General features: G+C 32.0%; 5 protein-coding genes across 8 annotated transcripts; 2 read left to right on the top strand and 3 right to left on the bottom strand.

Annotated features, from left to right (window-relative positions):
* Positions 1-1,741: 1,741 nt before the first annotated feature.
* LOC127704358 (ETS homologous factor-like) lies at positions 1,742-9,276 on the bottom strand. 2 transcript variants are annotated; one of them, XM_052208390.1, is made up of 5 exons: positions 9,094-9,276; positions 5,719-5,959; positions 4,965-5,084; positions 4,120-4,312; positions 1,742-3,248 (listed from the first exon to the last, which is right to left on the bottom strand). In XM_052208390.1, exons 2-5 carry the CDS (start codon positions 5,918-5,920, stop codon positions 3,152-3,154), a joined length of 612 nt encoding a protein of 203 aa, XP_052064350.1. In that variant the 5' UTR covers positions 5,921-5,959; positions 9,094-9,276; the 3' UTR covers positions 1,742-3,151. The 2 variants fall into 2 exon arrangements, with proteins under 2 accessions (XP_052064350.1, XP_052064349.1); XM_052208389.1 differs by lacking the exon at positions 9,094-9,276 and adding an exon at positions 8,777-9,063.
* Positions 9,277-29,738: 20,462 nt separating this feature from the next.
* On the bottom strand, positions 29,739-66,122 carry LOC127704357 (ETS-related transcription factor Elf-2-like). 2 transcript variants are annotated; one of them, XM_052208387.1, is made up of 6 exons: positions 66,035-66,122; positions 36,991-37,116; positions 36,238-36,378; positions 34,419-34,547; positions 33,697-33,889; positions 29,739-32,903 (listed from the first exon to the last, which is right to left on the bottom strand). In XM_052208387.1, exons 2-6 carry the CDS (start codon positions 37,112-37,114, stop codon positions 32,807-32,809), a joined length of 684 nt encoding a protein of 227 aa, XP_052064347.1. In that variant the 5' UTR covers positions 37,115-37,116; positions 66,035-66,122; the 3' UTR covers positions 29,739-32,806. The 2 variants fall into 2 exon arrangements, with proteins under 2 accessions (XP_052064347.1, XP_052064348.1); XM_052208388.1 differs by lacking the exon at positions 66,035-66,122 and adding an exon at positions 65,409-65,437.
* Positions 58,358-81,653, top strand: LOC127704356 (uncharacterized). Of its 2 annotated transcripts, none has more exons than XM_052208385.1 (7): positions 58,358-58,469; positions 73,450-74,027; positions 75,368-75,555; positions 77,453-77,647; positions 78,797-78,910; positions 79,686-79,824; positions 81,441-81,653. In XM_052208385.1, the coding sequence occupies exons 1-7, from the start codon at positions 58,401-58,403 to the stop codon at positions 81,622-81,624; spliced, it is 1,467 nt and encodes a 488-aa protein (XP_052064345.1). In that variant the 5' UTR covers positions 58,358-58,400; the 3' UTR covers positions 81,625-81,653. The 2 variants fall into 2 exon arrangements, with proteins under 2 accessions (XP_052064345.1, XP_052064346.1); XM_052208386.1 differs by lacking the exon at positions 58,358-58,469 and adding an exon at positions 71,454-71,589.
* Positions 81,654-88,940: 7,287 nt separating this feature from the next.
* On the bottom strand, positions 88,941-95,909 carry LOC127704415 (acetylcholine receptor subunit alpha-like). The gene is made up of 4 exons (XM_052208448.1): positions 95,750-95,909; positions 94,880-95,016; positions 90,877-91,025; positions 88,941-89,374 (listed from the first exon to the last, which is right to left on the bottom strand). Exons 1-4 carry the CDS (start codon positions 95,814-95,816, stop codon positions 89,032-89,034), a joined length of 696 nt encoding a protein of 231 aa, XP_052064408.1. The 5' UTR covers positions 95,817-95,909; the 3' UTR covers positions 88,941-89,031.
* Positions 95,910-112,819: 16,910 nt separating this feature from the next.
* LOC127706579 (uncharacterized) lies at positions 112,820-141,020 on the top strand. Its single transcript, XM_052211236.1, has 5 exons — positions 112,820-113,142; positions 122,878-123,079; positions 137,432-137,692; positions 138,094-138,231; positions 140,896-141,020. Exons 2-5 carry the CDS (start codon positions 122,968-122,970, stop codon positions 141,018-141,020), a joined length of 636 nt encoding a protein of 211 aa, XP_052067196.1. The 5' UTR covers positions 112,820-113,142; positions 122,878-122,967.
* Positions 141,021-144,179: the final 3,159 nt, after the last annotated feature.

Below are 144,179 nucleotides of genomic sequence, written 5' to 3'. Positions count from 1 at the left end.
ATTTGTGGCTCCTCAGAGGTGTACATCCTTAAAATCTTTTTGTCAAAATTTAAACCATTCACAAGCGTACGTCTATTCTTTAGGTTTGACGTCGGGAGTATACCTATGACATTGTTTAGATGCCAAAGACAATGTAAAAGTATCGCAGACTTTTTCGTTTTTGGCATTTTAAAGCTAAAATATTTACTTAAATGGAATTTATTTTGATATGTGGCATTAGAATGGAGATAACTGTATTGTGTCTTAAGCTTAACCTTCGTAAAACGTAAATTTTACTGTCGCAGGTTGAGGTTACCAAGCAACGCGATCTAATTTGTAAGCCAGAATTACCTAGAAGATAAACATTCTAAATGTTCTGAAAACTGTCTAATCCGTAACAAAAAGATATGTATTTTACATGGCTCACTCTGGGTAAATCTTTTCCTATTTACTGTCGCTAAAGTCTAGCCAGTCTATTGTTCGTGTGCATTAGCTAGCACAAAGGCAATTGTAATATAAAAGCTCTATGACATTGTTTTTCTGCTCAACAATAAGAGGAAGATTATTTTTTGAAATTTCGCGCAATTTGCAGATTCCAAAATGGCGTATAACAGAGTCGGATAATCAGTATGTGGGACTAGCATATCGATAAAGCTTTAAACATAATTCCTGTGAAAGACCAGAATGAAACACCCTCCATTTAGATTGAAACTGGGAAGTTTGTATTTTATTTGTTACATCCGATTAATACATCTTTTTTTCGGAAAAAACCAAGGATCATATTATTTTGTTTTTTTTTTTGCACACTGGAAGCCAGAATTATTTATAAAGAAATTTGTGTGTGTGTGTGTTATGTCCTGTTTGCCCTATTTGCGAAAGCTTTAATCGGATTCCGTGACAAACTTGTACTTTTACGTCAATTTCAGTTAAAAGAAGAAAGACAGATCTTTTTATCAAAAACAGATGAAAAAAAAACATAAAAATTACTAAAAAGGTCCGTGATGTATTCTTTTATCTTTTTTTATTCAAAGAGTGCACACAGTCCTGTCTTCTCTGTAATTCCTATGAAGAAATCATATGTAGATATTTTTCAATGCTAGAAAAGTATTTCGCCATTCCGTATCACTTTTCGCGAAAATGAATATAATACTGATTTGAAAGATAAAAACAGATAAGAGCAAATGCGTTAGAGAATTTAATCGAAAAATGTGAATCTTTTGTTTAATGTGGAAAACACTTTTTGCATCCTGGAGGTATTAAAAACTGGTGTTACTTAAATGACGACACAAATCCTCTTTTTTATCACAGTTTCTTTCCATGATCAAGATATACCTTGCTGACAAATGTTGAGAAAAAAAACACCGATTGAAATGAAAAGGCTGTTTGGTCTTTGATTTTGAAGAAATTAATAAAACGTTTTGAAAATTGCAAGAAATAAATTATGTGAGAGTAGTATTTTCCTTCATCAGTACTATTAGTAATTTATGAATATATCGGCTCTTTTATATTCCAAAAATAAAGAGCCGATTCTTCTTTTGTATGTGAATAAATTATCTGATCCAGCGTAACAAATGTCCCCGAGTGAATTTATGTGTGAATTAAATGTAACAAGTGGCGAGTTTAAAACTGAAAAAAACACTGAGAGGTTATCTGTGTCATGTCGACACTGATCTCAATTTCTAAATTAATGCCATATATTTATATCGTTTCATATGCTGAACATTACTTATTGCAGATAATAAATAAATGTAACAATTAGAAGTCAATTATTATATTTTAATAAGCATTAAATAAGTAAACAATAACAATGGTGTATGTAGAATCTTTTGACCAATGTTACTTTTTAACTTACCAGTAATGTTTACAATAAAAACTTTACAAACAACAAACAGCTGTTTTTCTTTTTTCTAAATATACATGCGATTCGGTTTTTGATTGCCAACTCGGATTCTTCTGCCTAATTTGAGCCGAAAAATCATTTAAGATTTTATTTAAACGTTTACTTTTAATATATTCCAAAAATTGAATAGGTCAACAAAAACGATTTTTTATTCACTGTTGAATGTTAAATTTAATCATACATATATAAATATTTATGAATATTAGAAAATATGATCCCAATTTTCAGATTTGTATTTTTTTCTATAACTTATTGCCTGTATTTTCCCTTAATGTGCAGTATCATAGTTTTGCCATCTATTATTTTTAGGTAACATCAATGATTTAATGTAAAGTAAAAGTCATGCATATTTTTATTTTTACATATAACTCATACGAAATGAAAAGTTCAGAAAAATATGAATTGCAAGGATATATAGATTTTGAACCTTGCAAAAAAAAACCAAACAAACAAGGTGAACATTTTGTAGTTCTCATAGGCTTTCGATTAATAGAAATTAAAAAAATATATATAAAGCATTCATCTGATATATAGGCAGATCAGTGGTCGCTAAACTAAATGAATCCAATAGAACTGAAGGAGAATACCGTCATTTTATAATCAAGGTCATTGTTAATTAGTTGAGATCATTTGTAATCCACGGTCACTTGGTAATTTGTATCCGATGATGCCAATTTAACTACAGAGAAGCTTTTTTCTGGAATAACGTCCATAAAGTATGCTTAAAGTTAAATTGAATTAGAGAAAAGTAAAAACTAATGAAGCAAAAGAATACTTAAATGCAACATTGAACTGCAGCAACATTTAAGCCTAATTTACATTATACATTTGAAAATGTTATGTCAGTAAACCTTCAACGAATCAAACAAAGATTTTGATGTAAATTATGCTATTATCAAAATATAACTTATAAATGATACTATTACTTACATGGGTTATGAAATAATACTGTTTGCATTTGAGATCTTTTATGATCATTATGGATAATTATGAATGACAAATGATATTTGTTGGTTCATAGCAGTGTTATTGATTTTAACACAATTATCAACATTAACGTCCATAGTATAATAACAACAGTATAACAATATAAACATTTTTTTACATACAAAATTGAGAGACACATTCGAATCAATGATTTAGACAATCAAATATTGTTAAAATAAACATAATAATGCAAAATGCTTGCAATCCACATTGTATTTTTAGTACCGGTTTTTATAATACAAAAGCGAAAAGTTAATACAAATCAGTAAAACAGAACAATCAGCTCTAACTTGATGTTCCCCATCCATGAGACTTTGGTCCAAATTTGTACACAAGACGCCTTTTTGATACAGGTTCCATTATTTTACGTTTATAATAATATCTGAAAAAAAGTATAATTCGAAAACTATCGTAGTGCTTTGTATTTTTTAGTGACAGAGATTACGTATGATGAATTGAAGTTTGTAAATCTTTGAGAATGCTCATAATAAAACATTATAATGGTTTCCATAGTCTTGCTATACATTTATGTGGTATCTTTTAAATCTTTTTAAAGTTTGCCTCATATGAAGTTGCCTGCCATTCAGGAGGGCCGCAATTACTACACACATGCTTCTTCGGAATTTTTTTTATAAAGGAATCTTGATTTCAAAATGTTGCTTTGGCCAACTAATATTTTTCTTGGCAAAATGTTTTTTGTATTAATGTCTTGAGATAGGACCAAATGTTCCTGTTAAACATCAGTCACATGACTAAAAAAGTCAAATCCTGCAGTAAAGGACAAAGCAAGGATTATACCAACAGCCTATTTAAACTGTTTTGTTTCACATTTGTATCTTATTTTTTTACAACCAACATGACTGATATGTTTAAAAGCAATTTCCCAAAAAGCTATGCTATTATTTTTGCGCATATAATCTTTTTCAGGTACACATGCGACAAAAATTAGGTAACCCAAAAACATAAAACGTTCGAGAGAATGATGAACTGTTGCCGAAAAAATATCTCTGGCTTTTGAGAGGATGATCCAGTTAACATATTTTGTCATTAACCCCGTGTAAACTGTATTTGTTCTATGTATCAAACAACGGGTTTATGAGCAGTGTCATTTAAGTACCAAGCGTTATTGAAAGGGTCTCATTTCTTGTTTATTTTAATAAATCAAAATGGATGTCAGAATTTTTGTTTAAATCGTTTCTTCACAGTGAAGTTGTGAAATTTCCTAAACAGAAAGAAAAACATAAACTAAATACCTTATTCCACGACTCATATTTGCATAGTTCATGCCAGAATTGTTCTTTACATCTCCCCACATCTGTGCTATTTCCTTGTTCTTAACAATTTTAAACTCGCCAACGCTTTGGTTGATCCACATAATATGAGAAGGATTAAATGCTGGGTTTGATAACAGATTTAGAAGAAACTGCCATAATCGAATATTACCATCTAAATTCCAAAAAAGAAGGACTTTGCATTATCATCCATATAATATCCTGGAAAATTCCACAATTCATTTACTCTTACAAACAAAAAACTATTCGCAAGTACAAAATATTAAACAATATATTACACAATAGTGATGATAGTAATCTATGATTTGCTGAATGCCGTGAACTGATCAATAACTTTGATATAGTAAAACTTAAAAAATCGTTAAGGGTTCTGTATCTCGCCTGCAAATGGTTCCGTCAGTTTAAAAGTGTAATGTTGACTGTAAAAATTAATTCCAATTATCAGTTAGATGCAGAATTTTTTTTTTAATTCAAACTTTAATCTGATGAGTTAAGCTTTTTTAACTGATTTTCATAGTTTGTTCTTATGTTGTACTGTTACAGCAATATGAGGTTTTCCCGATTGTTGAAGGCCGTTCGGTGACCTATAGTTGTTAATTTCTGTGTCATTTGGTCTCTTGTGGAGAGTTGTCTCATTGGCAATCATACCACATTTTCATATTTTTATATTTTAAAATACTGTTAAATGAAAAAAAAACTATATATTTCCAAAAGCTGCCAAAGTTTCAAAATTCTATGAAGGTTTCCTAAAGCCTCCGCGATATAAAACGAAACTCATATACTTTCCCGTTTTTAAAATTACTCACGTTGTCGACAAGGACTTGAACTGTTAATATTCCTGCTGTTCGATGTATTCTGATGACTATCTGAATCTTGAACTTCGTTTCTATCCATACCACGTACAGTTGTAGGAATTAATGCAAGGTCTAAAAACCAGAATAAATACGTATGTACAAATTGGGTACTATAATGTTTATTTTCACTTATTGTAGCTATACTTTGAGGTCAACTATAATTTACTCAAATAACATACCTTAATTTAGAAAAGCTTTTATTAATAACATCGAATAAAAACATAGCCATCTGATAATACATAAAAAGGATAATAAGGATAATAAAAATAAAGATTGGACTGTAAATAAACTCATCATAGACACCAGGTGATAAAACGATTTGTGGGCCAGACGCGCGTTTAGTCTACAAAAAACACCTCAGTGAAATATACTTTATCATCCAGGATACAGGATCTGCTTACCCTTCCAGAGCACCTGAGATCACCCCCAGTTTTTGATGGGATTCTTGTTGCTCAGTCTCTAGTTTTCTATGTTGTGTTTTGTGTGCTACTGTTTGTCTGTTTATTTTCGACTTATGAGTTTGAATGTCCCCTTGGTATCTTTTGCCTCTCTTTTATTAGCCATTTTCCTCTTTATTCCAATGATATCTAACCAAATTAATTGTTAAAATTATGGGACTGATTTAAGGTCTTTGATTAAATTCTGTTTCTACCATTGCAATTTTAAAGAATTACCTCTATTTTATTTTTCAAAATTGAATACAAACCTTCTCCGGAATCTGAAACAATTTCCATATCTGTAGAAGTTGAAATGTCATATTGATATTGTTGTATTTGTACCACTGTTTCATTTCCAACTATTTTTACTCTCAAAGATTGATCTTTCTGATGACTAGGGAAATTTCCAAAATCTTGCCAATTATCAGTATTCGTTTGGTCTGTGAAAACCGCGGAATGATCTGACCACATATCTAAAAACGTTCTCTGCAAAAAGTCGACTTACTGCAACTGCAAAGTATTAACAATTAAGATAAACAAAGAAAAATCAAATAAGTTTAATTGATATTGAGATTCATTTGAATCGGTATGTGATAGGTATATTAAAGTATAAATAGTTTACAAATACTAGTATATAGAGTAAACAAGAAAAAAATACACGAAGCACGGGACAAGATACGAAAATAATTAAAAATAAAAAAAGTAAAACACAAGAAATGAAATATCTTCATAAAGGTGAACTTGGGCATATCCACTTAATCAATGTTTAATTGTAGCTTATGTCAAATATGTTGAACCAGGATTGAGGATTAAGGAACGCTGTTACGATATCGTTTAAAATTGAAAAAGAACTCATGTTTTATGGGGATTTTTTATTTAACCATCTGCTTCACTCGTTTAACCATACCCCACCTCCTAATATTTTTGCAGCTCTGATAATGTTTAGTTTCTCTGTGTAAAGTTTTATAAAAATTATTTTGTGACTCATCGATCAACACCAAAATCAATAAATAATAAGAGAAAGGCGTTCTCTTAGGTAAATAAATCTGTAATGCGTTTGTAATAGTACTATTATGGGGGTGTTTAACGACCTTGACTATTCACGAGGGTCTCGAATGATCGGCTCTACCTTACGCCTTTTGGGGTATTTATATAACTTATTTTTACATTACGGTATTTAATGTAATTCAAGACACAAAAAGAAAAATTAGAATTAAAAATAAATAAAAAGCTTAGGTAAAAAGAAAAAAAATAAGATAGATTTTGTACAACAAGGAATAAAAAAAGAAAGAAAGAATTTGAATAGTAAACAAAAAAGATACATTAAAACGTCAAAGCAATCAGTTAGACAGGTAAAAAGTTGTATTGGTTAATACCCTCTTTAAACGATAAATCAACGAGCAAGTAAACCAGAAGGGCAACACAGCCGACCTATCAAATAAAAGAGTTATTTAAATGTTTATTAGAATCGTAAAATTCGTAAGGTGAATTGTATTTAGATGTTTACAAAATGTACATAGTGAATGTGTTTATATGTTAGCAGTGTAACAGATGCGGCATAGTTGACAACTGTATCACACAGATCGGGTAAACTACTTTTTACCACAAACAAATTAATTTTATTAAATTATTACGACAATCGACAACTGGAAAGTTAATCAAAAAAGCATATCAAAATATACGATAAAAAAGTTTTGTCCCAATTTGAATTGACTGTTCTTAAAGCAGGCAAATAGTTATATCATATCCTTATACATAGGATTATTAATTCTATAATTTTTGTTGTTTAGGGAGATTAATAATGATATCTCGGTCTAGGTCTAAGTCATGTTACAATACATCGAATCCGCTACACATGAGGTAACCTCATCACAAATACCGAGAGCAATAAAGTGCGATCAAACATGAACAAATAGTGAAACATGTTAATAAATAAAAGATAAAATGAACAATAAAAAAGTTAATCCTCCGTGATTTTGACCAATTTTATAACAGAAGTGAAAGCGCGTTTTGATTTTAAAAATAAACGAACAAGTAAACATGGCAAAATATTATAGTTTTGCATTTCACCATCTAATTAAGTATTAAAACGCTATGTTTAATCAATAACCTTCTCACAGTCAATATTAGATTGTTAGTCTACACAGATTTATGTTTAAAAGCAATCACCAAAGTACAGGTCAATTTTTCCTTACTAATTCATTAGGTGGATGATTGGATATTTGAAAGGAAATTCCTCAAAAAAAAAACGCACCCAAAAAAATTTAAATCTTGCCACAAACTAAAGTACAATATATACATGCAATAAACGAGGAAAGAAAATGTATTCCCTACAAATCTGTGCAATGACTTGAAAATTACAAATCATATGTTAACAAGCAGACACTTAAAATACGATATGGTATATGTTTTCCATTCATAAATACTGAAAAAAACACGTTTAAATCTTTTTAAAACCTTTTTATCAAAATATCAAGGTCTATTAAGCATCATGAATTAACGAAACCTTGCAAGAGTCTTTATAGAACAATAGAATAAACACTATGTGAATGAATACATTAAAGCTATTTCTTAACACAGTGACAAAGATCAAAAGGTGGCGTGAAAAGGTAGTGACCTGTAGAGATATATGTTGATTTAGTGAACATGATTCTAAAAACTAGTTGAACTTATTTTAGCATCCTTAACACGGGATGACCCAGGGTTCCGTCGGGTATTTCTCTCACTTCCCTGGCTGTCTACTTTTTACGACAAACTGTTCTAAAAGGTTTTACTATTATATCATTTCTTTTTTAAATGGCGTAAATGTATCTTGCAAAAATAACATTACAACATAACTCATATCTGCAAATCCTGTGAAAACTGTTTAAATTAAAATATATGAAAAATATGCATTTGATTATTTTATATAATCTGCTCCTTTATTATACTAGTTAGTTAAATATGAATATCAGACGAAAGTGTCTTTTGCAGTTTATGAATATACAAAATGCAAAAAAAAACAAAAAAAAATACAACCAAACTCATTGATATAGAAAAACAATAACCAAAACATTGATTTTTGTATAGACTGATTTAAAAGATTAAACCCGCAAAGATGGATGAAAATCAGTGATATAGAAAAACTAAACTATAAAAACTTACTGACTGCTCTTTAAATTGACAGGTACAAAATTTATTGAACCAAATTTGAATTCTACTTCTTTTTTATTTCATTTAGAGAAATTTTTCTCTGGCAAGTGGGTTGATATCTTTTACAGACTGACTAACTGTAGATTTAATCTGTGGAGGTGGATGGAAAGTTCCTAATTTTGTAACATTACTTACCTTTTGTAATATATCTATGCTTTATAGTCCTCTTGTGTTTATCATAGGTGATGTGTGTGATAATACAGATTTACGCTGATATTAGATAGCGATTGAATTCAAGTGAAATGTTTGCTAATTGTTTAGCATAAAAAAGAGAAGGCAGTCTCGTACCGTTCTGATCCCAAGTCTGGTTTCGCTCTGGGTACTTCCCGTCCAAAGATCATATGCGCAGGTTTGTCTAGAATTCCTTCCTTGCTTTACGATTCAAGAGCAGCACTGTTTAAAAAAGACTCGCGTAAAGAACATGATTGGATGTGATATGTATAAAAGCTTACCTGTTTCATGCATAAACTCATACAAGCAAAAGTTTAGAGAACTTTTAAATTTCCTCGTATTCTTAATTAAATATTTTCAGATATCAAGTGCTGTCAATACTCAAATGCTTAACAGAATTTTGATGAAAAAAATATAGATCGATGTGTGCAAAGCTTGATTTATTTCCAAAATATAAAAATATTAAAACGAGAAAAAATGTTATCAGGTGTTATTTACTTCCTTGCGAAAAAAAAACAATTCGCATTACTACACGCATAACTTAATACTCCCTTCAAACTAATGTTATGTAATTCTTTCATAGTAATATGTGTTACTAGATTTTAAAAAAGACGGGAATATAAAAGGTGCATAGGGTACTTTAAATTAAACTCAAACAACATACATACGTTTCTTATATTAATATAATTCTTTCATATAAATCCAGTTGTTCCAGTTTTGGACAATATTAGCAGATTATTACATGACATTTGTCATATAAGATGAAATATCAAGTAGAGGACTGATATCGATATAGTAAAGCTAATATACAAATTGTCATGTTATAATCTGTGAACAGAGTCACTTGAATATGTCATGATAGTTTTATAATAAACTGAGAAAACTATCAGTGAATATACATGTTGTTTTTTTTTTCATTTAATATATCAACGGCACTACTTAAGTTATACTGGTAAAGGTTTCTGAATATATTTAAGAAATATTAAATCATAGAATAACTAAATGTGCACATAATTCATAGAAAATTCACACCGATTTTTCAGCATTCTCCTTTTACGCTAAAAATGAAATCATTAGCGCTACATATCATTTGCACTAATGGCGCTAATGATCCTTTTTGTGCCATTCTGTTATGTCCTTTAGAAATAATGTATTAAACCATTCTAAAAAGAACTTAACTGGTGAAATGGTTTGGAACTTTGCGGCACTTTCATAAAACATATGTTATTTGAATCAAATATATAATTGAATTGGTTTTGAAATTGTCATTATATATTTCATGTTTGCTATTATTTTGTCTTAAAACTGTTTTTTCAACGTAAGGCCGGAATGGGTACGCTAAATCCGATGCTTCATGAAGGATGAAATCAACGCTATCTGCAGTTGAACAAGCTTTGTCACATCTTCATGACTTTCCATAGGGGACCTGATGCAAGGACAAATTTCTGCTCCTATCCCAAATACCCTGATTTTCCAGTGGCAATCCACATTTCCCTTCATCATCCTGATAGACATACTTTGCAGAACCTACGCATTATATTTATTTTAGATTAATCTCGTCATGACATATTTGCCACGGGACGTTAACCAAGAAAAATCAAGTCATTCTAACTTTTTTAATATCAAATTTTACAAAACGCTCTTGTACATGTTGTATTCAATGGTAATGGTCTCAGCAGGAAATAGTTTTATGAGGTGGTGGATTGGTGTCCAGAATAACTAGTTTAAGCTGCTCACGATTTTCTCTAGTACAGTGAGTATTTGTTGGACAGTTGTCTCTTTAGCAATCAAAGCTCATTTCGTTTTTTAATGATTATGTTCAAGTGTATGATATTGAAATATATAAACCTTTAATGATATAAGAGTAGCTGTTTGATATGGTACTGTTTATTATTGTTCAATTTGTTCTTTTTCTTTTCTTTGTCGAATTTCTCTATTATTTTTTTAGAGTTTAGTGCGTTTCCTATTCCAATTTTTACACTATATCCCTATTGCATTTTAAAGAATAACAATGGTCGAGAAGTAAAATGGTGATTGCTGATCTTGTTAAACTCTGTCTTCTGTTCATGTCCCTCGTCAGACGTTTGAGTTTTTTTTATTTTTTAATTATTGTCATTTGAAGAAGATTCTTAATTCTTAATTCATTCACATTTTTCAGCCTTGTGTGGGATTTTTCCTTCCAGGGCTGGTTGAATCAGACTTTAATAAGGCGAATCAGACTGAGGTGGTGCGATTCAGTCTTAGATGGTGCGATTCAGACTCGAATATGAGCCAATTCAGACTAGGATGAGCCGATTCAGACTCGGATGAGTCGTTTCTTACTAAGATGGGCGAATCAGACATTGGTTTGGCGATTTTTAACTCGGTGGTCGGTTTATATTTATTAGGACGATTGTGACTTGAGTGGGGCTAATCAGACTTGTTTAGTGCGATTCCGCCTTAAGCAAGTGATTCTAACTTTTGTAGACCGATTCACACTTGGATGATACAGACTTCAGTGTTGGCGATACATACTTGGGTAGGAATTCAGATTTTAGGGAGATGATTTAGACTTTGGTGAATTGATCCTGACTTTGGTTTGGCGATTGAACTAGCTTCCAGTAACTACCATTGCTCTCAGATTGGTACATTGTGTTTTTTGTCTTTTATTTTGTCGTGATGTTTGTTTAGTTCGTTTTGATATGACGAGTCAAGCCTTTTCCAACTAGTTTGTATTGTGTGTTTTTTTTCTTCTGTAACACAACAGTTACAGATCATTTAAAGCATATTTTAGCACGCACAACATGTCTATTCACGTTCTTTGGTCTTTATTGGATAGTTGTATCATTATCAATCATACTACATATACTAACCCCGCCAAGTCAGGAGCCTGTTATTCGATGGTTGTCAGTTGCAGTTTATCATTTTTGTTTTTTCGCCTTTTGTTTTCAGCATAATTCTGGTCGTTTCTTTACACTTTTACATTGAAAATTAAGAAGATGTGTTATGGTTGCCAATGAGACAACCCTCCACAAGAGACCAAATGACACAGACGTTAACAACTATAGGTCACCGTACAGCCTTTAACAATGAGTAAAACCCATAAAGCATAGTCAGCTACAAAAGGCCCCGAAATGACAAATGTAAAACAATTCAAACGAGAAAACTAACGACCTAATTTATGTACAAAATAATGACTGAAAAACAAATATGATACACAGCAACAAACGACAACCACTGAATTACAGGCTCCTGACTTGGGATAGGCACATATAGACTGTGGCGGGGATAAACTTGTTTGTTGGGGCCAAACCCTCCCCTAACCTGGAACAGTGGTGTTACGGCACAACATAAGAAGAAACTCTGCAAAATAATAAACGAAAAACAAATATGAGAAACACCAAAAACTGACAGCCACTCAGTTACAGGCTCCTGACTTAGGACAGGCAGATATAGAATGTGGCGGGGTTAAACTAGTTTGAATGCGCCAACCCTCCCCTAACATGGGAAAGTGGTGTATCAGTACAATATAAGAACAAACTATAAAAATCAGTTGAAAAAGGCTTAACTCATCAGATGGACACAAATAAAAATACATCTAGCAAAAACACAGAGTGGACGTGGCAGGGTACTTATACATCCCAACAACAAAAAGACACTAAGTACAGATCTGAGAGTACTCACAGTTACTGACAGCTGGTTCAAAGCCAATAACAACTAATGAAAAAGTTTAAGACTAAAATATCAATCAGTACACATCCAACATCCAACGGATTTAGTGTAAGGACGTCATTAATAGTCAGAGAAAAACATGATTTTGTGCAATGCCAAGATACAGGTATCGACAGATTGTAGAGCTATAAATGTGTATATGTATATAACAATAATATTAAGTTTGATTTAGATTTAAAGATAACAATATCAATATTAATACCAATAAAAACAATATTCAAAGATCTAATTACGATGTTGAATTGGTAACCATTTAGAATAAGTTTATTTAAAGGATCGATAAGTTTACCCGGATCGTATATAAATTAAAGGGCTTGGTAAGTAATATCTCCGTAAAAATTAGGATGTGTTATCCCATCTTAAATAAGTTTTCTACAGGTACAACCAAACTTCAAAACCAAATCTTAATATCTATGGAAGAATTTAGTAAAGAAACCTTTACTAAATTCTTCCATAGATATAAAAATTTGGTAATTTGATTCAAGTAATTTGTTGTAACAAAATTCAGACTTCAAATTGGTTTATCTCATTGTTCAAGACTGTTTAAGATAGGTGTTAAAATCCCCGTCCTTTGGTCTCTTGTTGTATCTCACTGACAATCATACCACATCTTCCTAACCTTATACCTTGATATTGTATAGACACCTGTTTTTATATAGCATAACTTTCGTGATAGAGATATGGTTTCTATTTACACCAAAATTCCGTTTAGGTACGTAATGGGTATATCGAAAACTATCCCCAATTGCAAATTCCACGTGACCCTTACTTTTTCTGCCGTGGGTTTGTTTTTAATCATGCTAAATGTGCCAAAAATTCTGAAATTTTAATTGAATTATTTTCTGAATTATGCATGTCGTTATGTTGTACTTTTTAATACATGTTATAATAATGAATTAAGATCCATCTTAAAATAGCTTTTAAAATTTCCAATAACCTTAACCTATATTTTAGGTCAAAACGGGTGACAATATAAACAGGTGAAAATTTTCAATATTATTGTTCTTCTTTTGCGTTTGTTGCTACAGAAAATTCAAAATTCCACATTTCACGCCTTTTAATTGTTTTGGAACGAGAAATTTTTAATAACAATGTTATGCATTGATTTTTCAATATTTTGCAAATTCTATTTTGAGAAGGCTATTTTGAGAAGCGGTCATTCAAAGTTGCTGAACTGCGAAGCTTTTATGTTGATATCATTAAATGTATTGTAAAATAGAGATTTAAAATGTGGAAAAAAACTATTTAGCTGTGATTGAATTTATAAAACAAGTTGATTATTTATATAAAAAATGTACATTTTTTTAATTACGTTTTCTCATTCTATCATGTCTAATACGACTCAAAAAGGTGTCTTATTAACAAAGTATAGTCCAGCTGGTCATGTTATCACTGGCGACCTTGGCATCGTGAACCAATGAACAACTAAGAGAGTTGTTAGCCAAGTGATCATTATATAGAATTCCCCAGCCCATCAACTGGAAAAAAACTTCAGGTTACTGATGGATGCAGTTGAGGACTATGCTAGAACATGTGTAAAGCGCGAACTAGACGAACCAGAACTGCACACTTTGTCTGAATGGATCAAAGCTATTCGATCATGCATTCAGAAGCGCATTCAGAAACTACGATGTACTATGAGCACAAGGGTTTCTAATCCTTTCAAGAATCCGGAGGTTGTGGATGATTTGTCCAAACATGACAAATATGTCGTTTGATAAAGCCTCGTTTAATATTGTCTTCATATGTAAAAGCCATTATTTGCAATGTCTCACAACAGAACTTGGACTAAACAGCACAACTGGTAATCCTACATATTATTAAACATCATTTACAAAGGATGAAATTTTACAAAATCACAAATCTGTCCTTCTTTCTTTTGGTATCAACATCAAAGAAAACGAAGAAAATTTACCGTCATTATACTGGATACCAAAACTGCACAAAATTCCATACAAAGAACGATACATAGCTGGATCATCAAAATGTTCGACTAAACATATTTCTAAAGTACTGACTACTATTCTTTCTACAGTAAAAGATGGCCTTTAAAAATATTGTGATGAGATATATTCTACCAGTGGTGTTTACCAGATGTGGATTCTCAAAAATTCTAAAGATCTACTGCTTAATCTTAGATCACAATCTCTGCAATTTTGCAGCAACATTAAGACTTATGATTTTTCTACGCTTTACACTACTATTCCCCATGCTCAATTAAAAGATCGACATCACCATCTCATTAAACAGAGCTTTTTCTATAAAAATTGGAATCGTAGATACAATTTTTTGTTTTGGGTTATAATAATTCTAATTTTGTGAAAAACCACACTGAATCTACCAGAAAATGTACTGAAGATGAAATTATCAAAATACTAGACTTTTTGATCGACAATATATTTGTTGAGTTTGGAGGCTTGATATTTCAACAGACAGTCGGTATTTCAATGGGTACTAATTGTGCACCCCTACTGGCCGATTTGTTGTTGTACTCGTATGAAGCAGAATTCATTCAGAACCTTCTAAAAGACAAAAAGAAAAAGCACCTTGCAAAATTCTCTTATTTTACTTTCAGATATATTGATGATGTCCTATCTCTGAATAACCCATATTTCAGCCAATACTTACATCTCATATATCCCAGTGAACTTGAAATTAAGGATACTACTGATTCTAGAAGGACTGCTTCATATCTTATTCTTTTACCAATATTGACACAGATGGACGACTTCACACTAAAATCTATGACAAACGGGCCGATTTCAACTTCCCAATTATCAATTTCCCATTTCTCAGCAGTAACATACCATCTGTCCCATCGTATGGTATTTACATATTTCAGTTGATACGTTATGCTCGTGCATGTTCACACTATACGGACTTCATATACAGGAGTGTGCTCCTTACGCAGAAACTTCTCCAACAAAGTTATGAGGAGGAAAGATTAAAAATGATACTCCGTAAATTTTATGGACACCATCACGAATAATTGATCCATACGATGTGTCTGTGTCTAAACTATCTAAGGACATTTTTACCACGTCTTAGATTGTGGTTTACCATTTACGTCGTCTGGTCTTTTAAGTACCGAACATGACCTATTCCCGAACATGACTGTTTTGCTAAGTGTGAATTCGCATTGCTACAGTATAAGACGTGTCACGGTATTTGTTTATCCAAGATTAATGTATTTAGTTATGATGTTGTGTTCGTAATTCTGATCGGATATTGTTAAATGTCTTATCGTTTGTAGTTGTAATTCTATTTTTTTTTTTCTATTCGTATGTAAAAGTAAAGATAATTAATTATCCAGTTCATTTATAAGATTTTAATTTAAAGCAACTATATGTACACGATTTATTTTTTTTACTGTTTGATTTAGAAGAGATACCGACATAGCTAGATAATACAATTAATTATCTAATTACTAACACAATTTTGTATTAATATTCTTGTAATTGTTATAAAATACATCAAATGACATAGTTTTATACCTGATCTTGAACTGTATCAAATTTTTAGAAATTTACCTGTGACGTCACTTTTGTGGCGTTGTTCCAGTCATGTGAAAAACAGTTCGTGGTTCTGTTGTGCTGTTTTTGTGTGCTGTCCTAAGTTGTTTTACGTGTTCTTTTTTATTCTGTGGTTAGCATGTCGAAATGTACTATTGTACTGTTTATTTGTGCATTTCTCTGTCCTGAATGTTCTTGCATTTATTTGTACTGCATTCCTGTAATGTAATAATGTCATTTTAGTGTTATATTTAACATTGCCATAAAAGCGCGTGGTTTGGCTAGCCACAAAACCAGGTTCAACCCACCATTTTTTCTTAAAATGTCCTGTAACAAGTCAGGAAAATGGCAGTTATTATCTTATAGTTCGTTTCTGTGTGTGTTGCATTGTCGTTTGTTTTTGTTCACTTCAGTGTTTCTGTTGTTTCGTTGTTTTTCTCTTATAATTGATGTGTTTCCCTCGGTTTTAGTTTGTAACCCGGATTTGTTTTCTCTCAATCGAATTATGACATTTGAACATAGGTATACTACTGTTGCCTTTATTTAAAGTAATTTTATTGTTTAATAAATTACTGTAACACTCAACCGAAAATAAACAATTATCAATTTGATACAAAACTCTCACATGGGAGTAGCCATTTCCAAAGTCAAGTGCAATTTATTTTTTATATAGATGATAAACGTTTTTTATTTTATCTCAATGAAAAATGTCTGTCTCGGAATAGCATTTCAAGATTTACGACCCATCTTGGACAATCAACCTGTAAATAAATAGTTTTTATATTTATTTATTTGGAAAAAGGCCTCTAGCACACTTGACTGCAATGACTCAAATGACTTTAGCTACTAACAAACTACCCGTAATTGAAATTCTACCCGTACTCTTTTATATATCCAATCAAACAGAACTCTCTATTTGAACGGAAACACGTGTACCTTAAAAACACAACAAACTTGTTTTGATATATGTACAACTTTCATAAATATCATTATTTTAGTATATGTCTAAATTTCATTGATGAATGTTCATTGAAACATACTCCTAGTTCCATCCTTTTTAATTTGCTTTACAGTTTTTTACAAAAAGATGTCCGACAAAGATTTGGTCATTTTGCTTACAACGTTGTTAGGAGGCTTTCCTCTAACATTATTATCAAAATTGACGCTTGCAGACAAAGACACAGGCTTCAGTCTGTTTGCAGAAAATAAAGAAATAACATAATATAAGTATTTTGTTTTCAATTGAAAGTGCAATGAACTAACCTTGAAAAGCAACCAAACCAAATTGTATTTACTTATTTAATTTTTCAAATCATTAATATTTGATATTGCGTACTTTTACACAACACAAAAATGAAGAATATCGTAAGGATAGCATGCGTCCTTCTAAAACAAATAAGCGTCATAGTCAAATCTTTAATTCAAAATCCACTTGTATAAACAGTAAAGAATACTTGTGATGAAATATCTGGTATTAGCACCAAAGTTTGAAATAAAATTAAAGCTAAAGTTGCAATTACAGGCAAAAGCGGATATCACCAATAGCTTGCCGTTTTCTTGCTAACTGCAACCATTTTGGAACTTTCAAATGCTTACACCACATGTAAGCACAACATATCCCATTTCTGTAAAGTTTCATTAAAAAAGAAGCAGAAGATCCTAACGTTCAAAATTCTTTAGTCGAGAGAAACTGACAACGTCATGTCAAAAAATGAAAAACAGCGAAAAGATAAACAAGTTCACAAAACACTACACAGAAAATTGAAGACTCAAAACGAATCCAACCAAAAACTGGGAAAATCACATGCGTTCCAGAAAGATGAGGAAGTCCTGATTGACTAGTGGCACCCGTCGTGTTACTCATGTGAAGTACAAAATGAGATATTAGTCTGAATCGGCGATTTTACAATCGAGGAAATGATGACGGGATTAAGGTTACGACAATTGGAACATATCATATAGATGTGGCCACTTAGACATTAAGATTTAAACAATTATCAATTTTTCTTATAAATGTGCTATTTCCATGGTAATGGTGGCAATTTGTAAAAATTCCAAAGTCACAAGACATGTAATTTTGTTTTACATCAACTCATAAGTGCATAGTACAAACTGAAAACGTCATTACAAAAAAAGAACGAAAGACGAACAGCAGTCTATTAAACAAAACATAGAAATACTGAAGACCGTAACAATGTCTATTTTAAACAGTTGCGGTGCAAATCTACACATCGCGGTTATCACTATAGTAAAATTTTACCGACTATAACTTTTCTAAGGTTATCCAACTTTATTTCGTGGTGAAGTAATACATGTTTTTAGACAAACACTTACTAGGGACAAATATATTAACACGTAGTGGTCACAAACTATTTTGGAGTACATTTAGAGTTCCTTTTTTACCTTGATAAAAGGACATCTATGAATAGAACAACGAACAATTACTGTCAGTTTAGAAAAAAAAGTATTAACAAAAATATCAAACTCCAAGGTAAATTAAAAAAGGGGTATTCATATAACCTTACAAAATCAAACGTTAGACTATATCTACCAACGGAACGAATGGTGATTTGCTGTCATATTCATGTACAGGAAAATCCACTTTACAATTTAATGTACATATTCGTGTGCCATTATTGTGTTTCTGAGATTAATGACAGAGCTCCCATATCTACGGTTCCGTTGAAATTTATAGATAACATCCAATTCGATATCAACAATTGATCTGACAACCGTTTTATGTATCGATTATCAGGTTGTCTGCATATTGATTATTTGAAATATCAGATGAGATCTTTTTGTTAAGTGATCGCTGCGAACGAGTTCAAAAAGGCTTCATATTGTGTTGTGCAGCTGATATTTTACAGTATAGATCTGATGAAAATCTGATTATCGATTTATCGGATTGTATTTTGTATTTTGCATGATATTTTGCATGATATTTTGCATGATAGAAACAAGTGTTTCTACTTGTTTCACCAGCAAACCAGAAGATGACTTGATAAGTTCGGTTCATTCATTATGACGTCGATGATAAGTCCGGGTTAATGTATTTGACGTTACAAAGCCGTGATATTCAATTTTATTTAAGAGTTGATATAGAGTGAAACAGGCAGTGGGAACACCGATAAATATATATATCTTTAGTAAATATCTCCTATATGTATATTTCTCCTATATGTATATATCTCCAATATGAAGTATATAAATCTCCCATTTGATACAATATTCCAGATTTTGCATTTCCAATCATAATCTCCCTGATAAAGGGTTGCAGAAGTTATTGAAGAATGTAAAGTGTTGAAATCACAGATGACGATGGGTATTTTCCAGTTGTCGTAACCACAATCCCGTCCTATGAATGTGACCTACCGATAAGACTCATCACCGGGTTCGCACCTACACGAGCAACACGACGGGTGCCACATATGGAGCAGAATCAGCTACCCCTTCCGGAGAACCCGAGATCACCTTCGGTTTATGGTGGGTTTCGTGTTGCTCAGTCTTTAGTTTTCTAAGTTGTTCTCCGTGAAATGCTGTTTGTCTTTTCGTCGTTTTTCGTTTTTTACCTTGGCATGGTCAGTTTTCTCTCGACTTTCGAGTTTTAATGTCCCTTTGCTATATTTTGCCTCTCTTTTAAGGGGTTCTTCGCCTAGGACTGAAAAATGAGTCAAAGACTCAAATGGCAGGGTTGCAATATTTGTGACTAATGAATTTAGTAGGCTTACAATGTAGTTGCAATTACACGAAGATTATAAATTTAACTGGAAAATGACTAAGTTCTCAAGTTCTGAAAATGTGAAACTCTAAAGTCTTGGGGACTTTGGTTAAACACTGTACCCTCTTTCACAGATGTTGTTGAAAAATGTGCAATCAGTGATCTGGGTTGAAAACTGAAGCAGGAATTCTTTGATCAGTTTTGCTGAAACTGACTAAGTTTTAAAGTCTGGAAATCGAGAAAAAAAACTTCCACAAACAATTCCATAATAGTGAGTGCACCATTTCAACATATGTTCAATCTTCTAATGAAGTTTCGTATATCTGGGTGAAAACTGCAGGAGATGTTGATTACACAAATTAGGTACCCAATTTGTCCCATCTCACTAGCCCATCCACCCGCTCTCCCTTACTCTAGATTAAAAAAACATTATGTTATAACGATATTTATGAGCATGCGTTGTATACAAATAGTCATGTACAACAGTAAAACAAAAATTATTAATTTGCATCACAGGTGCACTGAGTGTAAAGATATCTGGTATTTTGACTACCTTATGTGCACTGAATATTCGAACTACATATATCACTATAAAACAAAGACTCTTTACTGTTTATAGTTCACTGTTTAAACAAGAAGCTGTCAACTTTCGTCTTCAGTTAAAAACTCTTTGAAAATATTGTGGTACTGTTAAAGTAGGATTCTTTCAATGTGTACATTGAATGTCCCTTTGGTATCTTTCGCCTCTCTTGAAGAACTCAAAAAATCTTTCTAAAGATCATCCAAGTTTGTAAAATGTTTCAACAGACATACTTAAGACAGCGATGTTTTAGCAGTCACGTGTACATAATCAACTTAAGAAATGTTTATTTACCATAGTTACAGGTCCGCTACTTTAGTTAACTCAAAGCGACATTAATTCGGTAATAATAAGTGCGCATACATATGATAAACATGAAACCTAATGCAATGGTCGAAACAGTCCAGTTAAACCACGTTTTTTTTCTGGTTTGCCCCACACTAATAAAATGTATCCAAAGTTAAACTGTATTAATAATGAAAATTTTGATAATCAGATGTCAATGGCAACGATAGTTTTAAAGAAAGAGTTAAAAGGCAGTGTAAACCAATGAAAGGATACTAATTGTATGGGTCTGACCTGTGGATTTATACCATTTTGAAATAGAAAAAAGGACTTAATGTTATATTAGTGCGATGCAGCGGCTGCTTGGCAGGGGTAACTCATAGAGGCTTCCTGTTCATATTCATAACTCTATATAGAATTAAAAATTAAAAAAATGTTGTTTACGAAGGCAGTTTAGGGTAAGGCTCCATTAAAAAAGTTAGTGATTTTGTATATAATACAAAATATAGTTGTGCTTTCACTGAGTTTGTGTATTCTAAAATGCTTTTTGGAGCAGTTTAAATCTCATCCAAAATACAATTATCAAGCAAACCATGTTCTAAATAAGTTCAAATTTTTGATACTCTGCCTTGGTTTTTAAAGACGTATTTCCAGTAACGAATTGGTATCTATTCCGAGGTAAGATATCGATTGATCAAAGGGTGATGCCAGCATGACATGCACTATCTAACACTAGTAACACATAATATGTATAAAAATTGAAAACAACACGTTATAAATTTCGTGCGTTCAAAGCCCTTTTCTGGATTTACCTTCATCAAGAACTTTCAAAGCCGCATATTTGGATAAACAGCATGACGGTTTTTTTTATATCTTTTATCAATATACATACATGAATATGTTTGTATGTTTTTTTTTAAACCAATGTAAGAATTCTTTGTTCGTCTTATTGGTTTTATATAGAAACTTGTGTACTTTTTGATTGCGCAATTAGTACAATGTATCTTTTCCCTCTTTTATGTAGTTTGTGATTTGAAGCACAAAATAGAATGTATGATAATGCCATTTTTGGCTATTAATTCGAACGTTTAAAGGTATTGTAGATCTATCAAAGTTATAACATCCTTTTAATGTTCATAAATATATAAGGAATAACATACAACATGCCTTGTCTGAAAATATAAAAATTATATGTACAAGGGTTAGAAACAGGTAGAATGCGAGACGTTGACAAAAGACCTCTATCCTGTTTGGAGCCGAATGCAAATGCAATTTATAATTCGAGACAAGGCATTGTTTTTTCTCTTAAACTGCATCTCTGGCAGAAGAGAGGCGAAAGATGGCAAAGGGATATTCAAACTCAAGTCGATAACGATCTGTCAATATCAGGGTAAAAAACGAAATACCATTAAAAAGACAACGAGTATACACACACATTTTATAAAACGAAATACTGAGTAAAACAAACCTCACCAATAACTGGGGGTCATCTTTTGAGGCATACAGTAGATCCTGCTCTACATGTGAAACCCGTCGTGTAACTCTTATAAATTACGTTGATAAGCTATATCAAGATATAGTAATCACACATTCGTGGATTGGTAGTTGACTTATCTAACACTATATACATCACTAAATTCGTAAACAATCGGTCATGTAGCTAAATGAAATAGTTTGGGTAAAAACAATCAATTTGAAGGGGACTACGTAAAAATTCCGCGAACTTTTCTTTTCTGTTGGCGTCATTCATAAAACTACGGATACACATAATCAACGTCACAAACAAAGCAATATACGGACAATGACTGTATATCACAAATAAATATACGGTCAATGCAATTTGACTGTGCAAATAGCACAGTTGGAGTATAAATTAGTCTATCGAACATCAATGTTTATATTTTTAATTTTGTTTTACAATTTGCATTAGAGTTTCAAACGTCTGGACTTAAATGCAAGATTGAAAAAAACTATCAAAATTAGCCTCATTTTGATATATTGTCATCAACATTCAGATATGAGCCAAATCTTTTCGCGAACAAATATTTCCTTAAGATTTAATACACAATAATGCTAATATGTGTAAAATATCTTTTTGGTTAAAGCATAAACTCATGACTTATTTATCTAAAAACAATGCATGAACTTGCAGTTTAGGTCATATTGAAAGATGCCCGCGAAATCGCGGTACAATTGGGCAAGTGTTGAAACACATAAAAAGTGGGAGGGGTCTGGACGTCAGGTGCCTGTGTTTACACATAAAAAGGGGGGAGGATCACTTCGACACGTTCAACTCACATTTCATTTAATTTAGCAAACTGATGCACTTACAATACAATACAGGATCCTTATAGGCCTAACTGTTCTATTTTCTATCCTTTCTTCTTACTTTCACTTGGATTTCGCGGGCAGTACGTCGACTGAGCATGCGCGAAAGCGTATAAGATACGGATCGATAACGGTCTCCGAATTTGGATATTTTCTCAAAAATAGGCGTTTTCTGTGGAAGAAAGATTGTTCCAAAGACAAATTTAGGAAGTACAAAACACTAAATTTATACGTCATATCACAAATATTTCCGACTTTGTATGGTTTCAGAGGAGTTGCAACTCAATGAAATCGCTCTCTTCCTTTTGTAGTATAGATATGTCAATTTCGACATGTTCATGACGTCATTGTGACAGCACCAGAAACCTTTCTGCTCTAAATTTTCCCGATTATATGAACCAGTTCATTTTGTATTACTCAGATATTTAAAGGTTTACATAAGTAAATTTAAGGGGCCAACTAATGGTTCTTATTCTAATTTCTCTTTTTGCACATTGAAAGGAACACTAGTGAAATCAACAAGCAACATACAATTCTTTGTCTGAAAACATAGTTAGCTTTTAGAAGACATAGAGATGAGTAACGACGGATATACAAAAATTATGCCACTTAGAATTAGTTCTCTGTGCAAAAAAAAATGTATCATTTTAAGCTGTTTATAATCAAATAATACGAGATATATTTTCACAATTTAAGACAATAAACCAGTTATAAAAACATTGAAATTAATGAATTCATTTTCATAACTAAATAAAATACGTGAGGTACACATTCAATAACGGGGGGTTCCTCAAAATAGGACAGTTTAGTGTTTTCCAAGTTTAAATTAGAACGCTATTTCAGAGAATTCGAAAAATATATATACTGATGCTTTTCACTTCCTGTTTTATTATATGGTCTATCACAGACACTTCCTAATTCATACTTTCCCTGATAGGGAGCTGTGCAGCCAATCAAATTTACTTCCTAGTTGTTTTTATTTATGAGGGTCTGGATGGGGTTTACAGAATAATGGGCCAATACTTCAGAAAAATCATTAATAAGAATAAAGAATAGAGCAAAATTGGCCAAAAAATAAAGAAATAAGAGAATAATGTAGTGCCAAACTATAAAGAATACAGAAAAAGGGGGAAATGTATAAAGAAAAGAGAAAAACTGCTTAAAAATGAAAGAATACAGAATTGAAGGAAACACCCCATCCCATCCAGACCCTCATTTATTGGATATTGACTTTCTATCTATAATAATTCTTTTCTCCAAACGATTCTTGGAATCATAAGATAAATATATTTGCAATACAAATTTTAAATCCTGCACACAAGCAAAGATCAAAGGAGATGTATTGTGTTATACAATTTAGGACCCCTGTAAAATTGGGTATACAACATGTAATATATTTCCTAACTATTGAAATGCGCTTGGGTCTATGAATTCTTACTGAAACGAAAGCAGCAATTTTTTAGGGATATTTTGAAAGCTGTATAGTGTGACTACATGAGCGTTGTACGTTATAGAATAATGCTTTAAGGAAATGATGTATTGAAAACGTATCTCTATTGAACTATTTCGTTTGTAGATAAAAATTATAATTCCTGAGCCATAAAACCAGGTTCAACCCACCATTATTTCTTAAAATGTCCTGCACCAAGTCAGGAATATGGCAGTTGTTATCAAATAGTTCGTTTCTATGTATGTTGCATTGGCGTTTGTTTTTGTGGCACTTCAGTGTTTCTGTTGTTCCGTTGTTTTCTCTTATAGTTGATGTGTTTCCCTCAGTTTTAGTTTGTAACCTGGATTTGTTTTCTCTCAATCGATTTATTACTTTTGAACAGCGGTATACTACCGTTGCCTTTATTTCTCGCCTGTTTTATTTTTATTTATTTTTTGGCTTATCAAATAGCAATTCCAAAGTAACAGGCGTAGATATTAAAAATAGTATATATTATGCAATGTAATTTTTATGGCTTAATGATTAGCTGTTTTTTCTAATCATATCATCTTAGTTGGCCTTTATGCGGTCTTTTTGTTCAGATCTTTTGTTTTACTATAATGGAATATTTGCTTACTTTTATGGTAAGAAATTTTTCACCACCAAAGTACATTCAGTAGCCATTTAATACTTTTAAAAGAATTTATCTAAAATTGCGATCTGATATGTAAATAAACCCTGCATTGCACTAGACTGACACGCAGAATTTTTTAATATGCTAGTTCACAAGGTAACAGTCCCGCAGGAAATATCCCAACCTACCAGGACACATTATTATAACTACGAATCGACCAGTGTTTTCTCTTACTTTTAAAAGCTTCGGTATCAGCGGCGAATCACCTAATACCAATTCTCAAGTCGTTACCTTGGTCTGACCGGGGATCGTGTACTTAACCCGAGAACGCTACCAGGAGACCACCGAGACGTTGTGACACTTTAAAACGTTAAATTATATTTGAATATAAAAAAAATCTGTACAGATGTTTATAACAAGTTTCTTATTAGTCCATGTCAAGAAAATATATGAAACTGCGTAATCTCCAATTTAATACCAGATTTGGCGACATGGGTCACCATCTCTGTATAACACATGGTTCCACAGTCGGGTTCATAAGTATCAAGATAATCAGACGCCAGTAGTTTGCCGATCTGGAAAGCTCGCGAATCGATTATTAAGATTCAAACTAAGGTAACAAACCAAAACTGAGGGAATTACATGAACCCAAAAAGGATCGAGACCGGGCGCGTCGACAGGGTAAGAGTCTTCTGAAATGTTTACATCACCAGCCATTCGAATTCACATTCAGTAAAAATGTCAAATTGACAAAGTTGGATAGATGCCATAGTTAACATTTCACTTGTGGGCTGTAAATAAAGGCAACAGTAGTATACCGCTGTTCGAAATTCATAAAACGATTGAGAAAAAAACAAATCCGGGTTACAAACTAAAACTGAGGGAAACACATCAAATATAACAGGAGAACTACGACACAACAGAAACACAACATTAAACTGTACCACACACAGAAACGAACTATAATATAACAATGGCCATTTTCCTGACTTGGTACAGGACATTTAAGAAAAAAAATGGGTTGAACCTGGTTTTGTGGCTAGCCAAACCTCCCGCTTTTATGGCAATGTTAAATATAACATTAAAATGACAACACTACAGGACTACAATACAAATAAATGGGAGAACATATAGGACAGAGAAACATACGAATAAAAGCTAACAAAAGGTACCAGGTTTGAAATTTAATACGCAAGACGCGCGCTTCGTCCACACAAGACTTACCAGTGACGCTCAGATAAAAAAAGTTCGAAAGCCAATACAAGCACAAAGCTGAAGAGCACTGAGGACCAAAAGTTCAAAAAAGTTGCGCCAAATACGGCTAAGGTTATATGTCTGGGATAAAATTGAGACAGTTATAGACTAACTAGTTTAAGAGACGTAGTATGTGTGAAATGGTATGTTTAGTTTTTTTTTCATTTTAGAAATATGATCATTTTACCTAAATAAAACTGTTCATTGCCAAATCGGAGCTAGTTAGATATAAAAATAAGAAGATGTAGCATGATTGACAATGAGACAACTTGTCATGATATTATTATATCTGCTACTTCTATTCTCTGCTGTCTGATTGTCTGTCATGTATTGTAGATATTCTCGTTTACCATATCAATATATACTTTTTGCAAAAAAAGAATTTATTCAATTCATTCGTCCATTCAATTCAATAAATATATGATGTGTTACTTCCGGCGCTTTGGTAATACTATCCACATACGAATGTCAGGTTGCGTCGAAAAAAGGAGAATAGTTTATCCACTGACATTCACAAAATCCTATTGTCATGAGTTAATTAGGTCAGAATACTAGTATTCAATCTATGTTAGGACTTAAATGTGTATAAGGAAAACTTACTTAAATAAGGCGAAAGTTATTTACCGATGTTCAAATCTCGTAAATCGATAAACGTATTTACACTTTTAGTATGTAGCTAAATTTTGTCTCCGAATGACCTTAGATCTCCCCCGGATAACCTTCTGACGTCAAGCAACAATCACTTTTTAATTGTGACGTCAAACTTTTTGAATTGTGATGTCAAATTTTTACGGGAACTTGTGTGATGTTAAGTAATGGCGGACAAATTTGCATACAAATGTAAATACGTCTATTAGGAAGAGACAAATCAAAGTAACAAACAAAAACTGAGGGAATCGCATGAAACCTATAGAGAGCGAGATCAAGTGATTTTATAAAGTAAATAAAGGCAACAGTAGTATACCGCTGTTCGAAACTCATAAATCGATAGAGATAAAAACAAATCCGGGTTACAAACTAAAACTGAAGGAAACGCATCAAATATAAGAGAACAACGACACAACATTAAAATGTAACACATACAGAAACGAACTATAATATAACAATGGCCATTTTTCTGACTTGGTACAGGACACTTTAAGAAAAAATGGTGGGTTGAACCTGGTTTTGTGGCATGCTAAACCTCCCGCTTTTATTGCAACGTCACACACAACACCAAAACGACAACATCACATGACAGGACTGCAATACTTATAAATGGGAGAACATATACGACAAAGAAACACACGAATAATAGCTCACAAAAGGTACTAGGCTTAAAATTCATTACGCCAGACGTGCGTCTCGTCCACACAAGACCAACCAGTGACGCTCAGATGAAAAAAGTTTGAAAGCCAAAACAAGTACAAAGCTGAAGAGCACCGAGGACCAAAACTTCCGAAAAGTTGCACCCAACACGGCCAGGGTTTTCTGCTTGGGACAAGAACATCCTTATTATTTAGAATAATTTAACGTATCCTGCTTTGCATGAATCACCCGCTATTCAAATTCACACTCAGTCAAAATGTTTCTCGAACGTAGAGATAAACACGTCATCGGATAAACGTCCTAAAAACTATCTTATCTTTCACAAACAGTTATAAACTTTGTATGACTGGCTCTGGGTATTTTGTATATTTTCTTTCGCTGAAAGACCACACAGCTTATTATTTATGCGAATTAACTAGCACAAAGGGATTATTACATAAAATCTCAATGACATTGTGTTCTGCCCATCGAAAAGCGGAAGATTATTTCGCATGTTGCGCAATTTTGCAGATCCGAATATAGCGTATATCATCATCGAATGATCAGTTTGTGAGATCAGCATATCGATGCTATAGACATATTTCTGAGGAAGATCAAACATAAAAAGGCATGCATTTGACTTGAGACGGGGGCTTTGGTTTCTATTTTTGCTTCCGATCCAGAAATCTTATTTTAAAAAACAAGAATAATTTATTTTGAATCCCATAACTTTAAGACACTGAAAGTCAGATTTTTTTTGTGGGATTCAATTTTGGTAAGTAAAACGTTTTGTTTGCGATATTTGCGAAAGCTTTAATCGGATTTCGCGAGAAACTTGTACTTCGTCGTCAGTTTCAATTCTCAAAAGATATATAGTTATTTTCCTTAATAAACTGTGGAGATAGTGATATGTCTCGACTGTACGAAATTTTAATAGTGTTAATGTTGACATTAAAGTGGCAATCCTTTAACATGTAAACTATGCAAAACATTCAAAGTCAATAAACCATTGATAAAAACACGGAGCTAAATAATCTCCATAGTGATGAAACTTGCCAATGTTAATACAAATGCATACCAAATATCATTGACTTATTATTTGTTGTTCCTCTTAAACTGACATAATCTTACACTTTAACATATGAATTATGTAAAAGTTCAAAAGTCCATGAACCATGACTTAGGGGGCAGGCCAAAATAATCGCATTGAATTGATATGTATCTTTGTATGCTAATACCAGTATAATTGCATAACAACTATCATTGACTTACAATTAGTGGTGTAACTTGAACTGTTCTAATAGTAAACTTTAACATATAAACTATGTAAAAGTTTCAAAATCAAAAGACCATGACAGAGTGTAGGAACCAAGTCATCTCCATGGAAATGAGATATGCCAATAAAAATACAATTTTTTTGTATACCAAATATCATTGACTAAATATTATGAGTAGTTCCCCTTAATCTGACCTATTAAAAAAAACTTTGACATGAGAACTATGCAAAACTTTAATATATAATGAACCATGATTAAGGGGACAGGACTCTATACTCTTCCTGGAAATTAGATGCACTTATGGTAATACAACTGCATACCCGATATCATTGACTTACCATTAGCGTTTAATTTTAAACTGATCTTATCGCAAAACGTACAAGTTTGAATTATTTAAAAGTTTAAAAGTCAATAGACCATGATTAAAGAGGCGGGGCAAAATAGCCTCCATGAAAATAAGATGTGCCTCTGCTAATACAACCACATCCCAATACCATTTACTTATTATTAGTGGTTTCCCCTAAACTAACATTGTCGCAAACTTTAACACTGAGAGGATAACTTTATATAACCAAACACATATTCGAGTTAAATTATAATTTGTTTTTTGCTAGTTGATTATGCTGACTACACGTTTTAACAGTGTTTTTAAAAAGAAGTCAACAAAATCATTTTATCAACTATGTTTTGTATTGTGTTAAATCTACTTGCTAGTATCATAGCTGTCATATTTGTGTAATTTGTGACCGTATTTTACCAGATAAGTATATATATGAGCAAACACGGATTTGGAACTTTGCGGTTTATATGTCAAACAAATTTAAAATTGTTGATTTCCATTGACTATCGTAACTTCAAATTAATGAGATTGGTTTATATCCAATGAATAATTGTAACAATAAGAATCCATTATTATATTTTAATCAGCATTAAATAAGTTAACAATTACAAAGATCTCCAGTAAATCATTACAACCAGCATTAAATAAGTTAACAATTACAAAGATCACAGTACAATTTGTATACAAATACAAAATAAAGGTAAAAACTGCTTCATCATAATCCTTGTTGCAGAAATCAATTCGGGAAAGAGACATTAATAGATATGTGTATGCATTTTCGAAAAAAAAACTCATTATTAAAATGTAAATCTTATTTAAAAAATAAGATAACATTGCTTCGGAGTAGTAAAATTTTGTTACAATGATAAAATGATACGGAAGATAATTACAGGAAAAATCAATCTCTTAAGTCGAATAAAGACTGACAAACCATAGCAAACACATAGATCGACGATTAAAGAGTGTGTATCCAAAATAAAAGATAATATCCTTCACCTTTAAATCGTTGTAGTTCATTTAAAAATGTGTACCTATATTAACAGATAATCTCTTTCAAATTTTAATCGTTGTTCTATATTTGCATTGCAGATAACTTTTACGCTATCAATCTCTCTCAACAGGTAAAATCTGTCTTTTTTATTTTGAATTTATAACTTTTCGAATTTGTATGAAGTGTAATGAAAAATTAGAGATCACAACAAAATAAAATGGTCTATGATTTGATGAAAACGTACAAAACACAAAAACATGTAAATGCCACTGAAACCTATTAAGAGCTATTGATGGACATATGTATTAAGACCCTCTTATCCCAGCTAAATCATGGAACAAGTAAAGAGGTTTACATATTGTCTTGCCTTTTGTATAGACAATTCACTTACTAGTTAAGTTAAGAGTAAATACTTCACAGACAACACACAGCTGTTTATAGCAAAGTTTGGTGATGACCAAAAGCTTTGAAAGAGAATCAAGGTTTTACTGTCATGGCATAATGAATCAATGTCTTGGTTATTAAGTTGAGTAAAGTCAAATTAAGATTTAGAGGAGAATTAAAACTCATGAAGCAAAAGAATAATACATGGCAATATAGAACACGTCAACAGCATTATGTGAGACTACTTTGCGTTATATATATATGAAACTGCAGTGTCAGTAAACTTCAACGAATCAAATACATGTTATGATGTTAATCATTCTATTATCAAAAATATAACAAATGATACTATTACTAACATAGGTTATGATATAATACTGTTTTCCTTTGAGATCTTTTATGATCATTATGGATAATAATGAATGATTAATGAGATTCGTTGTAACTTGGCAGTGTTATTGGTTTTAACACAATTATCAACATTACATACACAGCAGTATAAAAATATAAACTATTTTTTTTACAAGTAAAATTAAGAGACAGATAAAATACAACGATTTGAACAATCAAACATGATTACATTGAACATTATAATGCAAAATGCCCAGAACACGTAAAGTGATACAACGATTTGAACAATCAAACATGATTACATTGAACATTATAATGCAAAATGCCCAGAACACGTAAAGTGATATCTTATTATCTATGACAGGTAAGTGGTTTTCTATTCCATACCCAACACCCCAACTTTATTTTGGTAAAATCTGCCTATAGTGCAATTCATCGCTATTTGTCGATCTTCCGAAATATGAACAAATACTGATCCTTTAATTTGTTTAAGTCACCAGAGAATAATATTCGACACCATTTAAGAACTTTATTGTAGTTTGATGTCATAGATCAACTGTCGTAAATTATCGGGTGAAGTGTAGAATCCCAAATAACAAATCCTTAAAGAGAGTAAGGTAAATATCTTATTGTAAATGGCTTCTATATATAATAAAAAGGTCAGATTAATTTATTCATAATGGATTGAATTAACTTTTAAGATTTGTTTTGTTGAAATCGTCCGGTATTTATAAATAGAAACATGTTATTTATAAAGAGATTGTGTTAAAAAGTGGATTTCGGGTCTTGCATTGCTTGATTTGGAAGTATACCTCATTTCTTTGAATTCGCCAAATCAAATACCCATAAAACAGAATACTTGCAAGGGAGCATTGTCTACAAATGTGTCTGTCTTTAGTCGTAGTAATCATCAACATCCACCAATCCAATTTGTTTTTTCATTTAAAATAACCCAAAATTAAACCTGATTTAAGATTGCATTGATCCGATAGAAAATTAAGGCACCATAAAGCCACCAATGTGGTGACTGACGGACGGCATTATAGATAGACAGCCACTTTAAAACATTAAACATACCAGATAATGAACATTTCTTTGTATTGCGTTTTAAATATGCATATTTATCAACAGTAGTTTCTGACATTTCATACTTCATATTGCAGCACATAAAAATACTTTTAATTTGGTTGGATAATTCTTTTGGGATTTTATTTGGAACAAAACCACAATCCGACACAATGCAATACACGTCAATATTGGATATGCTATAAAATATTTATGCCATTTGACAGTGCGTTATAGTTAAAAGAATATATTCATTTGATTGTGTCAGAAATCTATAAGTACATCTGTCATTCAAATGTATATAATATTTGACAGCTTTTCTGATTGTTAGTATACTTTTTCCATTGGTTTAAATGAAAATTAGATACAACTAAAAAAGTATGTCAAAAATACCGAACTCCAAGGTAAATTAAAAAAAAAGATGTCCATAAAACTGACAAATTCAAACGTAATCCAACATCCGAACCAAGCAATCGCCAGGTTCGATTATTTTTACAGTCTATACTACATTTTATCCATGGAATTTTGAAGTTCACATCTGTGGTTATTCCATTCAAGCGTATAAAAAAACAAGTGATCAATGTAAGAGGATTTTAAGGGTTGTTTTCTTGCAACATGCATGTCTGTTTTTAATACACGATCTTTCGCAGTGACTTGTCTTCATTCGTCGTAGTTTGTACAATTGGATAAAATTGCACCGGTGACATAATTTAACCTTCGTCCGTGCACATGTTTTCACCCTTTCCGACCCTCGTAATGTTGTTCTTTTAATGGACATAGATTTTTTGTACCCGTTTTGTTACAGTTGTAAAATAGTTATACAGATACCCAACACCAAACAAGCAGCTCTAATTTGATGGTCTCCATCCATGAGACTTTGGTCCGAATCTGTACACAAGTCGCCTGTTTAATACAGGTTCCATTATTTTCCGTTTATAATAATATCTGGAAAATAGGTAAAAATCGAAGTTGATTTATATTTTATGAAGAAAAATTTACGTAGAATAAATTGAAACTTGTAAATCTTTGACAATACTTCTAATAAACCATCATAATGATTTCCATATTTCGCTACACTTTTATGTGGCCCTTTTTAAGCTTTTCGGAACCTTGCATCATCTTAAGCTGCAAAAAAACAAATGCTATTATATTAGTGCGCATAATACATGCTTCTGGAAAAAACTTAATCAGGTACGCCTGCCAAAAAAGTGGAAAGCCAAAAATATAAAACGTTAGAAAGAAAGATGAACTGTTGACACAAAAATATGTCTTGCCATGGAATAGAAATTTGCCACTGCAAATACAACTACATATCAAATATCATTGTCTTGTTATTAATGGTTCCCCTTAAACTGATCTAATAACAAACTTTAATATGTAAACAGTGCAATTGATTCAAAGTCAATGAACTATTACAGAGGAGGGGCCAAATAATCGATATGCAACTTATCGCAAACTTTAACAATATTTTTTGACGCCAGAATTATAAAGTATTAGAAAGTTTTAAAACTAATAATAAGACCTAAAGAAACAGGCAAAACCACTTTTTGCCTAAAAAAGTTTCAAGTTTAAGTTGAATCATGAACAGTGTCTTTAGGTACAAAACTTTATTGAAAGTGTCTCTGTTTTCGTTTAATTATCAAAATAAAAGAAAATCAAATTCAAAATTTGTACAAAAATCGCTTCTCCGAGGTGAAGTTTGAAAATTTGAAACAGAAAGAAAAACTAAATTAAATACCTTATTGCACGACTCATATTTTCGTAATTCATTCGTTCGTTATTCTTGATTTCACCCCACATTCGAGCTATTTCTTTTGTTTTTACCATTCTAAATTCGCCTTTCTCTTGATTAGTCCATTTAATGTGAGAAGGGTTTGTGCTTGGATCATTCAAAAGATCACGCAAAAACTCCCACAAACGTTTGCTTCCATCTGAAATGATATAGCACGATATAACAATTTGTCTTATCATCCCTAGCTAGCCTCACAACATCACTTGTGGCACTGCCTCTTTTTTGGCCAACATAAAATATACCACAATACATCACCTATACCAACATAACGAATGAATTTATTCGTATAGAATTCTAAAATGGTAGGTCAGTAAAGGGGTGACCTATCAGAACGAAATGTATAGCAACTAATTGTGTAAATGATTCAAGTTGCAAATGTATTGGAAAAGATTGTACAAGTTTTTGAAATATTCATAAGGAAATAATGTAAAATCAACTTCAATATTTTCTTCGTTCTAGGCTCTTCATCTTTAATTGTAGTCTGCCTTAGGATATATACATGTATTTTTTATTCAACCAATACTCGGAAAAGTTGTTGTTTAATCTCAATATATTTCATAGAAGGAAACTGAAAGTAATAGAGCTTGTGTCTATAATATGAAATAGTTGTTATATATATTCATGTATATCTATATATATATCTGGACATATATATGCAATTAACTCACTTGCACGCGTTAGGGATGGCACTTGTATTCCTCGTAGTCTTGAAGTACAAGGAGTTTGTTCTGTTCGTTGGTCAGCACTAAACTCATCAATTACTGTTTTTGGAATTAAATCTTCTGGTGGATTGATACCTATATAATCAATAAATTAACAATAACTTTAAAACTATGGATATTGAATTAAATGTTCTAACAATTTAATTTGATTTCAATTTACATGATTAATTGGTACTTACCAGTGATGCCATTACGAAATTGTTTTTTCAACTATCAACTATAAAATCTTTTAAACAGTGATAAGGTACCATGTTTTTTGCAAATTTCACGAAGAAGCAACAGTAATTTACCATATTAAAAAATTGTTACGTCATATTGATGAAAACCAATAATGATTTAAAAGCTAATTGAATCAAACGACCCCTAAACGGAACAAGACATGTGTGTCAACAAAACAAGCGTTTCATGCTTTGCATTCATCACCCTCCATGCGAATTATTACTTATTGCGTAATATGTCACGACAAGGAATAGGAACGCAATAAGTAAAATTTCAGATCAGGAGAGACATTTGGTTGCTTAAGATAAAAGACTACGGAAATGTCTCCCGTGAGTTGAACCTCAAACTCACCAACAAATCATGGTGGTCCGAATGATATTTTTATTCCCTAGGGGAGAGACCAATTTACTAGTAAGAAAACGGAAGTTGACAATGGGAAAACTGAAATTACCACGTTCTTCGATAGTCGTAGTTTGAAGGCGTTCATCAGCTTTCATTCGCGTGTGTTATATATTTTCGCTAAACTCACGGATGCAAAACATCAGTATGGTTTTACATCGTGGAAAAAATCCTTAGATGAAATGTTTCAATTAGCGAAAATTGATAGTAGCTGGAATTTAACTTCCTCATGAACAAATAGTTTTTCCACCCGCATGACTTTAAGATTGACTACAGCAATCTCCCGTTTGTCAATCATTAGTTCATCAATTATTTTTTTAAATAATAATTCAACATCAAGATAAAGATTAGTATGTTAAAGCATTCGCAACATATCGCCAAATATCAAAATATAGTGAACACTGATAGTTTCGGACATAAAACATTCACAAAAATGGATAAATAGACCAAAAAAACATGATGTGCATTTCACCATTTATTTGTTAACACAGGCAATCGTATTGTTTATTTAAGATAATTTCTTAGCTTCAATTCAATTGTGTAACATGTGATTTATTTAAAATATGAGGTTTTAATTAAGTAACGGAAATACTATTGATATGGATGTAAACTGATAAAATCTAAGCATCTGAACTTATTAAACTATTTTTCTGTTAAAATCATAATGATGTTCGCTCCTCTGTTTCAAAATAACAAGCCCTTTAAAAGACTGTTATAAATTGATAGTATATAAATAACGAACCTAAAAAAGCAGAAAACAATTATAGGTCCGTGTCCTTGTTTTTGAGATATAATCAATTAAACATTTGGCGGGAAATGTTTCTCTATAGATTTTCCATGCATTAAACATTGGCACCGTTTTTCTTTCAAAAACTATGAAAATTTAACAAGGATTTGATGAGATTTTCGAAAATGGTCTTTAAAACTATATGTAATAAAATTATAACAAGAAAAGTAGGGGTTAGCGGGTAAATATTTTTTTGGAACTACATGGATATAACTAGAGGATTCCGAATATCTGACAAAAAGTCAAAAATAAGAGTAGCGGACATCCTTAAACTACTTTTTGTTTGTTTTTCGTAGTATTGATTAGTTTGATATACACATCTTTGCTGAATTACCCCAAATATGAGTAGTAAATATATACCTTCAAATGTAAACGATCCCGTTGTGTTTCCAGGTGATTGGTTCAGAAGATCGTTTGGATCACCTTCATCTCCAATAACATAAAATGCTTGACCTACTTGGGCCAATACTTGGCTATCTCTAACTTCAACTCTCACGTTTTCTGCAAATATGTAAATTTAACAAATTCGATAATCAAGCTTAAGTGTTGTGTATGATAGGCCATATAGAATAATTACAAGGCGTTAGTTACCATTTGCATGAAAGGAAAAATAACACTTATATAATTTACATTTAAAAGAAACGTTTATATTAAAATATGAAAAAAATGTATGAGGTAAAATATTGCATGGCATGGTGTTTCTGATATAAATCTACAAAGTGCAGACCGATGCACGAATGCATGAAATACCATTTTCTTTGTAAATTTAAGACCGCAAAGTTTTAACTGGTAAGGAATACATATGCAAGTAGGCAACGTGTACTTATCAACTGAAATCAAATAAATTTGATAGTCAATATTTTCATACGTGTGTCATATAGTTTCTATCTATGAACCGTGCTTATAGCATTAACGGTACCAATTTTTCTGCAACAGATGCGCAATTTGACAAAAAATGTCTCTTCAATGAGGCTTGAGGTCAAAATATTTGGAAATCCAAATCTTATTAAAAAAATTAAGAGCTTATAGATATACTTATTGAATTTGTTTTTTTCTTAATATGAAGTTTTCTATGTGTATATGTTTCTACTTATTTTTTATATAAATATATACCTGTACGACCTGTTTGGCACGGGGACGAGTCTTCAATTCTCTGCATGCAATTCCAGTGAAGATCATAAACAGGTAATTGTCTCCCAAAATTAAATGTACCAGGGTTCTTTATCACCAAGGTCATGTCTGTTAAAAAAATATTTGTACACATTTTCAAACTGCAGTCAATGAAATGTTCTTTTGTTGAATTATCCACTTTAGCAATTTTAACTTATACATTGCTAGTATAAAAACACGTTTCAAAACAAATTTCTACTGATTCTACTTAATACGTGTGCATATTATATCATGGTTAATTTTATTTTGTTCAGCTTCGAGGAGCAATTTTTTCAAGGCTGTTTTGAATATTCACGACCAATTTTGAATCTAGTAAAATGATCATTACGTCCGAATCTACACACCAAAAACGTTCATGATGAAGGTTAATTAAAATAAGCACTACAAAAGCACCAAATATAAAGGGTTATTTTCTTTTTGCATGAGAGGGCATCAATGCTCTTTCATTTCGTACTTTATTTGTTTTGTTTTTTAAACTTTTGATTCGAGCGTCACTGAAGAGTCTTTTGTAGACGAAAAGCGCGTCTGGCGTACACAATTTTTATCCTAGTATCTATGATGAGTTTATTATCCAAGACAGATTTTAGAAAAATCTTAAAGAAACAATTTCTAAGAGATACAAAAATAAAAATAATATTGGCGAAATTCTTGAGCAAGCCTATTGTCCGTATAAAGTTAAAATCTCCTTTAGACAAAAGTTTTTGGGTTTTTTTTTTTAAATTGCTATGGATGTCCTCCACTTTAACAAGATGTATGTTTGCATTTAAGTCAAATGAGACATCCTCGAAACAAAGCAATAAACAAGTTTGACTGAATTTATATGGCAAATTATGCTGACACTAACATGCTAAACGATTATTGTTATCGGGAATAGTATAAATGTTAAGGAAAGGAGGTGTTTAGATGTAGCCTACATGTTTTCCCATATTAGAAACCGTTAGATGACGAAACGTTTTCCCCATCTCTAATAACTGAATAGAATTAAACCTTTACACCTGTGAAGTGTATATGTGTGTCGATTCGTAACAATGACTCTTTGAAAGATAAAAAACGTAATAAATTTATATAAACTTCATTCAAATATTACACTTTTAAAATTTTGAATAGCAGAAATAATGATATATGAAATATTACAGGAAACTCGACACCTAAGCAAAAATAGTATCACCTTTTATGTATTGACAGGTTGTTTTTTGCTTCAACATATATCAAAATAAATCGGATAACTTTCAAGGTTTAATTGGATTATGTGTTTAATATTTCAGCGATTATATATTATAATGAAACAAATTACATGTGTAGAAGATATAATCTTACCTTCGTCCAGCATATTAAAAATATTTCAAAATGCATTTCTTTTTATTTTATATTCTTTTATATTTCAATCTTTTTGGCATTTTAGGGGAATATTAAAAAAAAGATAAAATTCTCAAAAGAGGCAAAATTTGAATAGATATCTCTTCATCAAATCCATTGGATCAGAACCATGTAAAATATCTAGTTTAAACCATACAGGTAAGTTATAATCAGGAAGGTAAACAAAAGTAACCTATTTCCTTAAACTATTATATAAACATCTCCATATTTCAAAATATCCGTTGTGACGTAGAAAAGTAACTGACGTCATATCAGTATTAAATGTCATTCAACCTTGTGCATTGCAAAAATGTCAAAAGGGAAAGCACCTTTTATTAACCTGAATATTAAAGGTCATATAACAAACTTTCCACATTGATAGATATTGTTTAAAACTTACACCAGCTATAAACAAATATTTCTTTTCATTGCATAATTATATATTGAAATTAGGTTCCAAGATACCTAGAGGCAAAACATTAAAAGCACAAGGCAAACAGAATTAAACGATGCATGACAAAATTTAAAAAAATACGAAAAACAATAGAAATTTCAAACTTCGCAGACAACGAAAAAGATCAGTATTCCCCAACAACTAAACCCAAACAGTAATGAGCTGAGATGCTCGGGAAAACTTGCTATGTCATTTTAAATGGTGTCAACATTTGTATTGCCAATGTAAAATTTCGACATACAATAGTAATTTAAGATCATATCATAGTGGGTTGGAATGTGTGGTTGATCCTAAGAGTTAACGAATTCTTTACACAATCAGTCCACGAATCACAGATATTGTCATGTCTGTAATAAAAGTGCAAACAGGGTCTACTTAAAACTTCAAGGAATTTTGGGTCCTCAATGCTCTTCAACGTAATGTAAATGTTTTATGAATATGTTAGATTATATTTTTTTATTAAAAGAATGAAAAAAGAATTAAATTGATCCAGAAAAGTAGTAATGACAATTACAATGTATATCAGGTTCTACAGAATTTTTCTATTTCATGGTCTTTTTTGTTATCGCATCGGACATTCTTGAATTATGATTGCAAAAAAGAATGGTTTGTGTTTTATAATAACAAAATTGCGAATATTATATATATAACATGATAACCAAGAATTAGATAACATCAAAATATCAAGCAAAATATTATGTTTTTATTTTTCTTCTATTTTTTTCTTGTTCAAGTATATCAATATAATGATTTTAATTTTAAATATAAATATCTATCATTGAACTTTTATGTATTAAAGCAAATATATTTTACAGGGGTTTGGTACAATGAACAATATTAACCTTCGATCTTTGACTTTTGATCATTTCGTAATTAAGACATCTATATAAGGTTCATTATTTCAACGATGTCATTGTCACAATACTAAACATTTAACGATTCCAAAATTTAGCGTATATTCATATTGTGCGATGGTTTTTTTTTCAATTTCTATTCAAAACATTTTACCAGTTAGAAAAAGGATAGCATGGCAGATAAAGATTAGTAATGAAGTATGGTTTGATAATGATTTTACCTTGTTCGTACATGCTGCAAGTGTTAAGTGAACTAATTTTCAAAAGTATTTAAAAATCTATGAAAAGTTGCATGATACAAAAGCTAATTTTGTTATTTCATAACATTTCACCAAATAAATTTGCATAAATTATATTTTCTCCTCAGTTTAGCAATGTTTATTTTTACTTGCGGAAGTTCACCTTTACCTTGAATGTACATTATTTCACAATGTCGTGTACTTGATTTCATCGTTTTTTTGTATAAAATAGACTAAAACAAATTTAAAATGGACACTCAATTATCATTAGTCAAAGAAGCACAGACAATAACATAGCAAAAATTAAAAAAAAGTTCAGTAGTCAAACAATTTCCCTCATAACAAAGCAAAGATTATAATATATTAGTTAGCCAACATATTCCGTTTTAATCTTATTATTTTAGCCAACATTTTAATTCAGGATAACCTCATCATATTAATCTGCTGTGACGTACCAAATTATAAGCTTGGTATGTTTGATGCGTTTTTACAACCACTTAGCCTATGCAACTGCACTTTACTGTTGACATGGAATATCATTGATATGTTCATTTTCTGTATTTACTATCTATCAAATTATGAATTATTCGAGAAAAATAAGGTGGTTCTACATTCAGACATCCAGTCTTTCATGTTTGTTGGTACAACTTTTCGGACTTTCCGGGTTTTAATCTTCTTCAACTTGGTATTTGATTTGGCCTTCAAATTGTGTTGATTAAAGCGCAGTCTTATGTAGTCTAAACGCGTGTCTATCGTACCAAATTATAGCCTGGTGTCTTCGATAAGTCTTTAAACATATCAAGATTGTCAAGTACTTCATTTTAAAGTAAAACAATGAAATGCGCGTAATTTTCGAAGTGTTTCTCATGTAACCTTTCACTGACATAAATGAATAAATAAAATATGTATTCTTCCCTTTTTGGACACGAATATCTTATAAATTAAATAAATGCAAACGAGTGTAATAATATGAATTAATATTTCTTTTATGCAGATTTAAGGGAGAAACTATATAATGAGTGTGTTGATGCAGGCTTTCAATACAATTACCTAAGTATAGTATTGATTTGTTGGGATATATCGAATCCATCTGAGGCTGGTTTTCATTGGTTGGTACAATATAAAATATAGCCTTTCGATCTTTGACTTACCACTTTATAATTCAGACATAATGATTAAACAAGAAAAACTCTTAATATGATTTTAAGGTATAACAAGATACAACTTTTGACTCCAAGATTAAACATAGCATCTTATTTGACGATGTGTTTTTTTGGGGTTTTTTTTCAGTTTCAAATTCCAATCATTTACAACTAGAATAAAGAATAGCATTGTCTCATTCAGACTAAACTGATATCAAATTTTCTGAAAAAATTCATACATATTCTCAGAGTACTTCATATTTTTTATTTGAGAAAAAATGAAGTATAAGCCTAGTATCTTTGATGAGTTTTTTAAATCGTTTTATACATTTAAAAAAACCATGAAAGTCTGGATGATACAATATCTTAATGTGCCTTATAAAAAACTAAAGCAAATTTGCATTTTTTCCCTTCTCATTTGAGATTAATAATGTTTGTTACATAGCCAAACTTATAGTATCAAGAAATCAAACAATTGTCAACAAAATACAAAACAGTATTAATATTTAGATATATTAATTATGCCAATGTTTTCCATTTTGGTTTTAATATTCCTGTCACTGGTTTCAGTTCAGTATTACAATGTACCTCATTCAGTCATAAGAAAAATGGATTTAATAGATATTAACAAAAGGTTTTTTTCAGCACTTCAATGATTTCTGAAAAAAATATAGAAATTTACTACCATCGTCATGAGACGTCATTTTATGAAATATAATCTACTAGTAATCTCTTAGAAACATTGGCATTAGCAAAAGGCAAAGTAAAAAGTATAAATAAAATACCGAACTCAAATGCAAATTCAAAAAGGGGAGGTTCTTAAAAAACTGACTAAATTAAACGCTATCAATCAACGGAACAATTGAAAAACAACTGCCATATTCCTGACTAGGTATAGGCATTTTCCGAAGAAAAGTCGAACCTGTGGTCAGGTGTTGTCTTTCTACTGGGATAAAAGTCTAATATGACGGCAGATAGTTAAAGTTATATGAACTTTGTATCTTAATTTACACAGCCATTTTTCTATAAAATTTCGAATATAGTTTAAGCTATTGAATATGTTGTAGCATTTATAAAAAGATGATAAAGTATTACGGATAAAAGATAGTGTTATTTGCAATTTAATATTCCTCGGCTTTTTTCCGTTTTTTTTCAAACAAGATGAATATAGAATACTGTGTAAACATGTATGACACTAATTTATAGTTAAGAAAATTTAAATTTGATGATTTTAATGGTATTAATCATTTACAGAATGAAACCATTAAATTGGCTATTCAGTTATTTTCATACCCATAATCATATGTTATTACCAGTAAATGTGTTTGATTTCTTTATTGTGCTCAAACAAATAAATGTAAACACTTTTTTACAACAGACATAGCAAATTACAAATTTTTAATTCATCTTTGATTAGGTTTCTTTTTAGTACACTTTTAACCAAATATATTTACCCATTTAAGTAACCGCATTCTTTTACATGTTCTTGTATATATAAAAAAGATATAATTAGATATAAAACGTGGTTAATTTTTAATGTGCATCATGGTGGGATTTTTCCGGTCAATTAAAATTGTGTGGCAGCAAGGTGTATCGGTATCGCTTGTTCAGCAGTTTCAGTCATATTACTAAATACGTCAAAATAATCTAAATATTAAATGTTGCAATCAAAAAATAAATTTGTATTTCAGAGACGTCGTAGAGATTACCATCTGCGTCAATAGTGTTTGACTGAATCGACAATTTTGATCATAACAAAATTTAAAATGTTTGAGCAAAAACAACTTGAGCATTTGCTCAGACATTTTTCTCACAACAGATTCAGCAGTGTCCAGATATTTCACATGCAAGAAATAAAGATGAATTCAGTCCATGTTCGTTTGTTTGAAGTATAAAAAAAACTAACATTGAACTCAATAAACTGCAAAACGGTATAGGAAATATTTACACATCTTATTTAGAATGTAGGATCAAAAACAAAAATATGGATTCTTTATAGCTGACTTTGCGGTATGGGCTTTGCTCATTGTTGAAGGCCGTACGGTGACTTATAGTTGTTAATTTCTGTGTCATTTTGTCTCTTGTGGAGAGTTGTCTAATTGGCAATCATACCACATCTTCTTATTTTTATATCTACTGATCAAGTAGACAAAAAAATATTTATCTTAAGAAGAAATAGAATAAGATAGGGTTACGTTATCATATATGTCAATTAAGGAATAGTTGTCCTGTTGGTGAAGTGTCTCGAGAGGTCAGTCATTGTAACTCTTTAGTCCACCTGATTGCGCAAGGAAAATATTCTGATGCTACCCCACTTATTTCTGGGCGAATATGTTTATTTTATAAAAAAAAATATATTTGATTAAGAACATTGAACAGTACTTGGTATGATAACACCTGGAAACATTGGATTTCTATTATCAAATTTCAGATGAATATATGTATGTTCTTTATTATTAGATTTCCTGTCGAATATTGTTTAAATTCTTACACGTTCAGTGTTATTATTGTTTTATTGCTTCTTGATCTCTGATTATATAGATATATGTCAACTGAATGTTTGTTCAATCTAATTTTAAAGCGGTTTGTAAATAGATATCAATTTTTTTTAGGGATGGCAACGATTCCTCGGGTACTCGAGTACTCGATCGGAAGGCCTAGTACTCGAGTACAATTTTAGTACTCGGATTCTCGTTTGCCTTTTAAAAATCTTCCCTCACTTTAGTTCCCTTTGAAATATCCCCTTCGAAATACAATTAATATCTATTAACAATGGAAATACAGTTCACCTCAAATCTAGCGGTAAATACAGATAGTTTTAAAAAAACTAATTAAGAAACTTTTTGATTGGATGGTAGTGTCAATATTTTTAGTACTAGCAACGTCCTACCCTTCCAAGAGGATTTGTGGATGTGCAGGACTTGTTGTAACAAAACTTATTAAACAAACTTTCATCTGAAGTTGTGGATCAGATCATATTTCCGAAGAAAAACAAAATCAAAGTGCCCTGCAGTGAACCCCGCGCAACTGATTAGAGACATTTGTAACGGTGTTTGTACACGGATCAACACTTTCATTGATCAATTCGAACTTTATTAACATATTGATGGTTTTATTGGCATGTTTCTGATTTGGTACATGAACACACAAACAATAATTGCTATTATGATAGGTTACTTTTAGAAACGGTGGTCAGTTATTCATTGTTCAATTGGTACAAAAAAGGATGAGCGATTTACATAACCAAGGATCAAGTTATATTTTGTAGCCGAATAGTCTGAGTTCTGCAATAATACGTATGTCTTTCGTTAAGATGTCAAGCGATGATTGATTGATTGATTGGTGATTGCTTTACGCCGCATCAGCATGTCAAGCGATGTCAACATATTATAGTTTGGTTTTAGAAAGATAATTACAACAATACCGCATCCCAACAAAAAACAATACTTTTCACCAGACCTTAAAGATTTATCCGTGTACTCGAGTACTCGCGAGTATCATGACCGAGTACTCGAGTATTGAATTTCAAATCTTTTGACATCCCTATAAATTTTCATAATGAAAATCACTTTCCCCAAAAATGCATTATATGACTTTCGTGCTTACAACACATCATTCTAAAATAGTCTCTGCTGGGTTCGCCCGAGACAAACGTAGCCAAATTGCAAATTAAAAAATACAGACCTCATGCAACAATACACTCAACACCGGTTATAAATAATCTTAAAACAACGTGACATGTCTGAAATAATTCAAGCATTTTGCGTCCGATTTAAGATTTATGGACATCGTGGTCTTGATATAGCTATAGAGAATATAAATTAAAAAAAAAACAAGCTGTCAAAACTAGGTTAAATACTCTAAAATAGGAAATGAAACTAATCACCCTAGAGTTATAGGAAGTGCATGGCTGTATGAAAAATAAGACATTATTTTCAGGAAAAAATAGTACACAACAATTCATTGGTTAAAATGTGTATATTTTTTTTCTTTTTAAAAACGACCTTCATCTTATATCACGCTGTTTATTCTACTTTTGTAGATAATACTATTTCAACAATGATTTCTGTCACATTGGACAAACGGAAACAAATGTATGGAAAAGACATATCAAGCAGTATACTTGATAACAAAATACGCTTACGACACTTTTGTGATGATTATTATTATTATCTTATATATATTTATGATAAACTAAATATTTGTATTAGAACATATACATATAATGAAACAATATCAAAATATCTCGTTCAATCGAATAAAAAATAGATTATTTCTACGCGGACAAAGAAATGGTCACAAAAAGATCTTTCTTTCCAAATGAAAATATAGTATATATATATATATAAAGTTGTGTACAATATTGACCATGCTAGATTTTTTAACCATTGCGAATTTAAAACAAAACAATAATCAACAAGTCCATACACAGGGAAACAAACACTTGACTATGAACAGAGAGATAACTGTTATCGTAAGTGTAGATTGTTCTTGTTCTTTATTACCGGTACGTGTCAATTAAGAACTTATTTATACGTAAAGCTATACGATTGAAACTATCACTCGATAGAAGTACTACTTATGAGGAGAATCATGGCAAAAAAAGAAAAATATTTTGATGATTTTGCCTCAGAGTTCTTTAGCATTTGAAGTATTACTGAGATAACACTCATGGCAAACAATGTAAACAAAATCAGCAAGAAACAATGACACAATATTAAAATCATTTATCCAAACCACCACAAAAAGGCAAACAATTTCAGAAGAACAACACGAATCCAACAATACTTTTAGTGAGTCTAAGTGTTTTGGAAAAAGACTTGTGTTTGGTCCACTCGTGGCAAGTTCTGTTTAAATGAATGGCGTGTTACAATCTAGTGGCATATGCGTAATATTATTTAATTTAGTTTTAGCAAAAGGAAGGAAGGAAATGGTAATAAATATTTGTTGTACCATAACAAACCTTGTCATAGGAAGTGAAACCGAAAATACCTATACTATAAGGAACAGCATTTTTGTTTACAGGTACCATGTGATGTATCTTTTTTTCAGGAAATATTATCATTCGTTTTGTTATTGGTTAGACATTTCATTACTTTGAATTTAAATTCCCCTACGGTCACCATCAAAACGATGTTTTATAATTTAAAATCATTCCGGTTAACCTACTTTGTAAAACCTTAACCTAATTCTTGTAATTGTTATTTGTTCCCAGCCTGAATACAAATCAATTTGGTCGTGGCAAAGGTAAAAAATGATTGATTTTTTTTGTTGTTCCATAACAAAGTTTGTTATAGGAGGCGAAACCGAAAATACCTATATTATGAGGAACAACATTTTTATATACTGGTACCATGTGATGTATCTTATTTTCAGGAAATATTATCATTCGTTTTGTTATTGGTTAGACGTTGTATTACTTTGATTTTAAATCACCCTCCATTGATGAATGCTGAAAAAGTTTTAATTATTGAGGAAAATGCAATCATATCAGATGTAAAAACTTTTCCGTAATTTTGCAATTGATTAAGAAATCGTCTTTTGAAGGAAGCTCAAACTAACCCAAGATGTAAAATTTGAAACATATTTTTGTAATGAAGAATAAATTAATTTTGGTAGTTACAAAAATCAAAGGAAAATGCAGCTTTTCGGGAACAATATCTATCATATACCAATAAAAAGATATTGTTAAAAAAATGTGTATTAGGAAAGGAGGAAGTATGATTAAAGAATCATTACTTGGCCCCCTAATTAAAAAGCCAAATTCTTAAATCTTTTCAAATTATTTGAGTTCTTCTCATAAATGAATAGAAATATATAATCTGGACACTATAATTCATAACAGTTAGTTGTGATATCACTATGAAGTCATATACATTTTGAAATTGACATAAATGACATACAAATGCCGTTTCACACACGGGTTTTGGTCAAAATCAGTAATGAGCAAAGTTCTTTAAAATAATTCGCCCTCATTAACATACTTTTATAAGTTTGTTTAGCTAAAATCTTTTGATATCAATAGTTTTTTTTTCTAATAAAAATTGTTTTAAACAACAAAATATCACTTTCATTTCAAAGATATTTATACTGATATCTGACAGACAAATGTCTTGCGAACATCAGAGGGAAGGATTTGTCATTTTAGATTTTCGAATTCATAGAGCCAAGGTAGCCTTACTAAATCTCCTCATATTGATAATATAATTTAAAATACTATTTATGTTTTTGTCGGAGCCATAACACGGAAGTTCAAACATAGCTGAGTTGTAAACTTTGTACTTAAACATGAAAAGTTGATTTTTAAATAGTTTCATTCGTGGATTTTGTTTTTTGAGGTACAAATGCACTGAAACATCAGAAAGTCATCTTCTTTTTCCATGTATTTAACAAAAGAAGAAGGTTAAACTTTGATCGTGCCATTTTTTTGGTTGCGATTTGAAACAAATCTTTTAATTGTCTGAGTGATAATCAGTGAGAGGCTGGTGGACTTATGGTTCTAGAAAATATCATTCACAAAATAGATTTTAGATTGGATATGATTTATTGCATCCATCTATGGTCCTGGCTATTGAAGAAACACAACTATTGTCCGCACGGAAATCAAAATTGTACCATATGCTTTTATGGTGCCATAGACTATTTCTAGTATAATGAACAAAACAGTTTGTACTTTTATCATGTTAATTATATGTATGAACTAGGTGTTTCCTGTTGTAGGATAACATAAAAATTGTTCCTAAAATGACAGACTTGTGTAAAAATAAATTGAGGGTATAATATTTTTTTCATAATAAGCAGTTAAATAGATTTTTATTTCAACAAAGGCACCTTGTTTTTTTTTATATTAAATGGAAATTTTCTACTGGAAGGTCATATTTCAACAATTCAATGAACTGATAAAACTTGTCATACCCTTTAATACAGATTTTTTTATCAATTATTCAGCATTTGTCTACGATCGTCAATTTTAATTTTTCATTTAATATGCTTATGTACAAAATTATTTTTAGAAAAAATAAACGCACGCTTTTTTACGATTTTTAACTATAAAAACTTTTATTTTATACAAATAGTATATAGTTAAGTACGCCAAGTAAACAGAACTTGTATGTGCAGAATCTTTCCATCTGTATATTTGTGCATTCTATCTATGTCATGCTCGCCTCCATGTGCGGGATTTTCTCGCTGTGTTGAAGACCCATTGGTGGCATTGTGCTGTTTTCTGCTCTTTGGTCGGATTGTTGTCTCTTTGACACATTCCCCATTTCCATTCTCAATTTTATCGTACAGTCAGAAAATATATTCAGGTGAATCGTGTGAAAAGGACCTCAAAGAAATGTTGGTAATACCATCGCGCAAACGTATTCGGTTAAGAAACGTTTATGCATGCACAGCTGGAGACGCTTATCCTATCAACGCATCCGGTCTCGCTCCTTCGGATTCTGTCTCTTCCTAGTCGGTTTGCGAGATTTGAACATCGGTAAATACTTTCGCCTTAATTTAACCACATAATCCTTAACGCAGTCATTTTAATTTCAAAGTTTGTTACCTTAAGCCCTTCTTCTTTTAGTCAAGATTCCTAATTCTATTTGTGAAAGACTATAACATTGTCAAATAACATTTACATTTTGTTTGAAGAGATATGTTCACTTATGCAGAGTTAACTTTAAAATTCATCTGTTATTTAAGCAATCGAAATATATAGATATAGAATTGACATGACCTCTATGAGTTTGTGCTCTACCAATAAAGCAAATAAAAGAAAAGAAAACTATTGAAAGTACATGTATTATATAAAGGAATAGGGCTCAACGATGTATTCATCGTTGCATTATTGACTGGTCTATTATTGAAATTATTATTTACCATATTATAGTCATGGGATATTGCAAATTTTTTGTACATCTATTGAGACTTGAGAATGATATGAAAATAAAAATACATATTACGAAAAAATCTTTAAATTTCGGATTTGTTGACCGGTTGAACATACTATAAGGAAGTTTTGATACCGCAAAAGATTTTGAAACATTCCGTATGGCAAGTTTTTAAAGTATTTTCAGTCTTTGCAATAAAAGTGTCCAAGCTTTCGTTAGTAACGTCTTCAACCTATGCCAACATTTGAAAAATATGTATTCAACCTATGCCTACAAACAAAATACAATGGGTGTTGTGATAACAATTAATAATTAATTACAGGTAAAATATAGTCAGTATTTTAAAGCATTAAGAATTACTCCTTTAGAATAAAAAAACAACAGATAAATACTTGCAAAATTCTGTTGTAGTGAAGATATGATATTTGAAAAAAAATAGATAAAAATATTACAATAGAACACTCTTGTATGGTAAAATACTTCCAAAATTTTGTTGTTCTAAATATAAAATTTAAAAAAAAAAAAACAAACAAACAAACAAACAAAAATAAATGAATAAATAAAAAATTATAAAAATTAAAAAGAATTCAAGTAATAAAAGATTTTATTTGGGATTTTTTTTTAATATACAAGATTTGCTCACTTATGACTTGTTGCTGAGTATCCAAGCTAAAAAGTGTATTAAATCTGATTCATGTTCTATATCTAAATTTGAATTTTATTTTGAAAAGGTGCTTTATTATTTATTATATATATATATAAAAAAAATGTGCTTTAATTAGTTTTCACAGAGCTCTTTAATTCAGTATGATGTTTATGTCTTAGAAACATAATTCCCCATTGAATCTTACAATAAGTTATAAAAGAATAGAAATCTATACATAGAGAATTACAATTTGCTAAGCACATATGAGTAGCGGCATACTTATATTAATGTACATAATATGTATAAACGGTAATATGTCAGACTGCTTCTGAAATTTTCAGATTTGGAAATGCCAGATATGTCCTTTCTAGAAAATATCTTTCTAGAATATATGATATTCGTAACGAATACTATTTAAGACAGACAGCTAGATACCATAAACATACTATGTATACACAGGCCAGAGTCTGAGCTTGATTTGCTATATGATATAAAAACTAAACTGACGAAAAAAGGTCATTTATTCAAAATCATAAAATGCAAAAAATACATTTTGCAAATAAATCATTTGACATAAAAGTTCATATTTAATATGAAATAATAATACATAACTAATACGAAATTACATCAACTAATATGATATCAATTGAATAAATGACAAAGAATAGCAAAGGTGGGGCGAAAAATCTGCCACTAAATCCGCTCTTAAGCTGAAAGAGTGGATCCAAAATCCACTCTTAGAGATGTAATCCAATCATGCACTGGTCATAAGTGAAATTACTCTGCACGTGAAAACATGTTTTCTAATTGCAACAATTTATCGTTTGATTAAGTAGGACACTCTGACCCTTTGACCAGACAGAGACATCATAAATTTAAAGTATAAATAGTTCACTCTTTATTTAAGTCTTAGTAATAAACAATTAAAACAGAATTATCTTCTCTGCTGTCTTAAATTATTTTATTCAGCTTAGTTTTCAATTAGCAAATAAAATTGGTTATCCGTTTATCAGACTATTCAAAAAGAGAGGCGAAAGATACCAAAGGGACATTCAAACTCATAAGTCGAAAATAAACTGACAATGCCATGGCAAAAAAAGAAAAAGACCAAAAGACAAACAACATTATACAAAAAAGTAAACTCACAAAAATACTGAACTCCGAGGAAAATTCAAAACGGAAAGTCCCTAATCAAATGGAAAAATCAAAAGCTCAAACACACCAAACGAATGGATAACAACTGTCATATTCCTTCCAAAACACAACATAGGAAACTAAAGACTGAGCAACGCAAAACCCATCAAAAACCGGGGATGATCTCAGGTGTCTTACAGTATTATCAGATATATTTTTATATATGTATATATATGTCTCTGGTATGATGTAATAGTGAACATTGTATAATTGTATTTAATTCTGATGCCAGTATTTACGAAATATGTGTTTTTGTATATTAGAATACATGGAAATGCAGAATTAAAACACTATTGTAATAAGAAGTAACACAAATATATACAAAAACACAATTATTTCATAAATACTGAACTGTGAAAAAATACACTTTTCAATGTGAAGCACATTTTAAATAGTGCTATATTCACTATTTCAATGCAATTGACGTAATTCTACTTTTAGAAAAATATCATCAAATATTTTCATCATATATTGTATGATATTCACATGATACTGGTATATCCTGAACATGCATGAAATATTTGCCACTGGACGTTGAGCAACCTTCAATCGTCACTTGTTTTATTATGTTAATTCCTAATTCCAAAAGAGGTCAGCAACACTTAAGAGTTGCCTTCGTTTTGACTATTACAAGCAACAAAAATAGTTTTGGGTACACTTAAACGCCAATTTTAAACTGGTTGTTAATTGATAAGCCCTAATTATTTTTTGTTTTCATAACACTTAATCTGTTTTTCATGCAATTTTATACCTAAATTTCAAAATGTTGGCATAGGTTGAATGAACTCGTCAGAATGTAAACCTAAAGTCTTGAAATAATTTAACCATTTAATCGGTAATGAACCATCTTTAATTTTTTTTTAACCTGACTAATGTATACATGTTCTGTTGTATTTGAAGCCAGAAAATTTCTAAAAGTTTTTTTCGTGTTAAATCCTTTTTGATAATAATGTTCATCGTTAAAGAAATGAGTAATATCATCAGCTTGTATTGAGAATTTATTTCTAAAAATGGAAAGATCTTCGTTTGTTGCAATAGCAAAACGAATTGAATTGGGGAGAAATAGTGTACATAAGAAAAAGAATAGCGAAAAATTGGAAAAAAAAGAATAGAGAAAAAGTGGGGTGGTAAAATATAAAGAATAGAGAATAGTGTGCAAAAAAGATGAAAAATAGAAAAAAAATGGGCAAAACATATTAACAATAGAGAAAAATGGGCAAAACATATTAACAATAGAGAAAAATGGTCTAACAATTAAAGAATAAAGAATTGAAGGACCCCGCCCCCCTTTTCAGACTCTCATCATTAACAGATATAAATAAATATACATTAAAACGTTTAAACCCGCTGCATTTGTTTGCACCTGTCCTAAGTTAGGAATCTGATGTTCAGTAGTTGTCGTTTGTTGATGTGGTTCATAAGTGTTTCTCGTTTCTCGTTTTTTAAAATAGATTAGACCGTTGGTTTTCCCGTTTGAATGGTTTTACACTAGTAATTTTTTGGTGCCCTTTATAGCTTACTGTTCGGTGTGAGCCAAGGCTCCGTGTTGAAGACCGTTACGTGACCTATAATGGTTTACTTTTATAATTTTTTACTTGGATGGAGAGTTGTCTCATTGGCACTCATACCACATCTTCTTATATCTATGTCTAGAATTCTACTGTCATCTTTTATAGTCGGGATGATACTGAGACTGTATAATGATTAGTTTTGGTATTGTATGCTAGCTATTAAGTACTTATTAAGAACAGGAATTATCATTTTGTAATTTATTATAAATCAGTCCCCTAGCATATAATATGCCCAGTAAATGATACATTATGTTTGTAAATTTACTGTTAATAATTTATACAATTTCTTTATAAATTAGTTTGTGTTAAGCAAAGTGTACTGCTTAGATCCATTTTGAATTGAAGACACTTGATTGTCATTCCTTTTTTCTTCTCTTTTTTTAAATTTACAAAGTTATAGTCTCGAGTAAACCTGGTAATGATTATTCGAAAAGTTAGTGATGCAGGCACGGAAATTAAAGCATGTTTTTTAATAAAAAGTCCCTAGCAAAATTTACATTAAAGGTCTTCTATATTTGTACACAAGGAAATATTATTGACCTATCATGTCATTAATTTTTATTAATAAGGACAATGATTTTATTTATTCATTAACTCTGGCTATAATTTTTGAAATAGATGTTTATTGAAAATAATTCCCTTTGGTCTTCACCTTACATGCAAAATATTTGACGACAGAGCTGTTCATTATATATTCTACTATTTAACCAACCAAATAAATACAAGACAGCACAGTTAGATGCACCATAATGCACAATCCAAGCATTTATTTCTGAATACAAATATATATAATGACGCAAATGGGACCTAACTTATAACTTATGGAATTGAACTGCACTCTAAGTCATCTCCATTCTTTTTTAGCAGCATGGAACATTGTTAGTACTTATCTTATATTACTTGCCGTGAATTTGACTGGTTTATAGTTTATTATAAACGTGCAAAATTTGTCTTAACTTAACATTCAAAATAATTCTAAGCAATTCAAAATAAATTATATAACTTCAAATATGGCCTGTACTATTCACCAAAAAGACAGCAGATTTTTTTTTAAACGAAACGCAAACACACAATCACACAAACAAAAAATGTAAAACAACTTTACTCTTTCAATTTGTATTCCATTCGAGCGCATCTGATGAGGGTCATTCCAGAAAAGTATGTTATGCATACAGAAACTTGTCATTTGTTTTTATTTAAATATTAAAATACCATTGCGTTAGTACTACTGCTGAAAGAATCTAAGTCGTCAACGATGATATTAGCCAAGAATCTGCGCATTAGTATGATTGATGAATAATGTTGTCGAACTATATCTGCAGATCACACACATTTAACCTCATGCTGTTATGTCTGGGCTTTTTAATATTTATCTTTCAAGCTTAAAAATATTATATCTCGGACTTCCTATTATTTTCTTGGCAATCTATTCTTCCGGCCATCCGGAATAATAGCTTTTCTATGCTATTATGCTATAATTTCGGCCATACATAACAATATATAATGAATATGGTTTTGGTTTAGAGGTTATTGTAGCATCAATTGGAGAATGTAGTGGCAAAAAAAATTCCTCTCATGCAAATACTGACATTTTTAACTATTCATTTTTTGCACGTTCTCCGCGCGGACGTTATTGATTATAAACTCAAGATAAAACGTTCTGGAAAATAGAAATAATGAAAAAAAATAAAATAAAAACAGAATTGTCATGGGAATAAACTCCTCAAGTACCAACTTTGATTTATTTTTCTACTTTCTGTTCTATGGAACATGCCGATTCCCCGTAAATGTAGACAGCTTGTCAAATGAGATCAAAAGAAGAATATCAACATCGACTGATATGCAGCAAATCGACTTTTAGTCACTTGACAAAAAATTGTGCAAAAAAGTTTCCATTCACTAACTAAATCAAATCAAGATGCAAATAAATTTACTTCATAATATACAGCATAATCAGATGGTTTTTTTTTTTATTCTAATGGGGAGGGCCAAAAATGCTTATCCTCTTTTTATGTTCTACCTATGAATTTCATGCAAGGTTAGGGGTCAGGCCAAAGATTTAAAGCTTCAATGAACATCTATGATTCCTAAAAGAGATCCTAAATTTATCATTTCGGTGATTTTCAACACATGGAAACTAAGAGAAAAGGGTAGGCAGATATAAACTGCCCCAAAAATAAGATTGCGTTATGATAGCAAATACAAAGTATTTTTTTTTATTGAGAAAATAAATTAAACATAATAAAATAAAAATCGGGGGAGGGGGGGAGGGGGTTATACCTAAACCCTGGTATGCTATTTCCATTCCAGGCATATCAGTGCATTTCATAGATCTCCGTTGTAATAGAACTTAGAAATAATGCGTCCAAGTATATTTGATTTAGTCGTTTTCCTGTGAATTGTTTTTATGCAGTTTTCCTCCATTGATACAGGTAAATATAATGTTGTTAATCAGCAATTTCAGTTTGATTTCACGCTTTATTCCTCTAAGTTTACGTGCACACGCTATTGTTCTGGAGTCTGTCCGATGTAAATTTGTTTTTAAAGCAATTACATTTTCTCTAATTTTCTTTAGGACATTTTTAAATATAAATTACGATCTTCAATTCTCAAAACGTCCATTGCATACGCGCGTTTGCAATCCGATATCTCATCCGGGACACTTTCCGCGCCACATGACACTGCTGTTGATATTTAACATTTGCGCATGCGCAAACGGTTTGCCGGAAAAATAGAGATTTTTAACTATTTTTCCGGCTAGCTGGAACAGTCAGTAGAGATTATTAGACACTCCATATATTTTCTTTGGGTCATTGATTAGGGTTGTTCAAGAAGCATGCGTTATGCGCAATCAAATCTCTCTATTACGCGTGTATTACGTATTTCATACGTTTCATGCAATGATAAGACAGCAAACATCAACATTTTTACCTAGTATACCAAAGCAGGGTCAGTAACGTATAAGTCTATTGACCACAAACAATATTTGTTCAATCGAATCGTTATAAAAAATAACAATAAATGTCTCTTCAGAGATCCTTATAAACTTAAAAAGACAAAAGTAAACTTTCAAAAAGAGTTAATGATTTGTACGCATTTTTCTAGAATATTGTATTGACTGTCGTCAAACTAAGAAAAAAAGATAAAACAATAAACTTAAAGTCAAGTAAAGTCGAAATTAAGTAAATAGTAATAACCGGAAAAAATTTATCAGGAATTGAAACAACAGTATCAAATCTTAAGAAGCAGGAAGGTCGTATTATACGTCAAATGTGACATTATTTTCAGGAAATCATTATACTTGTACAATTATTGGATATCTAGCATTCTTTTTACTGGAAATGTCCTTCACCTTATATAGCCTCGTTATTCATATATGGTTCAAAGTAGTGCAATTTCAACAATTGGTGTCACTTATAACGTCAAAGAAGAGGAAGCAAGCGTAATAAAACTGGAAAAAGTTATATAAATTCATGCAATTGACTTGGAATACTTTACACCATGTACAATTGCACTTGTCCAAGATTAATAGTACATTTATGTAATATATAAAATATGAAAGTACTTTAAAAACACTAGGTTTCATATGCGGTGCATCTCGTCGCGTGTTTTAATTACGAAGTTGGAGAATAGATTGAAACTTTATGTATTTTTTTTGTTTCAGATTCTAGTTCAGTTTGCCCAAACAAAGAAAATGGGTGATTATTAATCAAACATAAGGTTAGGATTGTGATTTAAATGTTGTACTTATCTAAGTTCCCTTATAGATCCCTTTTGTATTTAGTTGCATGTTTTTCAATCATATTCTTATTTGAAGGAAGGGGGGGGGGGGGGGGGGGGGGGGGGGCTAGGATGAAATTTGAAAAAAATAGGTAGGACAGGAGTTTTGAGTAAAAAAAAAGGCAGGATGAGACACTTTGCAACAAAAAAAAGGCAGGATGACAATTAAAAAAAAAAGTCAGGATAAACTAAAGAAAAAAAGGCAGGACCGAATAGAGTGAAAAATAAAAAGGCAGGACAGAGATTACAACTAAAAAAAAAGGCAGGACAAAATTTTTCATCCTAGCCCCCCTCCCCCCCCCCCCCCCCCCCCCATAAAAATCAAATGGTAGCTCCCTAAGCAATAGAGCTTTCGTCGTTTTAAATTGCTTTTGGCCAATTCTTATGCGTGCCATTAATGAGGCAAGATTTCAGCAAATCCTTACAGAAAAAAATTTTCGTCATCAAGTTAACAATACCAGTCACTTTTAGGGAATAGAAGTGAGAAATCTCGTAACCCGAATAATTCAGTCCCTCTTCGTAATCGATCCCTCAATGTAGTAATCGTAGATCAGCGAAATATAAAGACTGAATTATTTGGGTTAGAAATCTCGTAGAATGTTCAGTAGAAAATATACAAACAATTGACAAGACATTAGTGCCTAAAACATATCGCCTTTAACTGTTGAAAATATCAAAACTTTGTTGGGTTTTTTTTTTCAAAGAACTAATTGAACAGAACTACTTCTGGAGTAAATTGAAATTATCAATGCTAAAAAAAAAAATCCCAGAAATTGAGAATTCTAATGAGCCAGAACTAAAATGAGGGTCGTAATGGGAGTACCTTCATGACGAATAACGGTAAAAAGTCTTGCCTAATGATGTTAACGGTAATTTTTGGTACATGACGATCAAATGTACACATTCTTTTAGACGATAAAAAAAATCGACTTGATTTTGACGAGTCACGTTAAATTTTTTCCAAAAATAACGGTACCGATAAATATTTGAAACCTCTGACGAATCACGATAAGGATATTTTGACGAATCACGGTAAAATTTTTACCAATTTGACGCTAACGGTAGCCGAAAATGACCGTTTGAAGCCTGACGGTAAAGGGCATTCATACCCTCTACAATGAAAACAGGGTTAATGTACTGGAGTGAGGCTAGCCGTTCTTTCAGCAAATTGGACATTCTTTCAAATACTCAACATAAATCAGCTTTTTCGACAAGCGTTTAAAAACATCATTTATTTGTATTTTTTTAAGTTCTGGTTCAAGTAAGACAACTCTTATTTTAATGTATTTGATATGATATATAGATAAAGAGGTATGATTTCCAATGAGACAGCTAACCATAATCAACAAATGACACAAATTTTAACATTTAGAGGTCATGGTACTGTTAGTTGGAAATCGTTTGACTCATCAGATCAGCACTTAGCACGAACACAAATCCGTACAAAAGAACTAAGAATCGGGAGAAATTAACAAAGCGAAAGTATTCTAATGCGCAATATCTAATTTACTGGTGAAGATCAAAATGTTGAAACATATTAAGATATTGGCTTGAAATTATTAACTTTCTTAATAGTATCAATGGTACATGTTTTGCATTTCGACAAAGAATGTCTCATCAGTGATGTTCGATTCCAAAGTGTCAGAAAATCCAAAACCAAATATCAACATTAAAAAGCAGATATAACCGAAAAGGGCAAGCAGAATTTTCAAGGTAGAAAAATGTTATAGAAGAGCATGGCATAAAGTATATACATTTGTCTATGTTTGAAGACTGTATGCTGACTTAATAATGTCTTGAAGGTTTTGTGTTGTTTTAGTGTTGTTGGATTGTTGTCTTATTGATAAATATTCTTCTTCTCTAATATTCATATCTAAAGGGGTGACTGGGGTATAGAAATATGGTCAACTGAACTTCTCTCATTCGATTGATTGATTGATGCGTGTTTAACGCCATTTTCAGCACTATTGTGCTATTTCGTGGCGGTCAGTTATTATTGGTGGAGGAAGCCGGAGTACCCGGAGAGAAACACCGACCTTCGGTATAGAAAATTGACAATCCGAGTAAGTTAAGATTGGAGTCGAGCGCACCTGTGACGTGCGGTATTCAAATTCATAACCTCAGTGTTGACAGGTTAGTTATACAGTAGTTCGACTATTTAGACCACTCGGCCACCGAGACCCCTCTCTCATTCGACAGCATCCGTTTGACTGTTTAGGATGTAATAAAACACAGCTATGTCAGGTCGGATTTCCAGGCTGCTATCCAGTTCAAATAAGACAAAAGAAATGTTACTATTTATTAGAGTAGGTAGAAATAGTCAAGTTGGTATATTTGTATTGTTTAAACCTGTTCCATGGGTTTTAAAAGTTTAATGTAGGTGCATATTTTAGGATTTTTTGCATCTCATATACATGTGTATAGTTAAAATATAGTATGGAACTTCGAGATATTTGTAAACTTTAAAAGTAAAGACACATTTTCACAAAACAGTCGATCATGATAGGTGCAAAAACATATTGATCTTTTTTGTACATAAGCATAAATTCCACAGAAAAAATCCACAGAAAGATAAAACATTAATCTTTGTAAGGTTCATCACAACCTTTTGGCTAATATGGCCGTATTTACACCACACATTTTACTCTGAGTACAGACAACCCTGTGCACCTGGAAAAGTTTTAAGGCATGGCAGGAACTAGATAATTAGATTGTAAATGCATTTTATGTTTCAGAAAATTATAAATTTTTCTAATTTTTGCTATTCATTTTTTTTTTTCTTTTTCATTCCTGCAGAAGGTGCCAAAATAAACTAAGTTGGGAAACAGGTTTGAGAAGCTCCCCTCATATAATAAAGGTTGTGAAAAGTATTGATTTAAACGGACGATAAATGGACAATAGACATCTGCAAACAATAGGTGATATAAACTGTGTAACTGAGTGGACCGTATCAAATGAAACTCATGTGTTTGTTTATTTTGCTATCTTCTGCAGACTGGAAAAAAATGCACATCAAAAGCCAGGTATATATTTATAATTTTATGAAACCTACACTACATATAACTTTTATATATTTAGGTCGTGCCATGCCTTAAGGTTCATGTGGACCCTTTGGCTAAAATGGCTGCATTTTCACCTCATTATTTACTCTGAGTACAGACAAACCTGTGTATCTGGAAAAATGTTAAGGCATAGCATGCCCTAGATAAATAAAATTCAAATATATTTTATGTTTTAGAAAATTAAAAACTTAACAGGATTTTGCAGTGCACTTTTTTTCATTCCTCCAGAAGGTGCCAAAATAAACTAAGTTGTGAAAGAGGTTTGAGAACTTCCCCACAGGTAATAATTGACGTGAACTGGTATTGATTGACATGGACAATAGATGGACAATAGATACCTTATAATAATTGGTGATTTAAACTGTGTACCTGAGTGGACCATATCAAGTGAAACTCAACTGTTTGTTAATTTTATCATCTTCTACAGGGACGAAAAAAAGTGCACTGCAAAATCCAGTTAAGTTTTAAATTTTCTAAAACATACAATGCATTTGAATTTTATTAATCTAGGGCATGCTATGCCTTAAAACTTTTCCAGATACACAGGTTTGTCTGTACTCAGAGTAAATTTTGAGGTGAAAACGCAGCCATTTTAGCCAAAGGGTCCACATGAACCTTAAAACTTTCCTACTTGCATCAGTTTGTCTGTACTCAGTAGATTTTGCGGTGTAAACACGGCCATATTTTTCAATTCCTTTTGATGAACCTTAAAACATCTCTGCCCCCGGCAACAGTTTTATGGGAAAAAGTCCTAAAAACGGGCAATAATCTCACTAAAAAGAGAAAGTCGGGTACGCCTTTTTATGTCCAGATGTGTGTTAGTTGACTATTTTGTCTTGAAAACGTTTAAAGGGGAAAAAATATTTGATACATCATCTCGCTTCAGATTCCATTATTTTCATATATTTAGCCTACATGTTGATATAATAACACTATAAATTCACAGTACCAAGAAATAAAGTATATGGGTCAAGTGAAATACCTTTCTAATGCGTCATAACAACAAAGTAGGTGTGTTTGAATAACCAAAAAAGGAAGCTTTGGGGTACTACAAGTCAAATGTTAAATTTTAAGGTGTATTTCTTACTTGTATTCATTTTTAATTTTCATTTACTCGTCCTTCAATTAAAAAGTAGTCATTTAAACTTGTATTCATGAAATGTACGAAAAAAAAAGAAAAGTCGGACACACTGTGCACTTTTAGTCCCTATTTTATTTTTCTGAAAACCCTTGACGACAGACTTTTCAAGTGGATCTTAAAAATGCATAACTTTTTGTGTATTATCTAGGGTAATTCGTCTTCAGCCTCTGAAAATTTCTATTCTGCCCTTCCATGAAATATTTAGTTAGAATTGTTTTAATGTTTTTTAAACTTTCAAAAATTCACCCTGACAACCGATCAGAGAAAAGTTATAAGTTGACAAAAGGCATAAAAGTATATTACATGATGTATAACAGCTAGTAGATACATTTGTCTTTTAAATGCGATACCTACATCGTGTAGGGAAATTGTCACACTATGTGCACGTTACAGAACCCTTGTAATACTCTTTGCTGAATCATTAGGTGGCCATTTTACAATACATGTACATAGCTTATGCCCCTGTCCAATATACTCCGAACTTCTAGTGGTAATCTGATTTCACGCTTGACCCACTTGAAAGATTCTACCCATTTCATTTGTTGTTTTTCTATTTGTTGTTTTGGAATGCACACGTGTTATATTATCTGCCCAAACGTATTAATGAACAAAACGAGAAAAAAAATTACTCCGATACCACGCTTTGAGTAATTAAGAGAGTTTATATTTCGTTCCTTTGATATTCAAACTGTATTGTTATATTCATTCTCACACTAATAAAAGACTCTATTAAAAATAATATGTATATCTGATGGTTTAGTAGAGACAAACCAATAAACGTTCATGGACGAGACTTGAAATATATTATACTGATTTCCAAAACGTTATTGAACAACATAAGCATGTATATTTAGTTGAAAACTTAAATTAATTTCTCTGCGTTCAGAGACAATCATAAAAGTAGTTCTCAATTTCAATAAAGATACAAAGAGTATACGTATACATGGATAAATTAAAACATATAGAAACCCCTTGACGGTGACAGTTCCTATATTTATAAAATGAGAACTAGCTGAAAATTTATTTCTATATGCATGTGAATCAATAAATTCCTTTTGTTTGGTCTGTATTAACGAATTGGCATTAATTATATTGATAGTAATTGTAGGGTATTGCAGAAAGTGCTAGACACTTAACGACTTTTATCCAAAAGTTAAAAAATGAAAGGCAAATTGATTAACAATATTTATTATTTCAAATTGTTTGAATATAAAAGGAATCATGTCTGTCATTTCAAAATGTCTTTACATGATATGTGAAGTTATATATTCTTTCTAGAGGTGGTTTTACACTTGCTTGTTTTGAAATTCAGATGATAATGATACTGATTTTTCATTAATGTTTTCGTATTTTCAAGAAATCATGTAATACGAGAGAATCTCCCAATTACATTCATTAAAAGAAATATGGAAAAGATGGAATATGCATTATTCAATGATATTAGTTACATCTTTTCAAGTCTAAGAGAACTTTATGTTAACCTTATCCTAACTAACCTTTATGTAATTTACCAATACTAATTGATATAAAAGTATCAGATGTGCTATTATTGCCAAAAGAAACAAACATCCACCCATGTCCAAATGGATGTAAACAACTATAAATATCATTATACGGCCTTCAACAATCAGCAAAAGCCACAATATTTAGTCGACTATAAAAGGTTTCGAGATGACAAAATGTGAAACAATTCAAACGCGAAAACCAAAGACATGATTTATGACAAAATTCTTTACGAAAAACAAATATGAAAGACAGAAAACAAACGACAAACAGTGAATCACAGGATCCTGACTTGGGACAAGCACATAAAAAATGTTGCGGGATTAAACATGTCTGCGTATATCCAACCCTACCCATAACCTTTGATATGATGTAACAGCGCAACATAAGAACAAACTGTTAAAATCAGTTGGAAATTGCTTAATTTCAACAGATTGGTACGAAGCCCAAAAACAACTAAAATAAAAACAAGACACAAAGTACCAATCTAAGAATACTTGAAGTTATTTAAAGCGAGTTCAAAGCCAATTATAATTAATAAATAAATCCTGTTCTCCAAGAATTAGAGTTTCTTTGGCAGAATATTATTACAGCTGTTCTAGAAGAGATTTTTTCATTTTTGTTCTTTATCATTTTTTTCCTTCTATTGTTTCTGCTATATGTACTGATACAATTTCAATAAGTTTCGTTAAAATTGACTGTGCATGAAATGTGCTAATTTTGTTTTCTAATAACTGTCATCTCCTTAAATTTACAGAACATGGCATTTTTATTTTTCAAAATGTAAAATTTATAATTGAAAATTAAAACTGGTATATAACTCAATCATTTATATAATATTAATTGTTATATTAACTTATAACTTTACCCTTCCGAAGCACCTGAAATCACCCCCCAGGTTGGGATTCGTGTTGCTCAGCCTTTAGTTTTCTATGTTGCGTTTTGTATACTGTTGTTTGTGTTTTTGGTCTTTTTCTTTTTTGTCATGGCGTTGTTATTTGATTTTCGACTTATGAGTTTGAATGTCCCTTTGGTATCTTTCGCCTCTCTTTAACATGCATATCTGAGATGGGTTTTTTTCTGGAACCTACAGATATCGTATAAAAATAATAGACTGGGTCAGTCTCCAAGGAACTTATTTCAAACTTTAGAGCTTTTTTAAAGATGACTAAATACTTCCGAAAGATTTTAGCAAATTTTGAGTATACTTCTTAAAATTTATCATCAGGACATTCTAAACCAAAATGATATCAGTCCTCAGCAGTAATGTTAAAAACTAATTATGGTTTTGATTTCATTGATATATGTTCGAAAATTAGGATGTTCCTTACTCAGACTCTTAAATATTCAAATTCATCAAGTTCCATTATATTTTGGATTTTGACTTCGTAAGTGAAGTACATTCAGAGGAGATTAAACATTCCTTTTTTCGTTAATTTAATTTAGAAATGTGCATTACATTAAAATAACTCTTTCATTAAGTTTATGAATAAATGTTGCTTCAAACTTACGTACTCTCTATTTCGGATGATTTCTGACTAAAACACTTCTGTCAGATCCGTGGTCAGATAATCGGTTCATTATTAATTATTTTTTTCTGATTTGACTCCATACAATATATATTTTTATTGATTTATTGATTTATGTATTTGGTGCAATATTTTATAGATGTATTCAAGTAAGTTCAAACCAAAACTAGGAAAAGTCGGGTTTTGATTGAAGAAATATGAAAATTCGTTATAAGGTACTAGTATATGTTTCCAACCAGCTATGTTAGAAACAAAAAGAGGGCATTTATTCTTAGGTATACAAAAGAAAATTTTATAGAGACTGTAAAAATAAGAAACAGTTTCTTTTCAAAAGGCTAAAGTTTTGAAACTATGACAAAAAATAATTCGGGGGACAGTTCTGTCATACCTGTTATATCTCGTGTGGAAGCCATCATTTTTGTTTTCAAATTGACACATTGGAACAATACTTGCAATAATTGTTTTACTGAAAAGCATGCGATTCTCTGATCTTATAAGACATTGCAAGTTGCAAATATAGTCTACAGTGATTATTAAGAGATGGTTCACCAATATGTATAATACTACAGAATGCATTAAAGAATCTAAGTGAGTCTACTTAAATATATATTGTTGAATTATTAAATAAAAGTTACAAAAAGATTCAACTCTATTCAACGATTCTAAATTAATAATATCAGATGATATGCTTCTATAGTGAAATAATTTTTATTTTTATTTTGTCATTTTTAAAAATTAAGCTTTAGATGAGACAAAAATTGATAAATTTTAAATAAAAAATCATGAATATTACTTTCAGAATGTGACGGATTTTGGGCAGTTTAAAAGTTCTTATTTAAAATGTATTCCAAATTGTAGAGGTTAATATATAAAAATGTATGTTCAAAGTTCGTTTGTTGTAATTTTATTTAAAAAGTTTTTTTTTTGCGTTTTGTTAATGTAAACTTTAGTATGTCGCTTTCTTTTAATATTTCTTTTCTTTTGGTTGTTATGAATGTTTTCCTAAAAAATAACTTATATATAGGCATTAAAGAAGTTTTAATGATTCTAACATATCTATAAACACTGAGTCAGGCTTGTATGATTTCAGTTTTTATGTTTTCAACACTATGTATTTTCCTTTTTATTTCATTCGAATTTTTTGCAATATTTTGTCCATTTAGTCAGTTCTATGTTGTTTTTAAATGAAATTTTTAAAACTTTTTTTTATAATTATATTCATTTTTGTTTAATTTCAGTCCAGTGCAGGATAATTAATGTGTTCTCATTCTATGAAATAAAACAGAATCAAATTAAATAAATAAATAAATAAAAAAGACAAAAAAAAAAAAATAAATAAAACTTTTATTTTTTTTTATTATTTTTATTATGGATCGAATTAGGAGCTTGGTAAACATTTATTATTGACCTGAAAATTTGGAATACTGAAAATATATTTAAATACATATATTGCATCGTAAGCTATATGAAATAAGAGCATAACGCTCAAGTTTTGAAAGTTCCAATATCTCTCGGTGTGTATCTTGTACTCTCCTTAATCCTACTTTTGCCTTGGTCATTTAGTGAATTTCAAGTGTTTGCTGGCCTATGCATTTAGTATGAAAAATAAAGATCCGTTTTATTTTGTAATTAATGATAAGACTGAATTTTTATTTTGAAAATTAAAAGACAATACACTTCTCAGTATTCAAGGGTCAGAATAACGATCATTACCGGTACATCCTTCGGCTCAGTGACACCTTATTTCACAACAAGAAATAAAAGTATATACCATATTGACCTTTATTGAATTGAAACATGTGGCCTAGGTAGATTTCCTGTATTTGAGCCAAAGTATTGACCACAATAGAGGATCATGCAACCGACGCATGTATACAATTGACTGCTATGGCGATCTTGTTGCAAATATTAAGACCCCAAATTAAAAAAAAAGGAAAAAAAAAAACACTTCTATAATAAAAGCAACAAAAAAAACAATAATGATAGCAAATATTTTAAATCAGAACTTACCAGAACAGCATCACGCTTATATAACTAATAAAATAAGTTTGTGTAAAAATAAATCAGGTCTGTGGCATCAGAATAGTGCTTAACGTTATATATGTGTTCATGAAGAAAAAGAAAATTTCTAGATAAAAAAGTAATGTTCTTCAATTGTTAGAAAAGGTTAAGGAGTTAGCTAACGATAAGCGGTAAGTATAATCAGTGTTAGAACAATGCATTTTGGTTAATCCACAAATTTTATCGGCGAGGGTTGAAAAATTTTCGCGTGTGCATTTCACCTGCTATTACTCTTTACATTAAAAACAATAAAGTAAATGCGCTTTTCAAGGATACCAGAATTGGAAAATAATTATGGGGGATGAGTTTTAAAAATTTTCAATATACTTACTACCAGACATTTTATCAGGCTGGTTTTCTGAAAAGGGTATTCCCCGAGTTTGAACCCAGTTTGTCAGTGCGCACGCTAATTTTCCGTATTTGAACAAACTTTTCATGCATTATATCTTTTGTCTGTTTTCATATTTTGCATCTATGAATTATATCTTGTGACATTTTTTAACACCCTCCCCCTCTATATAAAAAACAATAAATAAGAAGAAATCCCCAACACAAACAATAAATAACGACTTTACCTCATTTTTCTGCTTTGTTCCAATCTACCAACAAATTAAGAGAATAAAGTTAGTTCTCTAAATAAGTTTGATAGTATTAGCGTAAAATTTGCGCATGCATTGATTTCAAATTAAAACCTAATGCATTCCGAGAAATTTTGTCATTAGTTCTAAGTAAACAGGTTTGTTATCGAGAAAGGATAGTCTTAAATACAAGTTTAATCCCCGGGGATTTAAAATTATGATAAAAAACGAACACAATAATGCAAAATATTGAAATTAAAAACAAATAGATTTAATATTTTGATGTAATTGTTATTCTTTATTTCTTAAAATTCAGTTATATTTTTGTAAACATGTGAAGATCGATACTTCCGTTTGATTGTTAAGTTAACCAATGAACGTCCCTTCTTCCCGGTTTACTGATTAATGAACTGTACATATATTATATAATAAAGGGTTGAGAAAAACAAAGATATTTTTTATAATTTAAATGCAACAATTACTGCGCAATATAATCATTCTTTTCAATACTTAAATACATGTATAATGTATGTGCATATACAACAATTACTATACATCGTCCGTACCGTACATGTATTAGGTTTAAGTTTGTGGTCATATCATAACTTGAAACTTGTATGAGAGAGAGAGAGAGAGAGAGAGAGAGAGAATATATTTCCTATTAAACATTATAAAGATAGAGTGCACCACAATGTGCATCAGTGAAATTACTATTTATATTCGTATAAAGGTTTGAAATTCTCTCAATAAGGAGTGGCATGGAATGACTGTAATGAGAAGAAAAAAAATGGTATTAATCCTTAATTTCTTTCCTGTTGCAAGACAGGCAAATAAACTGCTATTGCTACAAGCTTCGCCTAGTCACATTCGGGACATACTATTGGTTGACGGGTCGAAAGCATACTATAAATAGCAGCTGTACTGGTCATTGCACTGGGTTTCTCTTACTCACATTAACATACTTTTAATTAACTGGTCGAATGTCTACTGATAATAACAGCTTTACTGACTGTCAGACACAAGGAACGTTTTCCCCTAAATAATGTCAAAATAAAGAATTCTTATTATCAAGGAACTAAGTATAATAATGTCTAATAATTTCTCTAACAGGTTTACCTTAAGTTGTCTATAAGTAATTTGTGGTTGAGTTATTGTCCCGTTGACGTATCCCCTCCCTACATAAATATATTAATATCAACAAATGATATTTTAATAGAAAATGCCGGTAAGAACATGTAGAACAGACACAAGTCCCTTAAACGATAGTTTTCTCAATCCCGAGAGCTAACTGTACACAATTTCAATGTATAAAAACATAAGACATATATTTTGGTTCCTTTTGCTGTGTGGGATGTATAAAAACGAAGCCACGTCCAATTCAAATGGGGTTCAATACGATGCCTCTTGTAAGGAGAATGACACGCTCTCTTGCCACAACTTTTCGAGGGGTATGTAGGTGGGCTTTTGTAATGCAGATCTACCCAGACGTAGAATACCCCTTTCAAAAAGCAATCAAAATAATCTGCCTCTCATGCTGGTCCACCTTCTTTACGAAACCTTCCCATTCGATTTATCGGTAATGCTTTCTCGTCCTAAATATGCATGACATATTGGCCACTGGACATGAAGCAATTATGCAAGCAATCTGCAATGGTTGATATTTGTTCATCCTTGAGTAATCTTAAAAACAATGTAATAGTTGGACCACAGAAAGAATGAAATGTGTTGTGTACATCATATAAGATTAAAAAAGGTTACTGACTTTGGACATAATTAAAAAAAATATGAGGTAAGGTTAACAACAATGATGCAGCAATCTAACATAACAAGTAAACTAGAAACATACAGTTTTATGTAAACTAAGGACGATATGCAAATATGCATCATGATATGACTGATTTTCAAAAACAATCTCTTTCTTGGAAGGTATAACAGTTAATCAATGCTATCATGCAACCGATCAATATAACGGACCCGTCAAACATTTTTTTTTAAAGATTTTTTAACGTACAGACATCGATACATTCTCACCAAGTCCTTTAAGATATAAAGTCATGGTTCAGATCGACCAATTGCATACATTTGTATATCCAAGCAATCGTTAAAGTAAAACTTTCAAGTGGATTTATTGCATGCAGTAATTAATACACTAATCCTAGAATTACATATGTAGCAGTTTTTCTATATTTCTCTAAGCTACCTCCTTTCCTGTTGACCAATATAATGCGAGAAGAATGAAATTTACAATAAAAATAATTGTGAAGAGTCTAAAAACAAACAGTATGATACGCCACCTCAAAAATTATAAATTGATCTGTTGAAGATAGATTTTACTCAGCAAATATGTTTTTGAGATAAAGAACATCAATTTAAAGCACTGTATGTTTTGCTTTTTGTGTTATTTGCTGTGCATGTACTGATTTCGGGTCATGGATGAATACCCCATAACCGTTCTTTCCTATTATTTTAGTACTATTTATTTTACAAAGCTTTCCAACATGTATGGTTTACTTCCATCACGTTTGTAAGATTAAAACCAAACGTTTATGTAGAATAAAAAAAACTAAAATAAAGTAAGCTCTCCACTTCAAACTGTCTAGAGCTTTCCAACTCTCTTGATATTTGTCGCAAATAATAGAAAGTTATATACTCACCTGTTTTTTGCTGTTTTTTTTTTTTTTTTTTTTCTTTTTTCTTTTTTCTCAAAATATGGCCTTGCATTTCAACTTGATCATAAAATATCAAAAAGGCCACAGTTTGATTTTTAAATGGATCAATTTCACAAGTCTTGATGCTAGGTGAAACTAATTTCTTCATATGAGTACATTATAGGATCAAAAGTCAACACGTTTTGGAGATTTTGGCTAAAACAGATGATTTTGTACATTTGTCGAACCTAAAAGCATGAGGACAACCTACTATTAAAAATGTTCTGTAACCAAAATGTGTCGAGGTTTATATTGATTCCCTAGACAGAGGGAAAATCTGGACCACGGTTTGCGGCAAAAGTCAGCTATGCTAAACTTTCATAAATTATAGGGATAATGGACCAAACTGAGGTTACAACACAAAATATGTATAAGTAAGAGGTTATAACTTCGGTATCTATAAGGTGAGGGGCCACAAAGAAGAGTAAGAGGTTATAACTTCGGTATCTATAAGGTGAGGGGCCATAAAGAAGAGTAAGAGGTTATAACTTCGGTATTTATAAGGTGATGGGCCACAAAGAAGAGTAAGAGGTTATAACTTCGGTATTTATAAGGCGATGGGCCACAAAGAAGAGTAAGGGGTTATAACTTCGGTATTTATAAGGCGATGGGCCACAAAGAAGAGTAAGAGGTTATAACTTCGGTAGCTATAAGGTGATGGGCCACAAAGAAGAGTAAGAGGTTATAACTTCGATATTTATAAGGTGATGGGCCACAAAGAAGAGTAAGAGGTTATAATTTCGGTATTTATAAGGCGATGGGCCACAAAGAAGAGTAAGAGGTTATAACTTCGGTATTTATAAGGCGATGGGCCACAAAGAAGAGTAAGAGGTTATAACTTCGGTATTTATAAGGCGATGGGCCACAAAGAAGAGTAAGAGGTTATAACTTCGGTATTTATAAGGTGATGGGCCACAAAGAAGAGTAAGAGGTTATAACTTCGGTATCTTTAAGGTGATGGGCCACAAAGAAGAGTAAGAGGTTATAACTTCGGTATCTATAACGTGATGGGCCACAAAGAATAGGAAGGGGTTATAACTTCGGTATCTATAACGTGATGGGCCACAAAGAAGAGAAAGGGGTTATAACTTAGGTATCTATAACGTGATGGGCCACAAAGAAGAAAATTGCATGTTTTCATTTTCATTTTTCTGAATTACAATATAAAATAAGTGCAGTACAAGAATAACGTGAAGACCTTTTTTTCTACCTCGAGAAGAACAAAAAAAAGTTCACTCAATCTGATTTCAGAATTTTTTTTATTTAAAAAAAAAAAGTCCAGGTCACTCAACTCTTGTACAGTGATTGAATCATTATTTGGTTATTTAGTATTCATACATGTTTTCTCAATTTTCAAATTTAATTCGGTGATTTTTTAAAGTATAAATAATCATTATGGAAAATCCTGTTAACTATAAATCAAGTTTTCCCGACCTGTTTAGCAAACTACGTATTGAAAATTTACTGTCTCAATCTACATAGCGGTCACACAAAATTCAAAATACTAGTGATAACAATATTGATTTGTTATACCCATAAATAAACTGTTGAAAGACAGACGGTCAATGAAAATAATATATTCTACACGACTGAGCATTTCTATAGAAAAACATTTTTGTTAACCCAATTAAAATATAAAAGTGGAATTTTGACAACTACAAATGGGGAGTGCATGTTCATTAGAACAAGCACAAAAGCACCCGGTTTCCTTCATTCTTCATTTTAGCGGATAGTTGTCTCATATGCAATAATTTCACATCCCCTTTATACTTATAATTCTACTTGTAATTGACTTGTTTTTATGGAATGTTATTTGTTTTCATCTCAAATTATGGATGTCATTGCCAAGACAACCATGTTTGCCCTTTGGGGCCCTTAATTGGAATAACATATTCTTCTTCTATATAGAGGGTGTGGATGGGGGTTTACAGAATAGAGAAAAATTGACCAAAAAAATAAAGAATAGAGAATAATTAGGTGCTAAAATAAAAAAAATAGAGAATGATAGGCAAAAAGTATAAAGATTAGAGAAAAATGGCATAAAGAATTAAAGAATACATAAATGAAGGACCCCCATGCATCCAGATGCTCATATAGACAGACAGAATGTAAATATGGGATTCATGAAACTACGAGGAGGCATATTGCAGTAAAACAAGCACAAAAGCACTATGTTTCCTCAAGAAGAGTTTCTAAATGTTAAATAAGAAGCATTTTGTCACTCAAATCTTCTTTAATGCAAACATTCCAAAACTATTTGGTCAAATCTGATCAAAGTGATGCCATCGGTTTTGTTTTACTGAATGCTATCTATATTCGATGATTTATTTTACCCTTTCCATCTCCCGATATAAATTTCGTTTTAATAGATTCAGTCTTACATAAGTTAAAAATATACTGCATTTTATGCTGATCAATATAGAATTGGAAAGTTCAATCATGTCATATGGAAATTTTTGCAATTATTATCTTTTTAAAATATCTCCAAAAATTTTTTTTTTTTAAACTCACAAGACTATCCCAAATATTCTACTTATTTTGAAAAAAAAAGGAGAGACTATTCTTTTTGAAAGTATAAATATTTACAGATAAAGCTAATTGATAAAAATCTCGTCTTAAATATACATCAAGTGATAACTTGTACATTATGTCTTTTCCACATTGAACCTTGGAATTCCACAATGATTTGTTATCGTTGACAAGAAGATTACGAGTATATCAATTCATCCGTCACCGATCCAGTTCATTTCATATTTTATTTCATTGATTGAAATTTGATAATGTTAAATGTCAATGTCGACAATATTTCTTTAAAAGAGGAAGTTTAACGTAGACTATTTCCCGGTAAGTGAGTTCATTTCTTAAGTGGGAAGAATGTATCTAAGTATTAGGTAAACATCAATGCGGAAGTGTGAAGGGAGATTACTCATTATAAGTTGTATGCGATCTTGCACAATACACGATATGCCAGATATATGTCTTGAGAATTTTCAGAAACGAAATAATGCTTATGGGGAAATTTTCGATTTATTCTATGTGGGATTAATTCAGGTCAATATTTATGTTTATACTAGTTGGAAAAACTACTTTTACAGTCCTACATCTATCCCCAATAATTCGCATCAAAATGATGTTGGATATATCTGAACTCGATATCTGCACCACTAAGGAAAACACCATTTTTTACAAATAAAACTGTCAATCCATATTATGACTTGTTAAGTGATAAATACCACATGTTTTGTTTCACTAATGAACAGGTGGTAATTATTGCATAAATCAATAAATAGTCAACACACAGTATTAATCCAAACTTATAAAAGTAGATATATTTAATTCTATGTGTAATATGATGTGAATATATACATGTAGGAAGAATACAGGATACAATTTCTTTTTGTTTCAGTGGCGATACATCAAGAAAGTGTTGTATTATATTAAATAAATTAAAAAGAATAGTGACATTGGAACCTATCCATTTTATGTTTTTGTATTTCTTACAATAGGTTATTACAAAATGAATTATATTTGGATATCAAATGCATGTAAAATTTGTATAATATGTAAATTTGAACTTCCTTTTCAATTTCCTTCATTCTATTAAATACTTGTTTTTTATACTATCTATGTATAGTGTCATTTAGATGTTCTTCTGTCTTTGAGTGGCTATAAGAAACGAACATTAAAATCTCTACAACGTTTAAGCGCATGCATTGTTTTTGGTTTCAACATAATATGTTGTGTCGCTTAATCAGCATGCCATGACAGATACAGCTTTGCATTGCTATTTCAAAAATGGGAAAAGATAAGAAACACTCTCAACGGGTTTAGAGGACAGACGTGCAAGTATAGGTACTCCCATTTATGAGTAGACCACATCTAGAAGTATAAAGGCCTAATTACTTCCAACCTCATCCTAATTCCAAATATGAATTTTATATATTGATAACCAGTATTCTCTTTTTTGTTATGTTTATTGTGAATTCTAGACTTTGTAGGAAATTTTTTTCAGCATAACACATGCACATGCGTATTGCTCACAAAAGCCAAACATGTCAATATTTTACTGATGTGCACAGAATAAGGTTGGGAACTTTTTCAAGCATATACACACAACAATACGAAAAGACTTTCTTTTAACCTGTTCTTTTGATGAAATGGCAAGGAGGTACAAAGAAGGCGATAGAAAGGGAGCCTAGTAATGTACATCTTAATATGTTCATATTTTAGTTATATCATACTAAACAAAAAGTAATTTACTAGACTTCAAAGTCTATATTTATTTTTAAAATCCATCCCGATATAATCTGGCAAATTGGAAAACAGTTTGTCAATGTTAATATTATAAAATTAATCTGTAATCTAATATAACAAGCATGGGTGATTGAATTTTATATAAAATCCTTGTCCGCAAATGTATATTTAAGGTCTATTAAATAAGCATCTCTTCAGGGCTTTAGACCATTTTACACATATATGTCAATTGTATACTTTTCTACTTTCCAAAATAATAACAATTCATTTACCATTTTAATATTAATGTGTCCTAAATATTCCTGACGTTAAAAGACAGTCGGCATTATTTTGTATAAGAAGATTAGAAGGTTCACTTTTTAAATGATTTGTACGACAGGAAAATATAAAAATGCTTGACGGTTTTTTTTTAATAACATAGCTGTTCATATATTTCCCCTGATATTGTAGATAATCAACATGAGAAACAGAAAATTGGATAGTAAAACAGTTCAAAAGAAGTCCCAAACAAAGAATTCCCAATTAAAAAATGAAAAGATACATAACGACTTCAGGCGAGAATCAACACCAGTATTAACTATAATTATAATTGTTCTGTTTTTAACCGTTCTATTTGGTGCTTTGTATGTTTTTCAATCAATGTCAGTGTCAGATGAAAGTAACGAAACGAATTTTGTGACTGATCCATCAAAAATGCAAAAAAGAGCTGACAAACAGTCAGATACGTTAGCTGATAAAACACAAAAAAGTGAGAAACAAACTGAAACGATACCTGATAATACTCAAAGCATCGATAAAAGTTTTTCAACTGACAATGTTCCGAAGCATGACAATCCAAAAAGTGTATCGACACCTGAAAAGGTGAAACCTCAGGTTAAACAAGGAATTGATCCGAAAATTGAAGAAGAAATGAACAGGTTTAAAAGTACTTTGCAGACAGGGATGTCGCCCAAAAAGATATTTGCAGACGGCAGAAGGTTGCCGCCAGTAGAATTACTTCCTCAGAAGCCAAATAACAGTTCTGTAAAGTGAGTTGTACTCTTTTTGTATTTAATACTGACTGTATATATAAAAATAAGAAGATCTGGTATCATTGCCAATGAGACAACACTCCACCAGAGACCAAATGACATATTAGTAAACAGCTATAGGTCACCGTACGGCCTACAACAACGAGATAAACCCATACCGCAAAGTCAGCTATAAAAGGCCCGAAATGACAAATGTAAAACAATTCAGACAAGAAAACTAAAGGCCTGATTTATGTACAAAACAATGAACGAAAAACAAATATGATATACAGCAACAAATGACAACCACTGAATTACAGACTCCTGACTTGGGACAGGACTTGTACTTGTTTTTATTTGTACGACACATATCATAAGAAACATAGATAAACCATGAGTACAGTGTACATGTAATATAGGATTAAATGCCTTTTTAAAGGAATTTATTGGTGTATAAACTCGACCAATTCACTCACAAACAAATAATAGTCCGAAGGACTTTTATGATATGTTTGTGAGTGACTTGGTACAGTTTATACACCAATAAATTCCTTTAAAAAGGCGTTTAATCCTTATAATTCTTTAAAATTGGAGACAAGGAATTTATTTTTCCACACTCATAACCTCTATCACACGTAAATTGTATATTTGTGTCATTGAATAGGCCTGGCGCATAAATATATTTGTTGGTTAACGCAAAAATATGTACTCCATGAAATTTGCAATCTGATAAAAAATAAACTACAAAAACTCTTATTATCATTCAAACGAATGTTTTGTGTTTATTATTTAATTTAACTATTAAGACCTATTAACGCGAATTGAAAATAAATTTTGTTAACGTCGATCCGGATTGTGTCATTATCGCCGCCATCTTGTTTACATTGGTTACGAAAAGAAGTTCGGTCAACGTCGTCTATCGAAAAATAAACAACGTCAAGAACAACTACCGGAAGTCCTCTCAACCAATCATATCAACGTATTCTCTAATATGCAAATCATAAAAGAATTATGAACAACTATAATGCCTTAAAAATGGAAAGCAGTATGGAAAAAAAGATGGAGGATGTACAATCTAATTAAAATATAGTTCTCTGATTTCATTATACTCATATGAGCCTATATATACGAGCACTCGAGTTAATATGGATGAGAATTTTAATCAGATTGGAGGATGTTTTATCTCAAAATTTTAAACAGTTCCTTGTATGAAATTGGTGTATTAAAGATACCAATCTTATTTCCTAATATTACTCAAACACAGTTCTTTAATGATTGTATCACTCATGGAAAATTGACTTCCTCTTTTTTTTTGTAAACTTTAGCGGGAATTTAAATTGTAAAAATATTTATTTTAGAGTATATCTGTATGATGAGTTTTTGTCAGTGGAGGAATGTGACGGTTTGATGAAAGCACACAACCGACACGTGACAGAAATATCGAAAAAAGATCCAATCGTATGTTTTGACACTGTCAGCACATTACGTCAACATTTACAAGCATCAGGTGTCAATCGCAAAGTTTCTCCTAATGACTTTATGCCAGGTAATCATTTTATATTAAATTATTCTTAAGCGGCTTTGTATAAGATAACGACTATCAAGCTCGGCATCTCCGCCGATTGTTTTCTTCTAATACTCCCTAAATTTGTATTTCATCAATAGAATCATACAGTGCCGTATCTGTATTAAAGACAATTCATTATTGGTTGACGAATGCTGTTTTCGAGGAATGTACGTATTCATAGATTATAAATTCATATTCTGAAGTTATCTCTTCGAATTTTTAAGATGTATGAGAACCGTAAAGATTGGTTGATGGAATTTCTTCAAGGAATGTGATTGACCAATGATACGTTACATCTACCGTGACCACCATCACGTCCATTTTTCCTTTTTTTTTTATTTTTGCTTAGTTTTTTCGAATACAACTTTTTAGCTTTTTTTTTGTTTTCATAGGCACCATGTAGAGTATACCTCTAGAAGTCTCAGGTTTTGTTTTATTTCTTTTGTCCATGATGTTGCTTGTTCTTTGACAATGAATTGTGCTTGCCTTGATATCTGTTTTTGTCTCGCCTTCGACGAAAGTCGCAGTATGCGAGACATAGGTATTACTATCCGGCAGCGGCGGCGACGGCGTAAACTATTTGTATAAAGCTTTATATTTCAGAAGGTAAAAGACCTAGATGCTTCATATCTTGCCAACCATTTGTCCATTGTCCTTCACCTCATTTTCATGGTTCAGCGACTGCTTGAAAAAAAATTAGTTTTTTTTGTCATGTGAATTTCTCACTTATTATGAGTAATAGGATAACTATATTTGATATATGGGTTCCTTGCCACGTATACATGTCCGTCAGACAGAGTTCACCTGACCTCTACCTCATTTCATGGATCAGTGATCAAGGTTAAAGTTACGTGATTAGGTCCATTTCTCAAATACTGTAAGCAGTAGCTCAACTATATTTGGTGTATGGAATGATTGTAATGGGTACATGCCAGTCTGGCAGGTTTCATCTGACCTTGGCCTCATTTTCATGGTTCATTGGTCAATGTTAAGTTTTTGTGTTTTGGTCTGTTTTTCAAGTACTATAAGCAATAGGTCAACTATATTTGGTGTATGGAATGATTGGAAGGTGTACAAGTCTGTCTGGCAGGTATCATCTGACCTAGACTTCATTTTCATGGTTCATTGGTCAACGTTACGTTTTTGTGTTTTCACTGTTTTACAAATACTATAAGCAATATGTCAACTATATTTGGTGTACGGAATTATTGTAAGTTGTACATGTCTGTCTGGCAGGTATCATCTGACCTTGACCTCATTTTTATGGTTCATTGGTCAATGTTAAATTTTTGTGTTTTGGTCTGTTTTTCAAGTACTATAAACAATAGGTCAACTATATTTGGTGTATGGAATAATTGCAAGGTGCACCATATGTCTGTCTGGCAGGTATAATCTAGCCTTGACCTCATTTTCATTGTTCATTGGTCAATGTTAAGTTTTTGTGTTTTGGTCTGTTTTTTTAATTAGCATACGCAATAGGTCAACTATATTTGGTGTATATGTCTGTCTGACACAATTTATCTGACCTTGGCCTCATTGTCATTGATCTTTAAAAATGTTAAGTTTCTGTAATGCTTTTAGTAAAACCTTTATCTTTAAGACTTTCAACATAAAATCCGAGTGGTCAGTAAAGCAGGCGAGACATTTCAGCGTGTCGGCACTCTTGTTATTTATTTTTCATTTTATTAATGATATAGAATTTCATTTTAATTTTTTTTTTTGTACATTTATGTATTTTAAAAAAAGTATTTTTGATATTTATTATCATATACAAATATGTTTAAGCGCAGCTAAAACATTTTAAAGCAATATTACTTGAACGTAGCATAGATATGTTACCAACATTGTGTTCATATGTTTTAATTTATTCTTGCAGGAACAACTTGCCTAGATAAAACATTTTCTTCCGAGTTTAAAGACTATATACATTCCAACTGGAGTTATAGTACAGCATTTTACCGTGGAGAAAGTAGGTTCTCTAACGTATTCGAGTATCGAGTTAAAGAAGCTACAGCATTGAAACCTGAAAATGGCGGGAAATTTCAAATCACATCATATCCTTTAAATGTTGGTAAGAATCGCTTCTTAGTGTTTTATCACAGTGCCATAAAATGAATTAATTGCAAAAGACTAATATTCGTTACGAATTGCACTAGTAATTAATTAACTATGAGGGATAAACATCAGAGAAAGCAACCAAACAATAACAACAAAAACACACATTATGAATGATCGCTCTTCAGCTTCAGACTCTGACCATATATTCATCGTTTGTATCATAGCGATAACACCAATATATATATACAAGCGGAGGTAGAGGAATAATTTTTTTGGAAAAGCATACATTGTAATAGGCAAAATACTTTCCAAGATTAAGGTACATGTAGGTTTGATTCGTGAATAAATGAATTATACAACTGGGTATAAATGTACGACAATTTTGTCATTTGTGATGTCTTGCTGAACAAAAATAATCTTTTTGCAAACTACTTTGTGGTGTCATTGTGAATTCTTAAATCGTGTCATAACCGAATGACATGATACTCCGGAAATATCTGTTTACATATAGTGTTGGTGCCGTTGACGGTTCAAAATTAAAGCAAATACGAAACAAAATTAAAATCTATTTTTACAAAACTAATGTTTCGACTCTCTCTAGCAAAGTAGACCTTCGATGGATTGGCTATTATTTTAGGTCCTTTTTGGTCTTATAGCTCTTCAACTGTTTATGTTCTTATACATCCTTGGATTTCAAATATTCGGCTTTGAGTGTTCCTGATGAAGGTAACTCCTGAAAAGCGCTTTGGAACCATGAAATTGATGTGTTGCTTTCATTATTTACTCATTATTTCTGAGCATATGAGCTCCCTTATGTGTAAGATATTATACAGAAAACAAAATGATGTGAAACTTAAATTTACGATAGAAAAATAAATGTTGTCTGAAATTCTAGCAAAAAAGGAAACAACGACAAAAATATTCTTTTACACAAACATTGATTTCAGTAAAATATCTATTTAGCTATATATCATATTTGATTTTGACCGTGATGTACGAGAAAAAAACGCCTACGGGTCTTTAAAAGTGAATTATATATAAAAAGTGTATCATCAAGACAAAATGTTCTGCAATTAAAATAGAACATTTTTTTTTATCAAACTAACTGTTCTAAAATCTGCTTTCGTCTCCTTCATTCTAAATAATGGATTAATCATTTAAGGTTATAAGTTACATACAGACTGTATAGAAGACAACAAAGACAAGAGGGACAGATTTGCAACAATTTTAGTTTATCTGCAAGATGTTGAAGAAGGAGGTGAAACACAATTTCCAGGTACTGTATAGAAATAGGAAATCTCACAGAACCAACTACAGCCAAAGAAGTAGGTTCACGAAGGGCTAAAATTTACCCTAAGATTTTAATGTTTTTCGAATCAATCCAAATACGACGAATGTCACATTGGAATAGTTGTGATTTTAGAATTATTGAAAAAATAACTTCTTTTTGTCACCTCACATTTTAAATTAAGAAATTTAATCATGCATTTTACGTGTTGTAAGGTCAGTTTTGGTCCAATTTTTCCATAATTTATATATAGTTCTTAGCATAATTTACTTTGGCCGCCATCCCTGACCAAGAAACTTTTTGTGGCCAGGTATTCAATATCAACCTTGGCACATTTTGGTTACATAACAATTTGGCCCGTAGGTTGCGGCAAAGGTTTTCTTACACCTTTTAGGTCGGAAAATACACAAAATGATCGTATTTTGATAATATCTTCAAAATCAACTGACTTTGGAGCATATACTGTAATTTTGGGAAGAGATTTGTTTTACCTAGCAGTAAGACTTTTATACTACGCCTATATATTTAAGAACCAGATTATGGCCTTTTTGGTATGTTTTAATCAAGTTGAAATTCAAGGTCGTAATTTGTCAAAAGTTAACCTTGTCCTTTATGAAGGTATTTTTTTTTTAATTTATATATAATAATGTATAAAAAAGAAGATTCCAATATTTAAGAATGTTTTGTTCATATTGTGGATTTACGACAAGCTTCGTTCAATATACAAATAATTTATGAAAGGAAATAAATAATATTTTTACAGAACTTGGAATATGGGTGAAGCCGAGAAAAGGGAGAGCTTTAGTATGGAACAATATGAACGAGAAAGGCAAATGTGAACATCTATCAATTCACCAAGCTGCAAAGGTCACAAAAGGTCATAAGTTTATTCTACAAAGATGGTAGGTGTAGTAAAGAATTAATTTTATAAGTGTATAATGCAGAAAAGGGAATAACGGAATAAAAAAAAGTACTAGACAGTACAACAAACCATATAAATCTCCAAGATCCAACTCCTGTACCAACCGAGCAAGACCCTCATGGGTAGTCAAGGTCGTTAAAAAAAACCCTCGTCGTCCTGGGTAAAAAAGACATGCATACAAAGATAACAGATTATATATTATAGTGTTATTATAAACTAGTCGTTTTTGTATTAACCCTGTAATAGATTCGAGGTTAGCAGTATTGGCCCCGAGATTCGAGACCTCCCCTTTTTGTCTATCTTCGACACGTTGCTAAACTAAAACTCAAAATAAAAACACGCACAATGCCAGCTGCCAACAGGATGGCCACTCACTTGAACAAGGAAATACAATAAAATTGAGAATGGAAACGAGGAATGCGTCAAAGAATCAACAACCCGACCAAAGAGCAGAACACAGCCCAAGGCCACCAATGGGTAACGGGACATTATTTGGAAAGCAAGGTCAAAACGTACTTGCTGTTAATGTAAGCTAACAACATGTAAAGTAGTCACAGCTGTTTGAATACTGTTGCCATAGAAACAAACCTAATATAAGGTTATATGAAGTCTCATTTTAAAGTTTGATTAAAAACCGACAGTTTTTGTGAATGGCCAGTAATTAAATTTCCTTAGACCACAGGAAGAAAGAACATTTTAAAATTAGTGAGTAAATCACGCCTGTAGCTTTTACTGTTGAAATTTCCAGATTAAAAACATGTACAAAATTATCCTAAAAGTTTTATCTGTCTTTCATATCTATTGACGACATGCCAGTAAAAGTTAGGGTGAGAGATATTAAGTACCGTCTAATAGTATTTATCACGAGAAACATTATATTTACAAAAAAAGGATGCTGATTATGACTGTAATTATTTTGAAAGTTTCAAAAGTACGTGGTATTTTTTGTGTTAATGTAAGGTTACATTAGTTGAAGTAAATTTAATAAGAACATATTCTAGCAAGCTTCAAAGGCTGTGAAATGCACAAACAAGCCATACGTTACAGCAAGAGGAACAACACCTTCCAAAAAGAATGGCAATATTGTAATAAGCTCTTTTTTTAAATTTCGATTTTTCAAGTTTGTACCAAAACTGTCATGTCCAAGACTAAACAAATAGAAAAGCAACTTCAATAACTCATATTTGAATTAATTGAAGAAAACTACATCGGAAATTTGTTTTTTAAACTTTGTACTATTGAGTTGCCGTCTCATATAACACACCCACGCACAATAATTCTTATCAATATGCACAAGATAAAATTGAAATCTGATCATTTTGAAAGTTGGAGGATTTAGGATATTAATTGTTAGTGACATGAAATATAATTTCTAACAAAAACATTTTAAATAAAAAAGATAAAACGAATTTTAGATGTATAGATATTTCAAAATTAACATATTTTATACAACAGGTTTATCTATTGTTGAAGATAACATGTTGACCTCTAGATGTCTTATGATGTTGGTTTTTTGTCGCTGGGTTGCTGCCTTATTGACCCCACATCTCCTTTTAATCATAACAAATATTAATTTATTATTTTTTATTAATACAGGTATTATTATACAAGTTTTTATTCCCTTGGTAAAAGACCCCCAGAACCACATATACCCATAATGGAGTCGGGAACACCTAGAGTGTCATGTGATGAGTATGCACACGGAAGCTGTCGGTGGTACGACGAATGGAACTATGACCATATTATTGAATACCAAAATCAAAAAATTACACTCATTTAAATAAGAGAATAATATAGATCAATATAGTGTTGCTAGCGTGATTTACTTTTTATGACAACAAATGGTAAAGGGATGAAAGTCAATGAGCAAACAAACAACACAAATTATAAAACGGAATTATGGGTCCTAAATGCTCTTCAACTTCCTACTTCTAGTATATTTGGCCTTGTTACTTTTTAAATTCGAGCGTCAATGATGAGTTTTGTAGACGAAACGCGCGTCTGACGTACACAATTTTAATCTGGCATTTACGATGAGATTATTATGAAATATATGTAAAGAAAAAGAAAGCTAATGAACCAAGAGTTCCAAGTGGTGAAGTTGAGAGCATCCCTTCGAGTTGGTTGACTGTTATGGAATGTCGGTTTCATAGATGACGACGAATATTTTCCAATTGTCGTAACCACAATTTCGTCTTCTTCACCTCGATTATAACCTTCCGAATGAGACTTTATTACCGGGTTTGTACTTTCATGAGCAACACGACGGGTGTCACATGTGGAGCAGGAATGGCTAAAAAAATGAAAACAACACGTTATAAATTTCATGCGTCCGAAGCGCTTTTCTGAATTTACCTTCATCAGGAACGCTCAAAGCAGAATATTTGAAAGTCAAGGAGGAATAAAACCGAAACAGTTGAAGAGCTAATCCTTCCGGAGCACTTGAGATCACCCCGGTTTTTTGTGGGAATCGTGCTGCTCAGTCTTTAGTCATACGAGAGAGATGGTCAGCCTTTGTTTACTTTGTTTACTTTGTTGTAGAATTCAGTAGCTTCTTTTTTTTTATTTTAAGTTTCAAAAAATGATATAGGATAAAAGAAGACCTACAGATAAAAAAAAATCAATTAGAACATAACTTAATATATAAAGAAGATGTGGTATGAGTGCCAATGAGCCAACTATCCACACGAGACCAAATGACACAGAAATTACAACAAAGGTCACCGTACGGCCTTCAACAATGAGCAAAGCCCATACCGCATAGTCAACTATCAAAGGCCTCGAAATAACAAATATAAAACAATTCAAACGAGGAACCTAACGTCCTAATTTATGTACAAAATAATGAACGAAAAACAAATATGTTACACAGCAACAAACGACAACCACTGAATTACAGGCTCCTGACTTGGGACATGCACATACAGAATGTGAAGGCGCCAACCCTCCCCTAATCTGGAACAGTGGTGTAACAGTACAACATAAGAACAAACTATAAAAATCAGTCGAAAAAGGCTTAACTCATCAGATGGATACAATGAAGATTTTTTAAAATGAGTTATTTTTAGTGTGCAATATGTTCCAGCTACCTATAAACAGGTGTCAAAACCACAAGACAAGATGTAAATCGCACATGTCAAGCTATCATTAATGAATTGAAAAGAGACAACGGAAGTTGAAATCAACCCTTTTAGTTATTTTAAATGGGCATTCAGCTTAATATTTAAAAGATAGTAGAAACCCAATAATGTTATGGTTGTTAATTCTTTTTACACGTTTATACGGGGCAATTTTGAGAATATTCTATTACATAATTACTTCAGCAGCGATATTTACTGTCTCTGTCTGTGTCGGTGTTTTTGTTTGTTTTTTATTATTTTCTTTTCATTTTATGCTATTTGCTATTTTATTATTTGAGTCGCCAGCATGAAAACGTCAAAATAGGAAATATAATAAGTCATATGTTATAGGACTAGATGGTGTAGAAGAGAGCACATACATTTAAAATATATGCTTTATATTTTGTATAAATCAGCACATAATGCCAATGAAATTTATTAGAATGTGAAAATTTTTCTTTTTCTTTTCTTTTCTTTTCTCTTTCTATTCTTTTTCTGTTTGTCTACACTTTTTGTTTGATGAACACAGTGATTATTATTTTTATTTTGTGATTTTTTATTTTAGTTTTGTGGAAATAGTACTGAACATGGTTATGAGAACTAAATAAATAAAAAAAAATATTTTTCCGCGGTTCATACAAAGTAAGTTTCAGTGAAATGTGCATGAAATATTTGCCACTGAACGTTAAACAAATTAAAAAGCAATCGGAGAATACTTAATCATATCAAATGAAACAATAAAATACGTTTTTAATTCTTGTAATCACTTAACGGGAAGATTCTTTGTCATTCATTTTTCCAGTTTTCAAAAATTACTGTTGCCAAGAGTTTATAACATTCAACATTAAATTCGCTGCTTAGTAGCGGTCATTCAGGACTTCTTCCGAATCGACCCGGCATAAATATAATAAAAATACGGTGATGTGGTATGATTACCAATGAGACAACTATCCACCAAAGTTCAAATGAAGTGGATGTAAGCAATGATAGCCAACCATACGGCCTTTTTACCGAGTTTACCAAGTACTCGCAGCACACTTGAAATATGCGCTCGAAACAACAAATCCAGTTTTCGTATTGGTTGTTTATGAGTCTGATAACGATAATCGTACTCGAAAGTTTTATGACTGTAAGCTCCGGTCATTCGACGATTGGGCTTATATATATATTTATATAAAAGAAGCAAATTATGACCATGTATGTGTTCAAATAAAACATGTGTTTATTAAACACTGTAAAAATAAATGCATGTATACGGGTTGAAGACCGTACTTTGACCTATAGTGGTTTGCTTTAATAAATTTTGACTTGGATGGAGGGGTGTCTCATTGGCACTCATACCACATCTTCTTATATCTATAAACATTTGAAATAAAAAATATGGTTTTCAAATGGTTTTTACATCCCATATAATTTTATCTTGCATCCTACTAAAACTAATTTTAAGGTTAACAGTAACACATACAAATTTGACTTTCGAGAATTTAACTGTCCTGATTACTAGGTCTTTGTGGTTTTGTCCCTCGATTTGTTTAATATGTGGTCTCGGGCATATATGATGAAGGAAGCTTTTCAAGAAGCATGGGTTGTGTCATTGAAAAGATATACGTTTACAGGGTTATCCTTAAGGCGAGTCCACGAGTCCTAAATTTGATGTCATTTCCTTGCTCTTTTTTGTCATGAAGACTGAAATAATTATATTGCCAACAAAAATATTATCTTCTCACTATTGGACTCGCCATGGCCAAAATTGACGAGTCCCTGGACTCGCCTTCGAAAATCCTAGAACCCTGGTTTATATGAGGGTCAGGATGGTGTCTTCATTTCTGTATTTTTTTAATTTGTTAGGCCATTTTCATCTATAATCTAATATTTTTGGCCCATCATTTTGAAATATGTAAACCCAAACCTACGCTCTTATATAAATCAAATATCCTTTGTGAATAAGTAGTTCTTGGGAGGTTTCAAATATTAAAGCCTGACTGAATACAGCTTGAAAATATTTGACATGTACGTACATATGCAAGCCGAAGAGTCCCTCGGTATGCATCTCTAATGATTTCATGATGGGTTAGATATATAGAATTGAGTGTCCAGTTAGTACATAGTAGTCGGATACCAATGACTTGTAGGTGCTTCATAGCCTATTTCTAGCTATCACAATAGGATCTGTATTTCCGATTGCTCTGAGTGGTCCTGATTGCCATTAAAAACAATAGATTTTCCGATAGCCAGTATTAGGGTGTGTGCTTTATACATGTATATATAAATTGTGGGATATAAATGCTTTATAAGGCTTTTAGAAGTGTAATACATAATATACAAACTATTACAGTATACTTTGAAATATGATCGAACAGATTTAGTACACTTTTAAAAAATAAAATTTGTTAATAAGAAGTTTGAAAAGATCAGCATCATGAATTCCAACTGGTTACAAATCAAAAAAGGAATTCTTATAAAGGACCTTTAATGCATCTAATAGTTTTCTCTAGTTAACTAGACTGAAATATTTTTTTCAATGTTGGTACATTGTATTCATGTGGTTTGCAATGGTCAAAGGGACATAAATCCAAAATCTTGAATGTGTTGAGAATATCGATAATGTTTGCTGCCTCGTGTGCCTTAGCAAAAACATGTATTTAAGGGAAAACGGGAAAGAAATCAAATAAACCGATAAAGCCGAAAGAAAGGTTTGTCAATGTTGATGCACCGGTATGAAGGGCTGGATTTGACTACCTTTTGAAAAAAAGGTTGTACGTTGAAGGTTGCAATCTTGTAATCGACTGTTCCACAGGCTTACACACTTTAAACAAATAAACATAGAAGAATGTTTTCATGTATATATCATATGTGGAATGTGATACTGTGACTTAATGGGGGATGAGTACCACCAACCTCCAAGAAAACATAAAATTGAAACCTTAGACTGAAGTTGGGAGTCAACTCTGATTTATTCTACTTTTTTGTTTATTGATTCCACTAGTCCGCACCACTTAGAGTAAACAAGATATCCTTCCCCTTCCTTGATTTGATGCTCAGAAAAAGAACAAAAAATCTAAAAAAACCATTGTTTTATTTCACTTCTTGATTTGATGCACCGGAAACTGAAGTTGTAGTACAAGAAGGGTAAGAAATGTTGACTTGCAACGGTCCATCTACAGGCCCCTCTCACTATACGATGCATCGAATTTAACGTATCCATTCCTACCCGGAAAGTCTGCGTTCTTATACATCCTGCACACTCAACCAAACACGTGCTGTATGTCCTGTATACGTTTAGAGGATATTTCTGTCATCAATCATGTTCAAGATTTTTAACGTGGGTACATACGTCAACCGCGTTCATCCAAAATCAATGAAAACATTAAATCGGTTCAACTTCAGTTATTTCAGAAGGGACGACCACTGTGTATAATCGCCACCGGAAATTGGTTACCAACGAAGCGGAGAGAAAGGAGAAAAAAATAAAAGAACAGAGTTCCAATGTCCCCCGCGTTGCACATATTTTATCTACCCAAAGATCAAGGGCAATAACTAAAAAAATACACATTGTTTTGTTCTTTAAAACTGTTAATAAATATCTTAGAGAAATGAATGCTTCAGCATAACTTGATAAAAATATTTGATCAGCACTTATTTTCGAAAGTGTCAAAGACATTGCTGATATCAAACTATGATATAAATTTCATAAAATTCTGGCAAGAATTGTACACATGAGATCGCTAACGATGCAATTTTTCATATAATTAATATCTCCAAGGGCATAACTCTTTTGAAAATAATTGATCGGCAAAGATTTTCGAACTCATCCAAGACATTAATGATATAAACCTATAATATAAATTTCATAAAAATCTGGCAAAAGTTGTACACATGAAACCTCTCACAAGGCAATTTCCCGTATATATTTAAAATTTACAAGGGCTTTACTCTTTTAAAAATAATTGATCGGCACAGATTTTCCAACTCGTCAAAGACATCGCTGATATAAACCTACAATATAAGTTTCATAAAAAAATCTGGCATGAAATGTACACATGAGAGCACTAACGATGCAATTTTCCAAATAATTAATGTTTGCAAGGGGCATAACTCTTTTAAAAATAATTGATCGGCACTGATATTGCTGATATAAACCTATGATATAAGTTTTATAAAAATCTGCCAAAAATTCTCGGACGGACGGACGAACGCCCGTCCGAGAATTCTTTGCAGATTTTTACGCATTATGCATTACATTTCTTATTATCCGAGTTGACATCAAATATGAGATGCAATGTAATGTAATCAATTTTAATACATTGAACAAATGAAGAAAAATCAGTTAATCTTTTTACTCAGTCATAAAATTTTGATATAAAACTTTTTTTTTAACTAATCGTTTACAATTTGAATACGATACATACAACAGCGGATACATGTTTTGACTTTCTTTAAAACTATTGCTGAATGTCTATGACAGGCTATTCGTATGGTTAAATGACAACTGTCATTAACAAGCAAATTCAAATGATATTTTACATACACATTTTATGTAAAATAGGCTATTTGAACTCTTGTTAACCTTGTGAGAAAATCTTTTTATACACACTTAAGAATTACCCGCCTTTCACTTTACTTATCCCATGTATCATCGTAATGTTTACTTGGAAAATGTATTTTCCCCATATGCTCTCTTTAAACAGGTATTCGGTTTGCCAAACAAGGACCAGCTAGGTCACAAAATATAGTTTTAGATTTATAACACAGTTTATATAAATTACTAGTTAAATATCTTTTTCTTAAAAAAAAACAAAACGGTTTGTTCTTATGTCGTGCTGTTCACTGTCACCGGTGAGGGAAAATTTGACCGCTCACAAGCATGTTAAACCGCACCACATTCTATATGTGCCTGTCTCTAGTTAGGAGCCTGTAATTTAGTAGTTGATGTAAGTTGCTGTCTGTCATATCTATTTTTTTTCGATTATCGTTTTGTCGGAAATCAGACCATTGTTATTTTTCGTTTGTCAAATCGTGGCCTTTTATAGCTGACTATACGGTATGGGATTTTCTCATTGTTGAAGGCTGTTCGGTTACTTATAGTTGCTTAAACCCGCTTCATCTGGACTCTGCTGGATATTCGTCTCATTGACAATCATAACACATCTCTATATTTTATAAGTATTACTGACTTATTTCTTAAAGGCAACTTCAACTAGTATGTTAGTTAAAAGAACATTTCTAATAAAAACAAAAAAAATCTTCTTTATTAAAAAAAATACGGTACAAGCCGCGACTTTTACAGTTTGAAAAAACATGTTATAAAACATCATTTTGAGAAAGTATTGATATCGCAGAATGCTATACAAGGGATGCAAATCCGACTAAGGCTACGGCATAGACTAGTTATATAAAGCCTTATATAATAGAGGAGACAGAAGACCTGAATACGTATATCTTGTATGCAGAACAATAGTAATGATATCTGAAGATTAATATTATTTATACACTACGTCTAGAAGTAATGATTCATCTTTTAAGTTAAAGAAATATAGTCACATAAAAACTTATAATGGAAGGTGAAAATCAGTTTAGATCCTGATGATGTATTCTCATAAATTCTTTGGAAAAAATCCACAAATAGTAAGGATTGATTTGATATCTGCCCTTGGATACAGTTTGGTTAAAATACTGAACACAGTAAATTCTTATCGTGAAAGAGTAAGTCTTTGGGTGCCCCTGAGTGGTAGTAACCCAAATGACACATATATATATATAATATGATATATTCAAAAAACTTAAAATCAAACAATACCAACGGAAAGCATGAAAAACCATGGACAATGAACGTCAAGTGGTCAAGTGATTTCAATAATTCTCACTGGATCTTTGGGTCACATTAGGTAGTAATAGTCGTTAGATACACTGTTACCGAGTGGATGAATGACCCATTCATTTATTTATTGAGGACATACTAGTATTTAATAAGTCGAAACATGTTGCAAAAGTTTTATTTATGTCCTATCTTCACTGATCTCGTACGCAATTAATCATTCTGAACCACGACTTCTCTTCTATCCTCCATTTTACTGCTTACGTTTAAGAGTGAGTTTGTAAGTGATATCAGGATATGGTTCTGGACAACATTCGTAGAATATCTCATTCCGTGTTGAATCAACTTTCAATACGTCAACAGCCGAATTCACTTCGTAGTTTGACACGTCAGGGGGTCTAGAATTTGTAAGATTCACCTTCAAACCATTGTTAGTCCACGATCCGAATTTCCATTGGCAGATTACGTCCCCTTGTTCATTCGGAGTACTGCTGTCACAGTAGCTGACTATTCGAGAAGGAATCACCAAGTAGACCATACCATGGTAATATACTGTAGCTCTGACATTGCTCATTTGACCTTGTTCACTACCTCCACTGAAATGAAACTGAAATTTACACGTTTGTCATTACTGAATGAATCACGTAGGGCCTTCAAAATATGTATTAGTTTTTAAAGAGTTAAATGTCTCTTTTAGTAGTTTTAGTTAGGTGTAAAAGTGTTGACATAAACTCATTTTGTATGACGTTAGAGCGAACTATAATTCCTACACATTGTTTTAATGTTGTAATGGAGAGCACGTGTTGTCATGGATGTTGTGTTTTATTTTGACACAAAAATCATCATTAAACATCCCGTTGTCGTGTTGTCTGCCAATAACAAAAATACGGAATCCTTATGAAAAAATATGTATGTAATCATTAAACTTGTGTTACTGTACATTTATATTACTGGGACTATTTGTTTATTGATGGTACAATAGTCGTGGAAATTTATAAATGAAAAAACTTTATTTTGCAATTAAAAAGCAATCTTGTAAAGTTTAGAGCAATATTTTGACTTAACATATACATACGGTACAATGATATTAAAACATCAATTATCTGGAATTTGTAAGGGTAAACATAAATATATATATACATACATATATAATGAATTTTCTTTTTTTTCTGTTTTATTGTAGGTAAAAACGCTTTCAGTACTTTTGGCTGGAAGTATATTTTTGTTAATGTAAAATAGTATTTGTAAATCCGAAATAATTATTTCTAAATGTTAAATGTCAATGTCAGGAAAAATTTACCATGTTTACGTAAATGGTCTATTTGACCTTTATCCAGCTTGATAAAATAAACCTACCTCTCCATTGCCGGCCAGTATACTTGACCAATTTCTTTTAATAGTGGTTTATTTGTGATCTTAGATAATACCAATGATAATTTTTTTGGAACACCAAAAAATAGTGTAAGTATTAAACGAAATGATGGATGGATGGTTGTATGGCGTCGAGTTGTGTACCTAATGGAATAGTTTAAGTAGCCTTCTAGACTGCTTACACATTATTAAATCTTACATGCATACATTTTTTTAAATTTGTACTCTGTTAAATACCGAATTTCTATTGGCAATAAAAGAATAAGAATATTATGAATCGAATAAACTTTGATATAATTGTGTTAAAAGGTAAAAAAAAAAGAATTTCTTTTCTTAATTTTTAGACAGGCTCACTAGAAGTTGCATCGGTTGACCTGGACCAACTGGCCGAGGATGATTATGGAAAGGACGTATTATATTATACAATATTTCATTGAAAAGGGTTAAGAATATGTCGAGTTCTATTCAGACTGGTGAAGTTTACTTTGTCACTGTTGAACACTAAGGACGAGATGAACAAGTCGGGTAAATTTTAGCACTGGAAAAATAAAAACGTTTGTCTACTTTGGCTTTTGTTGAATTATAGTGACATGCGCGCATTCGGTGTGTTCAATAAACTGGATAAAATAGTTCTCTTTTTTTTATCTCAAAATAAGCTAGCATAATCATTTGGTTGTTTGCTAACTGATAGAAACCGGAAACATTTTTTTCTTTTTAACATATTTACTTGTTGTAGAGGACAACATCGGGTAACCACACGCTATCTGCTGGAATACTGAGTGACTGCAACCCATGGTAACTTCTTGGAGTCCATGTTAGTCGAGGATCCTTCCAATGTAACGCCTGCCATACTTCTGCTGTTAGTGTCTTCTTTCCCTGAAAATTAAAAAAATGGAAATAATTTATTAAATACCTGTACATTAATATGGTATAAAAACAACTATTCACCGGCCGATCACTCTGATTTAAAAGAAAACCCCGTTTTCAATTTCTTAAATCGTTTCTCAAATGTTCTGTCAATATAAAAGACATTGTATCTGGGAAAGAACTTACACTACATGTCTTTAAAAAGTGAATTATATTTTTTGTACGAGATACGCTATAAATTAGTTAAGCTCTATAAAATAAACTTATAAATTGGCTTGAACTCTTTATACATCATCAAAGATGAAATTTGAAAACGGATATTTGATTTATATTCTAAATCAGAATTGTCCGTCCTAATAACAGGGTTGAAATGATGGATTGAATAAGGTTTTACAGCACACCGAACCCCCTTCGTGTATGGCAGTAATGTCACTTTAAAATCAATCTTGTATCTTTGGGTTAATTTTCTCAATTGAATGCAACTGTCTATTTATATATCCCGAACCACCAAACAATGTACCAGTATACAACATGTATATAATGTGAACATCCCGCACAGCCAAAACGGACGTCATTCACGGAGCGGTAAAGCTTCATCTGAAATCCTAGCTAATGATCGAAAAATGGGTAAAAAAAAAATTTTGCAAGAAATTCAGGGTGATTGTGCTACAAAACTTCTCCCATACTTCAAGAGAGAGAGATGTAGACGTGCGTAAAAGTGGGTAAATCAATGGCTCTTTGTAAATAGTTATTTGATAGACTCCGTATAATGATCTTTGCACTGTACGCACGTTGTTGATAAAGAGTTGAAAGAGATAAGTTACCGAAAAATCTAGAATTGTGTGTTAGTGAATCGCTGTTTTTAAGCAGTTGAATAATATAAAAATAAGGAGATGCGTTGTGATTGCCAATGAGATAACTATCCACCTGGGTTCAAATGACGTGGAAGTAAGCAATTATATAGGTCACCGCACGGCCTTCAACAATGAGAACACCCTATAACGTATAGTCAGCTATAAAAGCCTTCTTCAAGAAAAATGTGAAAAATTCAAATGAGAAAACGTACACTTAATTAATAAAAATCCAATTTACGAAAACAACAAATATCACAGACATGAATGGACGACAACAACTGAACTACAAGCTCCTGACTTGGAACATGCACATACAGAATGAGGCGGGACGTATGATTGTGAGCTCTTAACTCTCCCATATTCCGAGACAATATAGCTCAACATAAGAACAAACTGTAAAAATCAATTGAAAATGGCTAAAAAAAAACTCAATAGAGCGATACGGAGCACACACACGAAATATAACCAATTAACATACAAAACATAGACCCAAAACACCGATATAAGATTATTTGCAGTTAATGAAATCTTGTTCAGAGCCTATTACAACAAATAAATAAATAATGTTCTCCTAGACTAAAGTGTCTATTAGTACACATCCAACGGATTAAGTGTAAAGACCTCATAAACAGTTTGAGAAACGAATGACCTTGTGTAATACCAAAATATCATAAGTAAACAGCATCGACGGATGTATGATGAAGTCTGTTGTATTTCTTGCAATTTATGCATTCCATATGAATTAGAAATAATATATGTAAACAATAGTCTATAATTAAAAAGTAAATATAATATCGGTATACTTTAAGTGATATTTCTTGTTAACACTAAAAATGAAATATGCATATCAAACTCCTCACTATGCCCACAATATATCTAAAAAAATTATCAAAACAAGCTATGATAATACAACTACTTTAGTATAATGAACTATCACATAATATTGATTATGTTATAATCAATATATAGAATTAAATGTTTTTACTTTTGAAATTACAAAAGCATTAAAGTCTGTACTTTCTGCTACTTAAAAATTCATTTATTATTTTTGAAATTACTTTTAGTAGTTTAAATATGTTCAGACGTTTATTAATTTTGATGACAATTATTAACAAACACAATGATAATGCATTTGTTTAACAATTATAAACCCCTTCAAAATAATATGAGACACTCAGAACAGTCTACATGGGACAATATGAACTTTGTTCGTTGTTGAAGGTCGTACAGTGACCTATAGTTGTTAATTTCTGTGTCATTTGGTCTCTGGTGGAGTTTTGTCTCGTTGGCAATCGAACTACATCTTCTTACTTTTTATATCTAATATAAAAATAAGAAGATGTGGTATGATTGCCAATGAGACTAAACATGTATTTCAAAAAGTGGAACAATCAGGAACATATACATGTAAAGGCAATATGTGTTTGCTTGAATTATGTAACGGATTGCATGTTGATCTTCTATGGGGTTATGTCTGTGACTGGTCCAGATGTTGCGAAAGAACAGTGTTGAAATATTTTAAAACTACAAACCGTAAGTGATGTCAGTAACCTTTGTGTATAAAAAGAATACCAAGTTAAAATTCAAGTATTTTTTTAATGTTCATGCCAAGCTCAAATTATCAGATTGATTTACATAGGCTGCAATTTTGATAAAAGTCGGTAAATGGCCATTTTAACCGTATGGTGACCATATGCTATTGCTTATATTCACGTCATTTTAACTCTGGTGGAAATTTGTCTCATTGCCAATCATACATTGTTCCACATCCCCTTATGTATTTATATCTATCAAAAACGAGATTTATTGTCGTTTTCCTTATTGTTAGTTGGTACAAAAACGCAGGGGTATGTAGTATGTTATCAAAAGTCCTAAGTCAGGAGCCTGTTTTTCAGTGGTTGTCGTTTGTTGGTGTGGTTCATAAGTGTTTCTCGTTTCTCGTGTTTTATATAGATTATACCGTTGGTTTTCCTGTTTGAATTGTTTTACACTAGTCTTTTTGGGGCCCTTTATAGCTTGCTGTTCGGTGCGAGTCAAGGCTCCGTGTTGAAGGCCGTACTTTGACCGATAATTGTTAACTTTTTACACATTGTTACTTGGATGGATAGTTGTCTCATTGGCACTCATACCACATCTTCTTATTTATAAGTAATAAATATCTTAGAACATACAGGTCATCAAATACCATCTTTCAGATAAAGCGGCTGTAGGAATTGGAAATGAGTTTAATGAAACAATTCAACTGAGAAGAGTTACTCTGCACATATATTGGTGTATACATCTATGCTCTGTATAACTATATATCAACAACTCTGTCAATGCAATGGAGTTAGATTAAGACGCTGTGTATCTATATCTGTATTTATAAAGATTACCATGATTACAGACACTAATAAAACATTAGGTATATGCTTCTAAAAAACAGGATTGATAATTGTTTTGCGTTTAACTGTATTAATAATGGTACGGTTTTGGCATATTTATAACCTGGCTGTCCAATTCTGTACTGAAAATCCTGTTCGGCTTGTTTATAGTACTACTTCAACCAGCTATTGTTTATACACATTATAATGTTAGTATACTTAACAATAATATATGACGACAATATCAAGTCAAATCAAATATCTAAATTGCCATTTAAATAAATGAAATATTTGTGACAAATTATTAATGAACACAATACAAAGCTAACATGAATCATATTAATGCAAGAAATATAGATAACAATTTTGAAAAGGATAAATAGTATACCGTATAAAATAGTAAGCAGACACCAAGGGGCACCAACAATCTATAAGTCGAAGAAAGTAACGCAAATCTCATTAAAAACTTGGGTGAACTCAGACTTTATGACGCACAGCTGCATGAAAAAGCTACTAGACCATACTGTATTAGAGAAGGCATTCATCTACTTAAATAATTTCAATGTAATAATTGTGATATGATTAGTTGGATACTACTTATTCCAATCAAACACACCGAAAATACATATTTTTACAATGTACTTACAAATTCCACTATTCTGAGGAGTGACAGTGTGTGATCAACTCTGACTGTTGGTGTGGTAACTGTCCCTGGTCGTGCTTTATCGTTATAGTTGCTTAAAATCAACTTTAATATTTCCTCCTCTGGAATTGTAGCTTGTCCTGTTACGCAAAATGAAACATTGTTAGTGTTATATAATGTTGTATAACGGGAATCTTCACGCGTTTGGGACTTTTCATTAAATGGCAATAGACAGCTTTTTTTACAACATTTGAGGGTGAGCGCTATTTCAATGGCCAATTGTACATGCCCTTTTTAAGGCCGTTAAAATCAGATGATAATGCTGATGGATGGCTGCTTAATGTCCAGCGGCAAATTAATATGCATATTCAGGACGAGAACATGTTAATGTAATATGAATATTTACCCTGCTTTGTACTAGACCGACACGTTGGGCCTGATTTTTAACAGGCTAGTAGTTCAGAAGGTAACAATCCGCAGATAGACATGTCACCTAACCCGGACAGATTAGTCTGACTCCGAGCCGACCAGTCTTTGCTCTTACTCCATAATGCCGTGTACTTAGCAGAGAAGCGGCAAATTCCAATTTTAAAGTCTTTGGTTTGACCTGGCCGGGGTTCGAACCCACGACCTCCCGCGCTGGAGGCGAACACGCTACAACGAGACCACCGAGGCGGTTTTGTTTAAAATCAGAGAATGCCATCCAATGGATTTCAACAACTGGGGCGGGGCGAAATTTGTTCTCCAATTTTTTTTTGAAAACTTCTTTCAAAATAAAAAAAAAAAGAAAAAAGAATAAAATTGCACTTGAATACCAAAAGATATGCTTCAGGTAGGAAATTAAGAACAAAAAACAATAAATAAAATATTTACCGTAAACCAAACTAAAAGTTGTCAATGAAGTCCAAAATAACACTGGTAATAAACACACTATAGTCATGGCGTACGGTCTGGTTTCCTATCGCATTATGAAGATCAAAACGTACTAAAGGAGTTCTGCTGAAATCTTAGTTTGTATCAAAACAGATAAATTACAGAAATCAACAGACCTTTGACCTCGAAAACAACAACATAATTATTATAAAATTCGGTGCAAACAATTTACAGAAGGTTATTGACAGAGTTAACAGCTTGAACACTCCGATACAGACGAAAGTTATGTCTCCTTGTGCATTAAACGAAATTGAAATATTAAAACTAATAATTACTACATATTTACTTTAATGTTTGCTGCTGGTTTTAATCTAAATATTTTGATCGTTACTGGTATGAAAATGAAAGTCAATGTTTTTGTTTATGCGTGCAGTAACAGAATTCATGTTTAATTCTCTGTATACTTCAAACATAGATATAGTTGCTTTAAATATAAAAATAAGAAGATGAGACAACTCACCACCAGAGACCATATGACATAGAAATTATATAGAAGTGAACTATACCTTCAACAATGAGCAAAATCCATACCGCATAGTCAGCTATAAAAGGCCCCATAATAACAAATGTAAAACAATTCAAACGAGAAAACTAACGGCCTGATTTATATACAAAACGACAACCACTGAATTGTAGGCTCCTGACTTGGGACAAGCACATACAGAATGTGGCGGGGTTAAACCAGTTTGTTGGCGTCAAACACTCCCCTAACATGGGACAGTGGTGTAACAGTTCAACATAAGAACAAACTATAAAAATCAGTTGAAAAGGACTTAACTCATTTGATCGATACAAAGCAGAAAAAAATCTAACAAAAACACCGACCGGATGTGGCAGGGTATTTATACATCCCCACAACAAAAAAGACACTACGTACATATCTGAGAGTACTCGCAGTCACTGACAGTTGTTTCAAAGCCAATAACAACTTATAAAAAAATCATGCATCTTAGACTAAAATATCAATCGGTACACATCCAACATCCAATGGATTTAGTGTAAAGACGTCACTAACAGTATAAAAATAAAGAGATGGGGCTTGTTGTCTTTGGCAGTATTTCAACATGAATTAAATTTACTTTAATCAGATAGTTAATGTATATATAAATCCATTAATTGGAAACACAACTTCAAAACATCAATGAATCAGTCGAGGATTATGCTAGGCAATGGGTTAAACGCGATATTCTTTTCGAATGAATTAGGGCTGTGAGGTCGTTATTACAAATCAGAATTAAAAACACTGAATGGGTCTATAAATACCTATGCTACATCAATCTTTAAAGACTCAAATGTTGCAAAACATCTGTCCTATCTCCATGACAAATATGTTGTCCCCTCAGATAAAGCCCCAAACAACATCGTTTTAAATCACATTACATAAACTGCTTGATAAATGAATTAGGTATTGACAATTCACTTGGAAAATCAACATATACCCCTCGACACTTATTAAGGAGGAAATCCTGGATAATCATAGGTCTGTTCTATGTTCCTTTGGAATTTCAACCAAAGATGAAGAACTGGATCTTCCATCACTGTATTTGGATACCTAAGCTACATAAGTGTCCTTACAAACAACGTTGTATTGCTAGGTCTTCTAAGTGGTCCACGAAATCTCTTTCTAAATTATTAACATCAATTTTATCAGCCGGGCTTCAAGGTTATTGTGAAACTACCTATTCTAGAGGTGGGGTGAATCAGATGTGGATACTAAAAAATTCCAAAGATCTAGAGTACATACAATCTAAGACTCATTCATCTTGCAATAGTGTTAAAACATTTAACTTTTCTACACTTTACACAAGTATTCCCCATTCCAAACTAAAGACAAATTGAAAGAGTTGGTCCTACTTTTTTCCATAAAAAGAATGGCCAACGTATCTTGTCTTTGGGAGGGATAAATCGTACTTTGTTAAAAAAAAAAAACCACTCTGATTCAAACAAAAAATTCTCTGAAACTGTCATTATCAAGATGATTGATTTCTGATTGACAACATATGTGTTACGTTTGGAGGAAGTGATTTTCAAAAAAAAAAAAACAATCGGCATTCCCATGCGAACCAACTGTGCTCCTCTTCTTGCCGACATTTTCCTTTATTCATATGAGGCTGACTTCATACAGATTTAGGAAGAAAGAATTTAGCAGTATCATTTAACTTCACTTTCCGCTATACAGATGATTTTCCTCTCAGTGAATAATTCAGACTTTGGTGACTATGTTGAACGCATCTATCCCATCGAACTTGAGATATTTTAAAGGATAAACCAGATGCAGTTTAGTCTGGCTTATATCTTGACTTACATCAAGAAATTGACAATGAGGGTCGGTTAAAAACAAAACTTTACGACAAAAGAGATGATTTCAGCTTCCCAATTGTGAACTTTTCATTTCTATGTAGCAACTTTCCAGCTGCGCCTGCATACGGAGTATTTATCTCCCAGTTGATACGATATTCAAGGGCTTATATTTCCTATCATGATTTCCTTGATAGAGGTTTGTTGTTCACAAGGAAGCTATTAAACCATGAGTTCCAAGTGGTGAAGTGAAATCATCCCTTCATAAATTTTACGGACGCCATCACGATTTTGTTGACTGTTTTGAATATCTGTTTTACAGATGACGACGGATATTTTCCTATTGTCGTAACTCGTAACTACAATCCCGTCCCCTTTTACCTGAATGTGACCTACCGAATTAAACTTGTCACCGAGATTCAACATGACGGGTACCATATGTGGAGTAGAATCTGCTTAGCCCTCCGGAGCACCTGAGACCTGAGACTCCCCCCCCCCCCCCCCCCCCCCCCCCCCCCAGTTTTTGGTGTGGTTCGTGTTGCTCAGTCTTTAGTTTTCTATGTAGTGTTTTGTGTGCTGTAGTTTGTTGGTCTTTTTTCTGTTTTTAGCCATGGCGTTTTCGGTTTATTTTCGGCTTTTGAGTTTGAATGTCTCTTTGGTATCTTTCGCCTCTCTTTTCCAGGATAAGCTGACCAGATATAATGAAAATAGACATAAATCTGCTCCGCATACGTAAACCAGTGCTGTAGTCAAAGCAAGTCCTTAACAAAAGTTGTATATGAGGGTCTGAATTGGGTTTAAAGAATAGAGAATAATGGACCAATACTATACAGAATAATGGGCAAAAACAATTAAGAATTGATCGAAAAGGGGGGAAAATAAAGAAAAGAGAATACAAATGTGAATATGACTTACAACGGTATAAGTATAGGTTAACTGTTAATTATAATATTGTTCTGGAAACAATCTTTGATGGAGAAGTTAATGCCGTTATCAAAGTATTACAAGTATACTTAGTCAAGCATGACCTATAGCAAATAATACAATAGTGTGTTCTTTTAACAGCAAACTGACTTTAAAGGGGGTAGGGATTTTAATATGTAAAACTCTGAGACTGTTTCTGGTTCTTGCTTTTACTTTTGCAATCTATATCAAAGAAAAATCTGGAATTCTGAGAAAATTAAAAAGCTTACATTCAGTATATAAATATAAAATGGTATGGGTTAATGTTAAAACTTCATGTTGAAAGTTGTTGATACATGCTAACTGGTTTAAAACAATTGCGTATTTTTCTACAAACTCAATTGCGTATTTTTCTACAAACTTGAAAAACGTACTTATTTTGCTGAAGAATGTTTTATAGAGAGTTTTTGTATAGCGGTTGAAATGGAAGAGGAAAACTACATTTAATACGAAATGAATAAGAATAAAATTCAAATGCCATCCTTTATTAAATTATTAAAATTTTCTTCAATAGGTTGAATATGAAGCATACCTCTATGTTAAAATTTCAATGCCATTCACAATTGACTTCACGTTTGAATAAAAGTGAAAGGGACGGTGGTTCAATGTCGCTCATAAAATTCACATCATACCCATTTGATAGGGTCCTTTAATTTAAATTGGACATGAAAGAGGTAGGACTGCGGGTCATCAACGCGTGTTTCTTTATTTGTTGGTCGTTGTTTACTAATTTATTTAACATTTGATCTTTACGAATTGAAATTATCTTTGTTGCTAAGGATAAACTATTCATAAATTGTGTAAAATTCTGAATATAAGAAAATTAGTTTCAAGATTTTTGTGGTATAATAATATAGTTCTCATTTAATCTGGAAAAATGAAAAGTTCAGTCAGTGTAATCTAAGATAAACTGCAATGTCATGATACTGCCTTATATCAGAATACCAATTGCTTACCTGTCCGACATAAAATACTGGAAGATGTCAATGAACCCCAACTGACCGACAGTTGGTTATACAAGGGTTTGTGTATACCAGGTCCTTTCGGGGTTTTTTTTTTTTTATTTCTTCGTGTTTTATTTAATGTTTTTAACATTTTTTTTTAATTGATCAATAACGATTCTAAGATTTGTGATTCATTGGTTAATTCTTGTTTAACGTCATTAACTATATATTGCGTATTCAGGACGACCAGGTTGAAGGGGTGGACATTTAGACTGTTGCTGGACAATGAGAGTATTATGGATACGGGCAGATATTTTGCTTTTCAACAGGCAACCTACGGACACCTGGGAGAGTTTTTGCACTTGTTTGTTCAATAAAGATGAACAAAGTTGTCCTCTATCCCACTCTAATGTGGTTGCATATTTAACAGCCAACATAGCACGGGTTTTACTGCTGGACGAGAAAATCCAGTTGACTAGTAAGATTATACATAGAATGCAATTCCCGTTTGAATGGTTTTACACTAGTAATTTTTTGGGGCTCTTTATAGCTTACTGTTCGGTGTGAGCCAAGGCTCCGTGTTGAAGACCGTACTGTGACCTATAATGGTTTACTTTTATAAATTTTTACTTGGATGGAGAGTTGTCTCATTGGCACTCATACCACATCTTCTTATATCTAACATCTACGACTGCACGTGCTCGTCATGACTAAGTCAAAACAGTGCATAGAAACACAAACGCAAAGGCCTCGGTCGACGCTTTTACACCCGAATAAAGTTACAAAACTAAGCATTAATTCTTAAATAAAATATTGCTTTTGGAATGCACAGAATCTTATAAAACTTCCACGTAATGTAATTATAATGGACACAATTGTTATTATATACGAATACAAGCAGTAATTCTTCTTTGTTTTGTTTCTTTCAGTTGGGCATATTTGACGTCACAGTACCCAAATTGCAATGAGTACCCAAATTGCATCTATTCAACAAAAATCGCTGCGGAAATCTTACAAGTTTTCTTTGAGACTAAATAATTTGTATTTTTATGATTCGACATTATACACGTCTTTCAACAAAGTTAAATATATTTAAATATACTCAAAACGTTCTCAATATATATCAACAGATGAAGCATTCACTGGAAAAAGTAAATCTACGAAAACGTCGCCATGCGACCTTCACAAAAAGTCATCTTTTAAAAATGAACAAATTAAATATGTTACAAGCATCCATTTCTTAAAAAATTAATAGTAAGCATGGACTAATGTCAAATTGTTCTAAATATTTGAAGAAATAAAACAAAATATCTGTTATTCGATTTTTAAGGATGTGAATTTAAGCATGGATGCAATTTGGGTACTCTTCATTACAGAATCACTGATCGTTTGGAGGTCGGTTCAAACCCATTTTTCTATGATTCAATATGGATTCAAAATTAAATTGCTGGAACCATATATTAAATAATGACACATCTACAAAATAAACACAGAATGGAAACTTTTGTCTGTATCATAAATAAACGTAGGTGAAAAAACTGTCAAAATAGGTGCAATTTGTGTTTAAAACATGAATGGGAACAAATGTTTGCTTAAACAGGATTGTGTATTTGTATAAATATACATGTATTATATGTATTTTACGTCAAGACTTCAGTTTGATGTGGGCGCTTATCACATGTCATCTTATCATGTTTTTGATGTTAGCTTAATCTTTTCCTGTGAAAACATATGTCAATTGCAAGCAAGAGGTACAAAGACGTGTTTGTTCCTAAATGTCAGTTTGACCTTATATTCTAAATATTGTTTAACTCTTTGTACTTGGTAAACAGCCATGAATATGAAATAGATTACAGTTTAAATAAGATTTCAATTGGTTTACCCCCCAAACCCCAGCAAAGCTTTAGGACCTGCAAATGCCAAGGTGACCAGAAAATGAGTCGTTTCCAATAAATTTATTCATCGTCTGACTAGGCATAAACAGTGTCATTAAGAAAACTCATTTTATTCAACAAATCTGATACGTATAAGGGTCTTCCGCTACATTAATGAACTTTTGCAAAAAAAAAAACAGTTCAGCTCACCCTTGACTTCATGTCATTCAAATGAGCCATATGACCATGCATTTGGTAATTTAATGCTCAAATGAAAACTCGCTATTGTGCATTTTGGCAATTCAGGAGACATTGGGGGTAAATTTAATATTTTGCATTCAAATGTTCGCAATTTAATATATAAATTTGAGAGAAAAACATCTTTCAAAAACATATCGGAATTTCAAGATCTAATGAATTATAATGGAAAAAGTACTACACTGGATAAAAAATTAAAATTATGATAGGGTCATCGACTTCGTTTTTACGGTATACATCGTTCAAAGTGGTGTTTTATGTGAAAAAATACAACAAAACGTCGAAATAATCGTAACGTCATCGCGTTGCAGGCCGTATGTAACGTTAATTTTTTTACATTTTTCACTACCAACCAGGAAACAGATTGATTTTTAACAAAAAAACGAAGTCGGTGACCATATGATTATTTTATATCATTAAAACGGAAATTTATGGATCAACAACATGTATTTTTTAAAGAAAAAAATCTATGTGTTAGAAATTAGAGATTTGATAGTTTTAAAACAAATTTAAGAAGGTTTTTTGCCGATTGTATGTGCTTTCAATACAAATGTTCACCTATTTTGAAAGAATCCAATCAGTAAAATTTCAGATAATAAAAGAGATGAATGCATTATTTTTTTTCGATTTTCAGTTATAGTTGGACGAGCCAAAGTAGTATGCAAAATTTTAGCAAAATCTGTGACATAGCCCATTTACTGTTCCTCGACATTAAAATACCCGATGTATAGCCAACGCATTATAATAGATCCATATCTCACAGAAATAGAAAGAGATCTGGAGGTGTTTTTTTTTTTTATATCAGAAGAGATAATCGAAAGGTCTGGAGTTGAATTCCTTGAACTTAAAACCATTGATTGTATCTAGTTAAAGTTAGACATTTTTTAAGCTCACCTGATCTGAAAGGCATGTGAGCTATTGCCATCACTTGCGTTTGTTGTCGTCGTTCGTCCGTCATCCGTCGTCGTAAAATTTGCTTCAAAAATCTTCTCCTCTCAAACTATTGGCCAAATGTTACCAAACTTTACCTCAAATATTCCTTAGGATATTTAGTTTATAATTGTATTCGGGGATTTGATCCATCAACAAACACTGCAATCGTTGCTAAAAATAGAACACAGGCCCGAGGGGTAAAATGCAGTTTTTGTCTTTTATACATTTCCCAAACTTACGCGGTTAGAGCTTAACTGACATAATGTACAATTCAATGTAAATAATATTTAAATGAGTTTAACCCGTACCTTGTTGTCCTGTTGTTACTTGAGAATGTTGTGCTGTATTTTGGTACCTAAAAGAATATGTGTTTTGTTTAATTTGAAGTAGACCATGTAAATAAATGTGATGTTATACTATTGTTTCAGAAAAAGGGAGAAGGTTTGGTACCATTAAAACGTTTAATCCCGCTGCAAATGTTTGCACCTGTCCTAAGTCACAGTAGTTGTCGTCTGTTTATGTAGTTCATACGTGTTTCTCGTTTTTATATAGATTAGACCGTTGGTTTTCCTGTTTGAATGGTTTTACACTAGTAATTTTTGGGGCCCTTTATAGCTTGCTGTTCGGTGTGAGCCAATGCTCCGTGTTGAAGGCCGTACCTTGACCTATAATGGTTTACTTTTATAAATAGTTACTTGGATGGAGAGTTGTCTCATTGGCACTCATACCACATCTTCCTATATCTAAATAAAGTCGACTCTGTTTCTTGGCAATTTTGAATACTTCTATAGAAAAGTTCTGATTCTTCTCATTTTTAAATCATACTTGTTGTTTTGATTTTACAGAAAGTAAATCACAAGTATTGTTTTGATCTTCATAAATATTAGTAAACGATCGCATCGTCATCAATAAACGTTCACGGTCCTTTTTGTATTTTTCACCTTTTTGTGCTATTTTCGCTACACAAGTGCCTTAGAACCGGCGGGAATTTATAAAGTTAGAGAATATGAAACAATTACAAATGTATATATCATTAGTCGGCCTAATCCGATACCGAAGGACTTATATATGTATTTGCGTCTTTTCAAAAAATATTTGTACTTGTTTTAACTTAAAGCTTATACTTGATTTTAAATGAACAATTAATTAATAAAAGCAAACTTCCTCACACACTGACACTCGTTAAAATTCGAAGAATTACAAAGTGTTAACATATCAATTCAACTGTGATCGGTTGTTCATCTTAATGACACGAAAATGTTATAACAGACCATAAAACAATAAGCTTAAAACTACACAATGTACGCTAAACGATACGATGCAGGCCTTAACGAAACCATGAACGCCGACACTTTTGCTATTTTTAACATATATTCTAGACAAAGCGCTGAAGATCGTTTATGGTATCCTTTCGTTTATGCTAAACTAGTATCGTCCTTACATAAATGGTTCTGCTTTCGTTCAACGTTCGTACAACGTTCCGTTTGTGCGTTCATAGTTAGTAAATCGTCCCAAGTCTATAAAATTTGTGTATAAATTTCACAGAAACAGTCAAAGATCTGCCATTATATAACCCTATATATGAAAACCAAAGAGGAAAGGCATCACTCGAATAAATGAAAGTTATATTTTAAATAGAGCCTAATTGTCCGTGATTGTCTAGCGCTCTGTAAACAGTGTAGTTTGAGTTCTGACGATGTCAAAGAAGCATGGACAGGAAGGACTAAATTTGCATATCTTACATTGTTAGGTTAAATTTCAGTTTTCCACTTTTTATATTGTCTGAAGAGAAGCCGACGTACTGCTATAACATGCAAACACGGGTTTAGAATGAAAGATTTGTAACGTTTTATTTTTTTTTTCTTTTTTGTTTGATATCTACATCTATTGTTAGAATGTGCCCAACATATGTTTAAAGTACATGTATCGTAATCCAAAAGAACTTAAACCCTCCCCATTTAGGAAATGTACGTAGGTGGGTAAGTGCAGTAATTTATGGTTGTAGTTTATTGATTAAATAACAAATTTAATAATCCAAAGTGACAAATTTTCATCGGTGAAAAAGGTTATATCAAATGGAAAATGGATTGATATAAATGTCTCTGTACCAGCTTAATGTGTAAGTTAGAAGGATGCAATTCGTAATTTGAACTTTAAATTTCGTAGTGCAGTTATGAGAAATTGTGTTAGTAGGGTTGAACTAAAGTTTTGTGTGTTTGTCCTTGAAAAGATAATAAAAAATGAAATATTTAACACATTTTAATTTTTCAAATCGCTGATATTACATACGTTTATAGGTGAATGATGAAATTTATTGCATCCTTAATATCTAATAAACTAAATGTTCTACTGATTTTTATAGTTTGTTCTTATGTTGTGCTGTTACACCACAGTCCCGGGTTAGGGGAGGTTTGAGTACTCATAAACATGTTTAACCCCGCCACATTCTTTAAGTGCCTGTCCCAAGTCAGGAGCCTGTAGTCCAGTGGTTGTCGTTGGTTCATGTCTGCCATATTTGTTTTTCGTAAATTGTTTTGTTATAAATTATGCCGTTAGTTTTCTCAATTGAACTGTTTCATATTGTTCATGTCGGGGCCTTTTATAGCCGACTATACGGTATGGATTTTCTCATTGTTGAAGGCCGTACGGTAGCATATTATTGCTTACATCCACCTTATTTGAACTTTGGTGGATAGTTGTCTTATTGACAATCATACCTCATCTCCTTATTTTTATAAAACCAAATTATAATATGATTTCAACTTAATAAACAAATTATAAGAATAGAGAATTGTGGGTGCTAGAATATAAAGAAAAGAGAATAATGGGCAAAAGTATAAAGAATAGAGAATAATGACTTTAAAATATTAAGACCCCCATCCAGGCCCTCATATACATTATATTAAGCTATTAATCAGAGACAAGTGCCTGTGGAATTATCTACCTGTTTAAATAAAAGGATAAAAATTGCAATTATATGTAATGACAATCAACTGGTCCTCACGTACAAGCACTGAAATGCTATGGTTCTTTGTAAAGGGGTATAGAAAATCGTTCCCAGTGTTGTTTTTTTTTTTTTTTTTGTATTCATCCTTTACCGGCTTGCTTGCATAACATCTGTATTTCCATATTGAATCTTATAAATAATATATATATATATATATATATATATATATATATATCCGGATATGGTGTACAAAAACCTTTGCACCTTTTGTTTGCGGTATATCATCTTTTCCGCAAGTTTATTGTTTTCTGTTTAGTATCAAATTTATAATTAAGATCCATTTATTACATCGGTGATCCGTTTATTTGGCAATCGCCAATGGCTGTCAGCAGGGTTTAAGAACATTTGTCGTTCGACCTGTTAGTCAAAGGCGTTTTGTTAAAATATACTTTTTCACTTTTTTGGTCTTTTGGAAATTGTTGTTTGTGCTGTATTTAGACCCCACTAACTAGAAATTTGTTTTGCATGCACACGTATAAAAATTGCGGTTTTTATCCAACGCAATCATAGGTTTTGAATATATATATATATATATATATATATAAGTGCCTATAAATAGCAGCACATGACATACAAATCTATGGGAGTGTGGATTAATCAGTACAGAGATTAATTCAATTACACAAATAAAATTATAGATTGCCTCACAATGTAATTTTAACACACTATTTAGTATGTAAATATAAGAATTTTTAAAATATTAACAAAATGATGAAAATAAACGCAATATTTCGCTAGACTAACTAGCTTTATCAAGCGTGCATCTATCCAGGTGAAATCGGATGTAGATGATAAGAAATTTTTGCAGCTCAATGTATATGTTGCACTTGAATTTAGCTGCCTTAAAAATAATACATAATTTGGATAAAGTTCAAGATTTTTACAAAATTGGTAGTTGAAGTTAGCAACGTCCATTGGCCAATATTACAGGATAAAAAGGACGATGCTGTGTACTAAATTATTCTTTATCTTTCCTGTATCTTTTCTCATCTTTTTCGTTAAGACCATCAGGTTCTAAAGTGTGGAGTTGGTGGATCCAAAAATGTTCTCTTCTCCTTCTCGCCGTGGTGTCGTTATAATGGTTCCGTTCTTGATGTAACTCGTAGTGTCGAGGAAGTTTATTTTCTCCATAGATGATTCAATGGCCAATGGACGTTGCTAACTTCAACTACCAATTTTGTAAAAATCTTGAACTTTATCCAAATTATGTATTATTTTCAAGGCAGCTAAATTCAAGTGCAACATATACATTGAGCTGCAAAAATTTCTTATCATCTACATCCGATTTCACCTGGATAGATGCACGCTTGATAAAGCTAGTTAGTCTAGCGAAATATTGCGTTTATTTTCATCATTTTGTAAATATTTTAAACATTCTTATATCTACATACTAAATAGTGTGTTAAAATTTCATTGTTAGGCAATCTATATATATATATATATATATATATATATATATATATATATATATATATAAACAAGTCTCAATTGAAAACAACGTTCAAACCTATGATTGCGTTGGATAAAAACCGCAATTTTTATACGTGTGCATGCAAAACAAATTACTTGATAGAGGGGTCTTAATATAGCACAAACAATATTTTCCAAAAGACCAAAAAAGTGAAAAAGTATATTTTAACAAATCGGATTTGACTAACAGGTCGAACAACAGATGTTCTTAAACCCTGCATGCTGACTGCCATGTATATATATATATATATATACCCTTGCTATTTATATTGGCCTTCTTCATTTGCTTGGATGCCATGTGTAGGTCTTTCAACCATGTAATATCTTAATTGTTTATTTATCATTTCTTTAGTTTTTAGTTTGTTTTGTTAAGAAAACGTATTCTAGCCAAAATTAAATTTGCATATACGGTACAAGTACATGTACTGACCTTCTGTGTCCTAGTTTAGACTAGTAAAATGGGGTAGGTAATGGGACACATTAAATACCTGATAATATCTATAACAATTATATAATAAGAACTACGTTTTGTTGCTATAATTTGTCATATTTTTGAGTCTATATTATTTGATGTTTTTATGATAATTGAGCTACGTCGGATAGAAATCGACCGTATGCAAATGAAAATCAATAAATCTGTATACGTACTTCGAGTTGAAACAAGTTGCTTTCTTTAAAAAAAAGAAAAGCAATACGTGAACCTAAGACCGCTGACTGGTCACCAAAAGATTGTTGCTGAATTTTTGTTTGCATTTGAATCGAAATAATTGACTGTGAATAGAAGATGATTATGATGAAGTTAAACTACCTTTATTAAAATATGTAATAGTGTGTACATTCTTGCACAAGTCAGTTGAAAGCAATGTTGGATAGTTGTGAATAGAAAAGTGTTTATACAGCTACTATTTGAATATACATTTTAAGCTCGACTATTTCATTTATACTTGGGATTGTACATCATTTTTTCATAATCCTATTGTAAATCCCAGTTTCTACAAACCGGATGCATAATGCAAATTGCACACACCAATCGCAATATAAATTTAAGCACTCCGTTTGCTTTATAATCTGGATCCATTTATTTTATCTATCATATCTTTATATTTTGTTTCCTGCATGAATGCCTTCATATTCTCAACTCGTTATTAAAGTTGTCTGTACTCATGGTACATGTTGTATAGATAAATTTAAAGTCCATTGTCCATGTGAAGTGAAACCCTGTGGCATGCAACTTATAAGAAGGTTTCGTATATTTTTCTTGAGAGTAACACACCAGCTTCATTTGGACCTCTTATATAGAGACTTATTTTGGTCTCATAACAGTCTGATTAAAACTATTTTTCTATCTACATCTAGCGCTGAGAGGTTTGATTTTAATCAGACTGGTCTCATAAAACATCTCGAATTTTAAGGAATTCCTGAAATTACTTAAATCAATCCAAATATTCTACAGGGAAACTTGGTTTTGAACAATATCTTATTTTCAGAAGTTTTATGAATACCTGAACATAAAGAACCAATTTATATAAAAAGACATGTAGTTATAAAAAGATACCAGGATTCACATGTTGTACACCAGACGTGAGTTAAGTCTACAAAGAATCATCAGTGACGCTCGAATGAAAATAGTTAAAAAGGCCAAATAAATTACGAAGTTAAGTAATCTATTCTTTGGGTATAAAATATTTGGCATTTTGAAAATGTCAAAGTTTATAAAAGTACAGTGACTCAAAAAAGAAAACAAAACAGAAACAGCTAGAGGTCAGAATACCGTTAGCAATGATGACCGTGCTTGAAAGTCAAATATCAAGCTCGTACTGAATTTTGATAAGAAAAGCGAAAAATCGCATTCGCGAGTGAAATTGATATTTATGCATGAACGTGGTATTTTTGCGCAAGAAATAAATAGAAAGCATACGCACTGATACTCTGGATAAGAAGACGCATTTGCGTCATCACATATAGTAATCTAATAATTGAACTCGGATGTCAAACTACCTACCTCAAGTGTTTTTACTCCGGATTCATTGACATTTTATCCGGAATTGTTGTGAACGCAAACCGATAGTGTGCGTGCGAAAAGGGTGATGTATAATGTGAATGAATCAAGACGTGTAGGATAGGTGGTCAACACAATGAATACAATTTTCAAAACCGTAATATATATAGTACAAATGTTTAGATGTTATGAAGTTGAAATAATAAAAGAAAAAAAAAGAATTGAAATTTTATAATAAACATACATTCCTGTTAGTGAACTTTTCCCCCAAAATAGCTTGAATATAATATCAATAAACACAAATGTTAAGTATTTACGGATGGACATTTCATTTATCAAATGAATCTCTTTTTAAATTCTAGCATTCCACTATATGAATATTGTATACTTATTGACTGGGTATGAGTGGAATAGTAAGTTTATTGTCCCCAAGGTGCAACTCAGTATTGTCCGGAGGCGTAGCCGAGGGCAATAGTTGTATCCGAGGGGACAATAAACTTACTATTCCACGAATATCCAGTCAGTAAGTGTTTTATTATATCGAAAAAGACAACAGACAATAAATGGCGGTGATAAATAAACTATCGATATATAAAAGGCAGAAACCCAACCATAACGTTTACTTCATAAATATTCTGAAATGCTAAGGCTACGTCTTCCACTGACATCAACCCTGAATACAATAGGTAAAACGCGACGTCGTTACTTCCGCGGTATTTTCAAAATCCTCAAATCCCGTAGCTGCATTTGAAATTCCGCGAAATACAATGACGCTTGCGGTCAAATAGTTTCATCGAGGTCCAATAGTTGGAAACTATTGATCGGCCGGTCAAATAGTTCAACGCTTGCAATTTGAAAAAAATAGTCAAAATATTGTGTACTTATTTTATATAGGAAATGATAGCTGAGGTATAATAAATTGCTATACAAAATATAAGCAGAGACTTATAAATCCATACTAAACAGTATAAAATAATTTACATTATGATAGTAATTAATTTTGTTATGTTTATTGTAAAATATTAATAACGTTTTTGTATGTATGAGATGCAAGGATTTAAAATCCTTGTGAATTGAAACCACGCGAGTATTTTTTTTCATTCACGACCGTTTAAAATTTAGATATTTAGCTAAGGCTTTGGGTACGCACCCCTGCTCATTGGTGCTCACAAGTTATATATAATTTTCATAAATGTAATGACTTATCAAACCTGTGAGACGTAATGCACGTATACATTACAATATTAATTTTATTCTATAATTATAAGGGATAAATTCAGTCGCAGTTTTACCTTAACAATGAATATTCTCTTAGTCTGGTAGTATCTATTAATGAAATTAGATCTTTTTTTTTATAGAAAAATCCTTTTGTTTGATTATCTTTCTGCTTACCGACCACTGTTTTTCCAACCTTAGATAAATATTTTTAACAGAAATATCGTTTTCTTAATTTTCTTCATGCTTTCCGACATTTTCTCATGCTATGATTGAAATACTAAATATCAAATGATAAACGTTCAGAAATAATCAATTTATTCTGGGTCATTGTATATCGATAAACTATTCCCAGGTTTATTTAATACTTCACACATAACGCGTAGAGGGACCGTCTCAAAGCATGCATTATATAATTGCGTTATCATTATACTTCAGATATTCAATAAACATTCACATTATTAAAACATATATGTTTTGTCAAAAGGCAAATAGGTTCTAACATATATTGAATTTTAGAATGCAACCTAGTCTTTATTGTTTTACTTTCAAATCTACAAATGAACTTTGCCGGATTGTTGAAATATACGATGTCACGTGGTAGCATATCCATAGAGGGACCGTATCAAAGACATAAATAACTACCTGTATAAATAATGGAAAATTTTCGAAACATTCCGAGAATCGTGATTCCGAGGATATCGAGTGGCCCATGGACACTTCCAAAACTCGCCAATATATAAATGTGAACCCCTCAGGGGGTTCACGCAAAAAATCTCTATTCTTTAAAAATTGAGTTGATATATGAACCCTACAAAACAGACCAAAATTAGCCTTTTCAGTTTTCTCAAAAAGAATTTTTTCATTCTTTCGTTTCATCAAAAATCAAACTGCTATTTTTGGAATGACAAAAAAAATGAATCACACAGGACAATTTTTGAAAACTGCAAATTAAGATTTTACAACAGACTTTGCCTTTTATTTCAAAACCGCCATTGTTTGGTCTATTTGCATCTCAACATAAGAGAGAGTAATGCAAAATTATATTTGATTAAAATTATACACAGTGAGGGGGATGACACGTTTTTTGGGATTTGGGATATAGGATGTAAGAAAGAAGTGCGGATGTCGGATACTTTGGGTAAAAAGGGGGATATAGGTGGGTAAAAAGGTGGGATTTAGGAAAAAGAAGGGGGAAATAGGGAAGTGTGAAACAATTACAAAAAAGCGAGATTTTGGGAAATGATCACCCCGTGTCGCCCACCTCACATGTATTTTAGAAAGTGGTTTCATCATATGTGTATATATGGTTACATGTATGAAGCCTTAACTAAAAAGTTCAGCATTTGATTTTTCAATATTTAGATATGACAGATATCTAGATTGGTAGTATAATTCTAAATTGACTAAATATTTTTATTCTACCTATTACAGGTCAGTCCCACTATTTTTTTATAGTGAAAAATAAACATCAGCCCAGTTTTATCGAGTGACAAATTTTGTTATAAACAAATCCTTTATACGCTCGTTTGAACAGCTTTTTCATAATGTTACCGTTAAAGTTAGGATAAAACTATATGTCGTACAAGCTATAAAACACAAAAAGCATGGTCGTTATATTCTAGTTTATAGTTAAACGGTTTGTTGTAAATACATGTTCAAATGTCAAGAAATTATAAAAAGAAAAGCGAAAGTACATTGTGTAAAATTTGGTATTATTCCTTTTTTACGAGCAACATTTGAACTATTTGTATACAAATAAATAAGTTGTGAATCAATATAAGAAAATGAGTAATGATGGGATTTGAATCAAACGGTTATATATCAGATTTAACAACGTCACATGTTTTCTTTTTAAAAGCGAAAAATTCTCAAGTGAGACATATCAAATTCGAACAGATTTGAATAAATAAATTGTAAATTAATTCGTGGGGTACAATCAGACTTGCATAATTCTCTGTATTTGATTCGACGATGCGACTGAAGAATTGTGGGATGGCATTTCATGAAAAATTAGTTTATTGAAGTTTCGTTTTATTTATTGTCAATTCAAGGTGTGGATAAGACCCAATATAGATGGAATAATACGCATTGTGCATATTTAAATAGTATTACCACAAATTAAAATATTGTCTGTTTATTAGAATTCGTTTTTTTAATTACATATTTAGATAGCTACAACTTTTCTGTATATCGTTCAAGGCTTATATTGGACAATAATGTTATAAAAAAAACACGAGAAAGAAGAGCAAAAAAAGTTCATTTGAGAGGAAATAAAACATTATATACAGTGGAACTAATTTTACAGATATAGTAACAGAGAAAAGAAACTCACATTTTGATTGGGAAGAATTTTTTTTCTATTCAAGCAGGTAAGTTTATATCATTTTGCTCTTTTTAAAAGCAGACACAGACAAGACTGGAAAACTTGAACAAATGCGCTTATATGATCATTTTACGTTAAATTTCAAAACGTCCCATCTAAACTATGCTCCCACTTATATAAATCTGTGCAGATGGCTCACATACTATCTATTGATAGCGGTCACATGCATTTCAGTATAATATGTCTTCTATTTAGCTGGAAATTACTTACATGATATAACATAAAAGGATTTTTTACATAGAAAACGTTGATTGTGTAAAACTAGTCAATGCTTTAAGGGACTTATTATGTACGTGTTTGTAAAAATAATTAGTGAGTTGCTCAGGGGACATGCATTGGAAAATCACTTGTACATTAATTACATTTATATATCCATACAGACGTGTACTGATTATTTAAGACAATTTATGATTATTTTCGTAAAAACAATAATCTGTATTATAGGTAAGACATCTTTTACAAATTATTCGCTCAAAGACAATATTGTCAGAATCAATTGATGTTTACAATTATTATTTTTCAGTATAATTTCTCGTTTATTTGTTAACCACTTTGAAAGATTATTTACATTTCATTTGCCTCTTTACTTATTTATGTATTAAGTGGAAAACAAATAAAGAAGATTATCATATGAAAAAGAAATATATATACTAAGTATATATATATATTTATGTTTTAAGTTGGTTATATGGGAGTAATTTATGGTTGCTTCTGTGATTTTTTAATGTGCAGCAGCTTAAGGTAGATAGGGTGTCTTCCTCCATCTTGGATTTTGTAATACCTGAAAACAATCGGTCTAGATCTTTAATAGAATGTGCAAATTTTTAGAGTAGTGGGTAATTCATGTGTAAGAATTTTCATTTCAATATAGAAAATGACATGTTTTATCATATTTATGGTTGTATTTTACAAAAAACAGAAAACTTTTGTTTGATTCAATTTTGTCCAACTTTGCCACATAAGGGGAGGCAACTCAAATGTAAGGGCAGATAATTCAGATAAAGGTACTTTTACAACAGAATGTGTTAGGAATTTACCTATTTTATTATGTAGCAAGAAAACGAGTCCGGTGATCCCGTTTTTTCTTTTTCTTATCTGAAAGCATAATATTAAAGCTATCTTCTCATATTTTATCTCAAAATTCTATGGTGTAGTTTTCGTTTTATGGCAGAAAATCGGGTTTTCCATGCATAATCTATACAAAATCTGTTAATTTTGAACAACCTGTAGCGTGAAAATAAGCCCCGTGACCCATTCTTTTTATCATTTTTTTTCAAAAAGCTTGATATAAACTACATTTTGGCAAATTATCAAAAAATTCTATGGATTATAATTTAGACACCCCATCTACCTTAAAGCGTGCCAATATTGTTTGCACTGGACGTCCCTTCACGACGAAAAAATATTTTTTGAAGACTCTGTTTTTATGCGGCATTTCGCTAAGCTTTTCATATGTCGAAGAGAGATAAACCGACAAAACTATGACAAAAAAGACGATCGACGAAAAGATAAACAAAAGTCTACAACACACTACTAATGATGCTCCTGAAGATTAAGCAGACCCTGCTCCAAATGTAGCACCCGTTGTGATGCTCTTGGTAACTACACAATCGATGATATCGGTGATGTCATTATCGAGGAAAAGAGTACCAAATTTTGGCTACATAAATTGGTACATATCCGTGGTCATTTATGACAAAGATACTCCATAACGATCAACCAAACCATGATGGTGTAAGTCAAAAAGGGGCGGAAGATAACAAGGGGACATTAAAAAACTTTTTCTAAGGAATGACTTTAATTTTACCACCAGAAACTCTTGGTTCAATAGCTTCTTAGTCATCAGCAAATCTGTAAGTCATGGTAGGAAACGAACATGTTCAATATATAGATAATTACTTATTCTGAAAATAAACATAGATAGGCTGATGGCTGCTTGACGTCCAGTGGCAAACTGAATGCATATTCAGGATGGGAACACGTTAATGTAATATGAATGTTAACCCTGCTTTGTTTCAGCCATATCGTTGTCAGTTTTTTTCCCGACTTATGAGTTTGAAAGTCCCTTTGGTATCTTTCGCTTCTCTTTTAGCCCTGCTTTGTTATAGACTGACACGTCGGATATTTAACAGCAAGACATGTTACCTTACCCAGAAACATTATCCTGACTCTGAGCCGACCAAGCTTTGCTCTTACTCCCCGTTTGGTTTGACCCGGTAGGGCGTTCGAATCCTGACCTCCCGCTTTCCGGTGCGAGCACGCTACCACGAGACCACCGAAGCGGTTTCTAAGAATTTGAAACTCGTACGCATAAACATACATAAGATAAGATATTAAACAATCTTTAAAATATTTCTCTATTAAAATCATAGTTTGTTATAATACCCGTCCACTTATCTTATGAGGTATGCGTACTTAGATTGTGTAAGCTACTCATGGAGATTCATCATATTTTTGTTCAAAAATATAAATGAAAATAATTAGAAATAAAATCAAATCAATCGAATGTGTTATCCCACAGAAAATGGAAAAGTAAGCTGCCTCACAATCAAACAATATGAATTATGTAACTTATTCACAACAACTTTAAGTTAACAATGGTTTTCTAACCACATTACGTATGATCTCCAAAAATGGGAGGTGTACAGGTGTAGTAATGTTGTCTCACGTTTCAATTTGTCTCATTTCCCCAACTGTAACACGCATAGCGTTATAAAAATAAGAATATATTGTATGATTGACAATGAGATAAATTTCCATCAGAGACCAAATGACGTATATATAGAAACTAGCAACTATAGGTCACCGCACGACCTTCAACAATGATCAAAACCCATTCACTGCTATAATGGTTATGGCACGCATGTATAATTATTGCCTATTTTGTTGGTTTTTTTTAAAAAAATTTTGTACATGTACACCTATGGATGCGTATAATAATAAATCTGTTTGATAGATTACTCAACCATACTGTACATTCTATCAACTAGAATATAGCTCACTATTTTGGTTTTCATGGAATTCGTGTATGTTTAAAGTAAGGAGATGAGGTATGCTTGCCAATGAGACAACTATCCACCAAAGTCCAAAAAGACGAGGATGCCCAGGCCGTAATGAAAAAAATAATAGCAGATTTTTGTTCAGTGTAGAAACTAATACAGATACATGTATTTATATTCTAATACAAATATAGCCACATAAAACATCCATTGTAGGGAGAAACTTATAAGCTTTCTTGTTTTATCATTCATTTACTAATTCAGTTCTGCCGAAATGCGAAATAAGCATGAAAGACTGAATCTTGGATTGCTAAATGAAATCACTTTCCATTTTGGAAACTTTTAATTTAATCTTTTTGAATGGTTAAGTTTGGCAGGTCCGAGCGGATACTCACTGTCTTGAAGTGCTGCGATGTTTGGAATAAATTGTTGTTTTTTTGGTCTTTGGAAATAAAACTCTCTTATTCCTGAATCTTAACACGATAACCATAAAGATCTACTAGTTTATCATCATTAGTCCTCAAATAGTTTATGTTGAAAAGAAAATGGGCACTGGAAGTTGGATAATTTTCTTGTTCCTATAAATGTCTATTAATTTAATACTTCGTAAAATTCAGAACAAACGTATTTAAATAAGTTCGAGAACTGCATGGTTAAGGAGAAACATGCTTTATTTTCACCTCCAATTTTAACTGTAATGTTAAGGATATTTTGAGCTCCACGAAACTTTTATTTTGTTCTTGTCATGCACATCTAAGCTCCTAACAATAATTACTATTTGGTGTTTCGCGGACATGTTGATTATATTAATCTATTAACGACATCTATGTCAATGTAATCTACTTTACATGTTAAACACATATAATAATTATACTCGATCAGCTTTAAGTAAAGTGATGAAGTTATTTTCTACAATACGTTTAAAAATATCGTTGAAGTGTTTATTACCTGATGTCAGGTTAGCACGAGAAGAGCTTACCAACTATAGCTGTAATACAAAGATTGAACCAGTTGTGGTTGTTCGTAATGGAATGGTCGATAAGGCCAGATTTCTTAGGTTTGCGTCCGCTTGTTAGTACGCTTTTTGGCGGGGTGTAGTAACATTATTAACCATGACAAAGGATATATTTCACAAAATAATGATGATGTAAGCGATATTTAACTTTTGTCATAAAATTATTCATTTCCGAAATCATAAATTGGTGTAAAATAAACCAATTCTATAATATTATGCAGTTTTCTAAATATAAGACTATTTAATTAAGAAGATCGATTTCGAAAAATGGCGTGTAAAGTTGTTTTTAGATCTATTTATTTTTGAGTATGTTTTTTTATCCAGGCTGCCTGGTAAGTTTTAAAATTCAACTTGACGCAAATCATTACTAAAAAATACCCTAACACGAACATATCTTTATGCTCCGTCCATGTATAATACAATCTAATAATGTCGATTTCTGGATAATTATCTGGCATTGGTATTTTTAAACGTGGAGTAGTAATAGTTAAAAATAGATATCATAACTTCTGGCTGGATCTTTTTTTTTTTTACTTTAACATGCATTTTCTGGTTATTAATATATATGGTGAATGAATGTACACATGTAACAAAAGACCCGCAAGCTACAATAGATTTTTTTGTCAGTCGCAAATCATTCCCGGTTTATCACACTATGACATTGATTTGCGCAAGCAACCCAATTGTATAAGACAAATGAGATGTGTGACTCAACAACAAGACAGTCAAACCCAGCTATATTGATGTGTTGAAAAACGTTGCAATTCTTTTATTGATTTTTATTATAAACATTTTTTTATTAATAATGTTAATTTTGATTGAGAAGATTTTTCATATAGTCCTGCGTTGAAGGCATGTCCCTTTTAATGTCTTGCAGAATGTGACTATTACATATTCACGCAATACCGATACATATGATAAGATCAATAAGGTAAAAAAAACGGGGCGGGACACTTTGGGAAGCCGCAATAAATGTTCACCTCGTTGACTTCTGTATTGTGAGTTTATGGAAAGTTTTACAACACAAAGGCGCAAATCCTTTTTAAATTATTTCAAAAAACCTACGCGTAAATGTAAATAAGATGTATTTACGATACCCGTTGCCTTTCAGCGTTCGTTTCTTACACTAGGTCTTATTGCAAGTTTGTTCTGCTTTCTTTTTTATTCGTATATTTTTACCTTCAAGACATTAATTATACTTGTTAATATACCCTCATATTGCCTGAGTGATCAAGATCGATACTTTGGTGTTTTTAGTCTTTTTGCTAGTTGTTGTGGGTGAGTTTGTGCTTTTGTCGATTTGATTAGTCTAGCCTTTTTCAACTGATGTGTATAGTTTGTTCATGTGTTGTGCTGTTACACCACTTTCCAATGTTAGGGGAGGGTTTGACGCACGCAAAAATGTTAACCCCGCCACATTCTGTATGTGCCTGACCCAAGTCAGTAGCCTGTTTTAGTGGTTGTTTGTTTGTGCATATCATATTTGTTTTTTTTTTATTTTTGAATAAACCAGGCAGGTCGTTAGTTTTCTCGTTTGAATGTTTTATATTTGTCACGTCGGTAACTTTTTAAAGTTATAATTGCTATGCGATGTGGGTTTTGCGCACTGTTGAAGGTCGAACGGTGAGTGACCTAGTTGAAAACTTTAACGTCAGTTAGTCTTTGGTAGATATTTGTATCTTTAATTGTCAATATATGTATACCACTGTTTGTTTACATGTATATCCCTTGTACTTACTTCTCCTTTTTCTATTGATATTGGACATGTATTATATATTGTGAATGATTTATATTTTATGCATATTGTGCTTGTTTGTCAGGTGGGAAAATTATGTATTCAAATACACAACAGCCGTGTTACAAAATCTTACAACACTGAAACATCTGACAAACAATCGATTCGGCGATGTATATCAATATGATTTTGTTAGTACTGAAGAGATACAAACAAATACTTTTGTTTTTCTTTAATTTTGAGTTAGAATTCGCATCTAGATCAATGGTAAGTTTCTTTTTTAGTTAACATACTTATTGAGGGTCTGGATGGGAATTCCTTCATTTCTTTAGACCATTTATTTCTATTTCTAAACTATATCCCCACTATTCCCTATTCTTTATAATTTACCATCCCATTATTCTCTATTCTTTTTCGTCTTCTTTTCTCTATTCTTTGTTATTTTCGCCCTTTATTCTCTACTCTGAAAAAAAAAAAACCATCTAAACCCTGCATTATAATTATTACCAAAATAAAAACAAACCTTTTGCAGATAATTGTGCACTGTTGTTGTATTGTTGATTCTTTAGTTCTCTAGTTATGTTTTATTGACTCTTCATTTCACAGTTTTGTTTTGTTTAATTATTTTTTTTGCTTGTTTATCATGTGTAAATGTGAAGGTTGAAGGGTTGTGTGATTTCGCAATCGTCAGGTTAAGGCGAAGTTTAAATTTTAAGGGCATTTTTCTTTATCTTTAAAAATAACGCTTATTCTGTAAAATTCTCATGAAAATGATTTTACTGTTATTTTTTTTCTGATGATTTCTTTATTATGTACGTTTTTCATTTCTACAATCAGTATGGTTTTACCTAATTCTTTAATTTTCGACTGTTGTTCTTTAATTATTGTGCACCCAATTATTCTCTATTCTTTATATTTTTTGCTAATTTTTCTCTATTCGTTATTATTTTTAGCCATTTTCTCTATTCTATAAGCCCCATCCAGACCCTCGTCCACTACCCAAGCGGCTGTGATGCGGGCCCCGATTACTCGCATTTTATTTTGCAGTTGTCCGTTTTAATGTTTATATTATGTCATTCCATAACCATTTACTCTAAATGTGTTGCTAATTTTTCTCTATTCGTTATTATTTTTAGCCATTTTTCTCTATTCTATAAACCCCATCAAGACCCTCGTCCACGACCCAAGCGGCTGTGATGTGGGCCCCCGATTACTCGCATTTTATTTTGCAATTGTCCGTTTTATTGTTTATATTATGTCATTCCATAACCATTTATACTCTAAATGTGTTCGTGCAAAAAAATATTTTGTATTGTCTATAGACGACTTTCGAATTTGTGCACTTTCCCGTAATATATGATTTCCAATATCCAATGCTTATGTTATTAGAGGGTGTGGATGGGGTTTACAGAAAAGGGAATAATGGGCAGAGGTATAACAATTACTAATGCCATTGGTAAACTTTTTAACAATATTTTGAATACAAGACTTGACAAATTTTGTACCAAAATAATTTAATTCATAATTCTCAGATTGGCTTTACAAAAAATGCCAGAACTTCAGATCATATATTTATACTGAAAACACTAATAGACAAATACTGTCACAGTAAAGAGGGTAGATTATATACTTGTTTTTAGACTTTCATAAAGCATTCGACAGTGTAATTCATATAGGTCTAAAACTGAAGCTTATCAATATGAAAGTTGGTACTTTGTTTTATAATATTATATCAGATATGTATAAAAATAGTAAAGCATGTGTAAGAGTTGGAGCTTCCGGCTGTCACTGACCCATTTAGCATTAAATTAGGTGTAAGGCAAGGGGCTCACCTGAGTCCTTCTTTATTCAATTTTTTTATAACTGACTTTCCATCTTATCTTGACTCCTGTCTGGATGCAGTTTCCCTTCACTCAGAGAAATTGAATTGTTTGATGTATGCAGATGATATTGTAATTATGTCAACATCAGACACATGTCTCCAATGTAGACTAAATCAGCTAGAAAAATACTGTGCTGACTGTTGTCTGAAAGTTAATATTAGAAAAACTAAAGTTATTATTTTTAATAAGGCCGGAAGAAAAATTCGTGCTGATTTCCTGCTACAGAATAACTTGATTGATTGTGTCTCTCATTACAAATACTTAGGTGTTCACTTTACTGCATCTGGAAGTTTTCATCTAGCTAAAACTGAACTATATAATAAGGCTCTTAAGGCCTATTATAAACTAAGAAAGGATTTTATAAATTTGTCTCCTGGAATAAAATCCTGTGTTCATATTTTTGATCATATCCTTAAACCCAATCTGTTATATAATTCAGAGATATAGGGAGGTTATAATGTTTCTTGTAATAAATTACAATCCTCCTTATTTAATCTTGACCATATTTATAAAAATCTTCAGTGTGAGAAACTTCATCTCAAGTTCTCAAAATTTATACTTGGTGTACACAAAAGGAGTGTAATTTTGCTGTATTATCAGAACTGGGGCTTTTCCCCCTACAACATTATGATATTGTAAAGTCAATTGTTAAATACTGGTATAGATTTGAAAATCTTCAGACTGAATTCAGTCTGTTGAAAGACGCGTATAAATGCAGCCAAGAGCTTCACAAATCTAACATAACTTCTTGGTTCTCATTTGTTAAAAAAATATTAGAAGTTTTTAAAATTAAACAAGACGTAAAACATTTTGGACAATATGATTTTTTGAATATATCTAACAAATTAATTCACACTAAATATATAAACAATTGGTATGTTAGCCAAAAAAATGCTTCTGATGGAAAATTGTTCAATTATTTGAAATTTAAACAAAATTTTGGCTATAAAAAATAATCTCTCTTTGGTTAAGAACTTTGTTTTTAGAAGAGCTATTTGTAAATTACGTATATCTGCTAATAAGCTTCAAATTGAATTTGGCCGTTTTTCAAATATTCCTCGAAATGAAAGAATTTGCAAAAAATGCTCCTCTGGCTGTGTTGAAGATGAAATCCATTTTTTTAACTTCATGTGAAAAATTTAACTCTGATAGAGATGCTCTCTTTGGCTTTTTGTTTGCCATAAAATTCCAAACTTTTCTTTACTTGACAATCAGCAAAAATTCATATATTTATTAAGCTGTGAAGACAATCAGGTCCTTAATGCTGTTGGAAAATTTATTCTAGTCAATATGAGTTGTATTTATTTCTCATATAAATATATTATATACTATAAAACAAGGGCTTTTTTACAATCTAATTGTATTGTTATTGTGTATTTAAATTCTATGTATCTATGCTTATCAATGTTCTTTTTCCTCATACATGTATTCTCTATATGCCCCTTGTGGGCCCTTAATTGGTAATAAAATATATCTCATCTTATACAGAATAGAGAAAAATGAAAGAAAAAAAAGGATAGAGAATAATTGGCAAAAATATAAAGAAAAGAGAAAAATGGCCTAAAAAAATAAAGAATACAAAGTATGAGGATCCCCCATCCAGACCCTCTTATTACGTCACAGTAAGAACCGATTGTTCGTTGACGTTGTTTACGCCGATTGACCTCGGGTCAACCGGTGCAACTCATTCATAAAAAAAACTACTCCAGATTGGTGTACATGTCGACCTTTTTTTTATAAAGAAAAACATAGTCAACATTTATTTCTGTTTTTAAAACGTCAATTCTCAGGGTCATTATGACGTCACACGTCATTTCTAATGGTCGAACTTCCTGTGCAAACACGTAAATAATGCACTCAAATCAAACCATTGCAATGTACTTGCCGCAGACATCTTACTAATACCAAATATGTTATTCTAGCAACAATACCTATGAATTTAACCAACTGTACCGGAGGGCAATGTATACAGCCTCATCGGCCACACTGGCATACAGAGGAACACGAGTCTGCTGTCATTCTTTTTATAACCTGTTCATTAGCTGTTGGTGGTAAGCAATAATATGTTTGTCATGTTTTTTTCTTTCAGACTATGGAATTTCAACTTATAGTTAAATGCAAAAAGTTTAGCAGAATGGAATCTTAACATTTAAATATCTAAATGGAATAAAAGAGCACCATGGTGAATTTGACAACTGTCTCTCCTAATATAACGGAAGTCGCTAAGCATCACGTTGAGGAAAAACAATCGGCAATTTTATTTTTCATATTTTGTTGTTGTGGCGTTGGAGGTAAGACATATTCAGTGCTACCATGTCGGGCCTTCTTTTACTTTAGGGCTAGGGTTCATTTATGGTTAGGAGAGCGGATGTTTTAGGTTAGGGTAAGGTTTAAGGGTTCGGGCTAGTGTTAGGGTCAGGTTTAGGATTAAAAAATATTCTAAATTAGTTACGACCCAAAAGTAAAAGAAGGTCCCATGTCATCAAGACATCATGTATGACCGGTGAAAATAAATTAACCCTAATGATCATTGCAACAGACTTGAGTTGTACAGTTAGTTTACTGTACTAGATCTATATTTGCTGTAATAGACCTTATCGCTATTTGGAAATCTGCGCCGCTTGACCCGAGAATCTGCACCTCTTGAACTATTGAGTCATACAACAATCACTTTTCCATTGTGGCGTCAGATATTTTCTAGTATTGTGACGTTAAAATTTTACAGGAACCTTTGTGATGTCCAGTAATGGCGGACAAATAGCGATAAGGTGTATGCAGTAAGAGAGAGAGAGAGAGAGAGATGTTAAATTTTGTATTTGCAATTTTTATTGCTTTTCTATTCCACCGAGTTTGAAATGAAGCATATTCAATAGAATCAAACTTTCCCATAACGAACTTTCCAATATGACGCAATTTCCCAGGCATGTGCAGTGAATTTTAACACTGCTCTATGTATCTAGGATACGCTTCCTCGGCCCTTGTATATTGAAATGTCCTTTTTTAAAAAGAAAACTTTAAAACATTGCAAAGGGTTCTAATGATCAAGTAGAAAATGTCTCTCTGAAAGATATGGTCGAAACAATGAATTGTTTGTTCATTGTTATCGTGATAAAGCCAAGGTTGCAAATCCCTCGGACAAAGCCTTAAAAGGTTTTGGTCCTTTTGATTTTTGCTCTCCAAAATTTTGATATCAAGCGTAGATCTACACGTTGAGGTGTATTACAGAGAACAGAAATCATATAATTTGTGTAAAGCTCCGTGCCCCCCCCCCCCCCCCTAGATCGTCAATAAGGTAATATATGGATTTTACTGAATGGCCAATAAGTCGAAGCCGTAATCTAAATAAAACCTTATAGAATAATGACATTTTCATTTTTATACGGACTTTATCAGCTAGAATATCCCGAGCTGATAAAGTCAGTATCAAAAAATAAAATGCCATTATTCTTTTTATCGGCAATTTGTCTTAACTGTATGTTTTTTGGTTGAAAATATGAAATCATTTTTACGCGTACAAAACGTTGTGATATTTTTTTTTTTGGCAAATGAAAATAAAAGTGTTGCTTTGGTTTCTATTGACAATTTTCAATGATGGTTTTTCAAATTGTCTGATAATCTCTTAAAAGTGTTTCAATATTGCTCAATTATCATCTCTGTAGTTTCACATAGCTTATATCACAATATAGAATGTAAAACAAGAATTTACTGCCAGGTTAACAACAACATTCTCTGTAGAGCGAAACTTAAAAAAAATATAAATGAAAAGTTTTTCCTGCCTGTCGGGCCTTAATAATTTTCATATGCTAGGGGAAACAAACATTCATTTTTCCATGGTCTTATAAACAAATTAGTTTGTAGTATAATTAAGTTTGCAATTGTTTGACTGAGACACCATATCGAGGTCGACCAAACCGAATTTCGGTGTTGAATAGCCTATTGGGATTATTCGTCGTCGTACGTAAAGGTTATGTCCTTTTCGTTTATATTATACGGTCTTTGTAAATAGTTAAGTGTCTGTGGATAATGATGATAGATTTGTTTGGTTTTGATTCTAAATATAAAACATTTGGTGACATTTGTTTGATTTTTATTTGCACAAAATATCAAAACACCACAATACTAATCTTTTGGGTCAAATGAAAATTTGTAGGCTAATGTGTTTGTTTATCCGGCACTGTACCAATTATTGAATGTCTTCGGTCTGAGGTTGAACCATTGGCTAAACAATTTTCAATTTAAACATGTTTTATATTCCTTTTATTAGTTTTCTGATCGACATTAAAGAGAGCAGGATTAAGATCGACAACGCCATATGTTCAAGTGCCTGTCACAAGAACCTCGTCAGCAGTTGTCTATTGTCTTTATGGTTGATTTTACAGTCTTTGACTTTTTTACAACCTTTTGCGACTCGGAAGAATTAGAGCTTATTGCATAGACACCCGTGCCTATTGGTCAAGACTATTTGTTGACCTTCTAGCTTCAGTGGCGGATTCAGGGGGATCGGGGCGTAGAGGGCATACGCCCCCTTTATATCATTGTTATCATAAAATCGTTCAAATGTTTTTTTTCAAGATATTTCTTCACTTTTTTAGAATTACGTCCCCCTTTCAAAAATCCTGGCATCGACGATTCGCATTAAAAGAGACAATGTGGCTTTTTATATTAAATGCATTATGTTATCTCCCCTGGATAAAGAGGGGTTAAGAATTATTAATGGCATATGTTGCAGTCAAATACTCATACATATATATATCAGTCTTCACGATAAACTTTAAAGTTTTGAATCCACAGGCCCGAAGCTCAATTTCACGAAAAATTTTAGTTGGATTCTGTTGGCCTGTAGAGAAGATTTTCAAAGGCCCGAAAGCAATTTTACAATATAAAAAAAATAAGGAGATGCGGTATGATTGCCAATGAGACAACTATCCACCAAAGATCAAATGAAATGGATTTTAGCAATTATAGGCAACTGTGCGGCCTTCAACAATGAAAAAAACCTATACCGTATAGTCGGCTCTAAAAAGCCCCAACATCGGAAAAATATGACACAATTCAATTGAGAAAACTAACGGCCTAATTTATAACAATACAAATTACGAAAAACAAGTATGACAGACATGAACCAACGACAACCACTGAACTACAAGCCTGGGCTGGTCGGCCTGTGGTTAAACATGAAGACTGATATATATAGTGGTATGACCCCTCCATTTGCAGTCTTTGTATCTAACGATTTGCCTAAGCGATATATACTTTAAGTACCTCATATATGCGGTAACGCTTTCATGGCCATGATTGGTTATCCTTGGAAAGATATATCATCTTGAAAGTGCATTTTAGCATTACCGTATTTGTTTTATTTCATATTTTTAAACTGTACTTGTTTATAGTTGATATCGATTTCTAAATGGATTTTACCTTTTATACCTGATTGCAGGAAACAAATATGACTTTGCTACCCACCCTTTCAATATAACATTAGCGGTACCAATTTTGCTCTACCAGATGCGCTTGTCAACAATATATATTTATATAATAGTTATTGAAGAACTGGTCATTATCATGATATATGGACTGCTCACAGGACAATGGTATTGACTAAGACAGCGATAATGACTGAGCCGTAGGCGAGGTCATTATCGCTGTCGCAGTCACTGATACCACTGTCCTACGGGCAGTACATGTATCACGATAATTACCAGTTCTTCAAAAACTATTATGTTTATTTCATTGAGGAACCATGTTTTTAAAAATTCCCATAAATTCAAATTGTTCAAAGCAAACTCGAGTTATTGTACGATTTCTATAGGAAAGAGTGAAGACCAGTCATAGTGATAACTAGAAGTCACTGCCATTCATTTAAGTGCATTTTTTTCAGTATAAGAATACAAAATAAAGTTTTCTATAATTTTATAATTCTTGTTGCTGAGTAGTTTATCTCTATCAGCATCGGAAAGTACAGCAAAACGATCATTTGAGTTGTCTGTATCAGACGTGCCTTTCAGTTCAGCCATGTTCCAAACGTCTGAATCGCGATTGCGTTTTATTAAAGGGACATCACTTTAAACAGAGAAACCACGCCCCACTGGTCATTAACATAAGTCTTATAAAATAACCTTCTCATTATAAATTCTGATGTACGTATAGCACCTTTAACTAACAATTATAAGAAAGTTTAATTTAAGACCACTTAAATTCTAAATTCTTATTTGTAAATATATCCAGTTCTTACTTAACTTATTCTTACACTCAGTCAGCACATTATGAATATTATTTTTAAAATTTTATGATGACAATCCTATGAATTAGTTATAATGTTAATTATTTAGTAATTATTATTGCCTAAATTCAGTCATCTGTACATAATTAAATGTTTCCTTATGTTCTAAGGTGTATATAGTTGCTACAATTATACCCTATGGGTAGTGCTCCACAATTAATGGAGGATTATACAAGAAACTGAACTGAACTGAAAGTCCGTTAACGACCGGTTTTCTGGTCCGTTTTTTTCTGTTAAAGACCGATGGAATTTTTTTACTAAAGAATAAAGAATGTCATGTGGCCCCTTGTTATCCAATAAGAGAAGCTAATTCTTAACCGATATGTTTATTTCATATCGGTTAAGAATTATAGCTTCTCTTATTGGATAAAAAGGGGCCACATGACATTCTTTATTTTCAGTAATAAATTCCATCGGTCATTAACAGAGCAAAACGGACCAGAAAACCGGTCGTTAACGGACTTGTACATGTTAATGACCGGTGGGGCGTGGTTTCTCTGTTAATGACCGGTGGGGCGTGGTTTCTCTGTTTAGAGAGATGTCCCTTGAATAAAACTTTTTTCCTGTTTTCAGTTTTATATTTAAGTTGTTGAATTGTTTACCATATGTTTTTGGTGAATTATAAAATTATAGAGGCTTTATTTAGTATTCATATACTGAAAAAATGCACTTAAATGAATGGCAGTGACTTATTGGTCACATGTTACATTATTACATGTATACACCTTATCGCTATTTAGTCCAATCCGGAAAAAACAGTCATTTAGACAACTTCCTGTTTGGGTCAACAGGGTAAACAACAAAGGTCATCTGTAACGAGCTGAGGGAGGGAAAAATTTAGAAAGCGATCAATAGCAAACTTTGATAGATTATGATCCACTTTTTCGAAACTCAAATTATAGTCAAAAAAATATTTTGTTTGAAGTAATTACGATGTTTTAAACAGGTCTCATTAAAAAGTATCATGCATGGTGCATTGTTAAAACAGGGCCCCAGATAGCTTCAACTGGATGAAAAAGTTGTGTAATTTTAGAACTTATCCGGAATGGAATAAATATATATAGCGATTAGGTGTATTACTACAACTGTTCTTCACTATTTGCTATAGAAATCGTACAATAACTCGAGTTTTCTTTGAACATTATTAATTTATGAGAATTTGTAAAAACATGGTTCCTCAATGAAATAAACATAATAGTTATTGAAGAACTGGTCATTATTGTGATACATGGACTGCCCGTAGGTCAGTGGTATTGACTGCGACAGCGAAAATGACCTCGCCTACGGCTCAGTCACTATCACTGTCTTAGTCAATACCACTGTCCTGTGGGCAGTCCATATATCCCGATAATGACCAGTTTTTCAATAACTATTATGTAAGTGGTGCTCGAGGCCAAAATATTTGAGAATCCATATAAAATATTTTTTTACGATTTTGAAAAATCCACCCATCCCCACAAACACTTCTTCCATTACCATATTCCTTTGAGTGGAAACATTCTTGGACAAACTAGCTATCTTTGGAAAGCTATCACTAACTACCCGAAATCCCATTGAATAGACAAGGAAATCTTGCACGCACATACTATAGTCAAATACATTAATATAGGAATTTATACCAATTTAACACTTCTGTCAGTATCAAAACTGAAGTACAAACTACGTTAGCCCTCTACACTATATGTATCTGCCTCTAATACGTGAATGCATACCCATGCATATACTGGCAAGAATTTAAATACTAGTGGTTTAGAATAACTCGAGTGCTAAGCTCCAAGATAAATTAAAAAAATGCATTGTCAAATTATAAACAAGCTACTTTCGGGAAAAAACTCTTCAACTGACCACTGGAAACAATATACTTGTATATCCCCCTTCCACCAAAAAAAAATTAACTTAAAAAACAAATCTTACAAAAACATGTGATCATAATTATGGTAGATAACACACATTTAAACACAGATTTGATAACTAGTCCGTGACTGTTAAAATTCTATGTGAGGTTGCTTTTTTTAAATGCACTTTGGTGGTCCTACATATATTAAAATAGCAATGAAAATAACATACTGAGAGAAACAGATGCAGATTTAGGATTTTGAAAATAGGTCGTCCATCAAGGGAATGTTTAAAGTGCAGTTTTTTTTATTTGCCATTAAGAAGGGGCTTAAACATAGTTTTGCCCCCTCTTTTGAAAGTGGCCTCCCTATTCCCCCTCCCGGCTCCATCGCCAGTGATTAAAAGGGTTCTCTAGATCCGCATAATACTGGCTGCATCCGGCCCCGTATCGAATTTAGACACACTAAAACCGCGGGAAACTCGGAAAGAATTTGTCCTGTGAGCGTAACAAGCGAGGTATCCACTCTTTTCATATGTAAATTTTCTGTGGTCAAATTAAATTTTAGGGCATAGCATGACCTAGGTAAATAAAATTCAAATGCATTCGTTGTTGTAGAAAATGAAAACTTTAATAGCTGGATTTTGCTGTGTCAGAACAAGGATTTGTATAGTCAGGTCAGGAATAACCATTAATTGATGGATTATATCTCAATTGCGAGGTATAATCCACCATTTGACATATAGTGAGATTGACTAATTGGTTGATAGACCTAGTTTTTATCACAAAAAAATTTAAATTTTAAATTCGAGCATCTTTTTGCATATTCCATCTTTAGCTTTGATAAGTACTCATTCAAGGTTCATGTGGACCCTTTGGCTAAAATGGCTGAGTTTTCACCTCAAAATTTACTCAAAAAGTACAGACTAACCTGTTCATCTGGAAAAGTTTTCAAGGCATAGCATGCCCTAGGTAAATAAAATTCACTGGATTTGTATTTTATGTTTTAGAAAATTTAAAACTTAGCTGGATTTTGCAGTGCACTTTTTTTCGTCCCTGCAGAAGATGATAAAATTAACAGACAGTTGAGTTTCACTTAATATGGTCCACACAGTTTAAATCACCAATTATTGTTGGGTATCTATTGTCCCTCGATTGTTAATGTCAATCAATACAGTTCAGTAATAGTTATCCCATTCGGACTTGGTGTGTCAGTGTAAGATCACCCAGATGGGCGGAGGCCAGAGGGTGATCTAACACTGACACACCAAGTCCGAATAGGATAACTATTTTACATCCCAGCTGTTTTAGATTAGACGAAAAACCATTTACAATTCATAAAATCTAGTTTAGAACGCCACACAACCATTATAATATACCTTATGTATTACTATATAATATATACCCTGTATGACCCCCGAACACGATGTTTAGATATGAAACCATGTCAACTCGCCCCACTGGCCAATCGGCCCACACTAAATCACTCTTGTTTACCAACTCTCCCCACTTATGAAAAAGGATAAAATCCTGTTGAACAATCAGTCTGACAACTCGCCTTATTTATGAAAAGGGTTAAAATCCCACCGAATAAAGGTCTGCCAACTCGCCCCTCTTATGAAAATATATTACTTCCTTTAAATATGTTAAATTACTGAGAGTTGGTATCCAGTCGTCCTGGTGTAGGGGTATGTGTCGTGAGTTGATATGCCAAAGGTCTTGAGTTCGAATCCCAGCATAGACAATGGATTTTTTCAACATAAATTTTGAAAGTGTGTCTTTTCTCAATAAATATTTCTAAGCTTTATTGTGGATTAGGCATTCCCGCCAAAATGTTTCAAAACAAAGGAAAGCATGCAAAACAAAGAAACTCAAGCTGGGGTGATCTGGTAGGGATGATGTGGCTCAGACCACCCCTGGTAGAACAAAGGAGCTGGGATGTACATTTTTGTAACTTGAATTATTACCTGTGGGAAAGTTCTCAAACCTCTTTCCCAACTTTGTTTATTTTGGCACCGTCTGGAGGAATGAAAAAAAGTGCACTGCAAAATCCATATAAGTTTTTAATTTTCTTAAAGAGAAAATGTATTTGAATTTCATTTATCTAGATCATGCTATGCCTTAAAATTTATCCAGATACTCAGGTTTGTCTGCACTCAGAGTAAATTTTGAGGTGAAAATGCAGCCATTTTAGTCAAAGGGTCCACATGAACCTTAATGACATGTAATTGCTTCTGACTTCCAGTGCTGCGTTTGGTGGAAATGTGAATTATACCTCAATTGAGGTATAATCCACCAATTGATGGATATTCACATAGCTTTCCTTAAGTCTGCATCAGTTACAAATTTTAGATTTGTTAGTCGAAATGGACAGGAAGAGACTACAGAACAAAAATAAGCTTTAATAGATGAAAACTCAGAATTTTTAAGTAGGAAAAGGAGGATCATATTACTTTTTAGGTTTCTCTAACAAATTGCAGCATGAAGTGTCAGAATCAATTACATGTCATCATTAAGTGGTCATTAAAGCTTGTTATGGTAAATGCAAAAAGATGCTCCAATATATATCTTAAAATTTTTTTTTGGATAAAAACTGCATTATACCTCAATTGGTGTATCCCATTATATGTCAAATGGTGGATTATACCTGAATTAAGGTATAATCCACCAATTAATGGTTATTCCTGACCTGATAGTGGGGTCTTACTATACAAATCCTTGGTCAGAACATATGATAAAAATTTTACCAACACTCGAGTTTCACTTTATACATGTTATATGTTCCAACTCGGTGGCACATTTTAAATCACCAAATCACCTGTTGTTAGATATTTTTTTATTGTACCTCTATTGTACATGTCAAGCAATACAGTCCACCTCAATTATTAACTGTGGGGAAGTTCTCCAGGTGGGAGGGTGTTCCGGGGGTTGGAACCCCCCTTTTTTTTCACGATCAATGCATTTGAATGGGGACATATAGTTGGAACCCCCCAGGCCCTTTATCCTGGGTTAGGACCCCTCTTTTATAAATGGCTGGATCAGCCCCTGTTCTCAAACATCTTTCCAAACTCTGTTTATTTTGGTTTAACAGGTTGGGAACGAACCCCCTATATCATGTACAGGGTGATAATCAGGGTTGGATTCAGGCGGGGGCGTGGCGGGTGTGTGCCCCCCAAAAATATGCAAAGCATGGGTTGTCCTCAGCTTAATAAAGAATATTTTGATAATTTTCTTCAAAAAAATGTTCGCCTCGCTCTGCTCGGCTAATATTTAAGTTTCGCTCCTCCTAACCTAAAATCCTGGATCCGAAGGGATAAAATTATAAAATTATCTCTCTATAGAGGGATATATTTGCTCAGGCTGGATTTACAGCATTATCATGATTATAGGTATCAATTATTGCACTTTACTAATGCCCAGTTTTCTGCTAAAGTGACAGAACTTGCAATCTATTGTGTACCTATCTGAGCACCTGATCAACAACAATAGGGACAGTTGACCTTTAAAATTATGTTAAATTTAACAATAGAAATCTGTTCATTGAGGCATAACTGAGTGGAATTTACCTGCTCATCACAGCTTTCAATTATGATGAACAATAGATTGTATATTCAGTCAGTTTAGCAGTAAACCAGACATGTCACATGTGCATATTAAATTTAGTACATTAATTTGTGCATCCAATGTTGCAGGTTACTGACATAAGTAGATGTCATGCCATGTTCTGCTTTAAATCCAGTCTAAACAAATATATCTCTCTATAGAGGGATAATTTTATCCCTCTATATATATAGAATGGTAATCACTTTATACAGGTATTATCACCATATATATGATATAGGGGATTTGTTCCCAACCTCTTTAAAACAAGGAATTATTTGAATCTGGAATAATTTTGAATTCTGGAAAATTGATGAGAAATATATGATGAAAACTAACCCAACTAAATAGGGTTAGCCATGCGCTCATGGCTAAGGTGGGTTAGTTAGTTCATACTGAAATGATAGTGAAAGTAAAATTAACCTTAGCCATGCACACATGGCTAACCCTATTTAGTTGGGTTAGTTTTCATCATACATTTCTAATCAATTTTCCAGAATTCAAAATTATTCCAGATTCAAATAATTCCTTGTTTTAATATCTATGCCTTAAAACTATACCAGATGCACATGTTTGTCTGTACTCCGAGTATATTTTGAGGTGTATTCACAGCCATTTTAGCCAAAAGGTCAACATGAACCTTAACCATATATTTTTCCTGGGGACGAAAATGTATTTTTGGTTTAATTTTTTTTGGGGGAAAATATTGTAAATTGCAATCTGATACTTAACTATTTAACATAGACTAGTCAAAAGTCAACATCTTTTGAATTGTTCTGAATACCTGATTAATGTATGTACGTAGATCCCTCCGTTATTCAGAGCACCCCATGAGAGCAGCCTGCTAGGGTACAGTGGAATCCATGTACACTCCATATCCGAATTAATGGAGATGTGTCACTAACGTATTTAAAACAATATTTACAAGAACAATCCCCACCCCAACACAAAAGGAGTGCTATGACATCGGAAAAAGTCTGTCAATTTGGTGGAGGAAGCTCGAAGTATTCATAGAGAAACACCTGGCTGCTCGGCAGGAACAGACAAACCAAAGAGATTGATGACTTGGATATTAGTTACGATTTTATATTACATGAATGTAACATGATAATTACACTTTCAGTGGGAGGGTAAGAGAGAGCCAGTTTTATTATACCCCACGCAACGAGTTGCGGAGGGTATAATGTTTTTGACCCGTCAGTCCTGTTTCTTGTCATCACAACTCCTCTCAAACCACACAGCAGAATTTCACGAAACCTTTTTAGATAATAAGGATATACTATGTAGTTGTGCATATCGACAGGAAATTACGATTCAATTTTTTTTCCATGAGTTACGCCCCTTTGAACTTATTTACTTACTTTAATGTACTACTGCAACAGTTTGTCATCGCAACTCCTCTCAAACCACACAACAGAATTTTATGAAACCTTTTCAGATAATAAGGACATACTACGTAGATGTGCATATTGACAGGAAATTACGATTCAATTTTTTTTCCAGGAGTTACGCCCCTTTGAACTTATTTGCCCAATATACTACTGCAACGCAACCTTTTGTCATCGCAACTCCTCTCAAACCACACAACAGAATTTCATGAAACATTTCAGATAATAAGGACATACTACGTAGATGTGCATATCAACAGGAAATTACGATTCAAATTTTTTTCCAGGAGTAACGCCCCTTTGAACTTATTTGCCCAATATACTACTGCAACCTTTTGTCATCGCAACTCCTCTCAAACCACACACTTATTTTATTTCTCCAATGACAATGTGGGGACGTGGGGTATGTGAGCGCGCTCACTAAGGTTCTTTAATTGATTTAAACATGCAAATGCACTTTTTATATTTTCACTGAAATACATGTGTGTGAAATCCAAAATTAGGAATTTTTACACTATAAATTTAATACCAAATGAAGTGTGGCCCAACCTGTTAACATAACACCTGGGACATAATGTATTGACTTAAGTATACTTTTCCCAGTAGTAGATCAGCAAATTAAAACATTTTTGGTGAAGACCTCAAGTTTAGGGGATGTTCATCCAATATGCTATCCCTTAAAACATGTAAAATAACTATGATCTGGTGAAATTACTAGACTTGGCTAGTTTTCTTTAAGCAGCTAGTGCTTTTGACCTCTGGTGACAGTATTTAATGATTAATGTTTAGTCTTGATTACCCCCCCCCCACCCCCCCCCCCCCCCCACCCCCCTTTAAAAAAACCCAAAACAAGTGATTTAATCATAATATCCCCTAATGTTCAATTCATGTCTGGTTCAGAACATTTAAACAATATGGAGTGTTTAAAGTTACTCTTCGATAAAACTTCCAGTATGGAACTGCTTGCCTCACTACAAAACTTCATTGCACAAATGTAAGTCATTTGTGTGATTGAAAAGAATAAAACATGTGAAGGCACTATGAAATGAAGCAACCAACCATGGAAGTAGTTTTACAAATTTGTTGTTTTATCACGATGGAAAGGAATATTTGTATTAACCAACTTGCCTGAGAAATGAGGAGGAGGAGGGAGTCCCATATAAAAACAAGGAGATGTGATATGATTGCCAAAATGAGACAAATATCCATCAAAGTTCAAATGAAGTGGATGTAAATATAGATTCTACCACTGCATCGAGTGTGATACGATATTTATCCACTCGAGACAGTTAAATTTTCAAATTTAAAACGCAAGGCTCGCCGAGCGTTTTAAATATTTAAAATTTAACTGTCGAGAGTGGATAAATATCGTATTACACGAGATTTGGTGGTGGAATCTGTTTCTCTAATGATTTTCAAACAATACGCAGGCAAATTTATTCCTTCTTTTCGAATGATCTGCAAAAAGATGTGTTCTTTCTATGTGACGTCATCAGGCATGGTCGCCTTTTTTCATGCCGTCACAATAGGAAATTCAGAGGAAAGCAAGAAAATTCGACGTCATAATCGGATTTTAACCAATGAAGAATTGAGATCAAACGAACCACACGTTGATTAAATTTTTTTTATACAATGGGTGCAGAAAGGGATAAATTGACGAAGAATTAGAGAAACAATTATAGGCAATGGTAAGGTCTTCAACAAGGAGAAAAACATATACCTTAATATCGTGTTTTGATTGAAAGAAATGAAAGTAAAATGGTTGGTTTATAACAAAAAAAAATTATGTAGTGATTGCAAATTTAAGTCATCAATCCTAGATGACCATGATGACTTAAGCATTTAACAATTATATCTAATGTAATTCTATTCCCTATGTAATAGCAGGAATTGCTTCTATCAAAACATTCTTCAGTAGTAACCACATATACTTTTTGAAATGTTTGCAGCTTTAATTAAGGACTGCAGGCAAACACTTATATGCAAAGATCTAATGGAGGAAGTCTCCTTCAATGATGTTTATATAAAAATAAGAAGATGTGGTATGATTGCCAATGAGACAACTAGTTCATGTGTCCGAGAAATGAGGATAAATGTAGAATCGTCTAGCTTAGGACTTAAGATATGAGTGATATAAAAACACAAATAGCTGAATGGCTACTTGAATGAAGTTCATTTTCATAATTAGAAAAAAGAGAGTGAAAAATAATGTTGCAGGTAAGAAGAAGATAACTTGCATATGCATTAATTTAAAGAAAAAGATTTAAAAATAATATTGCTCATGAGAAGAAAATTTTTTCACCTCTGAAAAAATGAAAATTTGAAGAAATAAAATAGTTTTCAATTATTAACAATCTGAAGAACTAAACTATAAATTTGGAGTGGCCTAAGATGAAAATTTATTCAGGCAAATTATTTCAATAGAAAGAAGAAAGCATGCATAATTAAACATACATGTACTTATAATAATAGTTTATAGTTCAATTATGAAATAATCCAAGTTATTTATGTACATGTACTGGGATATTGAATGGCTGCTGTTACAGAAATTATATACATGCATGAAATGTAAATCAAGTAACTGCTGTTAATTAATAAGAAAAAATATGAAGTAAAATTTCTTCAACTAATGAATACCTAAGGAAGCATTCCATGTACTTTTGTAGTACAATGTAGTATAGGTTGATTTTGGTTATTAATTTTAATAAATTATAACTACATGTAACTGTACAAAGTCTATATCCGGTAACTGATCAAGATATAAAACTCCTGATCAAAATATAAATCTCTGCAACACCTTGTGTCAATGAAACCATACATAAACTCTTTAATTTATTTGGAGATGATTATAAACTTGATAATGTCTGTTTGACTCTTTGATCACAGATGAGACACAAATCAATTAGTTTTAAATGTAAGTGCAAATAGACAGCATTAAACATTTAAACATGTAAACATGGTAAACACAATAACTTAGAAGACAGCTAACACTATGTAATACAATGGCAAAGCAGTACTTCTCTATCATGTCTCAACATAAATGTACACGTATCTTCCAAATTTCACTTCACATACTGGCTCCATTCTAGACAGAGGTGGATTAAGGGAGGCTCAGAGCTACATTTATGGTTCATGCAGACTTTTTACCTGTTCCGCTCCAAACATTGCTTAGTTTGGGCCCCTCCTCCTATTTCAAAATCCTGGATCCGTATCTGCTGTAATCAGGATATATAAAGAATGGTTTCCAATATAGCTTGAAAATTTCAGTAATCAAAATAATTTGACAAACTAAAGTCTGTGTTCTACTCCCTGAATATGGAAATTGTAAAGTAGCAGTTTTTTCAGACTATCAAAATAGTCCACGGAAAACCAAATAGAATAAAGAAAAAGTAATCCCAACTTGTAGTAATAAAATCCAAGTACTGTCAAACTCTGTCCAAATCAGTCAATAAGTCGATGCATGAACATGTAATGTTAAGTGTTAAATTTTCTATAATACTGTTGAAGGATGAAATAAATAATTATGTATTTTCTTTTTCAGCTTTAGTGAGAAGACTCCTGAAAGGATTTAAGATCCGTTTGCCGTACACAGTTGTCCTTCTTGTACTTGGGATTTTATTTGGACTACTTTCCGGACAGTATGATGAGATCCATATTTATGCCAAAGTGGTTGACTCTGATCCACATCTTATACTCCACATCTTCTTACCAGTCCTCATTTTTGAATCAGCCTTTGCCATGGATTTTCATACCTTTGTTAAAACATTTGTACAAGTTGTTGTCCTGGCTATTCCTGGTCTTGGTTAGTAATTATTATATAATATATTTATATATACTGCTTTGTATTAAAAATAGTTTTCACAAATAGTTAGGTTTGCAGAGGTTTATCTTGTACAATTTTCCATTTTCATGATTTTAAACTAAATTCTGTTTATCTATTTCATAGGTTTTTCTGGGTTCATTAAGTTAACATCCAATTGTGTATTCAATTTATGTTTAGAGATATAAAAACCATTTTTCTGTCAGTAGTTATGCTACTCTGAAACCCAAGAACATAATCTTGCATTGGATTAGGTGGGGAATTAATAAAAAGCAATTTTTATTATTGTTTTTTTTTACAAAATTAAGTATCACCTAAAGCTTGGCCTACACAATTGCAAAAGTTGCATGTTGGATAATTATAAAAATGTACATCTTTTTCAGCTTTGGCATCAGTTTTTACCTGTTTGTTGGCCAGATATCTGTTTACATATGGATGGAATTGGAATGAAGGGATGATGTTTGGTTCTATCCTGAGTGCCACTGATCCTGTGGCAGTTGTGGCATTACTAAGCGACTTAGGTACAGTGAAATTAACTCATAGAAATATTCAATTCCTGAAATGTTGGGCCACCCTTAACAAATTGTTTGTTTGATGTTGCCTACCCATGCCTTGTAGGGTAGGTAGGAAATTTTTTATTGTGACCTAGAACGTTTTTACAAGTTTTAGACAAGAAAACAAGGTTAAATAGAGCAGGAAAAAATGTTTCAAAATTTGTCAGGTAGGCTGCCTTTTAGGTGGATAGATAGGCTTTATCAAACAATTTAAATTTTATTTTTGGCCTTGTAGATTTTTTTCAAACCATTTTTTACTACTTTCCCCCAATTTCAAAGGCAGATTTATTTTTGCTCAACTGAACGAAAGGACCAAAAGTAAGGTTTTGTCAATACTTGGCATTCAGCATAAACTAATGATATTTTTTAAAAGAATAAAGTTAGTGATGCATACCACCAATCAAAGTTAGTGATGCAAACCACCAATCAAAGTTTAAGTGATGCATACCACCAATCAAAGTTAGTGATGCATACCACCAATCAAAGATAGTGATGCATACCACCAATCAAAGTTAGTGATGCATACCACCAATCAAGAATTGGTACCAATATTAGAAATACAGTGGTTTTGTGTAGGGGGTAGGAATCATTAAAAACTTCTGTAATATTCTGTGAAGCACTAGTTAATATCAAATTTTTTGTGTTAATAGTACACTTATGTCATGATCCCCTTTAATGAATTTAGTAGTAAAAGAGTACCTTCTGATCCATATTAGCATGTGCTTCTGAATATTCATTAATTGTTTATATTAAACAATATTTTATTATTATGAGCTGTAGTAAAATTGTATTAATGCCCTCTTTTTAACATTATAGTTAAGAATTTTCGTTTCCTGCATTCTTTTTACTCATCAATGAATTTACATCCATTTTTGATCAAACATTAATAAATGATATGGAGTTATAATCCTAATCCACGAGACTTAAGTCTGCCACCATACTTCATTCTTCTTTTAAGCATCCTCTAATAGTTCAGTTTTTTGCATAACATAAATGTATTAGGTTATATTAAGTAATCATTTTCACAGGAAAATGAATGGAATATAATAATGTAAAATATTGTAGATGTAAATTTAGGCAGAAAGGATTTATTCAAATAATAAGTGCATTTGACTTTAAAGTGTCAGCATGCCTGTATGTTTCAAAAGATGAATAAATTTGTTATGCTTTTTGACAAAAAGATACATTAGCAGATTAAAATTATGTATTTTTTTGTTAAAATGCATATTTTAAGAGTTTTACTGCCAATGTCCCGAACTGAAAATTTATTTCTCACGTACTTTAAGAATTGAAGTCTTATATATCTAAATACTAAATAAAATGAAGATACACTAGTATTTTGATGTGTCACTTTTATAGAAAACATGTTATGATAGAGTTTAAGTAGTACAGAGAAGTTGAAAAGTTTATAATCTTTACACAAATTAGCATTGATAAATTTTTATTATTACATCTGTTACACTTGATACTTTATTATAACTCTAAATATATATATATTATCATTATAAGACAACTATATATATCTGTGTTTTTGTATTGTTATTTTTATGGTTTATTAAGAAGAGGGACTAGAATTTTGTTAAAATTGGCACCTGAGGCCAAAACAGGGTCAACTAATGATAGAATCTGCTAGACCACCACACAAATATATGGTCAAAAGTACTATAGACATGAAATATAGTATTTTAAAATCTTTAAGTTTAATTCTCATTTTAATCCAACATTTTTTTTGTCCAAAGACTTGGTAAAGTTACATCCTTGTCAGGTTCAGTTGACTTTAAATTTTCAAAAGATATTAAGGTCATCATCAGAATGATGGGAATCTTTGTTTTTAACCAAGGTTTTGATTTGGTTTCAATCTGAATTTGGCAGGTATTTAAATGAACTCCTAACAGCCAACCAATCAATTTCATGTGATCAGTTTCACAAAATAAAGATAGTTGTTGCCAATTAATGCTAAAAGGTTTTCTATAATATACTTGTCAGGATGACTTAATGCTGTCTTGTTGTAATCAAATTGTCCGTTTAGATAGTCAGGTACCTTAATGTTTGACTATGCAATCTGGATGGCATATAATTTTGGTTTAATTATATGAAAAAGTCTAAAACAATAAAAACCAAACTGCGACCTTAAAAAATTGAACCATAACTTTAAGTTGGTTTTATTGGTCAAGTCCTATTTAACCAATTGCTCAAGTTTGTATTTACTTGTGTTTACTTATCTGTATCATTCTGCATAGCACTTTAGAAGCCTTGTGTAAAAGGAGTAGAGGCATTAAGGCCCAGTTTACAAGATAAACCTCCACTCCTAGAGTGGAGTTATATTGCATTCACCTTGTCCTGTTTCATCCAACAAATATTTTTGTCACACTTTTCTTACATAGTTGTGAACAGAATGACTACCGGTACATATTTGGTCAGCAGCTTGACAGTGATAAGTTGTAATTTGCGAGTTGTTTTTTTTATAAATCGATTATTAATCCACTTCCTGTTTTTGTCAGTTTGAACTAATAATGCAAATTTAAAAGTTACTATACTTAGTCTAAAATTTAACTTAACATGGTTCAGAAATTGAATAAATGATGGTTTTGCAAATGCTATGATGTGAAAATTTATGACTTATATGATTAGGTGCATCAAAGAAATTGGCAATGGTGATTGAGGGTGAATCTCTTCTCAACGATGGTGCAGCAATCGTTTTTTTTAATGTGTTTCTCAAGCTGACCACAGAAGATTCTGGAATCTCAGGTAAATAATGTGATAAATGTATTATTCTTTATATAAGATGTTATGATATCTTTAGAAACATCAATGCTTGATTTCAACAGACCAACCAATGTTTTTTAATGCATTTTTTTCTGTAAAAACATTTGAACATTTCATACAAAATTGTTTTGTAAGAAAATTGTAATTTTTGTTTTATGATTGTAAGACAATGGTAATTAAATAGGCTTATTAATGAGAGAGATATTATTGTTGGCCCTCTGTCTGGAGACGAATTATTATGTTTCCTGACAGTGTCCAGCTGCAGGGACACACCTCTGACATTGTCCATTTCATTCTTTGTTAATCAGCAATTCTTTGAAAATTACTGAAAGAGAATTCAACCAATTTTACACAAATTCATATACAGGACATGGTTATTTCAATTTTTGATCAAATTGACTGTTGGGGTTTCCTGTACCAAAACATTGACTTGGCTATTGCTGCTCATTTAAGAATTGAATGCTTCTTTTTGTAAATTATTTGGGGTGTAAAAGCGTTGATTGAGGTATATTTTGTATGAAGCGCAGAAGTGCTTCATTCTAAAAATGTGCGCACGGTCAACACTTTTACAACCCTATAAAATTACTAAAAGAAGCATTCAATACTTATAATTACATTTTTTTTCGCTAGGGTCATGAAAACACAATTTCTATCAAGTTTTATTTTTATTTACCTGTGCACTTTATTGTGGGAGCTCGTGTCATCATCAATGTTACATTTCATTTTGAAATGAAGGTTAATAAGTTTGTTAATCCACAATCCCTTGCCAAACAGCTTGACAGAATACAACCAAATGTCTTTAGTGCAACTACTATGTTTATTTGTAATTAGGGTGATTTATATGCCCTCGCCGTAGCGGAGGGGGCATTAAGTGTTACCCTTGTCCGTCCCGTACATCCCCAAAATTGGTTTCCGCTCTCTAACTTTAGTTTGCTTCAATCAAATGTTATAAAACTTATACACAATGCTTATTACCACAAAACACAGATCAAGTTCGAAATTGGGTGGCGTCATTTTTACTGTTCTTGAGTTATGTCCTTTTTTTAATGGAAAAATTACTAAATCTGTTGTTTCCGTTCTCTAACTTTAGTTTGCCTCAACCAAATGTTATGAAACTTATACACAATGCTTATAATCTCAAAACTGTCTTAACTATCTGTATGAGGAAGTTGACTCATGCATATTTACAAGCGGGGGCATCTGTGGCCCATGGACACATTCTCCATTTATTTTTTATATTATTTGAATTTTATGCTAAATGACAGAGCTACATCCCCTTCAATTTCAAACTTTATCATATTTGTTACTTTGGAATGGACTTCACTGATTGAAAGAAGGGAGGGAGCAGACTTATATGAAATTAAAATGACAGATAAATGTCACCAAGGAGGGAAAAATTCAACTGTACCAGTAAATTTTTACTGAGCTTTGGTCAAATGTACTAATTGAACATATAGACTGAAGAAAATTAAGTCATTACAGGAGTTCTACAATTATTACAATGAACAATGATGAAAAGAAGTCCTTTTCTAGATAGATGAATTACTGCTTGCACTCATTAGATATGTTAAGAAATTATTATCACAAATTTAAACTTACCTCTGACCAGCTTTTGCCATTTTACACCCCCATTTATTTAGCTAGTTACTTGTCATTACTTTATGTTATCTTTTATATACCAGATAATTTTTTTAAACCTTTTTTGTCTATATCCCCCATGATGAGGTTTGTGAAGTACCATTGCCAAATTGATCATCTTGAACATTAGAAATTAAAGACACATGAAAGAGTTTATCTCATTTAGTTGCCTTTGAGAAATTTTGTTACCAAAAAAGGGGTCATACCTCACTTTTTGACCTTAAAGAAATTTTAATGGGAGGTTCAATCTGATTTTACCTTATTTCTGCATTACTATATAGATATAAGAAGATGTGGTATGAGTGCCAATGAGACAACTCTCCATCCAGGTCAAAATTTATAAAAGTAAACCATTATAGGTCAAAGTACGGTCTTCAACACGGAGCCTTGGCTCACACCAAACAGCAAGCTATAAAGGGCCCCAAAAATTACTCATGTAAAACCATTCAAATGGGATGTCAGAATGTTACTCAAGGGCAAACAAACTTACCCTTGTCTGTCCATACATCAAACAAGTCATTTGAAGTTCCTCTTTACATTAATTAATTCACAATATTGTTCAGTTTGGGCTAATACAAGCTATATTTAAAATCCAAATTCAAATTAAATATGTGTTAAAAAAAACCGGACAGCTCCAATTCAAATTTGATAGAAATTTGAACAATTGTGACTGCATATTAAGAAATTATTTATTTATTACTTCTATAAATTTCTAGATAAATGCATACTTGCTTTGAACACTATACAAAGTTCTATTATATTCTATTCTATTGTATCGCATTATTAGAAAAAAAGATTATATGACTATCAAATATAAAGCAGAAAGTAGTTTGTATGAGATTTGAACGAGATTTAACAGATTTTCAAATCCAATATCTCTGATATACCATATACAACACATTTTTTTTCTTTGTCCTCTTTTACAGATATACATTCGAAAGGTATAAACAGTTTGAAAGTTTTGTTTAAATTTCTGTTAATATTCTTTTTTTATACCATGCCTACAATAGTAGAGGGGTATTATGTTTCCAGGTCTGTGTATCAGTTCTATAGTTTTGTTTAAATTTTTGTTGAAAATTTTTTTTATGCCCTGCCTACAAAAGTAAAGGGGCATTATGTCTGTGTGTCCGTCTGTTAGTCCTCTATCAGGTTAAAGATTTGGTTTTAGGTAGTTTGTGAACACATCAACATGAAAAGTTTGGTATATATGCCAAATTAGGATTTTGACCCAAATTTCATGGTTTACTGAACATGGAAATTTTATAGGTTAAAGTTTTGGTTTAAGGAAGGTGAAATATTGGTCACATCAACTTGAGACTTAGTTTTAAAAATATTTATTATTAAGTGCACTATTTAATTAATATTTGCAAATTAGGGTTTTGAGCAAAGTTTCACGGTTTCACTGAACATAAAGATGTGATAGTGCAAGTAAATGGTCATGATGTCCTGTGATAAATATATATGAGAAAAGTAAACTAGTCTGAACTTTTCGCTCTCTACACACTCTATGC

This window comes from Mytilus californianus, unplaced genomic scaffold (genome assembly GCF_021869535.1).
Source record: "Mytilus californianus isolate M0D057914Y unplaced genomic scaffold, xbMytCali1.0.p SCAF_6, whole genome shotgun sequence".
NCBI classification, from domain to species: Eukaryota; Metazoa; Mollusca; class Bivalvia; order Mytilida; family Mytilidae; genus Mytilus; species Mytilus californianus.
The sequence above is the reverse complement of the archived record's forward strand: the minus strand, read 5'-3'. Positions and strand labels throughout refer to the sequence as shown.

What these genes read in the sequence shown, in the direction of transcription:
- LOC127704358 (XM_052208390.1), bottom strand. Translation starts at nt 5,920, where the DNA reads ATGTGGTCAGATCATTCCGCGGTTTTCACAGACCAAACGAATACTGAT. An exon ending in TGTTTCAGATTCCGGAGAAG is followed by an intron (nt 5,085 to 5,718) that starts GTTTGTATTCAA and finishes TCTGGTTTTTAG; the next exon opens with ACCTTGCATTAATTCCTACA. An exon ending in AATATGAGTCGTGGAATAAG is followed by an intron (nt 3,249 to 4,119) that starts GTATTTAGTTTA and finishes ACTTTTTTTCAG; the next exon opens with ATATTATTATAAACGTAAAA.
- LOC127704357 (XM_052208387.1), bottom strand. Translation starts at nt 37,114, where the DNA reads ATGACCTTGGTGATAAAGAACCCTGGTACATTTAATTTTGGGAGACAA. An exon ending in GGGATCGTTTACATTTGAAG is followed by an intron (nt 34,548 to 36,237) that starts GTATATATTTAC and finishes TTGATTATATAG; the next exon opens with GTATCAATCCACCAGAAGAT. An exon ending in GCCATCCCTAACGCGTGCAA is followed by an intron (nt 33,890 to 34,418) that starts GTGAGTTAATTG and finishes ATATCATTTCAG; the next exon opens with ATGGAAGCAAACGTTTGTGG.
- LOC127704356 (XM_052208385.1), top strand. Translation starts at nt 58,401, where the DNA reads ATGTCAGGTCGGATTTCCAGGCTGCTATCCAGTTCAAATAAGACAAAA. An exon ending in AAATGTTACTATTTATTAGA is followed by an intron (nt 58,470 to 73,449) that starts GTAGGTAGAAAT and finishes CTGATATTGTAG; the next exon opens with ATAATCAACATGAGAAACAG. An exon ending in AAGTTTATTCTACAAAGATG is followed by an intron (nt 79,825 to 81,440) that starts GTAGGTGTAGTA and finishes TTATTAATACAG; the next exon opens with GTATTATTATACAAGTTTTT.
- LOC127704415 (XM_052208448.1), bottom strand. Translation starts at nt 95,816, where the DNA reads ATGACTATAGTGTGTTTATTACCAGTGTTATTTTGGACTTCATTGACA. An exon ending in TCCTCAGAATAGTGGAATTT is followed by an intron (nt 91,026 to 94,879) that starts GTAAGTACATTG and finishes TTTAATTTTCAG; the next exon opens with GGAAAGAAGACACTAACAGC. An exon ending in GATGTTGTCCTCTACAACAA is followed by an intron (nt 89,375 to 90,876) that starts GTAAATATGTTA and finishes GTTTCATTTCAG; the next exon opens with TGGAGGTAGTGAACAAGGTC.
- LOC127706579 (XM_052211236.1), top strand. Translation starts at nt 122,968, where the DNA reads ATGGTGAATTTGACAACTGTCTCTCCTAATATAACGGAAGTCGCTAAG. An exon ending in TTGTTGTTGTGGCGTTGGAG is followed by an intron (nt 123,080 to 137,431) that starts GTAAGACATATT and finishes TTTCTTTTTCAG; the next exon opens with CTTTAGTGAGAAGACTCCTG. An exon ending in CCTGGCTATTCCTGGTCTTG is followed by an intron (nt 137,693 to 138,093) that starts GTTAGTAATTAT and finishes CATCTTTTTCAG; the next exon opens with CTTTGGCATCAGTTTTTACC.